The sequence below is a fragment of the Prionailurus viverrinus genome, chromosome D3 (assembly GCF_022837055.1).
Source record: "Prionailurus viverrinus isolate Anna chromosome D3, UM_Priviv_1.0, whole genome shotgun sequence".
Classification (NCBI taxonomy): domain Eukaryota; kingdom Metazoa; phylum Chordata; class Mammalia; order Carnivora; family Felidae; genus Prionailurus; species Prionailurus viverrinus.
The window spans coordinates 82,861,739-83,005,917 of record NC_062572.1 but is presented as its reverse complement, the minus strand read 5'-3'; the positions used below and the strand labels follow the sequence as shown (position 1 = coordinate 83,005,917).

General features: G+C 42.1%; 3 protein-coding genes across 3 annotated transcripts; all 3 read right to left on the bottom strand.

The window, feature by feature from the left end:
- Positions 1–76,057: 76,057 nt before the first annotated feature.
- On the bottom strand, positions 76,058–93,952 carry LOC125149593 (serpin B8-like). Its single transcript, XM_047828704.1, has 8 exons — positions 93,707–93,952; positions 90,229–90,387; positions 85,703–85,880; positions 84,061–84,198; positions 82,504–82,621; positions 80,777–80,919; positions 79,264–79,416; positions 76,058–77,497 (listed from the first exon to the last, which is right to left on the bottom strand). Exons 3-8 carry the CDS (start codon positions 85,868–85,870, stop codon positions 77,093–77,095), a joined length of 1,125 nt encoding a protein of 374 aa, XP_047684660.1. The 5' UTR covers positions 85,871–85,880; positions 90,229–90,387; positions 93,707–93,952; the 3' UTR covers positions 76,058–77,092.
- A 5,616-nt stretch (positions 93,953–99,568) lies between these two features.
- On the bottom strand, positions 99,569–123,329 carry SERPINB10 (serpin family B member 10). Its single transcript, XM_047828018.1, has 8 exons — positions 123,268–123,329; positions 119,238–119,414; positions 117,089–117,151; positions 116,265–116,402; positions 114,421–114,538; positions 105,665–105,807; positions 102,596–102,751; positions 99,569–100,651 (listed from the first exon to the last, which is right to left on the bottom strand). The coding sequence occupies exons 2-8, from the start codon at positions 119,403–119,405 to the stop codon at positions 100,247–100,249; spliced, it is 1,191 nt and encodes a 396-aa protein (XP_047683974.1). The 5' UTR covers positions 119,406–119,414; positions 123,268–123,329; the 3' UTR covers positions 99,569–100,246.
- Positions 123,330–127,990: 4,661 nt separating this feature from the next.
- Positions 127,991–143,611, bottom strand: SERPINB2 (serpin family B member 2). The gene is made up of 8 exons (XM_047828431.1): positions 143,579–143,611; positions 139,468–139,644; positions 135,068–135,187; positions 133,410–133,538; positions 132,784–132,901; positions 130,241–130,383; positions 129,207–129,371; positions 127,991–128,620 (listed from the first exon to the last, which is right to left on the bottom strand). The coding sequence occupies exons 2-8, from the start codon at positions 139,633–139,635 to the stop codon at positions 128,216–128,218; spliced, it is 1,248 nt and encodes a 415-aa protein (XP_047684387.1). The 5' UTR covers positions 139,636–139,644; positions 143,579–143,611; the 3' UTR covers positions 127,991–128,215.
- Positions 143,612–144,179: the final 568 nt, after the last annotated feature.

Genomic DNA, 144,179 nt, shown 5'->3' with positions numbered 1-144,179 from the left:
ATGGTCAATGGAAGAGTATGAGAAAGCAGGGGTGAAGAATGCCCTTTTTAGCTGTATTTCTTCAATGTCACTCAGAATTGCTATTTTCCCCTAATTTGGTTCATGTAGGAATGACGTCCAGCTCTTGAAACTCGGATGGCATCGCTCACCTAGGAATCCAGGTTGTCCTTGGGTACTAAGGGAAATACTTCCCACGGTACTGATACCATCAGAAAGGGCTGCAGCCCCTTTGAGAAATGTGAACCAAACAGTGGCAGGGATTGAAACTCCATTCTAACTGCAGACGTTGGGGAATGAGATCACTATCAGTGTCCCAGTAAGCAAGAAGTATTTTCTAGAAAACTTATATATATGTTTTATGTTTACACAATGTTAGTGGGCTTTATCCTCAATTTCTTAGTAAAAGATTTCACTAGATCGTGTTTTTTATATTGAACTGTCACTCTTGTCCCTTTTTTCCTTCCCTACCAGCAGGCAGAAGGAACTGGGCAGAGTTGCTTCTAGGAAGCTGTGTAGAAAGACAGAAGCACAAAGAACTTTTGTGGCTTCAAGGTTTTGGGGCATTCAAAGGATTTGCGAAGGAGGTTAAGAGGTTGGGCTGTTGTTGCTAAAGTGGTAAAGTGGGAGACCATGAACAGAGAATCTTAGAGGCACTGTAGGGATTGGGAGAAATGGCTGCATGATGAGGGTCCAGGCAGATAGGACCATGGCTGCCTCACAGAGGAGTCACAAACTGGAAGCAGGGGAGAGAAGCCACTCCTGAAGAAGACATCTGAACGGAACTCGCCCTTATCTCCCAAAGAGGTTTGGTTCCCTACAGGTTTATAGAGCTCTGGCTACTTCTCTCTCAGAGAAAGAAAATAAAAGCCTGCCCCAACAGTAAATTCCCACTCCAGGCACTTACTCATCCCAGTCATTATCAGACTCTGACTCTAGGCTCTAGAATAAAGTGGAGCACTGCAGGTCGACAGGCAAGGAGAGTCTTTGATCAAGCCGGAAGCTGGATTCCTAAAGAGGATCTGAAAGTCTACTGTGAATGTTTACAGTCTGGACACCCAGGTGAGCTCTCCTTTTTCTCTTCCTCAAGATGAATCTGGAGTATGCGTTCCTAAGCAATATGCTGGCCATCAGCATTTCCTGATAGCACTTTTAGAACAGACTAGAAGGGAGAATGCAGGGAGGGTGCAGAGCTCAGGAACCTGGATACTATTCAAGGAATATGGAGAAGACTTCAAATGGTTACTCACCATCCCCCAATACTGCCTCCTCACAATATGCATCCAGAAAGTTCTTTCTCAGAAGAGCCCACCACCCGCCACTCACGATATAAACTGTGTTCCCAACCTTTGTTATTGGCTCTAGATGGTATTAGGCAGTGAGTCCCAACACTGGTACCATCTAACCCCAAAGGTTCTCACCCTTGATGAGGACCCAACACTACAAGAATGGAATGTCTTAAATGTCTTAAAACATGCAGTGACCCTTAAGAAAAGTTGAAACATACATTTGGTACTAGTCTTGGAAGTGAGAAGAGAGAAAGGAAGGACGACATAATATTCTAGGAGAAACAAACTAAGAATGAAAAGACTGACATAAATTTTCTAATTATGAAATAAAACACATCTTGGGCAGGATAGATAAAACCAAATACATGTCTAGACCTAGTTAAGAGAAACTGGAGAATGCCGAAGACAGAGGAAGCAACCTGGAAGGGAGGAAAAACTACCCATGAAAGGATGACAATTACAGGCTTTCTATTAGTAACAAGAAAAACTACAAATAAGGGCTTGATATCCTCAAGCTGCTTAGGAAAGAAAATCATCACCCCATACTGGGTTGAACTTTCAGTTCAAGAGTGATGTTGACTGAAATGAAGAAATTTACACAGAAAGACTGAGTTCTAGTTCAGGAAGACAAAAGTCGATAAGGAAAAAGTGGAATAGAAGTAAACAGAGCGGCAAGGACAATGGCATACGTGTTGTCAAACCTGGGTACAGTTTTATGTTAAGATTTTTGTTTTCATTCCTGTGATCCTGAAACTGGAAATGGAATGTGACAGAGAGGGTATACCGCCAAGAAGAAAAATAAGGAAATTAGGATGAAATCAAGAGCTGTTTCAGGTGTTGGGAATTACGAGAAAAAATCAGCTACAGAGCCTGCTCGCCTTGCCTGACCGTGACTGTCAGTCAGGGTCCAGACATAAATCGATCACCGGCATACCCACCCAGACTAACTTTAAGTGTTTCTGTCTTTTCTGCTACTTAGTTGAATGTATACCTTTATTTCTCCATAATTGCTTTTTTTTAATATTAAATATTGTAAATGCCATTATATTTTATTTTACCCCTTATATTTACATTCTCAATAAGGAGCAGAGGACTTGTAAACTCAGAGTGCGGGTTCATGAACACGGACATCCTGAATGTCTACTTAAAATGAATCGAAAAGTTGCTATGGAACTCTAAGATGAGGTGACCGATAAAAATGCTAATTTTTGTTCATTTTTTTTCATCCCCTGAGCACTAGTATATCTAATCACTAGATCAGGTGAAATAATAGTGAATGAACACAGCAAGGGAAGGGTAGTCAACAGAGCCTCAGCAATCTCTCATGAAAGCATTCTGGTTGGTTGTCACTGAGGGTTTTGTGCTTGTGTATGTTTCTGTGGCTAGAGATGGTAAGTTTTAAATGTTTCCGAAATGAATGGCAGTCCCTGGGGGCATCTAAGCCTGGGATGGTGCTGTGAGTTTATCAAAGTGACGTAGGTAGCGAGATTTGAAAAGGCACAGATTCCAGTGTGGGGTTACGTGGGGGAACTTTAGAACATATCAGGGGAATCATTTTGTGCTCTAGAAAGATGGTTTGCAAAAGTATACCCAGTGGCCTGAAAGATTCAGCCACATTCAAAAATCCAGGTTCTCTTGTAGCATATAACCCACGCCATGGAAGAGTGTGGCATTACACTTACACCATACTCAAGATAGGCGCCCTTTTGGATAATGATCCTGGAAAATTGTTTTTACTTTCTGTAAAGGAGCTCCAGGGGACCAAAGATGCTGTAAAAGGATGTACTAGGTTTGTAGAGTATCCTTCAAAAGCTCATGATCACCCAGAAGTTCAGGAGGTAACCTGATTTGGAAATAGGGCCTTTGTCGACGTGATTAGTTATGATGAGGTCATACTGGACCCTGATGCAATGACTCGTGCCCTTAGAACAGGAAAATTTAGATACAGACGTGTGTAGGAAGGAAGACAGTGTGGAGACAGACACAAAGAAAGTACCATGTAACAAGGGAAGCAGAGATTGGAAGATGCGTCCACAAACCAAGGAATGCCAAAGCCTGCTGGCAACTACAGAGCTCGAAAAGAGGCAAGGAAGGATTTTCCCATAAATCCTTCAGAGAAAGTACCGCCCTGCCAACACCTCCATTTCAGACTTCTAGCCCCCAGAACAGAGACTGTCAATTCCGTTGTTGAGAAAACTGCTACCCAGGACGTCGCTCTCATAAGGGCTCAGGTTCCTTTCCATTATCACGTTCTCTTCCCTCAACCCTGAGTTAGCCCTCAGTGCTCAGCTTCATTTCTTTCTGATCTGACAGATACAGCTTCTCAAACCCTTCTCCTCTGTTGAGGCAACTATAGAAAGGGGTTACTGCATATAAGCCCACAGTGAGATTCAAATAAGAATGGATATAAATATCACTTTCAACAGCAGAGATCAGGTTACCCAGAGCGTCTGCAAAGATGTCCAGCTTTACGTCCCATCAAAGGAGCATTCTACCCATTTCGGTGTTCCATGGGACATGTTTGCAGAGCACTCCCAGAAAGAACTGGAAAGCAAGCCCCCTGTTCCCCTGCTTAAAATGAATGGAGACACAAATGCACTCTATCTCAAACAAGACAGTCAGGAAATTCTGACCTTCGCCTTCCCTGGGACATCATCGCTCTCCCACCCAAACAGCCCTGGAACTGAAGGGAGCCAGTTGGCTGCCGGAATGAAGCAAGCAGCCACGTACGGGCACATATGTGCACAGATCTCTAAGTGCTGATTCCAAACTGCAGTATGTCCCTGGAGAAATGCACATGCTATAAATACATAGGAGATCATTTGTCAGGGGAAAAGAGAACATTTAGTTCTGATTTCAGATAAAAAGAGAAAATCAATGTCTTCTAAGACCTGATGAGTCATTTCAAGTATTTGTATTCGCTTGCTTAAGGATGTGGGAAAAGGCAGGTTAAACGGAGCTTCCACTAATAACTAGTGATGAGGAGGGACTGATTTTACAATCCTTGATCTGACTCCTTCAAGTCGTTCTGGAAAGTTCCCTGAGGAAGAGCAACACCTGGCCCCGGGAGTCAGTCCTGAAGTCTTGCAGGATGAACATCTGCCCTCCTGTGACATTTGTCGACACTTCCGTGAAGTTTCCTAGATAGCAGAGCTCTGCTTTATTCTGTGTATTTAATTAAATGGAACAAATACCACACTTGAGTAGCATTGTGTCTGTTGAAGAATCGCATAGAATAAGCTCATTGCTTTAACTTCATAAAGCCAGAGAATCCTCATAACTGCCCCCCCATTAAAAAAAAGTAAAGAAAAACCTTAAAAACTAAAACTTAGAGTTAGCAAGCCAGTTATCTCATAAGAATAATTAGATATTAAGCCTGCCTTCCTTCCTTCCTTCCTTTATTTATTTTTAATGTTTATTTGTGAGAGAGAAAGAGACAGAGTGAGAGTAGGGGAGGGGCAGAAAGAGAGAGAGAGAGAGAGACAGAATCTGAAGCAGGCTCCAAGCTCCGAGCTGTCAGCACAGAGCCCGATGTGGGGCTCGAACCCACAAACTGTGAGATCATGACCTGAGCCGAAGTCAGATGCTTAAGCGACTGAGCCACCCAGGCACCCCAGCTTTATTTACTTATTTTTTTTAGGTAAGCTTCACACCCAGCACGGAGCCCAATGTGGGGCTTGAACTCACAACCCAAGACCTGAGCTGAGATCAAAGCCAGGCTCTCAATCAACTGAGCCACCCTGGCACCCCAAGTCTTCCTTTAAAACTATATGTTCTATGTCAAAGCAGGGTTGCATGATAAATAGACACCATGACTAATTCTGAGTGTGAAACTGCAGCTAAGCGTTCTCTTACTTCAACACCTAGAGCAACATAGAACGTCCTGCAACTTTGCATAACTTTGAACTTACTTGTGTTGGGAAATGTGGCATGTAAGTTAACAAGGAGCCACAGAACACATGTTTTATGCTATTTGACAGGCTTTGTCAAGAACGTATCAAAGTATTCAAGAGTCCTACTAACAACCTGGAAGGATGGAGACTACAAAATCAATCAATTGTGATTGCAAAGGAGGATCCCGGGATCTAATGAAACCAAAGATTGCTGCTTTTGACTTTGGGTACAGAGTTCTTCCGGTTACAAGTTAAATCCTCTCTGAAATCCTATGACAAGAAAAAGGAAAGGTAAATCAAATGACTTCAGGTGATGGGCTAGCCAAAGATGTGTTTTCTGGAGAGAAAACACAGAAAGATGTGTTTTCTGGAGAGGTCAACTCTGTAACCACAGGCCACTCTTCTCTCTCTTCTCTACTGGTGCTTAATCCCACCTCCTGGGCTCTCCGCATCTTACCATCAAAGTATGTTAACGTGTTGATGCGTTTGGCTCGCCTACCAGGCTGTGCACCTCTCAGGCTGTGTCTCATATATCTTTGCATCCAGCACACTTCACCCAAAGTTTGGCATGAGGTCAGGGCTTCATAAATGGTGCTTTTAAATAAACTTTTAATGTCACACCTTTAGAGACCACACATATGTGAAATGTGGCCATGCTCAGGGAACACATAGCCGTGAAAATGTACAAGCAAAAAGGTAAAAAAAACAATGTCCCCAGGCATATTGGATACAAAATAGAATTCTTCACTCCTCTTCTTAGGAAGTTTTCATCTTTTGGAAAAATTACATGACTGCTTAGTGATAAGAAGAAGAAGGTAAAGTGTGCACTAAAGAAATAATATCTTGGGGCACCTGGGTGGTTCAGTCGGTTAAGCTCAGACTTCTGCTCAGGTCATGATCTCACGGTTCGTGGGTTGGAGCCCTGCGTCGGGCTCTATGGTGACAGCTCGGAGCCTGGAGCCTGCTCCGGATTCTGTGTTTCCCTCCCTCTGCCCCTTCTCCGCTCATGCTCTGTCTCTCTCTCTCTCTTAAAAATAAATAGACATTAATAAAAAAAAAAAAAAGAGACAGAATATCTTTTCTTCTCACCGATTTGAATCACAGCCCTCCTCTGCCCACACACCCAACTTTCCCTCTACACATTGGATGCCAAGATTCCTTCTTTCTCCATAGTCTTTTCCTCCTTCTTTACGGTGCAGGAAGCTTCAACTGTCCTTGTCACTGGACTTAGTGCCTAGACCCTACCAAACAATTGTGTCAAATTAAATCAGTGGCATGCATAAATTCAGAAAAAACTCTCAGGCTAATCTAAACCAGTTGTATGCAAATAAGAGGACATGGTTCAGGTTGTTCAGGTCCAGGCTTCATGCCAGCTGAGCACCGATCCACACCGCAGAGCAGGAGATACTTAAACTCCCGTTACTCGCTTTCATTGTTTTTGCAGAATTCACTGAAATTCACATTTTACTGTCTTTTTCACTCATAGGATGGAAAGCATCTGGTCTTCCCCTCTGGGTATGATCAACCTTCATATACATGAACAGTGTTGAATAACCATTTCAAATTCTCCCTGTAAGATAACTAACCTAAGAAACAATAATCCTGTTTGTTGTATTTTGTCATATTTTCCCCCCGAATTTGAACACTACTGACGATATGTGTGAACTCACTTCAAATTTTCTCCTTCTCTCTCCAGATGTAGAACCAACAATTGAATGCAGAACTTGAGCTCAACTGACACTCATAAAAAAAAAAAAAAAAGAATTATCCTCATTGTTGCCGCACCCAGCACTCTAGTTAATGCCTCACATTATCATGGTTTTTATGATAAAACAGAACTCACTCCTAGTTCTCACTGTGTGGTAGTTTACCATAGAAACTCCAAGTATGGTTGAATTTATAAAGAGCTCACACAGGTGCTGGGAACAGGAACACTAGTTTTGAACTCTGATTGTTGACATAGAAAAAGCCTTCAATTAGACTGATTTACCTTCAACTTTTATATTTAATGAACTATTTTGAAAGAGAACGTTGCTCGTGCGTCTTCATTAAGTTGCAGATAAAAGATGGCAAGTTATTCAGTACTTAGGTGTTCATGACTTCTTGCTTTCCGCCATCTTGTTCCCTGGCCCACTTACCAACCCCACTACATGCAAAAGAGAAAAAGATAAAGCAGACAAGTACACACTTCAATCAGCCAGGTTTTTGTTTCTCAGCAACACTTACAAAGGTCAAATGTGCCAAGTCGGAGGACAGACAGACATTAGAGTGAAATGAAATTCTCTGGATTAAGAATAAAGTTAAGTTTAATGTTTCACTAAATCATCAAATAAGACAGATTTTTTTTAAGTTATCATAAAGAGGGGCGCCTGGGTGGCTCAATGAGTTAAGCGTCCAACTTCAGCTCAGATCACGATCTCGAGGTCCGTGAGTTCGAGCCCCGCATCGGGCTCTGGGCTGACGGCTGAGAGCCTGGAGCCTGCTTCCGATTCTGTGTCTCCTTCTCTCTCTGCCCCTCCCCCATCATGCTCTGTCTCTCTCTGTCTCAAAAATGAATAAACGTTAAAAAAAAATAAAGTTATCATAAAGAAATATTTCTATGGTGACATACTTTTTCATTAGTATCCAACATGTGAACTTGAAATAATATTACACTTCTGATAATAGAGCGCTTGGATTTGGTGCACTTTTTTTTGCAATCTAAAAGCTCCCTCTTCTGACCATGCGACATAATTCTTCATATATTCTCTTTACATTTTAAAGCTCTTGCAGCTCATCCTAAGAACGAACAAATCTGATGTAATATAAAATACAGCTTGTGCTTAACTTTGACCTGGAACTGTAAGTTTTAAGATTTTTTTTCTCCAAAATTACAAGTGGTATTTCTGAAAAAAAAAAAAAAATCAGCATTTGTTGTCTTAACTAGTCAGTCTAAGCTGCAAATATTGTGTTCCTCAATCACCACTCATGGGGCAAACTCTTTGTTTTTTATAAAAATAATATAATTTTATATTACACAAATAAAATAACTCATAGAAAAATTTTAAAGTGTACAAGATGAGTTTAACTCACAACACGTTAATTTAGGTATTAGAGTATTTGAAAATATATCTTTCATGATTGCATAGTATTCTATGGTAAGTATAGGCCATAATTTCTTTATATAATAGCATAAAGGTACATAGATTATTCCCTGCTTCCACCATTATAAGTGATGTTGAAGTTACTTATTTTAAATAAATATTCCCAATTACTAATTAAAAAAACAACTAAAAAGGATTTCTAGGAGCACCTGGGTGGCTCAGTAGGTTAAGGGCCTATCTCTTGATTTCGACTCAGGTCATGATCTCACAGTTCGTGAGTTGGAGCCCCACGTCAGGCTCTGCACTGAGAGCCTGCTTGGGATTCTCTGTCTCCCTCTCTTTCTCTCTGCCCCTCAGCCACTCACGTTCAGGCTCTCTCTCAAACTAAATAAAACAAGCATTAAAAAAAAGAAGAAGAAGAAGAACTCTATCAGTATTTTAGTGTTCTTCTCATTTTGGAATGAGGAATTGGAATTGTTGAAATTCCAAATGTTTATGGAGAAAAAATTTAGATGTTGATCTCTTCAATAACATTTTTCCATGTTTCATAACTTCCCCCAGGTTCTCACTGAGCTGGTTTTATAGGAAGGTTTGGGCCTTTCTTCAGCTCAGAAAATGATTTTGTGTGTTTAAGTAATTGTATTTGTGTTAGTCTCAGGTTCAGAAACATCAAATACGTGGGTACTGGAACTCCAGACTCCCCTCCTCCATGTTTGCCGCGCCATTTTTCTTTCTCTATTTCAGTTTATTTAATTCGGCTCCTCATGTGTGTTTCCCATCTACTAATTAGAAGTTCTGCAGTGTTGGCTGTGTTCTTTTATGGGTTCTAAAACAGTTTTAAATTCCACCGTCGCATCTTTGATTTTCTCGAATTATTTTCCTTTCCTTTTCTTTGACTTTCAGATAGCTTGTTTTACTTCAGCCTGTGTGATTTCTGTCATCTTTCACTCCTTATATAAAAGCCCCTCTTGTCTTATAGTTTACGGACATCATAAAACAGGTATTGCCCAAATATAATTTATTTCCTGTAGTAAATCTTTTCAAAACCAGCTCTTTCCCTGGATATTGAGTACCTTGTCCCTCTCCTTATTTTGAGCTGTAAAATCTTTTCACAGGCCTCCTGTTGGCCGTTTTCTATCTGTGCATCCTTTTTTTTTTTTTTTTTTAATTTTTTTTTCAACGTTTATTTATTTTTGGGACAGAGAGAGACAGAGCATGAACGGGCGAGGGGCAGAGAGAGAGGGAGACACAGAATTGGAAACAGGCTCCAGGCTCCGAGCCATCAGCCCAGAGCCCGACGCGGGGCTCGAACTCACGGACCGCGAGATCGTGACCTGGCTGAAGTCGGCCGCTTAACCGACTGCGCCACCCAGGCGCCCCTATCTGTGCATCCTTGAGAGAGGAGAGATCTCTCCTAGCCTCCTGTTTGCACCTAAATAGACGGGAGGATCCTCCTGTGTCTCCTCACTGTCCATCTGCTTACAGGTCTAATCTCTCAAATTTTAAGCTCAAAAGATTTTGTTTGTTTGTTTTTACTTACGTTTGCTTTACCGGTTTAGTGAAGCCAGCAGCCTAAAAGAAACAAGGAGAAAACCAGAACCGTGGGCAAACAAGGCCAGCTCGGTGAGGTCCGGACTCAGCCATCTGTATCTGACGCTATTCTCCTCCTCGTCTCCACCATGGGCCCGGGGGATCCAGGCTTCTCATTAGGAGGCTGCTCTCGTCCAGGTAGTTCTGCTTTATGAGGCGGAGGCCCGCTGTCTGGAGGAGAGCCTTACCCCACGCTATTGGTGGAGCCATACTGGAAGGAAGCCCTGGACGCTAATGGGGACTGCCTTGGATGGCTCCTTAATTCCCAGCAGCAGAAGTGACTCTGAGGGCAGTGCGTTCTCTGTCTGCCCCCAGCCTACCGTCACGCCTCCAAATTAAGGAATATCCCTTGAGTTCTGTAGGATTTGCTCTCCTTAATTCCCAGGTTGGCACCATCTTCCCAGAAGGGGACACCAAGCCAGCCTTCAGTGTTCCCTCAATCTGGCTCCGGTTGCTCTCTATCCAGCAGAGATGCTTTGCAAGTTCTCCTGAGTGATGGGCTGTCTTCCCTAGTTTTCAGGAACAACGAGCCACATTGCCTCCCTTTGTTTTGTATCATTTTGGCCATCTTTACCAAAATGCCATTCATTTCATTTTTTTCTCCCCCAGCTCCAGGTACATCAAGGGATTTGCACTCACCTGGCCCCAACTCCTTTCGGCTGGAAATCACTTCTCCCTCCTCCCGAGAGCACTTTACCTTTATTTTTCACTTTTTATGGGCGCTTCTCTCGACAACTGGATTGCAAGTTCTTTGAGGGTGAGTAGGGTGATCAGCTCCTCCTGGTTTCCCCAGGACCTCTCCAGATTTGAAACCAGAAGGCCCAGGAATCGCCTCAGACCTAGACCAGGTGGTTGCCCTGAGCAAGGTCAATGTAGGCTTTATCTTTAAGCCCCTCCCCCACACCCATTATCTAAAACTGTCATGCCCAAAGCAGAAGTTCATGAAACATATACTGATGAGTCATTTCTCCCTGCCCCTACACTCCAAGCACGTTCATAGAGTCAAGGACAAAGCTGATGCCTGCCAACCAGACAAGCTAAGTAAATGAACGAGCACATCAAGTCTATTCGTGTGGTGAAGTTGAGAACTTTTCATAATAAATAACATAGCCTGGTTCATGATCTCTAGATACTTACAAATTAAAAGAAACCTTGTCACTGGAGAAGTTTCAGGCGTAATTACAAAGAGTAAAGTATGGATAGAATGATTCCTTTAAGACTAATATTTTCAGAAACTAGCTATTATGCCATTCAGTAGATATGCAAAATCTGTTTCTAGAAGCACCTACGCCTCTCAGGCTGCCCTCCACAGGCATTTAAAATACTACCATTAATTACCTACTGTATGGGTAATAATATACCAACTGTGCTTGGAGACATCTTCTCTGTCCTAAAGAAGATTTTGTTTAGAAGGAATGGTTGAGAGCTGTAGCTGTTTACTTTTTCCCTACGGTCAATTCAAAAATCACCCCAAGTACGGCCCTAATAAAAATAAGATTCTGAACAGTTTCTCATTTTTTACAATATTTCTAAGTGACTTTCTCTTTTTAAGTAGAGAGAACAAGTCTTGCTTGCAGCATAACAACTGAGAGAACCCACTTGGGTCCTTGGTGAGATCCACCCAAGCACTGACCACGTCTCATGTCTTATAGGATTCTAGAGGCCTCCAAGGCCAGGAAAAGGGTAAAAAACCTACCGTGCTTAATTTGAAGAATCGAATAACCCATCAACGTTTTCCAAACCGCAACCATGCGGCAGAGGAAAAAATCACAGAGCCACCGTGCAATTGATGCGGGCCAAAAAAACCCTAGAAACTAGAAAAAGCTCTTGATAAAAACAAAACCTGTGAAGACACGACAAAGGAGCTGAAATTGATGGCAATTTCCTAAGGCAATTTTTGCTTTTCAAACATATTCAAGTTTCCTGAGGGCAGAGATCGCTCCTCGTGAACGAAATCGTTTTCTCTTTCAGACGTCAGTGCATAGGAAGCGGTTTTGTGTGGAAAGGAAAGCGATTGAATTTAGATAAATGCCAGTCCCAGAGCAGATGTTCGCTACTTGGACAAAGAAATAAAGCACAGGGAGAAAAAGTCATTCGGAAATTAAAATTAAAAATCACGTATTGATTGTGGAGTGACTAATCATCGGACCACGCTACTGATGACTGTGCCATCTGTCGTCAGAGATCTCCAAATATAGCCACCGGAGGGCTGAGTGTGCAGAATCCGGAGCCCAGCACGAGAGCCCGGGTCAGCACGTGGACTCCGGTGTCTCACAGCCTCAGTCAACTCCTGGCTCCGTCACCTTCCACGCAGGCCACCTTGAAAGTGACCTGACCTCTCTAAACCTCGGTTTCCGGATGGAGGACAGTAACACCTCCCTCCAAGGTTGTCACGTGGGGCGGTCAATGCCTCAGCAGAGGAATGAGTTCGGGAGAGGTGACATCACAACCTTCTATTGTTTGATCCATAGCGTCTGAGTCTGTGGCTTGGAAACTGTTCCAACCGACCTCCCGACGGACCTCTAATGCGTCTGGAGTCATGCTTTTGGTCTGTGCTACCAAAGAGCGCACTCAATGCTTTCTGCTTGCAAATATTTAGTGAGGTTCTGTAAAGACGCTTCCACCTAAGCGTTAAGAGATCCCCTCAACTTGGCCTCCCCTTATCGATTGAAACATTTGTCTCTGTTCTCCCAAATACACACGTTTCCGTGTCCCTTCCAACATGGACAGCTTCATTTTGCCCCCCAGGTGCCCTGCTTATTTCTACCGTGCTTTATCCCCTACTAATTGCTCTCTGAAGGACCCTTCCCTGTGTGGGGTTTGTTCCTGTTTGCTCTGGAAGACCATTCCCTGTCCTTCCCTTACTCCTGACTGGATCAAGTGATCTTCCTCAGTCTTCTTGGACAACCGGCTTCCCCCGTGGCCCTCACTCACCACCGGCAGCCTGTCCCCTTAGCCCTGGCGATACTATCTTCTCCTTTGTCCCTCTAGCCCTATGGCCGGTCCACTCTCTGTCGATGCCAACTTCTGGGTTGAGTTCTTGTCCCCCTTTTTTCTCCAGTTCTTTTTTTTCTTATTGTGGTAAGATACACAGAGCCTAAAATTTACTATCTTAACTCTTTTGAAGTGAACAGTTCAGTGATATTAAGTACAGTCATATTGTAACAACCATCCCTACCATCCATCTCCAGAACCCTCTTCATCTTGGAACACTGAAATGCTGTACCCAATAAACACTAACACCCCTTTATATCTGTTGAGCCTTCCCAAGACTCTTTCAGCTAGTTCTCCCTATTAAGGAGCCTCTCTTGATGCACCCGGTATAGGCTCTGTTTTCCTGACGTCTTTCACCTTCAACACTGGCTGAATGCAAGGCTATCTTGTAGAAAGACACTTTCCTAGTGCAGGCTGCTGGCAGTGCAGATGAGGAGACGGGGGCAGGAAAGTTATTTGTCCAGAAGGGAGAGGGAAGGGTTGAAAAATAAGCAACAAACTTTCTGGTCACTTACGAAACCTTCTACGACGGTTCCAGGCCAGGTGGATCTTTTCTCTCCAAACCTACCACCCGAGCAGTAACCCATTTCATTATCTCCCATTCTCGGAAGCGTTCATTCTTGCCCTCCTCTCCTCCAGACTGAATGATGGGTTCTTAAAGATAAAAGCAACAGCTTAATTTTTTTCTATCCCCCGTGTTCCTTATAATATTTCATATATAAGGATGTTTAACAGATTTCTTTGAGGACTCTAGTTCTTCGAAAAAGGATACATTACCACAACCCAGATTAAGTAATAATTCAAGAATTTAATAAAATAACTAACTTTTTTGCTTTCCAAAACTAACAACTTCCTGAACATTAATTATCAAATGGAATAGAAAGGGCAATCTTACTTTTAAGAGTTTGAGCTTCTACAATTTCAGCTTAATCTTACCAACCAACTTCAGTAATAAAGAGTTAGTAATGGCTTGATGATCTGAAGTCAGAGACCCAATTTGATTAGATTTTCTGATTAAGTGGACTAATGTTAACTATGCAATATGATGCATAATAATATATCAAACCCCATTTTGGGGCTCTCCTTTAACGGAGAGCTTACTGCATGATTAGAAAATGAAAAATGCAGTTTTTCAGGATTCATTTACTGTAAATTGACCGAAATTGAGTGGAAGGAAATCTAAGCCTATTTGCCGTATTGATGCTATTTCCATGTATATAATAATTATTTCTTAATATCGATTTGAGAAGCTGTAATTTGTTTTCATAATGAATCAATGGAGAGCAATATTTGAATCAGAATCCTTCTTGAGTAGTCCCATAATTACTACATTATAGAGCCCTCTCTTTCCTTTCCCTCGCCAGCAATTTTAGGTTTCTGTTTCCTACCAAACCGTTTAGCCTATTTGGAATTCATGCAACATTTTACATGGAAAGAAGTGTGAAATGCCACTTTCCATACTGCTTCCTTATAAATTATTCATCCCTGCTGTTTATCAGGCAGCTTCTGCACTTAGATAAGAAGTCACCTCTTGTGTGCTGCACACATCACAGGGACCTAAATAATCAAAAATAGTGTGTAGCCTACTAAGAGAGCAAGGAGAAATTCCAAGCAAGCACAGTTTGGGATAAGACGTTCCCATGCTGAAACCAGCCCCACCAATCTTACTTGACATGAATGATACCATTTAGCTTGCAAAGTGTATGGTTGGGAGAAAGATCTACACTCTTAATAGCGGACAGGCAGTAGAGTGTAAACTTTCTCTACCTTGATGGGTAGCTTTATTGAATCAAACGCCAAATGAGAAATCGTTGTCACCTCTACAAGTGACCTTACAAATTGCCAAAGCTATAACTACTAAAAGAATCTTTTTTTTTTCCTTTCTGAAAATTGCGACAGTTTCCCCGTCTATATTATCCCATCATCTGCTCTCTTCTCTCCATGATTTTGTAATGCCCTCCGCCACAGTCGGGTGGGATCTGACCTATATATTGATCTAGAATATCCATTTTTCACCAACTTAAGATACGGAATCCATTGATTATATTTAAAGACAATAATTTAGTGGATGAAAATTTGGCCTTAAGAAGGATGACTAAGTTTATCATGACTTTAAGTGATTATTACTGATAAAAGATCATTGAACTAACTCCAACATTTCTGGGCCAGCTCATTTTTCCACTGTAACTTTTTTTACTACACTTGGTTGATCCAATTCTACATTTTCACACAGTATAAGTTTAGGGTTTGTTTGGGGAGACCCTCACATACCTCATTATGCTTATAAAATAATCAATTTATCAGGGGCGCCTGGGTGGTTCAGTCGGTTAAGCGTTCAACTTCGGCTCAGGTCACAATCTTGCAGTGTGTGAGTTTGAGTCCTGCCTCAGGCTCTGTGCTAACAGCTCAGAGCCTGGAGCCTGCTTCAGATTCTGTGTCCCCCTCTCTCTCTGCCCTTCCCCTGCTCACATTCTGTCTCTCTCTTTCTCTCTGTCCCTCTCAATAATAAATAAACATTAAATTTTTTTAAATAAAATAAAATAATCTATCAATCAATAAAAATCATATGTTAAAAACTTACCCTGAACTTGACAGAGTACTAAATGAGATGCTATGGTAAACTGAAAAGAAACCTAAGTTATAGAGTGGAGTGCCTTCTAGTAGGTACCCTCTGCTCTAGCCCCCACAGCTTAAAAATGGTAATGCACAGACACAGACTAAAACAGCTTCCCTAACTAGTTAATGACAGAGTCAACACCAGGACTCAAGTTTCCAGTCATCGAAGCTATAATTTTTCCCACTTCTTCAAGGAGCCTGAATTCTGTCTGGACAGTTACTAATTACACATGCGTAAAGATCAGAACAAATGGCATCTAGATTATAATTAAGTGTTAGGCAGGAGAAAGGGGCAGTGAGAGCTTAGAAAACTGGTAGGAATGTTTTAGTATGAAGCAGAAGGAAGACTTCATGGGGAAAATGGGTCTTGAACTGTGCCCTGCAAAATGCATAAGGATAAATGAGAATCAAATAGGTAGATGTGAATAGGAGGGCAATAGCTAGGTGTCTGGATTAATGAGTCAATAGTGTGAACAAAGACAAGACAGAGGCTTTATTAATCGGGGAAGCATCAGAAGTCAATCTGAGCAGGGGTCAGTGAAGTCATTGTCGGTGGCAGAATATTAGAAGGCGCAATATGACCAGTGTCATCCCTCCCTGAAATACACATCCACAGTTTTCTCCAGGCAACTAGTCGATAGCAGCCAACACCATGTGTGGTAGATGGCATCATTGGATCTTAATTCTTCATACCTCTTACGTCAGCACTTTTTTTCCTACAACTGTGTAGTTCACCCCCACCAGGGTCAGAGTGACCTGCCATGATTCTTGATTTTGGGTTCAGCCATGGACTTGCCTTGACCAACATATGATGTTACCAGAAGTGAAGTAGGTAGAGGTTTGAAAAGAGCTCTGTGCGGGGGCGGGGCAGGGGAGGGGGGACTTACTCTCTTGTGTACCCACCAGCAGCATGAGAAGGCTGGCTTCCGGCACATGAGGAACCTAGATCTCATCAGCCAGGTCCTGCCTAGATCACCCAGACACAGCCAACCTCAGATGGCCACATGAGCCCAGCCAAAAGCAGCACAGCCCCTGAGGCAAACCCAGCCTGGATGGGACGAACCCAGCAGATACACGAGAGGAAGGTTTATTAGAGTGTATCCCTGAGGGTTTCTGGTTGTGTATTATTGAACAAATATTAATTGATACATCATGCAAGACCCTGTTCAAATAATGCTAATTTCCTACTTGAATGATATATAAAATATCCAAAAATACGGAGCCCTAAAGAAAAGAGGTCAACAACACTCTACATGTCCACTGTGTCTCAGTTAATGAAATGGATACTATGGGAGTACGAAAGAGAGAAAGCATTATTGCCTTTATTCTAAGAAGGTTACAGTGAAGTTGATATATTATGCCATACATAGAAGAAAAAAAGACAAGTAAGATTACTCAGCTATTCAAATGTAGATATTGCCTTTCTTGAAACATTATCTGTATGTGAGATGTTGTTCAATAGATTAGGAAAAATAGGGAATTCGCTTAATGGTGAGAAAACTTTCTTAGGGAACACAAGACATCTAGGGAGTGGGTGTGTATCATTTGGGTATTTCCATTAACAACCTGAATGTCGACCCTGGAGCTTCAGGGGCTCTGACCAGCCCTAGATGTGCTTGTCCTTGGAGATGAGAGAAAACCCAGCCCAGGCCTCCTCCCTATTGGAACTTGCCCGGAAATAACGTCCACATCTAAGAAAATGGGCCTCTCTTCCTCTTAGGTGGACACTCCCGGCAGTTCCAGAGGCCTAACAAGTTAAGATTGCCATCAAGCAAGCTTATAACTATCCCGAAAGGAAGAAAGAAGAAAGAAAGAAAGAAAGAAAGAAAGAAAGAAAGAAACCAAAAACCCAAAAGAAAACAAAACAGCTACTCTGAACAGACTCTCTCCAAACCCCATAGAGAGAGTGAGGAAAAAAAATTAAGTTATAGTGACCAGGGGCGTGTAGATGGCTAAAGGATTAAAGGCAAAATGTAAGGACAAGGTAAAATGAAATGGAGTGAAAAGAACATGCAAACAATGAAAACTCCAATGATATTAGCAAGTTCAACTTTAAGAATTGAATCAAACATGGCTTAGGAAGTTGTAAATTTTTATATGGAATTAAAATAGATGCATTTTTGCGCAAATGTGTTAAAACCAAGAACTTAAAAAGAAGAAGAATTTTAAAAGAAGCAAAAAGCCTAAAAAAAAAAAATGAACAGATGGGGTTAACTAAAGTAGAAGTGGAAAATAAATGTAAATAACCAGCATAAAGAAAGGGAATGGGAAGCTCTAAAACTGCTGAAAAACAAATGAAACAGAATAAAGCTGTAAAGAAACAAGAATAGACCATCCATGTGGAGAAGAGGGGACATCATTGGAAATGCAAGCTGGGATGGAGGAGGGAATCCAGGATTCCCACTGCAGCAATCATGAGCTACCAGTGGTGAGGATCCCTCCTTACACTTCATGGAATCCATGTTCTGTGTTTGCTGAGACATATCCTCCTCAAGACCTCAGCACAGAGAAATAAAGTAGCCTTCCCCCCCTTTTCTTTTATCCATCACTGTGTGCATACTGCCTTTTCCCTTAATTTCCCCAAAGAATAGGCTCCCCAAGCCATCTGTCCGATGGGGTCATGTCTACCCACAGAGGGCACATTTCTCCAGCTGTGGCCTCAGATGTTTCTTAAAACTGACCCCACAAACTCACATAATATTTTCACAACTTAGACTTGTCAAAATTTAACTTCCCAGATATTTGCAAATGACATATTTGATAAAGGGTTAGTATCCAAATTCTATAAAGAACTTACCAAACTCAACACCCCAAAAACAAGTAATCCAGTTAAGAAATGGGCAGAAGACACGAATAGATATTTTTCCAAAGAAGACCTCCAGATGGCTGGAGACCTAACAGACATATGAAAAGATCCTCAACGTCATTCGTCATCAGGGGAATACAAATCAAAACCACGATGAGATACCACCTCACACCTATCAGAATGGCTAAAATTAACAACACAGGAAATAACAGATGTTGAGGATGTGGAGAAAGGGAAACCCTCTTGAACTGTTGGTGTGAATGCAAACTGGTGCAGCCACTCTGGAAAACAGTATGGAGGTTCTTCAAAAAGTTAAAAATGGAACTACCCTATGATCCGGCAATTGCACTACTAGGTATTTACTCAAAGGATACAAAAATACTAACTTGAAGGGGTACATGCATTCTGATGTTTATAGCAACATTATCAACAATAGTCAAATTATGGCAAAAGCCCAAGTGTCATCAACAGATGAATGGGTAAAGAAGGTGTGGTATATATTTATGTGTGTGTGCAAAGGAATATCACTCAGCCATAAAGAATGAAATCTTGCCATTTGCAAGATTGGATGGATGAACTAGAGTGTTTTATGCTAAATGAAACAAAGAAAGACACATACCATATGATTTCACTCACGTGTGGAATTTAAGAAACAAAACAGATGAACATAGGAGAAGGGGCGGGGGTGGAAAGAGAGGGATGCAAACCGTAAAAGACTCTTAACTATAGAGAACAAACTGAGGGTTGCTGGAGGGGTGTGGGTGGGGGATGGGATCCCACAATGTGCTTGTTGGGATGAGCACTGGGTGTTGTACGTAAGTGATAAATCACTAAACTTTAGTCCGGAAACCAATATTACACTATAGGTTAACTAACTAGAATTTAAATAAATATTTGGAAGAATAAATTTTTTTTCTTGAATACTTAAGGTATTCAAGTATTCAAGTAATACTTAGGTCAAATTCTTTTAACCTAACATGTATATGATTCACTTTAAAAATATTCAGCAATGAAATTCAAACAAGTTTGTTGAGCAAGGACCACTTAAATTAAACAATAAATGAATATTTTCTTGGCAGCAAATAAACCTAGGTAACTTGTTCTCTTTGAGAAATATTTTTTTCCTTATGACTATTGGTTTATGCAAGTAGCTGTCTCTTAAGAGCTCACACCCTGACCTTGCAACCTGATGCCCGAGGACTCAATAGTCATCTGGTTCTCTTTCCTTTAATGTCCTTCCAGTCTGACCTGGTACTTGTATAGTTTAATCCTTACATTAATATTTTAACATAGGTATGATTGGGGTTGAAATGAGCAAGAAGATTCTCTGCGATCTATCTAAAGAGATTCTTTGTGTGAGTTCATTTCTCTGCATTAGTATTCTGAGATAGATACATTCTATTAGCAGAGTATATCTACATCTGAATCAAGTGTCTTGCCACAAGGCAATGTGACATCTAAGCTTGAGGTTCATAAAACAGCTATTTGGTTCAGGAAAAATAAAACATCTCTCAGCTTTTCAGTTAAACCAAACCTGCTCCTCTTTTCCAGATGGATTATACTGGATGAACTTCTTTATCCCTGCCTTCAATACTGACACACACACACACACACACACACACACACATACAAACCCACAATGTGCATGTTGAGACTAATTTTGTCATCTGCACAGTAAAGGAATTGGACTTGATAGTTTTTCTTTTTCAAAGTAAAATATTTTTTATTTTAAAAATAATTAGGTGTTATTGTAGGAAAGGAAAGGGGTTAAAATAAGTCAAGATTGTCCTTCCAGCAATAATAAATAATTACTGTTAATATCCTCATATGTATTCTTATAGATATGTTATGTGTATATATGTATATAAATACACATAGCATACACTTTAAATAATCTATTACATATTCTGTTTGATACCATCTTCCACTTATTGCAATGTCTCTGTTGAGATAATCCTTTAATTTGATGAACCACAAATTGTACAAACTGGCTTTAATCAATGGACCTAAAACTATTGTCTGCTTTCTGCTCTATGAATAATTTTGTGATGATAATCCTTGTATAGATATCTCTGAATATTCATTCAATTATTTTTTAGAATAATTGCTTGCAAGTAGAATTTCTATTACAAAAAGTATGGATATTCTAAATTTTAATATGTATGAATTTTTAATCATTTGATCAAGATTTTAAAATCCCTTGGGTTTTTTATTGGGATCTCATTGAATTTGTAGAATAGGTTAATGAGAATCCATTCATTCATTCATGTAACACATACAAATTGAACTGTTAGGATGGGCCAGATACTAGCACAGCAGTGGAAAAATCAAAGAGCCTTCCCTATGGTGCATTTGCATAAAAGAGTCAAAACCAATAAACAAACAGATACATAACATGAAGTCAGAGTGTGGACAGTGGTAGAGGTTAAATGCTCTGAAGAAAAAATAAAGCAAAGTAAAGATGATAGGGGGTAATACTGTACTTAAGATGATTGGAAGGTTTCTGAAATCGGTATTGATCCAGACCTGAAAGATGCAAGGAAGGAAGCCACATGGTTATCAAAGGGAAGAAGCAAGGAGACAGAGGAGGAGGAGGAGAGTGTCCTCAAGGAAGGGAGATGAGAAGGGCAAGATCAGAGAGGGATCAGAGCCCCACCATGAAGCACCTTTGGGTGAGTGGCAGGGACTTTGGGGTTTACTCTGTCATCAGAATCCATCAAAGAATTTCGTGCACTCCACTTTCTTCCTGAATGAAGGTCTGATCTCCAGTTACTTGTCTCGCAGGACAACATGATAGTTTCAGTACATTCTTGCTAAATGTTTTATTAAATATTTGTTTTACTCAAGTACACTTCTAAGTAAGAATTTATTTTCATTATTTTTATAATTAGTATTTTAGCTACAAAAACAAAATCTTACAGGCCCCTTCAATACTTAATTCTAGGGTTCCATGAACTTGGTGCTATACAGGTGATTCAAAATTCTCTGTGGATCCATACAAGAACAAATGCTTCTAGGGAGTTATGGAGAATGGTCTCGGGCCACTTCCTACTCCTGCTCCCCACAGTCACCTCAGAGGAGATACAAGGATAGAGTCAAAGACATTAATGTCGGAGCAGTGACTTCTGGGACAACTGTGCCTCCACCCATCAACCTCTTACACTTCTCTGGCTTCTGTGCAATTTGCTTCCCAAGCCCTTAGATCCTTCCTGAATTAAATTTCCTAGATTAGTGTTTTCCAAAAAGTGGGCAGCAAAATCCCTTGGAAACCTAAAAATCACTTCCCCAACCCCATCCCTGGTGATTCTGATCCCAAAGGTCTGGATTCTAATATGCGACAAAGTGGGGAAGGACTATCCAAGACCAATCTTAGACCCGCCACATTCCTACACATCCAGGATTTCCCATCATTGCACCAGCAGTGACCAGGACAGACCTTGGAAAGCAAGTCACCTGAGGGAGTTGCTCAACGTGAAAGTGTCATCATATGGCTGCGTTCTTGAGTCTGAGAAAAGCGAAATGGAGGGGAACTCAATATCTGAGGTTAACCTGGGCCCCATTCACGTTGAAAAAGAAAAACAAACATAGGTACCTGGTGGCTCAGTCATTTGAGCATCTGACTCTTGATTTTGGCCCAGGTCAAGATCTCAGGATTCGTGGGATCAAGCCCCATGCTGGGCTCCACTCTGATAGCATGGAGCCTGCTTGGGATTCTTTCTCTGTCTCTGTCTCTGTCTCTTTTGTCTCTCTTAAAATAAATACACATTTAAAAAAAAAGAAAAACAAACATGTTTCAGCTAACAGTTATCTTTGTATCTTTACAATTTTCCAGGAAACACTCTGGGTAAAATTAAAATTTAGATATAGTATAGATGAATCCATAGCATCGTGGAAAGGCTATGTCATGAAACAAAGCTCTTAAGGCTAGACCCTCCCAAGATAAGGAAAGTAGCTTGGTTTAGTGGAATGAGAATGAGTTAGGGTGCCAGTGGCCTAGTTTCAAATGTCTGGTCACTGAATTTGATAAAGCCTCAGTTTAGTCAGCTATAAAATAGAGAAATGGTGTACTTGTCTTTAATTCAGTTGCTTTAAAGACCAAATATGCAAATGCATATTCAAATATTCTATTAAATGCTAAATATACATACCCATCATTCCATTTAGGTTTCTAGAAGGCATATACCACTGCTTCACTTCTCAGGAGAGTGTTCATTCTCCACATTCATCCTTGGGATGGAGACTTCCGGACATTCAAACCTTGGGTGCCGGATGCTTTCAGAGCTAAGATTCGTCCAGATAATTTAAGATCATAAGGCATAAGGAAAAGACTGAAGTCTATTCATAACCTGGGATAGATTTGGGTTATTTTTTTCTTCACTGAGTTCTGCTGTCATATAAAAATAACATGAAAAAATAATGACAAACTAAAATTAAAAGCCATTGGGAAATAACCCAGTTGCTGTTTTCATACTTGGAGCATGGGACTCCTAAGGTATTTGCAATTTGTGATATGGAGCTACAAGTCTTGTAACGTTGCCAAGGACCACAGAGAAAGTACAGAGAACAGACGAAACAGGAAACTCAACATTATTATTTATTCAACTAGTAGTTACCAAGCTGATCACATACTTTTTGCAACATATTATGTTAAGCACTGCAGGGGATATAGAGAAGCATTAACCATCAAAGAGCTGACATTTGGAGTGAGAAAACAAAACATACACCTGTGAACATTTAGGTAGTAAAATGACAGATTAAACAGCAGCCATACCAAAGGATATTACAACAGAAACAACAATGAATATGACTCAATATTCAGTGAGGAAAAGAAGAGGCCAGTCTGACTTCTTCAAGAGATGAATTTGAGGGCTGCCTGGGTGGCTCAGTTGGTTAAGCATCTGACTTCGGCTCAGGTCATGATCTCACAGTCCGTGAGTTCAAGCCCCACGTTGGGCTCTGTGCTGACAGCTCAGAGCCTGGAGCCTGCCTCAGATGCTGTGTCTCCCTCTCTCTGACCCTCCCCCGTTCATGCTCTGTCTTTCTCTGTCTCAAAATAAATAAATATTTTAAAAAAATTTTTTTAAAGAGATGAGTTTGAGCATCACATTTGGGTGAAATTAAAAAGGATAATTTTTCAAAAATAAGGTGAAATCACAATCCTCATATAGATTTAAAATGAACACATGTTAACGACTGTATTTAGCTCATCGTTAATGAGGACACCAGTAAGATGTTACGACCAGTTCAGAAAAGCAACAAAGGAAGCACAAATTTATATGTAGTAAAGGACGGTTAAAACGAATTTACGAATTGGGAGTAAACATGGACTTTTTCCATGTAGTGGGGGAGGGAAGTCACTTGAACCACCAGATGGAATATTTTTTCATGTCTATAGGCAAAATTTATTTTGCATTGCGATCAGTTACAACCTTCACAGTTGTAAAACACACTCGAGGAGAAATAAAGACCCAGAGCCCCCACCCACCCCGAATCAGAGTCAGATGACCCAGAATGTGCTCCAAACATACATGGTGTTCCATTGAAGCACAAAATTTTCCCTACAAGGGAAATCTAAATCTAAACTCTCTTTCCCACACTTGGTTTCCAAGAGGGTATTTATTATGAAGATATCACTAATATGAGAAGCGTTATTAAGGGTTATTACATATTTGTAGTATACAAAATATTTTAAATGACTTTAGTTAGTAAAGACCAGAGTTAATAAAAACCACATATTTGTATCTTAGTGTATGAGAAAGTATGATATGAACTATATTAATCCAAAGTACATCTCACCTAATGGAATTCAGTATAAAATAGTAAGTTATAGCATATAAAAGTTATTGAGGCATCTGTAAAATAAAGTTTCCACCCCCATGAGAAGCTCTCAAAGATCAAAATGGTGGCTTCACTAAAATGTCTCAAGGTCAATGAAATCATTCAGTAGATACTATTTTCAAATTCATGCAAGAAAGAAAGCCATCTTTTCAGAAAATTCTTCAAGGAGCTTCTCTCTAAGTTTGTTTTCTGACAAAATACGTTACATCATTGATCTTATGCCCATTACCGAAAATAAATATATCTTGATCCCTAAGGAAACCAATGTTGGGGACCTTATATTAATTCAAATCAATTTTTTCCTCCCCAAATAACAATGTGTGACAGTCCCAAAGTAGAAAGCATGTGCCCTGCTGAGTCATATTCTCCCTAGTCACCTTGTCTCCTGATTCTCTTGTCATTTAATTACAAGTCTAGATCTACTAAATATAGCATTTGGCTGCTTTTACCTCTTCTAGGGGTTATAGGTGATTTATAGGATGACACTGACTTGAGCTGGCTGACTCACAGATAGCCAGCCTTCAGACTGATGCAATAGACCCTCTCTGGGCTCTGAGCCCTAAAACCTGGGAGGATTGACGGCTTTATGTACAACTCTTAGGAGGCTCAAAGTAATGTTTTCCCTTCATTTTCCCTGAACTTAAAACTGTGTTCTAAGAAGGCATTAAATCCCAAAGTTAATTGCAAATTCAGGAAGGTCGCAGAGGTGCTGGCCCCATGGAAGGCTAAGTGAAAGAACGGTTCGAACCCAAGAATACATCGGCCCTGCCTCGGTCCTCCCACCACATGTTTAACCAATTCCAAGGCTGCAGAAAAGGGTATCTCCTGGTGGAGACTGAAACACAGTGGATGGGGCCTTCACCTCATGCAGGGGCGGTTTCTAGAAAATATTGGGAATACACAACACTGGAACAGTATCTGTGCCTCTCCATAGAGGTGTGAGAGTTTACTTCTGGTGACTATATAACCCTTATTCCACGAAGTAGCTGGGACATGACAGAGCAGGGGGAGCCGGATTCCAGAACCTTCACCCCCCCCACTCCCACCTCAGCTCTCTGCTCCTGTGAGCCTCAACTTGCTTATCTATAAAATCGGAAATAGCTCCTTGTAAAGGACTACTGCACTGTTGCAAAGGATAAAAATATGCAGGCAGTTGGTACGTTTTAATAATTCTTTTTTTTTTAATTTTTCTCCAGGAAATGAAAATTATGAGCACAAAATCACAGACAGAAGGTTTTCCCCGTGGGCTCCCACAAGGCCGGTTCTTCACTGAAGATAGGCTGGGAAGTCAGAGAGGAAAATGCAGTTTTTCACATTCACCTTCAGGCTGACCCAGCCCCTTATCCCCGCACGTCACCCTCAGAAAGAGAAACTTCTGCCCCCAGTGAAGGACAGAAACAACGGTCCCAGTCCAGGTCAAGCAGAGTGAGAAAAAACATGCCTTTGGGAGTCAGCAAACCCCAGCTTCAAATTCTGGCTCCTTTACTGTCTTTAGGATCACTTTGAAGCTTTGTTCTTTTATCCTATAAATAAAGCAAATAACATCTTCCTTTAAAACTGTTGCAAAGATTAAAGAACATACACGTGCCAGAAGCATACTGAGCTCTACTTATGCGTCCATACCCTTTCTCTTCCTGCCGGACAGGGACCATTGCTTCCTAACCTCTGCCAAATGTTACTTTGAAAATAGGTCTCTTTCCAAGGAATCAAGTTCTATCAAGAAATGATGAAGCCCTTGGAGGAGCGAAAGGCAAGATAGAGAGGATCAGCCTGATGCCTCGTGTGGAGTGAAGAATTAACCTGACCGGAAGAGAGGTCTGGGTTCTACTCTTGACTGCTGGGAGCAATCTCCCAGCCCTGGGGATGTCCTTCCCGATGGGAGTGTCTAAGATTGTGATTTAGGATGGGGCTCTGGCCACGCCGTATCAGTTCCAACCTCCAAAAGAGCTGATGGCTAAAGTCATTAGCTGGACCTCCAGGACAGCTGGAGACTAAAATGTGACCATCCAGGCAGTATGCGATTGACCCCAAATAAAACCCTGCTAACGAAAGGCACAGATGATCTTTCCTGGTTGGCAATACTCAGCCTGTGTTGTCACACATCACTGCCAGGAGGAGGTTATGCCACGCAGGACCCCTTGGGTAGAACGACCAGAACTCCACATTCGTACCCCTCCTGGACTCTGCCCTCCATGCCTCTTCCCTTGGCTGACTTTAATCGACATCATTTTGTGTGAAAAAAAAAAAACAGTAAAAACAAACAAAACCTATAGCCATGAGTATAACAGCTTTCAGTGAGTTTTCTGAGTCCTTCTAGAGAATTATCAACACAGAGGGCGGCCTGGGAACCCTGTCACACCTACAATTAGTGTCAGAAGCGAGAGTAGTCTTGTAGGGACTGTTCCCTCTAACCTTGCGGTTGGTCCAAATTCCTCACACTTCTAAAAAGCGGGAAAAAGTCAATAGCGAATGTCAGCTCCGTCAGCGCACGGCTCGCATTTGGATTCGACCATTTGTGGATGAGCAGTCCTTTAGGACTTCCGTGTAATTAAGTATTGTGTCTCCTCACGGATCAAAACTTCCTCCTGCCACCACACTTCACAGCCTTGCTAGGTACGAGAGGACAAGCACCCAGTTTGTGAGTATTCCAAACGCAGCAACATAAAGTGTGTGTTTAGGTGTTTTTAATCATGTGTTTCTTTTTTGCGCCTACCAGTTCTTTTCACCTAAATGTCTGCACTGAATACCACTTCTGTAACACAGAACTTTTCACAGCCTCCATATACCTCTGACACTGAGTCTGAGGACCCGTGTGGCTGAGACATATGTATAAGGAATGCCGCTGGCAGGGCACACGGTCCCAAGCAGAGATTCAAGGTCAGCCCCTCTACCTGGCCTGCTATGAGTCCATACTTTTCACTCATTTAGTAAAATCTCGTACAAGTAGCTCTTTACAGAGAAAGAGGAAGTGACTTAACAAGTGGAAATTTATTAATGAACGTAGACATCTTTTCCCGTAAATTATCCCCTAAAACAAAAATCTCAGAGAGAAGAAGCAAAGATTGCGGTTTCTGATATATCTGAGCCCTTTTCGTCTTTATTGTTCTTAGTAACAGAGTAGTCTTCGGGATGGCCACAGTTCTTTAATTAATTATCGTTCGTTGAACAAACCCCTTTTGAAGCTCTACCCCTGCATCAAGTCACTGCTGCGAACTATGACAGATACGAAGTTGTTTCATCATGGGGTCATCCGCCTTCATGGAGGGGAGACCAAGAGTTTGTGTAACTCCCTGAAAATCGCAGAACAAGTCGTCCCTGGAACTCCAAGAAGGGAACGGTCACTTCTACCTGGACAATCACGGAAGATTTGTGACCCATCAGCTGGGCTGGAAAGGCTGAGAGTATTTGGGTAGACGGACACGGCTGAGGGAATTTTAAGGGGATGCATGATGACGGGGGGAAGAAAGCCTGCGAAGGGAAGGGCAAATCCATTTTTCTAAAAAAAAAAGATATATGGGGAATCGTAATGGGTAGCAAGACAGCAAGTGTGAAGAGGTATTTTAGAACAGTGCTGGGCTAGACACATAAGAATCTATTGGCAAGCTGTTTAAAAATAAAGACTCTAGGATAATACCCCCAGAGATCCTGATTCGGTAGGTTTAGAATCAGAGCTTAAAGAATCTGTAGTTTTTAAAGCACCCTGGGTGATTCTGATGTGCAGCCCCACTCAGGAACGACTAATGTATGGGCAAATTATAGAGGACTTTAAATGCCAAGCTAAACTGAATGAACAATTTTTTCTAAGTGCTTGTCCCATAGGTCCTTTCTTCTAAGGTCTCTGTTTTCTTTTTTTTTTTTTTTTAACAACTAACAGAGTTCTTTATTAAAAATTCATTTATGATTTCCAAGTATGCCACGTTTAGCAGCGTAGGAAGAGTGTCTCCTTCAATTTGAGATCACTTCAGGAAGCACATAAAGCATGCTTCAAGCTCTTCTGAGCAGTGCCTCTCTTGTACCTGTCTTACCATTATTATCCCTCTTTCTACACAGGACAGCTCCACGATACAAATTGAGTTGCTCTAAATCAGAGGGCCCGGCAGCCCTATTTGACACGGCAAAGTTACTAAGTTTGGAGTGTTCAATTTTCCATTTTGGTGGGATCCAACCTGTAGGCTCCCCCAACACCTAAATATCTGGTGGTCTCGTCTTACCAATGAACTCTTTCAAGTCTCCCCACATTGTTAACGGCGGCCCTATGCTTCAAAATTACATTTTACAACCTGGAAGCAGTCACAAATTTAACAAGAGACGCATTAACCTTATGGCCTTGAACGTATGAGATTGCAGGATGCACTATGAGAATTCATGGATTTTAGACAGAGGTAAATATTTTGGGTCTCTGGCTACTTTTGAACGCTCCATAAAAGACACAAACCCCTCCTACGAGAAGGAACAAGAAAGAGACTTACAGCCGGCTTGGCAAACTTTTTCTGGAAAGGGGAAAACGATAAATACTTTAGACTTTGTGGACCGGTCACAGTCTTTGTCACAACTACTCAACCCTGTCATTGTAGAGAGAAAGCAGCTATAGATGATATGGAAACAAATGGATGTGGTTGTGTTCCAATAAAGCTTTATTTACAAAAAAAGTGGCAGCCAGGCTTTGACACTAAAGCCACGGTTGACTGGCCCCTGGTTTAGAACATTGGGGAAGATAGTCTACGGCCATACCACCCTGAATGCACCCGATCTCATCTGATCTCAGAACATTGGGGAAGATAGAAAAGTTTGAGGGAACCCATAAGAAAACTACTAGAATTAATAAGAGACTTGAACAAGCCTGTGAGAGACTGAATCAATTACAAGAATAATAGCACTTTTTTACACTAGCAATAACCAATTAGAGGATGAGATTAAAAATAAGACACCATATACTAGAGTGACAAACATTATAGAAAACCCAGGAATTAACCAAGAGCATGCAGCACTTCCTTGGGGGGAACTCTAACACAGGACATAGCGGCTGATCTCTGTAAAAAGGAGAAATGTAGACTTCCTTAACTTTTCCCCAAAGTTATCTGTAAATGCAATGAAATTCTGTGGTAGGTAGAAGAATGACCCCCCAAAGATGTCTGCATCCTGATCCCCAGACTCTGCCGATATGTCACCCTATGAGGCAAAAGGATTTGCAAATATGATGAAGGTTATTATCTCTGAGATGGGGAGATTACCCCACATTAGCCAAGTAGGCTGATGTAATCACATGAGTCCTCAAGCAGGGAGGATCTCTCCCAGCTATAGTCAGAGGGAAATATGACAAAGGAAGCAGGGTCCGAGACATGATATGCTGCTGGCTCTAAAGATGGAGAAATAGGGCCCAGAGCTAAGGACTATGGGTGTCCTCTAAAAGCTAGGAAAGGCAAAAAAAAAATAAAAATAAAAAAAAATAAAAAAATAAAAGCTAGGAAAGGCAAGGAAACAGATTCTCCTCTAAACTCTCCAGGAGAAAATGCAACCTTACTGATGCTTTGACTTCAGTCAAGTAAGATCATCTCTGATTTCTAACCTACAGAGCTGTAATAGGATAAATTTGTGTTGTTTTAAGCTACAAATTTGAGGTAGTTCGTTACGTCAGCCATAGGAAACTACTACAGATTCCAGTCAAATTTGTAGTTGGGGTTTTTGTGTCTTTTGAGGAATTTGCAAACTTAGTGTAAAATCTATAATGTCCTCAAAAGTTTCCACGTGGGAAAGGAAGAGTGAAAGTGGAGTTATATATTGCCCAGGACTGACATAGGACAAAGCCATCATGGTGAAAACTGTATGGGATAGAAACTAAAAAGACTAAAGAGCTCAGAAACACACTCATTTCTATGTCCTGGCACACAATTCTGACGAAACTTTCCACAAATCACTGGGGAACGTATGAGTTACTTAAAAGAACACATTTGAGGGGCACCTGGGTGGCTCAGTTGGTTCAGCGTCCAACTTCGGCTCAGGTCGTGATCTCACGGTTTGTGAGCTCGAGCCCCACGTCAGACTCTGTGCCGACAGCTCTGTCTGTCTCTCTCTCTCTCCTTCAAAAATAAATAAACATTTAAAAAAAAATTTTTTTAAGAACACATTTGATTTTTTTAGTATTTATTTTTTAGAGAGACAGAGCATGAGCAGGGGAGGGGCGGAGAGAGACAAAGACACAGAATCCAAAGCAGGCTCCAGGCTCTGAGCTGTCAGCACAGAGCCTGACACGGGGCTCAAACTCACGAGCCGTGAGATCATGACCTGAGCCAAAGTCAGATGATTAACCAACTGAACCACCCAGAAAAAAAAACTGGATCCCTATTTTACAACAAACCACAACAAATTCAAGATGGATTAACAATCAATTCAAGAGACAAAAAAAAACAAAAACCCTTTAAAGTTAATAGAAATATGGGGTGCAAATAAAGTAATCAGAAATATATTTATAAAGGAAGACATCTTAAAATTTCAAAACAAAAGTTGTAAGCTATATACATAATAAGTTTAGTAGTATCAGAACTAAAGATTTTTATTCAAAGACATATAACATGGACAGACCTAACAGATGAAAAAAAGAATGGAAGAAGGAACTTGCATGCCTTAAACAAACAAGGAAATAATATTTAGAAAACACCATGTGACCATTCTTAATTGACAGGAAAATGGGGAGCAACCACAATAGAAAAGTAGGCAAAGGGTATATGAATAGGAAACCCAAAAGTTAAGGATATGAATATACGAAAAGATGCCCAAACTTATTAGAAATCAGAAATGTGCAAATTAAAGAGAGAGAGAGAGAGAGCATCTATTAGATTAGCAAAAACTGGAAAGCCAGATAAATGATGAGATTGTGGAGATAGGGACCTATGAGCACTACTGGTGGGATTGTAAACTGCAGTGGCCCCTATGGAGAGCATCTGGTACATTCGGGTAAATTTTATACCAGCCTGCCGTGTGATCCAGCTAGTCACTCCTGGGTTTATATCCCAGTGAATTTTTCACACAGACTCCTAACGTGACATGGATAAGGATATTTATTGCAGCATTATTTGAGGAAGTGTAGAGTTGGAAGCAAGACTGGGTTTGTTTGTTGCTAGAAAGTGGATAAAGATTGATGGTTTACCTGTCAGGAGTACTAGAGAGAAGAAAGGGACAATGCCCAGGTGCTCAGTTAGCAACACAGATGGGTCTTATAAACATAATGCAGGGGAACGATATTAAAAAACAACACCACCACCAGAATTTGTTATAGGACCCAATAGCTTTTATATATGTTCAAAATGCATGAACTCAAAAAATAATATACTTTTTCAAAAGCGCGTGTGAACCCAAAGACATTAGAATAGTTGCTTATGTTGGAAAAGGAGAATGAAAATGGGTAGTGGTGAGAAAATGGAATGAATAAGGTATTGCACCTCAATCGATAATTGAGGGGATTTTACTGGGTAAATAATGATAATGTGCCATGAACTCACCTTCTGCATTTGGCCAGAAAAAATAGGAACAGGAAATTTGAATGGAAAACAAGGGATTGAGCGGTCTCTAACTTCTAAATTCAGGCCATGTGGTTTGAAGCATGGGTGAGGAATGAGTCAGGAGTATTCGTGCAGTGCTTTAATTTTTAATTCATAACTTCGAATTATGTGGTTCTTAAATGGTTCCTTAAATATAACATCACATCTTAGCAAAAACAATAATGTCTTCATATCCATATCAAGTTGGTCTACAGAGGCAAAGAAACAAAAAGCAAGACCTTAATTAAGCACTTGTGCCAAAATTAACTCCTAATATAGTTTTCATTCGTAAAGTAGATTTGTCTTTTGAATGCTTACCTTCTATGATACTAATTGCTATAGGAGACTACAGAATTTTCTCCCAATGCAGAGATAAATAAGAAGTCATCCTTAAGCTCAGCTATTTCTTCAGAAGTTTGAGGAATTTGTTCTATTTTGTTTTTATATAAATTCATTTGTGTCTTCCATATTGTGACTGTTCAAGCAATATATGCTGAATTAAATGGAATGGATTTTAATCATGATAAATAATCTGTTTCAAATAAGCCTTCTTGGAACACCCTACTTTTTTTCAGAAATAATAAAAATATTTTACTGAAAATATTATTTTTGAGTAATTTGGGGGTATTTATTTTTCACCAGTGTTTAACATGATTTTTTTGTTCCAGTTATTTTCAGTCATTCTTAGGGAGCCGTTAGAGGCTCCCCAAAATGAAAAGGAATTAAATATATCAAGGACAGAGGGAAGTCATGTCCATTAAATGAGGGATATTGGTTTTACAAGAGAAGATCACTTTATCCTTTAAACATGATTATTGTTAGTACTGAGATTTAGGCCTTAGACCATAAGGGAAAACATTTGTCAATGAGTTTTCAAATCTTTATAGGTCTGTTTCCTTCTACGAATATCTTGGCAGAATCCTCTGGGAGAAAAACATCTAAAAGTATAGATACTATGAGAATGACAAATTCTCGCAGTTACATATATAACGGCTAACAAAATAATCAGCAAGAAGAAAAAAAATATATACTTTCTTGCCAAGCTACAGTTCAGGATCTGTCCTCAACGAGTCTGACTATCGTGGTGGAGAAGGGGGATGCTTAATCAAATTTGATAACGAAATGATTGTTTCTCAATGAAGTATAAAAAAATGTATAAAATATTAGAATGCAAATTTTGAAAGGTTTACCAAATATGTGTTGCCTGATTATACAATGAGAGATTCCCTCTGTCTTTGTGTCTGTCTCTCTCTCTCTGTCTCTCTAACATTTGCAGAATGATTTCTTTGTTATGTTTTGCATGAATTTTGGGAGGACACGAACATTTGGTTGATGGTAAATGGTATGGTGAGAAAAGACCAAGATCGTTTCCTTAGATGAGCTTAGTGTACTTCTGATCTCTGAGAACTCAGGGAACAGCCCTCATGGATTATAGAGGGGAAGAAACCTTGAGGATGGCCTGACTGTGTGTAAGTACATGAAATTCAAAAGGCTGTCCGACTTCCCCTTCTCCAACAAGGTGATCTCATCTACTCACTCACAGTCAGAGGACTGGAGGAACCGGGGTCTCAAATGGAGAACACCAACCCAAAGGCTGGCAGATAGTAGGTCCTCAATAATAAATGTTTGTTCTCTTTCCCCTGAAAGACAAGACCTCATAAGACATCCTTGAAACAGATTTCTCAAATCCCTTTCATTAACATCTTCTGGATACAGCACTCACATTACCTTCAAAAGGAATCCTTCCTGCAGAGCCTGTAATTAGGCTGCCGGGGAGAGTTGAGCACCTGAAAAGCACAGCGGTGCCTGCTTATTGTTTTGGCTGCCTCTCATCTCTCTAGCCCTGTGATATCAAAAACACCCAGTGCAAATTACCGATGCGAACACCTGACCAATCTCAAAGTCAGTCCATCTCCCATCAGAAATACTGGCGGTGCAGTTTTCTTGCAACTGGAACTTCAGAACAGCGCATCCAATAATTAGTGCATGATTTCCTTTCCATTTGGGTGTTTTCTCTTTTTCTCTCACTATTTCAGCAACTGAGTACTGGAGGGAAAAAATAATGTCTCAAAGTGTGATTCATTTTTCAAAGCAGAGGGCAAGGTCCGGCTTCTTGATGTAAGCTTCCACCTTTTAATTTAGATGAAGTGAAGCTAAATTTATTTTGTTGGAGGATTTGAACGGGTCGGTGAGGCACATGGTTCAACAGTCAGGCGTCCTGTAATTAACTGTCAAGAGCCCAAGACAAAGCAGTGAAAGGCACTGGGTCAGCCTCAGAAGGGTTTAAATTCTGACGAAATTTTATAAGAATGGCCTTTCATGTAAACATTCATTCCAGTCAATAGTTCACGGTATAAGCAACAGCAAGTGTAGGTGGTTATCAAACAGGCGGCTTGAATTCCCATTAAGTTCCAACTGCCCTTTCTGGTGATCACTGACGCTCTTTTACCAGGGACCCCTTCCCCCTGCAGCTCCTGGGCACCAAGAGGATGCCTTTGGGGATGTGAAGGTTGAGGGGCTTGCAAAGAACTCTTCAGCTGCTATTGTACGTTGAGTAACGGAATCTCCCTGACTCACCACCTAAGTGACAGAATGTCCTTCTTTTCACACATACGCGGACGAGTTACTGAACCGCATCCCAGACTACATAGCTCACGAAGTGTTCACAGGCAGAGTGAGCGAACAGAGGGATCGGTTTCACGTAGGGTATTGTCATAATCTCAGCAAAACAGAAGTACTTGTCCTGTGACTCAGAAGTGAAAATATTTCCATAACAACAGAAAGCTTTTCAGCTCTGCAATGACCAGGAGCAAAATCTCTGATCTCTTGACATTTGTAACCACAGAGCAGAGAACAGTAGGCGTGCAACTGGTCTGCCTGGAACCGGAATATCACTGAAATTTACCAAAGTGTGCGTAAAGGGCAAGGAACGTTTGGATTTGTTCACACTTCCTTTTGCAGGCTAGTGATAAATAAAATTGGATATAAATATGAATTATTGGCATGACCAAAAAACTCATTGGTGAAAAATAAATTGGTTTCCGATTAAATTTTAAAGGCTTAGAGGACAGGGTCGCCTGTGTGGCTGTCGGTTGAGCGTCTGACTTTGGCTCAGGTCATGATCTCACGCAGTTCTTGAGTTCGAGCCCTACGTCAGGCTCTGTGCTGACAGTTCAGAACCTGGAACCTGCTTCAGATTCTGTATGTGTGTCTCTCTCTCTGCCCCTCCCCTGCTTGTGCTCTGCCTCTGTCTCTGTCTCTCTCTCTCTCCAAAATAAATAATCATTAAAAAACTTTTTTTAAGAATTAAAAAAAAAACCATAAAGTCTTAGAGCACAAAGTATTCACCTCCAAAAGTATTAGCTAAGGCAAAATTTTGCTCCTTGGTGGCTCCCATAAATGCTTAATTCCATTGGTTAATGATCGAATTTTACTATTTCATTACTTCCATATTGTATCTGCCAGCTTTTCTCTCTTACCAGAAGATTTTCAAGTCCCTCGTACATAATAGGAATAAAATGCAATTAAGTGTTCTGCATTAAACAAGGGAATTATGCCTTTGTACAATAAATTACTTTCTTAAAAAAGAGTTAATTTCCAGAAGCTATAGTGGTGACCACAAGTCACTGAAAAATACCAAAACTAAACCAGTGACTTGTGGAAAGGGGAGTTCAGTAAAAGTGGGCAAAAGTTGAAGTATATTAATATAATGTTAAAGAAAATCTTCATAAAACACATATGCACTCACTGCATCTAGTGTATATCTAGTGTGTATTTAAAATAATAAGAAAGGCAATTAATCCTTCCACTGTATCTACGAGCCTATAGTTAAACTGCAGAAGGTGCTGTTAATTTGGGATTTATCATTTCAATATTGTGACTTTCTTTTTAAAAACATCTTACCACCTTTGTTGGAGAATAATTGACAATAAATCGCAGACAGGTAGAGTATCTAATTTGACAAATTTGGACATACGTATACCCCACAAAAGGGTGACTACCATCAACATAATGAATATAGGGGTGCCTGGGTGGCTCAGTCAGTTAAGCGACCGATGCTTAATTTTCGGCTAATGTCATGATCTCACAGCTTGTGATTTCGAGCCCCATCGGGGGCTGACAGTGTGGAGCCTGCTTGGGATTCTCTCTCTCCCAATCTCTCTCTCTCTCTCTTTCTGCCCCTTTTCTGCTCTCACTCACATGCTCTCTCTCTCAAAATAAATAAATAAACTTAACCTAACTTAAAATTTTATTTGTAAAATGTAAAATGTAAGGTATATAACAGGGCTGACTTTCGTGGCACAGTGTATTTTCTAAACAGGCAGCACCAATATATTTATCTCAGGCTACTTGTTCTTTCCAGCGATAGCATAGGACTATGTTCCTCCCTTTAAATCTGCCCCATTGGAGTATAACCTCAGTGATGCCATAGGACTTCTGAAACTAGATTGTAGACAGTGACACGTCTTCGGTCTGGCTCAATGTCCCTCACCTTCGGTTGTTTGCACTGGGGTAATATCATCCACATGCAGAGAAAAGGCCCACTGTAGACCATGAGGAGAAGCCATGTGGAAAGCCAAGAGGAACGAAAATGAAGTCTCTTGGTCAAGATGTGTGTCTGCTCTCTTAGGTCTCCAGTTATTTCTACAAGCAAATTTGCAAATAAAATGTGTAGCTCATAATCAAACACAAGTAGGCTAAGCGGGAGAAGGGGAACCAGAAAGTACCAAACAAGCAAGCCTCCCTGATAATTAAGCACTAGCTTTATATAACTAGGCTTACTATGTTCAAGGAGATAAAAAACAAGTTTAAATATTTTGGCAGAGAACTGAAACAGGGCTTCTAAAAGAGCTAAACTGATTTGGAAACAACAAATAGAAACTCTAAAAGTAAAAAAAGAAATGATACTAAGAACTCAATGGGTGTGTTTGCGAGTGTAACTCTTAGGAACAGTTAAAGAAAAAGAAGTTAGCAAACGGAATAAACACCAGGAAAAAAATCTAGAATAAAGCCAAAAAGAAACAAAATTTTGAGAAATAAAGAAGCATTAATTTAAGAGACCATGACAATACAATGAAAAGTACTAAGATTAATGTAATTAGAATTACAAAAAAAAAAAGAATTTCAGAGGGGTGCCTGGGTGGCGCAGTCGGTTAAGCGTCCGACTTCAGCCAGGTCACGATCTCGCGGTCCGTGAGTTCGAGCCCCGCGTCGGGCTCTGGGCTGATGGCTCAGAGCCTGGAGCCTGTTTCCGATTCTGTGTCTCCCTCTCTCTCTGCCCCTCCCCCGTTCATGCTCTGTCTCTCTCTGTCCCAAAAATAAATAAACGTTGAAAAAAAAAATTTTTTTAAAGAATTTCAGAAAGAATATTTGAACGGAAAATGAACAAAATTTTTCAAACCTGATGGATGGCCACTATGCAGATTCACTAAGCTCAATGGATCACGGGAACAAAGAAAAAAACTGCACATACTACAATTATAAATGACTATAATACAAGTTTAAAAAGAAAGAAAAAGAAGGAAGGAAGGAAGGAAGGAAGGAAGGAAGGAAGGAAAGAAGGGAGGGAGGAAGGAAGGGAGCAAGGAAAGAAGGAAAGAAGGGAGGAAGGAAGGGAGGGAGGGAGGAAGGAAGGAAAGAAGGAAGGAAAGGAGGGAGGGAGGGAGGGAGGAAGGAAGGAAGGAAGGAAAGAAGGAAGGAAAGAAGGGAGGGAGGGAGGAAGGAAGGAAAGAAGGAAGGAAAGGAGGGAGGGAGGGAGGAAGGAAGGAAGGAAGGAAGGGAGGAAGGAAAGAAGGAAGGAAAGAAGGGAGGGAGGGAGGAAGGAAGGAAAGAAGGAAGGAAAGGAGGGAGGGAGGGAGGAAGGAAGGAAAGAAAGAAGGAAGGAAATGAGGGAGGGAGGGAGGGAGGAAGGAAGGAAGGAAGGAAGGAAAGAAGGAAGGAAAGAAGGGAGGGAGGGAGGAAGGAAGGAAGGAAGGAAGAAAGGGAGGAAGGAAAGAAGGAAGGAAAGAAGGGAGGGAGGGAGGAAGGAAGGAAAGAAGGAAGGAAAGAAGGGAGGGAGGGAGGAAGGAAGGAAAGAAGGAAGGAAAGAAGGGAGGGAGGGAGGAAGGAAGGGAGAAAAGAAAGGAGAGTATATATATGTATATTTGTGTGTGTGTGTATATGTGTGTGTATATATATGTGTATATATGTATACACACACACACACACACACACACACACACACACACATATATATATATATATATATACACACACACATTTCTTTTGTATTGAAGATACAGAGTCCTTGTGACTTCCAATTCCACTCCTAGGTAGGTACCCTAAAGAAATGAGTGCACACGTGCTACAGTATTCATATACAGGAGTGTCCATAGCAACATTATTTGTAATGACCACAAGAGGAAACAGCCCAAATGTCTATCAGTCTTGCGGCTAAATAAATGGTGGCATATTCATCCAATGGAACACTTCACAATAACTAAAATTAAGACATCACGGCTACATGCAGCAGTGTGGACTGATCTCAAACACGGCAGTGGGCAAGAGGAGACATCTCAAACACTATTTGTTTTTTGTTTCCATCTAAATACATTTCAAGGCTAGATCAGATTGAAGTGGTGCTTAGGAATGCACACTTAGGTGGTAAAGACATAAAGAAAAGGTTACAAGGAAAGCGAGGATTGATTAGTAGGAAAGTCTAGATATGATGAGAAGGGGGTGGGGATTTGGATAGGAAAGGGCACACAGAGGCTCGAGGTAGTCAATGTTATAATTCCTAATGTGAATGGTGCATGCATGGGTGTGTCAAAGGAAAACTTCACTGGATGGAATTACCACAGGCAAAGAAGACTTTATTCAAGACTAATGCAATGCGGCGCAGAGATTGACTTCCATTCCACTGAAACAAAAGGCAGGAGGATCTTGCCTGAAAGAGTACTGGGGGATATTAGTGGAACGTTGGTCAATGTGACTAGGCCATCTGTGTTTGCTAACTGACATGTACAGAAATTAGGCTCCTATCTCTGAGACTGGGAGAAAGGGGCCCTGTCTTTCCTGAGAATTACATTTCAGAGGATGGTTCTTGGGTTCTTCCTGAATTGAAATTCTTGGGTTGTAGACGATTTCCATCTCAAAGGAGCAGAGAAAGAACTTACAAGTTTTGGAAAGTAAATGCTCTAAGAAAAGGGAGGTCAGGAAGAAACTTGCCTTAAGTTTAGTCCAGCTGTGGGGATCGTTAAGGTTCTCTCGGTCAGATGCTAGCTGTATAATAGTTCGTTTAGAGATACATTTACGTTTTATGCAGTTTCCTATATATACATTGAAAAGCAGTTTAGGACAAAGTCATAAGATATAATATCTGGGTTTAAAAGAGATAAATATATTGAATAATTATGCAGCATAAAAGTCCTATTAAAAACAGATACCAAAGATAAACAGTGATTTTTTTAACAAATGATAAAATATTAAGTGATTTAAATTAATTTTTATTTTTGCTTATGTTTTTAGGTATTCTGCTCTAGCCTCATAAGGTTCAGATAGTATAAAACGATAATAAAGAAAAACATATTTCCCCAAATAAAATGCACCTACCTACATTCTACTCGTATGAAAGCTAGACAGATTTGTAATTAACACTGTTGAAATATAATTCACCCCAAGGAATCTTAGGTTCTCCTTTGTTCAGAAACCAAAATAAGGAATGTGGTTAACTGTATCTACCTGTCCCCTCTCTTCCTTTTCCAGAAGTCTGAAGATGAAATGTGGGATTAAGCAAAATCAACTGGATTTTCCCAGACAGTGATCTATTCTCTGCAAATATTTTCAGTCTTGTTGGGGGAAAAAAATGCATTAACTCATTGAAAGACTATCCTGCTTTTTAAGTGGAAATTTTCCGACAATATGTGACTTGAAGAGCATCCAATGGGCCTAATATCCTCCTGGGGAGTAAGTTAAACAGAGGGAAAACCAGAGTTTCTGTGCATTAATTTACTTGAGTTCCTATGAATTCAGAATATACTGAGGTTGAAGGGACTTTGTGAAAAGTACCTGAGCCAATTCTTGTTGCCTGTGAGAAAATTCAATCTAATAGCGCATGTTGAATATTTACATCTTTATACAGTTTATAATATCTTTGTTTTCCCCAGCCTTTATTATTACTTATGTATGCTTCCCTATTCAATACTTACCAAACCCTGAGGCTACCCAATAACAGTGTAACGTTCTTCACTTCAGTCAATGAACTTTAACAGAAACCAATGCATTTTTAACTGAATTTTTGTTTATCTCAAGGAGCACATTTTAATGAAATCAATACATTCTTGCTGAAAGCCACATGAATCCGTTGGAAAGAATACATTGTTACCGAAACCAATATACAGTTTTATAATGTCTGTATGTTTTAGGGTAAGCATAACCATACATTTTAGCTGTAACCAATATATTTCTGTAGGGCTGATACTGAGAAAGCCTTATTTCAGAGTGAAGTCAATTCATTCTTACAGAAACTAATACTGTATTCCATATTCCTGAACCAACAGTGTCAGGCTAAATGGAGACTATGATTTATATTGCTGAAAAATGTAAATACTCCCGGAAATGACATTAAAAAAACAAACAAACTAGTTTTGCAAGTGTACAAAGTAGTTTAATATCTTCATTAAAGTTACAAAAGCAGCTGGAGAAAGGTTTTTGAATTGAAAAGTTAAGGACCTTGTTTACAATTTGCATGTAGATTAAATACACAAATATATATTAACATTATGTTTCTATATTCGTCACTGGATTTTTCAAATTTGTGTTCACTTCATTAGATGCCCATGAAAAGTATGTATCTTTCAGGAGAAATCAGAGGTTAAAATATTTAGATATTTCCAATCCTAGACCTTTTCATCTAACCTAGGAATGACAAAACTCGTAAGATTCTCCCTCTGAATCCCATCCCTCCCTCCAAAATGTTAATATTAATGGAGTCATTGTAGTCAAAAGTTAGCAGGAGAACCCTGAAGGAAATAAATTCAAACAAGGACTCAACAGTGAAACAACCAAATGAAAATATTTTAAAAGGGTTATGCAAATCTTTACATATGTCCATATGCATGTATATATGTTTGTATATGTTTGTAGTTAATTGAAAGGAAATTGAAAGGAAAGTCTCTTGACCTGTATTATCATATTCCCCACACCCACATCATCCTCCTACACTTTATACTTAGCCTGGTGATTGAAAATGCATCACCTTTTATAAAGTTTACATTTTAAAATTCAAATGAACTTGCATTTAGAAAGTGACTGGTTATCTCCCAAGACACTATCTAATTGGGAGAGTAACCTTGTTGTATAATTTATCCAGAGGAAAAGCAAGGGCATCCCTGTTTCCTCAGATATCTTCATTTGCCTTTTTAGTTTTTACCACTAATGACATTTCCAGAAGATGAATAAAATGAAAAGAAGAATTACACTACAGTAAATGTAATAAACGCAAAGTCAATTCTTTCAAAAAGCACGTATTTCAGGAAAATATGTATCCTAGTTAAAATTGAAATGTTAGGGGCGCCTGAGTGGCTCAGTCGGTTGACCGTCTGACTTCGGCTCAGGTCATGATCTCAGTTTGTGAGTTCAAGCCCTGCATCAGGTTCTGTGCCGACAGCTCAGAGCCCGGAGCCTGCTTCAGATTCTGTGTCTCCCTCTCTCTCTGCCCCTTCCCTGCACACACTCTGTCTCTCTCTCAGAAATAAATAAACATAAAAAAATTTTTTTAATTAAAAAATAAAATTGAAATGTTATATTTAACATTCATATAAGCAATAAGAAATCAATAAGCAGTAAGAATTCTCAAACCACCTAGTTGGCTTCTCTAATTAGAAAAGTAGACAAAATACCACTATTTTGAAGAAAGGACAGTATTCTTGACAGAAAAAGAAAAAGAAAAAAATTCTAGGGGCGCCTGGGTGGCTCAGTCGGTTAAGTATCCAACCCTTGATATCGGCTCAGGTCATGATCTGGCTGTTTGTGAGACTGAGCCCTACATCGGTCTCTGCACTGACAGTGCAGAGCCTGCTTGGGATTTTCTCTCTCCCTTTCTCTCTGCCCTTCCCCTGCTCACATTCTCTCTCTCAAAAACAAATTTTAAAAAAGAAAGAAAAAAGAAAAAATTCTATGTTACACACATGCTACACTGAAAAAAATGCACTGAAAACTTTTTGTCTTATTAAAGCAACTCTTGGGGCGCCTGGGTGGCGCAGTCGGTTAAGCGTCCGACTTCAGCCAGGTCAGATCTCGCGGTCTGTGAGTTCGAGCCCCGCGTCGGGCTCTGGGCTGATGGCTCAGAGCCTGGAGCCTGTTTCCGATTCTGTGTCTCCCTCTCTCTCTGCCCCTCCCCCATTCATGCTCTGTCTCTCTCTGTCCCAAAAATAAATAAACGTTGAAAAAAAAAAAATTTTTAAAGCAACTCTTGAAATCATTGAACATTCTTTGGCTTCCAGGCTTCTTTGCAAACGTTCCCCCTAGGGCTATGTCTCTGTCCCTACAAACATCCCAATTCCTAAATAGCTGTTTCAGTCAGGGTTTATTTTTCTTAATGAGGCCCAACTCAGATGCAGTGCTCTCTACCCTACAGATCAGTCTTTACAGTAAATCCCTTTAACTTCCTTAAGTGTTTGCATGCCAGAAACTGACGTAGTTAGTGGCTCTCAAAAAGCACATTTAATACAACCCGAAATTTCACAAAAACATTAGCGCCATATTGTTTTGCTTCCCCCTTTTGTTTTCACGGGGGGCGGGGGGGGCAGGATGTCTACCGTCACTTTCTGGTAGTAGAGAAAGCAGAGAAGCCAAGGAGTCTACGTGATTACAGCAGATGATGGTTATCTTTCCAAGGGGGGAGCCCTGGGCGCAGAGGACAGCACACAAAGGTGAAAAATCAAAGCCCATCCTAGAACTCACCTTTCGTGGTCTTACACCATATGGCTGGACTCCTGATGTCAGAGGACTCACACCCGCATGGAGTGAAGAGTCCAGCTGGACAGAGTCAACATCTGGGCAGAAGACAATCAATCATGAAAAGGATGTTGAAACAAAGCGCAGTCACCTACTCTGCTATTCTTTGCAGAGAAAGGTGAGGGTATGGGATGAGCACTAAATTATGTTCTTCCTTCTTCAAATAAGTAAATCCTGGAGCTTCACTGAACCCATAATTCATGCCCAGTGCTCTTCTTCACCAAGCTGGTGCCCGGCTTCATTCACTTCTACTCTTTGCTCACCCACCCTATTTGCACCCATCATTTTATAACTTTTTTTAAAAAATGTACTTATTTATTTTTGAGAGCATTATAGACAGCATGAATAGGGGAGGGGCAGATAGAGGGGAGAGAGAGAATCCCAAGCAGGCTCTGCACTGTCAGCACAGAGCCCAATGCAAGGTTGGAACTCACAAAATCGGGAGATCATGACCTGAGTCAAAACCAAGAGTCAGATGCATAACTGACTGAACCACCGAGGAACCCCTAACACCCATCGTTTTAATGATTAGAAAAATCATTGAAATCATGTAAGACAGTCTAGCTATCACCTCCTCTCCAAATCCTTCCATATGATACTACCTTTTTTATTAAAATTTTTTTAATTTTTATTTTAGAGAAAGAGAGAGCATGAGTGGGGGAGAGGGGCAGGGGGGAGAGAGAAAGAGAGACAGAGACTGAGACAGAGAGAGAGAGAATCCCAAGCAGGGTCCATGCTCATCACAGAGCCCAGTGCGGGGCTCCATCCCATGATGCTGGGAACACGGCCTGGAAGGAAATCAAGAGTCAGATGCTCAACCAGCTGAGCCACGCAGGCACCTCACTACCTTTTGATTTTTTAATAACTTCCAGGAGTTTACTGCTTCCTGCCTTGCACTCACACGTGAGCCTCCCACCCACCAAGGTCCCCTTTTCTGTTCAGATCTACCCTGTAAGTGGCCTCTCTTCTCCTGGCTTCACTTTGTCAATCTATCAGCAATCCTGCAGCATTAGCGACTGTTGGAGATGGTAGGGTGACCTGTCACACATCCATGAATGAGGCCGGGAGCCATACACGGAGTCCAAATGAATTTAGACAGTTTATTAGCCATGGCACAGAAGACCTGGGCTTCATGTTTACACTGGTCCCCCTGGCACGCCAAGCCCCACGGGGGCAATGCAGAGGCAGCCCAGGTGAGCCTGCACACATAATAGACTGGTGTCACACTCGAGGAACTCCAGATAAGAACACCTCGATCTCATACAGGGCCCACAGGCAAACCTGCCACTCTTCCCCTCCCTATGAGAGACCTTAGCTTTATTCCCTGTAACACCGCTAGTGAGGGGACAGAGGCATCCCCAGAGAGAAAGTTCTCCGTGTCTCTGTGGGGAATCACTGCCTGTATCTTCCCCAAAGCTATCTTAATATGCAAAATCCTTGAGCAGAGTTCTCAACATCCTTTGCTCAGAAGAGTTCCAGCAAGGCCACATCATGGAGAGTCCTCTCCCAACATACTTCCATGTCCAGCTTAGACCCCGTGGTTTATCTAGCAGGACTTTTCTGGACAACATCCTCAACTGCCTCTGCACCTGAACTACCACACACATCTTGCCAACAGTCCACACCTATTGTCTCGCAAGGTGCATTTTCACTCTTTCATTGAATTCCTTGAGCAGTGTTGGAGGGAGGAACGTCACAAGGGTACAGATTGATAACATTTCAAGTTAGTTATCTCAGATTTAACTGGGTCCTTAAAACCCCACAGGAAGACTTTTCTTTAAAATTTTTTTTTACATTTATTTATTTTTGAGAGACAGAGAGAAACAGAGCACATGTGGGGGAGAGTCAGAGAAGGAGACACAGATCCCGAAGCAGGCTTCAGGCTCTGAGCTGTCAGCACAGAGCCCAATGCGGGGCTTGAACTCACAGACTATGAGATCATGACCTAAGCTGAAGTTGGACACTTAACTGACTGAGCCACCCAGGCGCCCCACACAGAAAACCTCTCCTGTCACCTATCACTTCTTGCCCCTTCCCCACATGGCTATTTCAAACCTTCAGAACCTTCTAAGCCTTCATACCTCCCTGCAAATCAACCTGCCTCCAAACTGTGAACAGCTATCTACACCCCACACCCAACCTAACTGCAAGGCCTGTCTTTTTTTTTATGTTTTATTTTATATTTGAGAGACAGAGCGCAAGCAGGGAAGGAGCAGAGAGATGGAGACAGAATCCGAAGCAGGCTCCAAGCTCTGAGCTGTCAGCACAGAGCCTGATGTGGGACTCGAACTCACAAACCAGGAGATCATGACCTGAGCCAAAGCTGGATGGAGGCTTAACCAACTGAGCTACCCAGGCACCCCCAAATTTTGCAATTTTTAAAGTTGAATAGTTGAAATTTTGATGATGTCAACTAAAATGTAGAGTGAAACATTTTTAGAGGCAATGGTACATTCAGCTTTCTCACCTCTTGCCAATTTATTTTACATAAACTTCTTTTAGCTCCATCTTTTATTATGACTATTTTTAATGTTTATGTATTATTTTTAAGACAGAGAGAAAGAGAGAGAACACGAACGGGGGAGGGACAGAGAGAGACAGAGACACAGAATCTGAAGCAGGCTCCAGACTCTGAGCTGTCAGCACAGAGCCCGACACGAGGCTCAAACTCACAAACCATGAGATCATGACCTGAGCTGAAGTCAGATACTTAACCGACTGAGCCACCCAGTCACCCCAACTTTACATGACTCTTAAAAGTTGGGGTCTACTCATGACATTTACTCCTCTTAGTATTCACTCACTCTGCTGCCAGAGACTGAGTTACTACCTCTATTGCTTCTAATGCCATAATTTTTTTTTCTCATCTGCAGGTCTCCATGGATTTCTGATCATTACTGGACTTGCAAATCCGCAAGTACCATAGCACCCCAAATCCAGCAAGTTTAAAATTTACCTTACAATACCTACACACCCCTAAGTTTCCTCCATTACCAATGTTTCCAAACATAGTGGTGCCACACTCTTCTCACTCGCTCAGGCCAGAACCATGGGACACACACATGCCCCCATACACATATTTTCAGTAGGTCTCTTTGGATTCAGCCTACTGACCATCCTTCCATCCTGTCCCATTTCTACTGCACATGACTGTCGTAGTTGAGTCGATCATCGTTTATTGCTCGGAATATCACAACTGCTCTCCCTGTTTTTATCCATTGTCTACATAGCATCTAAGGTGATTGTTTTAATAAGACAAACTTAATTGGGTCAAAATTCAGCTTTAATTTCTCCCTACTGCATACAGAATACAGTGCAAACTCCTTAGCATGCACATGTGATCCTCCTTATGCTCTCGGCTACAATTCAGGTCAATTCTGCAAATTCATTCCATGAAAAGACTCACTAAATCATGTGGACTTCCCCTCATGCAATGACACTTTGCTTTGTTTTTATTCTCTTTACTTGCATACCTTCTTATCTTTGTGCGGTGAACTCTTACTCACACCCCAACTCAAAATGACACTATCATCCCTTCTGTGAATGGGCCACAAGAGACAGAAGCTCCCTTCTCCCTAATGCCTATTTGATTATAGATATACGTGATCACAGCAATGACTACTCTGTTTTGTAACTCTTTACGTATCTGCATCCCCCTTATGACCTATTACCTTTGAAGGAAAGCAGATTTGACTTCTACGTCTTTGCATGAGGAGTAGTGGGACACGGTGGAACATCTTTTGAGCCAAACAGATCAGAATTTATCTGCCTGCTCTTAAACAGCTCTGAATACTTGTATTAGAGACGTAATTTCTCCAATCCTCTGTTCTTTAACTGTAAAATGGGACCGGAACAAAAATGGAAAAAGCTTGGTCAGTGCCTGGCCCATTAAATGCTCTCAATGGATGGTAGTTACCATCTTTATTAGTATTATCGTTATTGTGATTGCTGGTTCCCCAGTGCTCTTCTCACTTTAGAAAAGAGGATACTCAGTAAGAGGATTACAAGTAAATAATTAATAGCTGTGATGTGTATATATGTATGAGGACTTTAAATGGCTGTCTTGTTGACAATGGCTTTATGTTATTTATTGTTGTTCCTCTAACAACTTCTAAAGTGATTTTTTCAAGTAGTTATTCATTAAATGTTTATTGACTGAATTTCTCAGGGGCCCGTTACTTCTGTGGGAAGAGAAAGAATAATTATATCTCTTCCTTTTTAGTTTTATATATTTGTCTTTATTCGATTTCTTCACCACTGGCATTCACAATTTTATAGACAGTAATAAGTTTATAAAGAGTCTATGTTTGGATTCAACTAAAATTTCCTTGCTATTTAAGAGACTTTCAAGAAGAAATTAAAGCTTGAACTTTTGGAAATAAGCCGAGTTTAATATACTCACACCTCACGATCACTTTTTAAAGCTCTCGAGAAACAGGCTGAAAATATCATATAGTATGTAGAGGCTAAGATTAAAGCCCCGGTGTTTCATTCTTGAACTCTCCTGGATTATAAAACATTCTAGATTTATTGATAAAAAGTAAGTGGCATATTTGAAAATTTAGTTAATTAAGAAAAATATTATAAGAAGCCCTAAGTGTGCTAATATTGCTTTGTGTTTTGTAGATGTAGTGAAGTAACCATAATGCCCTCTAGGTTATTTGAGAGAACACATCAACATCCTCCTGTGGTTCTTATGGCATCTCCCACCATGCTGATTAACCAGTGCTGTGCTGGTACTTGCTATAGCTCCTGTACATGATAATGATGATGATCTCTTGGATGATTATCAGTAGACTCATACATCAAATTGTCAGACATTCTGAAAAATGCTCTTTTCTTTTTTTTTATTTTTTTAATATTTATTTATTTTTGAGACAGAGAGAGACAGAGCACGAACGGGGAAGGGTCAGAGAGAGGGAGACACAGAATCTGAAACAGGCTCCAGGCTCTGAGCTGTCAGCACAGAGCCCGATGTGGGGCTTGAACTCACTGACCACGAGATCATGACCTGAGCCGAAGTTGGCCACTTAACCGACTGAGCCACCCAGGTGCCCCCAAAAATGCTCTTTTCTAAATGCCTCACAAGTGCCCACTTTTGATCATAGTTTCCAAGCAAAGTCAGCCAAACAATGCCAAAAGACCTCTACCCACTCGAACAAAACCACCACAGACTTTAATGCCTGGAAACTGTTGAGGCCAACAATTTCAAAACCCACTCTTTTTTCTCTGGTTTGTATAAAAGCCACTTTTTAAAAAAATGTTTATTTATTTTTAGAGAGAGAGAAAGAGAGAATGAGAGTGGGGGAGGAGCAGAGAGACTGAGAGAGAGAATTCCAAGCAGGTTCCATGCTGTGAGCCCAGAGCCCAATGCGGGGCTTGATCTCCTGAACCATGAGATCATGACCTTGAGCCAAACTCAAGAACCAGACGCTTAACCAACTGAGCCACCCAGATGCCCCTGAAATCCATTCCTTTTAAGGGCAACTTTTAAAAGTTGTATATCCTTCTAACCCCCAGGGCATCATCACAGTAATGAGCAAGAGTTAGAAAACTCAAAGTTAACTGATACTATTTCACCAGAAATAGTCAACAATTAGGGGAATGTGACTATCAGAAAATTTTATTAAGGATATAGCTATTACTTTGAAGGTACAGATATTTTCTTTATTTTGCAACATGTAAAGAAAATACCCTTTATCTTTATGGCTTTCTGACATATTCATCGTTGTAATAGAACCCAAAGGACTCTGAGAAGAGAAACCTTTGCATGTGGAGGTAACACCTGTCCTCTGAAGGGGAAACAACCCAGACTATTCACTCTGCCATTCATCGCACCGTTGTCCATTTTCGTGTCACACCAACTATATTCTCATCCCCTTCAGCTACACAATGGATGGCACTCAGAGTTTCCTAATTTCAAAGGCATATTGAGTAAATAAACCTCGACAGGCTTTCAGTGCTTTAGAAATAAGGCAAAAGATTGCTATTGTCAGAAGATTAATCTCATCCTATAGCTGGAGCTCAGATCCCATGTGCACTGGAGTCCCTGAATTTAAACCACGGGGAACATATATACAGTCAAACTTTGGTTTGCAAAAATAATTCATTCCAGAAACATACCAAAGCAATTTTTCCTATTAGAAATAATGGAGGGGCGCCTGGGTGGCTCAGTCGGTTGAGCGTCCAACTTCAGCTCAGGTCATGATCTCACAGTTCTTGAGTTCGAGCCCTGCGTCAGGGTCTGTGCTGACCGCTCAGAGACTGGGGCCTGCTTCAGACTCTGTGTCTCCCTCTCTCTCTGCCCCTCCCCCACTCGTACTCTGTCTCTCTCTCTCTCTCTCTCTCAAAAATAAACATTAAAAAAATTAAAAAAAAAGAAATGATGGAAACTCAGATGATTAGTTCCATAACCAAAAAATATTCATATAAAAATGATTACAATACTGTAATATAATAAAATAATAAGGAAAATACAAAATATGAAGAAAAACGAACAAATTAACCTGCGCGTACCTTTACAACCTTTGTGGCTGGTGTAAGGGAGGCAAGAGAGAGATGGGTTATTGTATAGGACGCCGTTCACTATCACTAATGGAATCACTGCTATCTATTGGCTCAACGGAATCTTCTTCTTTTTGTGCTTTAACAAGGAACCTATCCAATGACACTTGCTTTTGCCTCCTTTTGAGAATTTTGCAGAAATGTGACATTGCATTGTCGTTAAACAGATTCGTCGCTTGCACTGCTACAGTCTTATTTGGGTGGTGCTTTTTTTACAAAAGTTTGCACTGTTTCCCACGTTTTACACATCTCCCTAATCTCATTTGAAGTGAGGGATTCCTCTGCCTTTTTTTCCTCCTTCTTCTCTACAGACGAGATACAGATGTAGACTTCTTATAAAATCTTGCAATTTCAGCCACTCGCAAAACTCATTTGTATTTCTCGATTTCCATAACTTCCACTGTAATCATCTCCTTCTTCTTATCTCTTTTTTTTCAACCTTTTTCTGCATGGGGGCCATTGTCTACATTCACATGAATGTTCACTACAGTACAGTATTAACAAACTCTTGTCATATACAGTATTGAATGTAACTGGCAACAAGGCAGCAGAGGAAAGGGTCTGTATCTGCAGGCGGCCTGACCTAGAATGAAGCAAAGCATTCCTAAGCTTTCTCTTGTACCGAAATACAAAGGACAGTCCATAGGTGCTTTGAAGTGACAAAAAATACACTAGTGCCAGTTGTGGGCACCTCCCAACGTTCCGAAAAATCACTGATTTCTGCCAAACACCACAGCCTGAGACCCAGCATTCGAGAATGGGAGATGATCACCCACAATCCAGAGAGAGAGACAGAGAGAGAAGAACCATTGGCTAGTTGTGATCATGTGACATTCCACATCACGTACTACTTGAATTGTAAGACATCACTCACTTATCAAGTTGAAATTTACTGGAAATATTTGCTCATCTTGCGGAACACTCGCAGAACAAGTTCCTCGCAATCCAAGGTTGTACTGTATATATTTGTAATGGTGACCTCTGGTGGTGATTTTATTTTACTATTTTTTTTTGCTTGTCTTTTCTATATTTTATACTAATTATTTTTGCAATTACAAACACAAAAACATTTTTAAAGTCAGTCTGAATACCAAGTAAGACCTTCAACTGTACACATGAAACTGGGACAGATGACCTGGCAAACATACTGTCATTTGCTCCTTACTTAACCTCCAGCCACCCACTAAAAGTATTTTTACTGTCTTTTAACTCTAATCACCATGCAAAAGATTATAACAGTGGATATTGATTATGCCCGGTGTGGCCCATTTAAGCATCTCCCATAATCATTTTAAAGCAGTTAATTCATGTCTATTTACCTATCCACAGATAGATTGCCATTAGTGAAATGTGTTTGTCAAGCATTTTCCTTCCCATTCATCTTTGAAACATTCTAACATTAAAATTGTGCCAGCTGGTAAAATCTGGTGACTACAAAATACATTTTGTTTGTTTGTTTGTTTGGGCATGCCAGTTAGAAAACACAGTCCCAATTTTCATATTAAGTTTACGTTTGAGGTATTAATCGAGTCTGTGTCCCATGGTTTGCAGAATATGAAACATAGTGTGAAATGCAAAGCTCTACCACCCATATTTAATGACAATTGGTGACCCCAGTGGCAGCTGCATTAGTAAATTTTCACTCAGCAAACCTGGAAGTGGGCCCTTCATACATTAAAGAAATAGAATAGTGTTAATCTATCTGAATCTAATCTTAAAACACACACACACACACACACACACACACAGAACTTCTAGGTTTTAATTTTTTTATTGGAAGGAGAGAGATTTTTCTCATATCAATTTTCTTTTTATTTTGAGGGCATTCTAATTTCTACTGTTTCAGTAATTTTGGACAAGTCACTAAACATCTGTAAGTCTTAGGGGTAAGAGATACAGAGTTCTTCCAGGTAAAAAGAGGTATGTTTTGGGCAGGAACTACCTTCCTAGTATTTAATATTTGTACAGAGACCAGAATGATGACAGAACCTAACCAAGGGGAGAGAAAGGAGAAAGGCCCAAGGCAGGATGTGTTATTAGGGGGCCAGTAGGTCAGTGGCCTAGAGCACAGGAATAAGAATGGTCAGGGAAGACATTGAAGAAGGAGGCAGGAGTCAGAACAGAAGAGTTTCTGTAGACCACACAAAGAGTTAGGATCTCATTCTAAGTTTAAAATGGAAGCCATTGGAGGGTTCGAAGCAAGGGAATCATGTGATCAGATATAATTTTTAAAGTTTCTATCCTGGAAGCAGGGAGGATGGTCAGGAGTTTACTGAGGTAGGTCAGTCAAGAGATGAGGGTGGCTTGATCTTAGCTGCCATGACATAATTAACAACTAAGTACGGTAAATAATTAATAGCCAAATTTAAAATTCATTTTCAAATGAATTACATTATTGCCTGCTCATCACAGTCCCAAAGCAAACTTCTCATATCATTCCCAGTTTTCAGATGACCAACCTAAAACTTAGATAGTATGCGATGTATCCAGTGTCACACAAGCATTTGGCTCAAGATTCAGAATTCAGATCTAGGCTTTACGGCTCCATGACTACTATACCTGTGGCTCTATAACAACACCTAATAGTATTGATTTAACATTATCAGGGGTCCTGGGTGGCTCAGTCGTTTGAGCGTCCGACTCCGGCTCAGGTCATGATCTCACGGTCCATGAGTTCAAGCCCCGCATCGGGCTCTGGGCTGACGGCTGGGAGCCTGGAGCCTGCTTCCAATTCTGTGTCTCCCTCTCTCTCTGCCCCTCCCCCATTCATCCTCTGTCTCTCTCTGTCTCAAAAATAAATAAACGTTAAAAAAAATTTTTTTAAAAACATTATCATTGGGCCATTGGCTGTTTTACAGAATTATATCATTTTTAGTTGGTAGGGACTTTTAAGACTGTCTCTTTTGACACTGACTCTACGGATTGAGGAAACCAAGAGTTTTTTTTCAAGTTTGCTCAACAAGTAGCTGACAAGGATGGCAGTATGTTCAAGTATCTTGGTTCTTAGACTAACATTCTTTCCACAACAGAGTAATAAATCCACTCTAGGGTGCCTTCTGTGACAGGAAATAAATAGGAATTTTGAGAGTACAGAGAAGATTTCACTTAGTTCCCAGGTGTATCTGATCTACCTTGTTCATTTTTCATACATCTGTTGGATATCCATTCTAAAGCATTATAATAGATTATGGATATTTAGAAATTAATGTTACAGTCCCAGTTCTCCAGAAGATTATAATCAAAAAAGAAAGCCAGAAATAATGTAAAATATATTTCAATACAGCATGGTAAAGGCCAAAACACAAAAAGGGATAGAATTATGGGAGCACAGAAAATATAACAATGGATACTTGTGCCTGGAAGCATGAGGAAAGATTTAAAAAATGTAATTTCTTCTGAAACCTTCACCAATGAGCCAATGACAAGATTGGGAAGGGTGTTCTAGGTAGAAGGAAAAGCATGGACAAGGCTTGGATTTATGAAAACAAGTAGAATGTCCAAGGGACAGTGAGCCTGTCAGTGAGGACCTGACTGGTGTATAAGGGTAAGAATGACAAGAAGTTGGGGTGGACTTTGCAGCTTTCTGTAACGAAGCCATGGGCTTTGATCTTGCCCTATGGGCAGTGGGTGCTGGAAAAACAAGAATAAATCCCCTCTCTTGACTTTCTCAAAATAGAAAAACAAAACTGTTTCCAAAAAAGTTGAAGGAATAAAGGAATAAAGCTTATCTAAAGCCTCTTCTACCAATCACATTGGAAGGTCATGACAGCAACCTTCTCAGGTTATATAATGGTAGCTCATTCTAGATTCTTTTGTGTGTTACACTGAAAGTAGCGACTTAAGAATTGTGGTTTGCATCCCCAAAGCTGTATCATTCTACAGTCAGTAGATACTTTTCTACCCTTGGAAATAAAACAACCTAAAAGTACATATGGACCAGTGAGTCCCTACTATTATTGACTATCGTTTGGTTCTCTTTTCTCCATTTTATCTCCTATCCCAGAAAAAGCCCACCCTTTCTCATTATTCCAACCCCACCTACACTACTAAATCTCAAATAGTATCTACAGGTAGACTTACTAGGGGAAGTCAGTTTCCTGTTGGGTGGCAGTGAGGAGTGTCCTTTCCCCTTGATTGCTATTTACAGACCTGATATCCAGAACTGGCCCAGAAAAAGCTAGTGCCTGAATTAGAATGTTCAAAACCAAAGAGTAGGCCAAATAACAAAGAAATCAAGCTATTAAACCAAAACAGAAAGCACGAATTACCTCCATGAGTGCATATAGAGTCTTCCAACATAACATCAGTCAAATTTTATTGCCTTTTCTATTTTACATGTGTCCTCCCTTGTCAGACTATTAGCTCATCGTGAGGAAGGAATATATCTTACTTATATCCCTAGTACTGCTTAGGCTAGGGCCTAGTAGACACACACACACACACACACACACACACACACATACACACACACGCGCGCACACACACGCACACACACACACACTAAATGAATGAGTAGTATGTAAAAAATGCATCCTGAGGTTTTTGGCTCCTCCATGGCACCATTAAGTCTTAGCAGATTCATAGGATCTCTGAAGCATAGTGTCTTAGCACCAAGAGAGTTATTAAAAGTCTTTAAGTGTAACCCTGTGCAACAAAGGACTTCTTTCTTCCCTGTGCACCTGAAAACCTAGGATGATAGAAGATTCACTACCTTCTGAGACTGTTGTTCATTCTTTAAACAGCTTAAATTGTCGGTGAGTTGTTTCTTTTATTGAGCTGATATCTCTGGCTTCCTCCCACACATTCTAGTCGTGCCTTAGGGCTTTCAGTGAATACATATAATCTCTCAGAAGATTCTTTACCATTGATTTGAGAGCCATGTCTAGGTCATATATGATTTCAGACTGAACTTGTTATTAGTCTTAAGTATTTTCGTTCACAAATCCCAACAAAGGATTAATCGAAACCCAATTGAAATGTGCTCAGTGCAACAATAGCAAAGTGATGTCTTCTTTCTTAGGATCTTACCCTTGTTTAATAAAGAAGGGAGAAATGGCCTATAAACCAGTTAGTATCAACAATGCTCAGCGAGTTTCCACATTCTTCTTACTTCAACTCAACTTGCCTCACCAATTATGGTACAAATAGTATCATTATTCTCCTCTTACAGATATGCTAATAGATATTGTTAAGGGAGCCAATTGTCTCAGGTTCAAAAATATAATGATCTGTATTTGATTTTAGATAGATCTGACTGGAAAATTATCATAAATTAATGCATTAATTTAAAAACACGAATCCATCATTGGCAGAGAAATTGCCTTCCTCTGAGTAGGTACCATGGATTTCAGAATCAAAGGGATCTTGGCTCCATTTCCTGGCTCTGCCTCTTCATAGCTAAGTAATCCGGAGCAAGATGTGTAACTTCTCTGGGATGTAGTATCCTCATCTGTGAAATGATGCTAATAACATCAACCTGGAAAGGTTGGAGTCGGGATACATTGGCACCATGTGTGTAAATGTTGAATACGATGCCCAGGATGTAGCAATGAAGATTATGATGAAGATAACGTCAAGATCCAGCTGAAGAAGAACCCATAAGTTTTCAGAGCTAGGTAGCACTTTAGCAATCACTTAGTCAAACTCTTTCTCTCTGTCTCTGTCTCTGTCTCTGTCTCTGTCTCTGTCTCTCTCTCTCTCTATCTATATATATATATATATATATACACACACACACAAACATACATACATACGTATGTTTTTATACATTTCTAATAAATTTTAACTTGATAAACAAGCAACGTCTTGACACCGAATGGCTCATGATCAAAGTGAGCCAATGGTTCTTGAAATGTGCTTTGATATATGAGTGCTTTAGATTACAAGCATGTTTCTAGAATTAATTATGCTCACAAACCAAGGTTTCACTTGGAGATATATATATATATATATATATATATATATATATATATATATATAATGCAGGCTCCATTCAACGTCATTGAGCAAGTCAGTATGGGTTGCCTGTTCCCCAGATCTCTGCTCCTCCCTGTAGTCCACAGAGTCCCCAAGGCTTAGCATCTCCTCACTAAGTTAGGACAGAAACCAGTCTGCAAGGCAGCCCCTGGCACTCAGCTTGTTCTCTAACCCTTGTGAGGGGTGCAGGAGAAAGAGAAGCCCGGCCTCCTCCCTTCCTCACACTCTTCCCGGTGTTCCTTTCATGTGTAATCACTAAAGACAGTCACATGAAAAATAAATCTTCATTTCTATGAGGTCCAGATGCCAGCTCATGAATGCATCTCAATTTTAAATGAACAGTCGAATAAAATGCTACCATCAAGGCTGTCTCACGGGGGGTTAAAAGTCACAATGACGGAGCCCCTCCTGAGGCACCAAGCTGATGGCTCCCTCATGCTGCAGCCCTGCTCCTGTTAGCGAGAAGGGTAAAAAGAGCCTGTCAAAGTTGCTTCCCCAGGACATGGGGCCCTCAGGCAGACAGATGTGCTGAGTCTGAAAAGTTTTCAAATGAATTCCTTGCTCCTAGCCTGGGGCAGAGCAAACAAGGCTGGGGAGCAACATTACCAGAGCTACTGGCCTCCAGGGCAGATGCCCCAGATCCTGGATTTTAACTTCACCTTCTGACTTCCCCTGCTGCAGTTCATTTTGTTTATGTTTTTTGTTTTTCATTTTAATACATTTGTAAAATTATTTTTCTTGGATCCTCCCCATCAAACCTATGTGCGGCCATGACATAGAATCAAGAAGGTAGGCTCCAGTCTCATCATGACTGACTGAAGAACACATAAGATTGGCAGGGAAGGGCTGGAAAGAGCTGAATCCTGGAAAGAGCTGGAAAGTAGCTCCCACTTTTCATTATACCACCATTTACTCTGCCCAATCTAAACAGCAGAGTGATGGGTGGAAATCATTCCTCTACTATTCTGAATTTTCTGTGGGAAACCACATCTCCCCCATTTCAACCCATTTTTAATGCTATGGTGGACAGGTGACTCACATCTGGCCCATCAGAACAGACAACGTGGGCACAGCAATGTGATCCAGTCACGATCCATTGGCCACACCAGGCTTGTTCTGAGACTATTGGAAAAGAATTCTGTTCTCACATCTACAAATTTTAATCTGAAAATGTATAAGCCTAGAAATGTTGGGAGCCACCACGAGAAATCAGAGAATGAAGGCTACTCAAGAGAAGTCAGAGTCCAGAAATGGAGAAAAAGTCTATTCTGATGAAGTCAATTGAAAGCCTAGATCAAACAACGATTGAAACTATGATTTTCCTTTTTGCCAGTTTCTGCATTCTGTCATTAGTGAGTGAAAGAAACCTGACTGATACTACTTCATTTGATAATCTACATTAATAAAGATTTTGGTAAGACAGGTGCAGTGTGAAGGTAGGTGAACTTGTTAGCACAAGATGTTGAAATAAAAACCTCATGGGTTACTTCCTAGCATAATCTGATTTCTCTGGCAAGCACAACACAAGAAGAAAAATATCCAGGGAAAAGTTTGTTTTAGTGATTTAGTCACTGATATGTCTTGAGCAGTACAATACAGTGCCCACCCATTTACTACTCTGATTAAATTTTTCTGAACTCCAACTCCCACCTTATAACATGTCTTTCTTTCTTTCCTACACAGTTAGCACCTTCCTTGGGTTCCCTCAAATCCAGTGAGTCGATCTGACTGATGGTCCTCCAAGCAGAGAAAATGAACACATGCCCAGTGCCAGAGGAGCATGTGTTCCCCAATTACAGCTGTCACCGACACATGGGGCTGGCAGTTTCAAGCCCTATAGGGACAGAAAGCCACCCTGCAACCTCTGGCTTGGGAACAGTTTCTCTAGATGTCAGAAGGAGAGAATGGTCTTTCTTCCTCCCATTGATGCTCAAATATGGCCACTGAATGCCAACATCGGCATGAGCTTCCCATGATAAAACATGCCAGAATCTTGATCCCCTTGGTGTACACATAGTCATTGTTTGAGGCACACCCAAGTTGCCAGGACGCCTGGATTAGATAGAATTTGACCACGAGACTCATATTGTGTCTAGAGATAACCCTCTTTTAAGATACACACACACACACACACACACACACACACACACACACAAGAGACACAGAGAGAGAGAGAGAGAGAGACCTAGGGAGTGGGGGAGAAAGGGACTTTACTTGGTTCAAGAGGTCAGTTCTGGTTCCTCTCACTGATCACTGAAAGGATTGGAATTCTCTAGGCACATGGTGGGGTGACTGTGAATGGAGGGAGGCTGAGAGGTTCTGGGCAGCAAAAACAATACCTTTTCCAATACCCCCCCCCCATACACTACCACACATTCTCATTCTAGCCTGACATATATATTTTTCCAAGGCAATTGTCTTAGAACTAATTCAAGTTCTTCTTATAACTGCCAGAGCAGGATATTATTTTCTATAAGGAGTCAGCTCTCTACCACACTATACACTGGTTTCCACTAACATTAGCCTCTGCATCTGGTGGTACTTTGTGCTTCATCACCAATAGTGCATTCCTATTTTAGAACAGCATTGACATCCAGGATGTGCATGAAAGTACCTAACCCACTTTCCACCCTGTGGTATCTATGGAAATAACACATCTGCCAACCACTCTAAGATATTAATAGCAATAAAAAAACATATCCCTGCATGCCACCCTAGGCATGCTATTTACAATAAAATAAGTATTCAAACTTTCCCAGACCACACAGTCCTTCCCCACTGTCAGGAAAGGACTGGGCTTGCCATGAATTGCTCTGATTCTATATGATAAACAGACACCCAAAGGGTCAAACCCCACTAACAACCAACTTGGATCAGAATAGCAAAACCTACATGCCCTAGAATGGGGGCAGTGGGAGTCACTGCCTCCACACCAAGGTTTTCTGAGCTCCCAGATGAAATGCTTCTGATATAGCATAAATGACTATAAAGTTTCACCCAGGATTCCTCATTCCACGTTTGGGAAGTAAATGGAGAACATGGATCTGACAACCAGGCAATAACCAGCCCTCAGCAGCAGTGGGACCATCACAGATTGGCCGACCCTGAGGAACTGCAGACCACTCGAAAGTATGAGGAGAAGGGAGAGAAAACAGCATAGGGCTGGCCACAGACCCAGGAAACCAGTGACAGAGAACTGAGAGTTGTCAAGGAAATCGGTGAGGGGAGCTGGCCATCGCTCCCTACCCAGTAACTTCTGCTTCTCTGTAGAAGTGACAGAAATACAAGAGCAAACAAGAGACACCCAGGGGCACAGAAACATATGCTCCATTCAGATGGCCTCACTCTGGACATCCCGTGTGCCCTCAGGATTCTATGACTAAAGGTGTCCTTGAGACTGTGCCATCCTAAAGAATTGGATTGGAGAAATGGGTCAAAGGTGATTCTGAGACTATGGAAAAGGGGGGAAGGGTATGTGTTTAAATCACAGCAAAAAGTTGAGCGGCTGTCGAGTGAATGAGAAGACAGTGAGGGCTTCAAGTGTCCTCATCCCCGGCTAGGGGCGATGAGAGCACAGCCTGCAGGAGAAAACACAACGGGTCCAACATGCAGGAGAGGCTCGGGTATGTCCTGCGTGGTGCTCTATGAGGAGATGTATTTCGTGTGTGTTCATTTGTTTTGTTTTTAGTTTGGGGCTTTGTTTGTTTGTTTGTTTTTAGCGAAACTGACAATTCTCAGAGAAGCTGTGAGGGAAGCAGAATCTGGTCCTCCAGATGGAAAGGCAGGAGCCCGCACCGGGAGATGTGTGGGAGTGAGAAGAGAGGAACAAGGTGCAAGTTGGAGGGTGGGGGAGGCCGGATGGGCAAAAAGGACAGGTGTGTGCTGGAAATAGCCAGTACAAATAGGAATCAAGGGGTCCTGGGTGTTCTGGCGAAAGCACTGAGTAAGACCTACCTTTGACTTGTAGCAACAAGGAAAGTGAATCTGGGACCCCAAGATGGAAGGAGTCTTGTGCAGGAATGCAGAGCCTTCCACCCAGGCTTGAAATTGCAGGATGGAGACTGGTCCCAGCCTCCTCATTCATGGTCGATGCAACGTAAAAATAACAAAGGAAAAAAAATATCATTTTTAGCACTATTATAAACCTCATTGATTACACACCAAGACTTAATAGGGTTTTCTGGAGACAATTATTTGATGGATTTAGGTATTCAGACCTTGCCCCCCTACAATGTACAAACTATAAGAGAAGGTATTTTGCAAGGTATCTATCAAATTCAAAATATTCTCTTTTTTTCATATTAGAATGCATTCTGGATGCAAATATTAAAATAGAGACAGGGGCGCCTGGGTGGTTTGTGGGTTGGGGCCCTGCTGTGGGGCTCTGCACAGAAAACGGTAGAGCCTACTTAGGATTCTCTCTCCCTGTCTCTCTCTGTACTTCCCCCACTTGCAAGCACTTTCTCTCTCAAAAGTAAGTAAATAAACCTCCTGGGTGGCTCTGTAGGTAAAGCGTCTGACTTCAGCTCAGGTCGTGATCCCATAGCTTGTGGATTCGAGCCCCATGTCGGGCTCTGTGCTGACAGCTCAGAGACTGGGGCCTGCTTCGGATTCTGTGTCTCCGTCTCTCTGCCCTTCCCCCATATGACTCCATCTCCCAAAAATAAATAAATATTTTTTTTTAATTTTTAATTAAATAAACGTTTAAAACAAAAAAGTAAAATAGAGACAAAGACGCAGATGAAAAAAATTTTAAAACACCAAAGACCAAAAACTTTCCATGAAGACAAAAAAAAAAAATTGTGAGTACTTTGCATTTGTTTGTTTGTTCTTTCTGTTTGCCTAAGTACTTTCAAAGCATTACAACATCATTACTCAGGACCACATTTTCTAGATGGGTGGAAAGAAAATCATCTAGTATGGAAGCTAGAGTAAACCGTCTTGGTTTGATTGGTAGTAAGATATATTTAAAACAAAAGCTAGGTGAGTTACTTTTAGTTATTATATGTTATGCTAAATACACATAAAGTATTTTTTTTAGCTGTTCCCAAAACAAAAGGCAAAATATACTGGAATAACTTAATTCCTGCAATAAACAAAGGATATAAGATACAAAAACAACTCTAAAATAGCAGGGAAAATGAACTCATTTTAAAATAGGTCTTTAGCAGGTATAATGAAGAAGATAAATTTGAACAATTAGGAACTAATGCAGACTTTGTAAAAATTGCTATTTTCAAAGAGTAAGTGAAAAAATGGTTGGAAAACATGGACATATATTAAGCAATAGGTCTGAATGACAAATGCCCTAGGCTATTAAGGAAATTAGTCAAGAAACTTAATTAACTTACAATGATTTTTCAAAACTCTTATAATGGATTGGATACTGGCAACATGGTACCCATCTTCAGAAAAAGATGAAAACGAATGAGCTCAGAAATTAACGGGTGGTAATTTTTCCACTAATCATATTAATCACCAGTAAAATCATAGAATACAGCGCATGACAAAAAGATGTTGGCACCAGAATCATAACAATCATGAAATCCTGAAAAAGAAAACACAAAACAAAACAAACTTTAATCTTTTCCCCTCAATGCTACTGAAATACAGAGGGGGGAGAATGAAATTGACAGTGACTATTGAATATGTATTTTTTAAAATAATTTTGGAATGTGAGAAATCAAACATTCATCTGCCAAATGACTTTTAATTGACTTATTCAGAAGTTCAGCTATGTAAAATGAAATGTCATTGGTGAGGGAAACTGATCATTAATCTTCACATAAAAGAAGTCTCTAGGGAGGGGTCGCAATAGTTGACCAGTCTCTGCCCTATACTCAAGATGTCAAGACTGAACATTGTGAAATTTGGTTATGTCTCAACACTGAGAGCAATTTTCCGATTTAAACGTTCATTGCATTGGGAATTTGTGGCTAGCGTTGGTATGGGTGGAAAGAGAGTGAATCTAAAAACCTCAAAGCCAGGGGAAAAAATAGCTTTAAATGAGAAAATTGGAGACAAGTATTTGAGAGGAAACAAAGTCTTTAATGAAGATAAATGGGTGGATAAAAGCAAGTAATCAGTGAAAGAAGGATGTTCCCCAGCCAGTGGCAATCCTAATGAATTATTCACTAGAACCAGGCGAGGGCCTGCTGGGAGCTGTCCTCTCCTCACTATGTGGTTACCAGCAAAGGCAATGGCTGCACCGAGACCTGACTGCCTCCAAGCGGGGCCCAGCCTTCAGGGGAGTCAGACTGTGGCAGCTTTGGGGGGATGACCTTCATGTCGTTGACGTAGACAGTAGCCTATGTCCACATACTTAACCAGAACATTAGACACAGATGGTCCGGACTGATAAACACAGTTTTAAATCACATCCTTGTGAGGTTCAAGACTAATAGTAACTTTCTTCCCATCTCCAAACAATGCAAAGTAGACTCCACAAAACAAAACGAAACAAACCCCAGTTGCAAAATAGAGATGATTTTTTGCAAGACCTACTTAACACGGTGAGAAGATCAGTTACATAAGATAACATGTGCTAAAGTTATTCATAAATTTTTATGTGCCATATGCATCTGTTACGATCCCCACATTCTGGCTAGATCATATTTGTACCCGTCCCCAAAGTATGAACATGTACATGGACCCATTTAACAAACATTTATCGTGCCTCTCAATACTGTGCTACTATAACAGGTTCAAGGATAGCGTAATAAACAGTTCTCTGCCCTCTAACTTCCCAAGGGGGAGAGTGATATTGCAACACAGTGCAACAATGGATCTAATTTAAAAAAAATAATTAATTGATTTTTGAGAGAGAGAGAGAGAGAGCAGGGGAGGGGCAGAGAGAGAGGGGGGGACAGAGGATCCGAAGCAGGCTCTGTGATGATAGCAGAGAGAGAAGTCGGATGCTTAACCGACAGAGCCACACAGGTGCCCTGAATTTTTTTAATGGGTGTCCATGGGAGGCACACTTATTCCAGTTTTGGGTCAAGGAAGATTTCCTGGAGGAAGTGATATCAAAGATAAGAATTAATGTACACATGAAATTTAGAGAAGTAAGAAGTTTTGAGGAAGGAGCATAACCCACCCAGAATAAACAACACATCAAAGACCTGGAGGAGACATTCGCTGAAGATTTCTAAAGCTGCACACAGTCCAGTTGAGATACACTGAATAGTGTAGCCCTGAATGTCAGGAGAGATGAGACTGGGAAAGTTTATAGAAACCAAATCTTGAATGGTCTTATACAGCATGCAACAGAATCTGGACTTTTCCCAGTGGGTGAAAGCAGGTGTTGAGGGTTTTAAGCAGGCTATGGCATGATCAGATTAGCAGTATTAAGGACTGGACTAAGGATTTAAATTAGAATTGTTGCAGTAACCCCGATGAAATATCAGAGCAAAATGTTCATAAAGTTTTACTGGAACACAACCACATTCACTTACATATTGCTTATGTCTGCTTCAGCACGACAATGTCAGGGCTGGATATCATGACAGAGACTGTTCGTCCCCCAAAACTGAAAATATTTACCATCAGATACTGACCAAACATCTTTGCCACCCTTTGATCTAAGGAAAAAAATGTTAGGAATGGAGAGAAGGAGAAGGCATTGCAGAAATAACAAAGAGCTAAAATTGATAGGTTGTGACTGATTAAACATGGAGCAGGAAGAAAAGTCAAAGATGTCTAATGTGGGTTGAGTGAATAGGTGATAAATAAATAAGCTATAGGGGCGCCTGGGTGGCTCAGTTGGTTGGGCGTCCGACTTCGGCTCAGATCATGATCTCACGGTTTGTGGGTTCGAGCCCCGCATCGGGCTCCGTGCTGACAGCTGGGAGCCTGAAGCCTGCTTTGGATTCTGTGTCTCCTTCTCTCTGCCCCTCCCCCACTCATGCTCTGTCTCTCTCTGTCTCTCAAAAATAAATCAATGTAAAATAAATAAATTAATTAAATGAGCTATATATAATAACATATTTATAAATGTTCAACTGTGAGGAAGGAATCATGCTCTCTGATAATCACACATCAGGGTAGAATACACATACTATAGAATCTTCAACCTACCAAAATGTCCATTCATATGGTTCAACACATAAATGTAATAGACCAGTATTTTATTTTGAATCAAAATTGGAATGAATATTATTTTCCAAATATAGATGAACTTGTGCTTTCAAACCTGATTTTGTTTTTCTTGATTGAGTCTCATAGCTATTTGTGGCATTAACTAGGCATCTTGGGCAAACGCTTTCAAGTCTCAGTGTTTTCATTTGGAAAATCACTACTTCTATTACCCTAACATCTAAAGGTTCACACATTAATGATTCTGTATCATGATGATTTTCAATTAATTTGCAACAGAGGAAAAGAGCCGAAAGATGGTTGAGGTGGCTGTAAATCTGAGAAATAAAACATTGAGAGAGGGAGCCATATTTTAAGGGAGAGATTACTGAGCTAAAAAGGGAAAGTTCCAGACTAGATGCTTGGGAGGCATGTGTCCAGTCTAGTCTTCCCCTGGACTGGATACAGGCAATGGTTAGCTGGTTTATACTTTTAAAAGGGAGAATATGGAAGACTTTTTAGTGGCCTATTTCTGGACTTTCTAGTATTTCTAATGCCATGATGATTCATCTCTATTGAGAAACTGAGTATAATTACTGATTTGTTTCTCTGTCTTTATGGTGTAGAATCAGTCATTGTAGTTGTTTTGTCAACTGACTAAGGGGTATATTGGAAAGATTGAGTCAGTCCACTACGATATAAACCTTGGTAAGCCACTTTGCTTTTTGATGTTCTAGAGACACTTCTGAAAGTTTTCTCTGTCTTACTTTTTCCTTTGCAAGTCCTGATGGGAGGAGAGAGAAGGGAAGGATATGTTGTGGTATGATACATACGGTTGATTCCAAAGGCGGTATTTGTCTTTCAGAAGAGGAGATTGAAGTGAAAGTTGCATATACGTAGTATAAGGGTTATAGTGTCTATTACTTCAGCACTTAGGCATTTGCATTTAAAACCAAGAGCACAAATATTCTGAGTCAGGATCAATTTTTCCGTGAATCAGTTGGGTAGATCCAGAGCCAAGACACTGGCAGCCAAGGTACCTGTTAAAGGAGATGATAAATTGAGTCCTTAAGTCCTTGGCAGAGGAGCTGACTTGGAGATAAGAGATAAGAAAATGAGTTTGCAATAGAATCTCTAATTGTTCGTTGGGATGGAAATCAGAAGGTCTTCTGTAGTCTTGATTACATTTTTTTATGATCTTGGCAACTTATTTGGTACATCAGCATATTTTACAACTTCTCCCCCCTTGATCCCTTCAGGAACGTCTTTTGCTTGAACGAGCAGTAAATAACAAGGAGAACTAGGGACAATTAACTATTATTGTAGCCCTATGACTAATGAAAACTCGTACATTGCACTTCGGGGGGAAATGTACTTATTAACATGCCTGTGGGGGGTAGGTTAATGTTGCTCTTTTAACTTTGCTTAGGAGAAACTGAAGTAGAATAACTTGCCCAAGGTTAGCCGGCTGTGGCAGTCAGAATTCCTTGAGCAGGTTTCTTCCCAGCAATGGCCAGTGAAGAAAGTCAAGGGGACCCGCAGCATCCTCCGGCAACGCCCCATACTCGAGCCACAGGACTCATCTCTGCACCGCAAAACACCACTGGCTCACCAAAAAATGTACGTATAAACTAAAAAAAAGAAAAGAAAGAAATCACATCTTGACACTCCCAAATCTTTTCACATGCACTCACACATTGATTTAATCAATCATTTTTGAGGATTTTTGAACCCAAGAAAAACTCCACGACCCAAAGAAGAAAGTTTTAATAGTGATGTGCCAACTGGCAGGTTGGGGGCCATCAAATCGCGTTGTCAGTTATTCTTTATTAATTCGACCAAAATTGATCGAACACCTGCTGGGTAGCTCAGTGTTGCTATAGCGCAAACCTTAAGGGAGTCCTATGCTTACATGACATGGAAAAAAGGATTTCATTCTCTAGTTAAGGGTTAGCTACTAGAAAATCAGAACAGGGGTTTCACTTGATTAGATTTTCTTGACTGGTTCTGGCAACAATCTGAAGCGGAGAGGAGGGGAGAAGCTGGGTGAGTAGCCCTTTTCTGAGAGAGAGAGAGAGAGAGAGAGAGATGGTGAGAACTTGAACTTGGAGAGATGAAGACAGATTATGAGAGACATCAATGTTCACAGGACTAGGAGGCAGGGAGGCCTGAGTGACAGGATGTGGGAGGCAAAAGAAAGAGGAGGTCTAGGGTGGCTTCTGGGTTTTCCAGCTTGGAGAACCTGGTTGGAAGGTTGGTGCCATTTGGTGAGATTGGAATCACACGAGGGAAATCAGGTGAGTGCTGGGTGGGGTGCAGTAGATACAGGGATGGAAACGGCTTTACATTGAAATATGTGCAGTTTGGATAACTGCAGATGTCTAAGAAATAATTTCCAATAGGCAGTTTGATATACGGGTCTAAACCCCAAGGCTCAATCTGTGTAACATAAAGATTTGATAGTCATGTGGGAGTGGGCACTCATGTACCGTGGCTGACCTTGATTCTTCACCCAGCCAGGACATGATCCTCAGTGAAGGTTATCATCTTTAGAACTGAAAAACTGAACATGGTCATTCATTCGCTCTTTGACTTTGTTTTTAATTTTTTTTTTAAGCCATGAAGAAATTGAATGATCTTAGCAAGTACTGTGGAAAATACACAGTCAAATATCAAGATGTGCCTAATAAACTCTGATATATTTTTTATGTGTAACTTATAGATGCTTCCCGGTCTTTCCTCTATTTCTAATGGTTTCCCTGAGTATTTTTGACATTTGCCCTCTGCCTCATGGGCATCGTTAAGATAAAGTGACTTGTAAGCTGCAGAGCGTTTACACGAAAGTAAAAAATTTGAATGGTTGTAATGATGAAGATGATGAGACTTTCTATACTTTATAGACTTCATAAATCATTTAACACAATGTCTTCACGCCACAAATATCCAGTCGATATTATTTGTCTTAACCCATTTCAATGGACCCAAGTACTTACGGCATCTCCAGCACAACAAAACTAAACTGGCACTAATAATCAAATTACTAGTTGTAAGAAATCAATTCTAAAAATTCCATTCGCTTTGCATTGATTTGCCCTTGACAGTATTTTAAGGGTTTCCTTCTGGTGCCGTTATTTCTGTTTAGTGCACCAAGATGAGGCTTTTTATTTTTAATACGAGACTTGTTGGTTGGAATTTGTCTACTGAAATGCACCCAAAGTCGCTTGATATTAAGTTTTGAAAAGTAAAATTAAAAATGAAGAATTTAAGCTGAATTCTGATAGATCTCTTCCAGTTTAGCCCCAAAGTACTTCTTTAAAGTAAACAAGCTGTCATTTGTCTACAATTCAGAAAGAAACGGCAGTTCAGTCAACTACATACAAATAGCGACACCAAGTGGTGCCATTTGGGAAATGTTTTCAGACTGTTTTTTAAACATCTGAAATTGCCTGAGAAAATGGTTGTCAGTGACCAACTTAGTCTGTAATTTGGCTCTGAAATGGATGGAGTTTTTCAACTATAATTACAACCATTGCTTCTATATTGAGAATTTGTCTCCAGCCCAGACTCAGAGTCAAATAAAAAAATTCCATATGGACAACCATGATTAAATGAGCATAATAATTAGTTCTGTTTGTCGTTTTGGAAATAAGGACGAGACAGGTGTTGTGCATTCTGCAGAGGTAGCTGCTGCCCCTAATGATGAGAGATACTGATAGGAAGGTTAATTGAGTAATGTCAAGTCCTTCTTTGCTGCCTATTAGGCATATGATTTGCAGCCCATTATTCAAAATCTCTCAGCGAGGTTTTCTCTCATCTCTAAAATGGGGATACCTAAACTTATTGGTATGAGGGGAGACTGGTTACAGAAGGATCCGTTATCACTATTAGATAGACGAGCTCCTCTCAGTACCTTTACCAGGGGACCCCCTGCAAACTCCTCCAGGTTGCAAGGTGCTCCCTGGGAGGGTAGGTGATGGCAAGAAGCCGAGCAGAAGCACCTGGGCGGGTTTGACCAATAGCCACAATGCGAACACGTGAAGCAGCAAGGAATATAAATCAAACGACGGGCTCCACTATAGTCGAACTGTGATGTGCAAGTGAAAGGGAATGGGAAGCAAAGAGCATCAAGAGGCAGTGAGGGGACAGACCATAAAAGGCCACATCACTTGAACAAGGTCGGATTTTATCACGAAGGCACTGAAAAGTGGGGAACGGTATGAATGTATTTGCTTGCATAAATCATGACCCTAATAACAGTGTAAGGACTAGACTCAGGAGGGAGTGGATAATAAGCCTGGAGCAGAGGAACCAGGGAAGGGTTGGGGGGGTGGCAGGCGTGCATGGGCGGGGCGTTTAATTGATTGACCATGGGGGTAACCAGGGTGGGTAACCAGAGAGGTGGAAACCAGGGACGGTGCCCAGCTTTCTCCTGTTGTGCGTTGGCGGATGATATTCTATACCTGGGGAAGGGGGCGCCGAAATAGCTCTCTCTTACTTTTTCTAAAGGCCAAAGTCTCAAGTCCTAGAGCAAGACTCAGAACGGGCCATGGGAAAGGAGGGGCTGCGAGCGCCAGAGACTCTCCTGTAGCTCTCTGCCTTCCCATTCTTCCGCACCCAGAATTGAGGGGCTGTCCCCACTTAACCCAAAACTGTTTAATAAACTGCTCTAATGTGTAAGGCAATATGCTGGGTGCTGGGCAAGGCATACAAACTCTCCGGTCTCAGATTCCATAGAGCGGGGGTGGTGTTTTGAGTATTCCTAAAATCGCTCCCCATTCAAATACTGAATCTCTGTGATTGCCCAATAAATCCCTTCTTAAACACTTGTCACCCTTACCAATAACAAAATTTGTTTATTTCTTGCGCTCATCACCCATAGTATTTCTCTCCGCTATCTACCTACAGGTAAGAACATGATCCTTCCTTCAATCTCCCCTTCAGAGCAGAAGTATCAGAGGTTCTGGGTTTTCTAGAACAATCTTGATTTCAAACCTATTTCTCCGACAACACGCTTGCCCCGATTCAGGATCTAGGGGCAATGACCTAAGTGGAGGCAGTTAGAATGCTTTCCTTATGCACCTCCCGGAAGGCTCTGTGACCCACGGAGTCGGCAAGGCCTCTCCCCCCCACCACGCTCCACTGACCAGCTGTGCCGCTCGCTCGGGAAGGGGTAACCGGGTCAGCTGTCCCTTCTGCCTCCAGGCCCGGGACCCCCAGGCCTCTATCGGGGAAGATACACGTCGGATCTATTGAATATAAATAAGCTTACTTCCAAACAGCAGCACTAAAGCAACAGCAGCCCCCGAGCCCCAGGCGGTTTTTCTCCTCCAAATCCTGGTCCTCTAATTGAACGCTGCTCTATTTATGGGGAAGAGGAGCCTGCCCAGAGACCTTGATTAGCACGTGAGCAGGCTTGCCAGAACCTCCTTCTCTGTCAGGAGCAGCAGCCCCGGAGGACTGTTAGCAAAGGCCTTCATTCTGTCGAGAGAAACTTCAAAGGCCCCAAATGAGGAGAGACGTGTCACTGGAAAATGTCGAAATGACAAATAGCAATATTTCCGCTGACAAAAGATAAAGATGAAACAAATGTTAGAACAGAAAACATGATTTTATTTTGCCATGCTCTCACTGGAAACTGTCATCAAAGTCTTTAGCTGAAATGAAAAAGGTGTCGAAATAACAAGCACACCAGAGCCAACTTAGATTTCTAACCACGAGAAGTCATCTTCGAAATAACAAAAGCTTACAAAGTAATGAAAAATCTCAACGAAGAAAGTAAAGCTTACGGCCCCAAATAGTCTCGTGCTGCGCGTTTATTAGACAGCGCGAGAGCTGGGAGATACTTAGGGATCTTCTGGGCAAACCCTTTCTCGTTACCAAGGAGGAGACTCTGAACCCAAAGGCCTCTAAATAACTTGCTCAAGGTCGTGCAACTAGTTAGTGGCGTCCGAATTGCTAGCAACTGCTTCCTCTCCAAGCACACAGCCAATCTCTGAAGCCTTCTGCTGCAAATCCAATCCATCGTTGCCCAGTTATTGAGGCGTCCCTGAACTGGGCTGAAGGTCAAGGTCACCAGACGCCGGGGCTTAGTATTGGTCTCACTGTCTTTGATCCACTCTGTACCGTGCTCGTTGAGCACAGACTTGCCCAGACAGACCCAGTATTCTGAGGCAGCAGATACTGAGAGAGGTGGTTCCTGCTGGCTCCCTCTCTCCCACCTTCTCGCTACAGGGTGATCGGCAATCTAGAACTGTCCTCTGGAGAATCACTAATAGTGTGAACTTTTTTGTAAAGAAATGTTTAAAATCTGGCCTGAGAGAGAAGAGGATTTTAGTATGGATACTAGAGTCCAAGAGCAGAATTCATCTTCGTCTGAGATTTGAGAGAGAATTAAGGTAGGAGGCAGGAGGGTAGAGTTGGTGGTTAACGGGGCAACCACGCCAAGCTTCTCTGCCTGTACGCCCTCTGGCACAGATGCAGGTTGACTTGCTTTTCCAGAAAACATGAGGCATCTCAATTAAGCATGCTTTTGGAAGGGAGGCCTATTGAGGAGATAGAGTTACCTATACCCATACACAATAGTAGAGATGATGTAAGTGAGTTGTCTACACCAATAATCGAAACTTTTCATTACTAGACAGGAATGGGCAAGCCTTACAAGGAGCTTTGAAGAATATCATTGGTTTACTCTCCAAAGAACGATACTGATACTCAGAAGAGTTGACCTGGAGGAAACAATTTAAGCAAGAACATTTAAAAATTCCAATTAGTATTCGTAGCTAACTCAAGAACTCATCATACACGCTCACAAACACACACACCCACACACAGACTGATACAAAAAAGAAATAATCAAAAGGCAAGAAAGTATGCTTATGAAATTTAAGACATAATCCCCCCCCCAAAAAATTAAGAGAAGGACTAGGAGAAAATATTCAGGAGATCTCTCTGGATTTAAGAATGGAAAAGTTGAGCTGTCCGTGATCAATTCAGAGGGCTCAGCTGTAGATGCTCATACGCTCTAGCCAGTAAGATAGGAAAGGAAGAAATAATCAAATCAATTGTACCACATTTTGTCAATTCTAAAATGATCTCAGCTCTAAAACATTATTATTTCACGTATCGCCAAGGAAATAAAGGCTGTGCCAATTGCATTGAGACAATACCTTATTTCACTTGAATTCTTATTTTATAAATAGGTAAAGAGTTCTTTTAGCTGTACTTAGATGTATGTTTTATTATATTTTATTCTTTTTCATATGTAAAATTAAATATTTGCAAAATAAATTTCAAAATAACCTTGAAACCAGTTCAGAAACTGTCTCAATAGTTATGGGGCTGAAAAGCATAGATGTTCAGGTTTTTTGTGGGGGTTTTTTTTGTCCAAGTATTATTTATTGTGCCATCAGGAAATGTGGTATGTGGGCATTACCAGACATGTGAGCAGACAGAGCGCTAGTGTCTCTAGGAATTTTTTTGCAAACTGCTGGCACCCTTTCTGCAAGCTTTGATGCTGGTGAGTGATGGGTAATCCTACAGCATAGCTTCTTCTCAGGTTCTATAAATCATGGCTGGTGCTTTGCAACAGAATAGGGAATTTCACCCCTTCCTCTAAACCCAAGGATTTGCTTCTCTAAGATCAAATTTCACATCACTATTCTAGCTTAATAATTTTTGGCATTCACAATGTTTAGCGCCAAATGATAATATCTTCAAAAATTAATGGCAACTGTAGTCAACATAAAGATGTACAAAAATGGGTCTTAGTGTGAAGTATGGTGTAATATTGAGCTTTTTCACTGAGTTTTTATTTTTTCCATGTTCATTTGTCCACTAGTGAAAGGGGCACATTGAAAATATTTTTGTCTTTTAATAGGGAAGTTACATTTAGTGCGATTATTAAATTTAACAGTATTTGGTCTTCTTTTTCTCAGCTTATTGTGGTTCTTATCACACCATACTCTACCATGATTTCTCCATTCTTGTGTCAAATTTCTTTTTATTGTGAAATGTATCAGGCATATAACACAATGGATATACCAATGGGTATAGTTAAATGTATATTTTTAAAGAGTAATAGTAAATTTAATAAACATCAAATATCCACTACCCAGCTTAAGAAACTATCATGAATAACTCTGAAGCTTCCTGTTGGCCTAGCTGATCACATTCTTTTCCTGCCCTGGATTTAATAGTAGCTTGTATTTTGCGTTAATAATTCCTGTATTTTTCTTATAGCTTTACTACACGTACACATCCTTCACAGCATAATGATCAGCCTGCTTACTGTTTAACTTGGTGCAAATGTAATTGACTCTTGCTATTTTTGCTCTACATTATGTTTTATGCTGATAGCCAGGATTAATTCACTTTCCCCAATATGTGGTATTCCATACAAATTTGTACAACTTCCAGAAGATACCACTCCATGACGATCTATATGAAAGGTGCTAACAATGTGAATAGCGCCCCAGAGCTCAGCAAGGTTATGACCCCGATTCTGCTAAATGCCCACAACAGAATTTATTCATTTTAATCAGTCAGCATTTTTCCTACAGGTTTTTTTTTCTCAACATTTTTTCTTGCCATGAGGAACAATATTGCTATGAGCATTATTTCACAGGTCTCTCAAACATATAGCTGCTCTAGTGGTGAACTAGTAGTGGGATATCTGATCATAGTCTATACAAATGCATGCTGTAGTAAACTGTTTTCCTCTTGCTAATTTGTCTTCGTGTTAAAGGGTCTCAGTGAAAACCCAAGACGGGCAGAGGTAAAGTCTTCCTCCCCTACAAAAGCATTAGATGGACTGGACTGCCATTGCTGGCTTGGAAAATGGAAGAAGGAGGAAGCCAAGAAGCTGGGAAATGTCCCACTGACCGCTAACAAGGCAACATGAACTTGGTTCCACAAAGAGCTCAGTGTTGTGCTCAGTAACCTGAATGTCCCTGAAGTGTATTCTACTTTGGAGCCCCAGAAAGGAGGTGGGTAGTCCTGCCGGCACTCTGACTTTAACCTGGTAAGACTGGGGCAGGCAAGTCAAGTCTACTGACCTACCAAACTGCGAGATAACAAATCCACGTTGCGTGAGCCTCTGAATCTGTGGTCATCTGTCAAGGCAGCAACAGAAAACCAATACGGTAGGTGAACTTTGCTCGTGATAATGTTGTTGGTCCAAATGCTTTAATTTTTTTTCTAATTTTTTAATGTTTATTTTTGAAAGAGACAGAGACAGAGAGTAAGCAGGGGAGGGGCAGAGAGAGAAGGAGACACAGAATCAGAAGCAGGTTCCAGGCTCTGTGCTGTCAGCCCAGAGCCCGATGCTGGGCTCGAATCCACAAACTGTAAGATCATGACCAGAGTGGAAGTTGGATCCTTAACCGACTGAGCCACCCAGGCATCCTGGTCCAAATGCTTTTACATAACTGGATCAATGTTCTTTTTAGTTAACCTTTTCTGGTTGTGTTTATCTTTGACTGACGGAAGGAAGCTCAATTAAGGCCAAAACAGGTTGAGTAGGATACAGACACTTGATGATCTTCCAAGCTTCATATTATAAAAACTTTTCTCTGGTTCATCCCTATGGTTTCCCAGGGAGGCAGGATGTCGGTACATCCTAGCCCCTTTGGCCTTGTTGTTCGTTCTAGGATAAGTAAGTTACAAAATGGCCAATCCAAGACAATGGTTGATGGTTAGAGGGGTGAATATCCACCTCGAGTTCCGTGGGGAAAGAAAAGGAAGCTGACACTTAAGAAAAACAACAAAGCCAGAGATGGGGAGTGAGCCTAAGCCAAATGAGTCCACGGTCCTAGTTATTCCTCAGGTACTTTTCTAAGCTTGACATGGGATAATAAATTACTTTTTTCTTAAGTTAGACAGAAATGTGTTTCTGTCATTTGCAAAAGAAAAGCAACAGTATTGAATACTTTATTGATTTCTTGCTGATGCTGTGATAAATTATTACAAACTGCAAGATCTGAAACACGAATTCACTATGTCACAGTTCTGCTGGTCGGAAGTCCAAGGCAGGTAGGTCTCAGTGGGCTAGAACCAGGGTACCTGTGGGGCTATATGCTCCTCTCTGGAGGCTCTAGGGCAGAAACCATTTCCCTGTCTTCTTCAGCTTCTCCATCTACATTCTTTGGCTCGGTCCCCTCTCCTCCATCTTCAAAAACCAAAAACATTACATCTCTCTGCCTTTCCTCCATGGCCCCACCTCCCTCTGACCTCTAATTCCTATTTTAATTTGCTTTCTTTCATTAATGACATTGAGCATCTTTTCATATGTTTATTGACCTTTTCTGTTTTCTCCTTTGTGACCGTAGCGCTTCAAGTCTTTACCCATTTTTCCATTGGCTTACCATTTTCTTAGATTCTTTCATGAAAAGTAATTTATTTTGGTATTTCGCTTTTAATATCTTTTAAATGTGTTACACTATCATCTCCTGGTTTGAGCCTATGTTTTTATAATTTTTACGACGTATTTTAAAGTACATTTTTTTAAGAAGGCTTCACACCTAGTGGAACCCAGTGAGGGGCTTGAACCCACGACCATGAGATCAAGACCTCAACTTAGATCAAGAGTCGGATGCTTAACCGATTGAACCACCCCGGTGCCCCTAAAGTACATGTTTTATTGTAGCTGATTTTGTCAGTTGTTTGCCTTAATTGTTGCTTTTGTATATTGTTTAAGAAATCTATCCCTTCCTGAGAGTCATGAAATATTCTGCTATGTTTTCTTGAAAAGCTCACAAAATTTGGTTTTCGTATTTTGGTATTTAATCGCTCAGTAATCAATTTTGTTTTCTTTTATATAAGGAAGTTGTCCCAGCACATTATCTTGGGTTGGCATTTCCCTATTGCCCTCTAATGCCAGTTCTATCCCATTTCCATTTTCATATGTGAATATGCTTTCGAGCTCTATTCTGTACCATTAATCTCTTTGTCTATCCCCGTGTAAACACCACACGGAATTATTAAAACTTTATCATAAGCTACAATATCTGGTACAGCGGTGCTCTGCAACTTGATCTCTTTCTGCAGGAGGGTGCTGGGTATTTTTGGCCCTTTGCTTATTCATATAAATCTTTCAATGTACTCGTCAAGATCCACAGAAAACATTGCTGGAATTTGGATTAGAATCACATTACATCTACAGGACAAGTGAGGGAAAACTGATGACTTTTCAACTCAAGGTCTTTCTATTCATGGTATGAAATCTCTCCATTTCTTTTGGTCATCTCTAATGACTTTCTATAGCATTTTTAAAAATATTTATTTATTTTTGAGATAGAGAGAGAAAGAGAGAGAGAGAGAGAAAAGAGAGAACGAGCATGGGAGGGGCAGAGAGACAGGGAAGCAGGCTCCAGGCTCTGAGCTGTCAGCACAGAACCCGACATGGGGCTCGAGCTCACCGACAGCAATATCATGACCCGAGCCGAAGTCAGATGCTCAACTGACTGAGCCACCCAGGCGCCCCTCTCTAGCATTTCTTAATTTTCATTGTAACAGCCTTACTTATCTCGAATTAATTATTACTGAGAACACTATATTTTTTAGTGCAAAATTAACTACATTCCTAATTATTGCTTTTTAGATGCACAAAAATGCAAGTGAGACTTGTCTAATAATGAGTCACCGATTATATGCTGTGTCCAGAATACTATGCCAGGTGTGGTTCCTACCTTTTTACATGCCCAGTAAGTTCTCTCAACAACTCTATGGAGTTGGATCCTGTTCTCATCATCACTTTTCATGTTAGTTCCTGGGTGTTATGCTTGGGACACAGAGGGGCCCTCCGAGGACCTTTGCAGTTTTGAGACCCCATCTGGGCCGGGTTTCAGCTATATGGAACATCAGCTGTATAGAACATTTCCACTTTACTAGAGAGACCCAAGCTAACCCCTGCCCAGAGATTTGAGGCCACTGACCTCTGACCTTGACATCCTGCTTCTGTCCCCTCTGGGGACAGAAGAAGGATCTCAACCTGACCCCTACTCCGCTTTATTTGGAAAGCAAGGAGGTCTGGGTAAAAGTTGGCGAGTCTCCCTAAGTCACCTCCTGGCCCAGTCGTAGGGACTGTCAGTGTGGAGACCTTAGAGGACTGCCTGACAGGCCTCCCCTGGCCTGGTACCTGGCCATTTGTTCATTGGTTCGGTTTCATGGGTACCTACATGTGTCAAAACCTATCAACCTGTACATTGTAAATATGTAAAGTTTATTCTGTGTAAATTGTACCTCAATAAAGGTTGCAGATTCTTTTAAATTAGAGGTGGAAATGAGATTAAAACTAAAAGATGCAGGCCTTCTAGTCCTGTGGATTAACTTTCGACCGAGTCTTCTTTGGAAAGTATAGCCCCTAAAATGAATGTGACCTAACAGAGAACATATTCTAGCTTGATGAATCGTTAAGTAAGAACTATAATATGGATGGTTCACATTACAGTAACTGTGAACTGTGAATCCAAAACAGAAGTCAGGAATAACGAATCATTAAAAAAAAAGGAAGAGAAAATGGCCATCCACAGCTAGTGGTAGTGTAAATGGTGATGAACGGGGGGTTATAAATCCTTACGGCGTTCTGGAGACTAATTTGGAAGAAGTCTCAAAATGTGCCCAACTTTTATCTTGACAGTACTTTTTAGGAACATTTCTTCTAAAATATGAAGGATGTGAGCAAATATTTAGTATGGTCACATAAGAGTACGGTATACATCATAAATCATTTCAGTTATCTAAATTGTCTAAAAGCAGATCCAATAGAAGAAAATAGAGCCTTAGAATAGGACCCATGAAATTGATGACATAATTATCTTGAGGAAAGTTTATACCAAGTAAGGGTAGGAACAGCTACCAAAGCAGATGATTAACTTGTGCTAAGACGTTTCTAAATTTGCATTTGCATACACAGAACAGGGAAGGATATATGTCACTCATCATGATTTAACAGTGCTGATTTAACAGTGGTGATTATGGGTGACTCCAGTTTTCTTTGGGACTTTTCAACAGCTTCCAAATTGCTACCATAATACAAATTTATTTTTTGAGTCAAAAGAATACTGCAGGAGGCCCGTTTGTAAGCTAGATGTGCTGGAGACACATGTGAGCACAGGTGATGAACTAGAGGGACTCTGCTCCTGGCAGGTGCTTCCTGCGAAGGTCCCTGTGGGGCAGGGAGAGGCAGCGACGGTGCTTCAGAACGGAGAGGACCACACGGCACAGTCAGAGCTCTGCCTCCGAGCTCAGGCCTGAAGGGTTATGGCAAGAAGATCTGAAGGTGTTGCCTTCGTGAGGGACTGTGCGAGACCACAGGGTGGTCTGTGCGACGTTGGGGGAGAGACACTTCATCTCGGCTGCTTATCTGAGACTGGCTGGCTGCAGGGTTTCCTCTGTGGTGTTGGCCCCTGGCTGTGTGTGCAGCGGGGCTGGGCCCTGGCATCTCCACGTGGGCCCGGCAGCGAAGGTGGGCAGAGCTTCGAGGTCACTGAAGGACAGGAAAGCGTACGGAGGGCTGGTTTGGGAATCCTTAACACCCACAAACAGCGAGAGCAGACTGAGAGGAGCGGGCCATCCTCCGATAAGCAGATGTGGGCAGAGTCACTGAGGAAGAGGAGCTCCCCGAACCCTCCAGAATAAGCATGGCCTTCTCAGCCCCAAATGTCACACACCTGACGCCTCAGTTTTCCCAGTGACTGGGGAATATTCGGTAAGGACGTTCACACACTTCCCGGGTGCACGCACTTTATTTTGGCATTCACAGCACCGTACCAATTGGGTCACAAGGAATCTGCTTAAAGCCAGGTGGGCAGAAGGGAAGACGTGTGCACACGGGAACCGCCCCTCCTTACGGAGAAGAGAACCGGCCGCAGAACAAGATGCTGTTGGTGCCATGGTGGGTGATGAAGAAAAGGAAAGGGTGGTCTGCACAAAATCTTGGTTCGATTCTGCAGCACCGGGCATTCCTGACCACGGCCGTGGCCGCGGCCGCCTCTGTGCCCTCCTCATTGACCTCTACGAAGCACTTGTGCGCGACCTTGGACACAGGCACATTCTTCTTTGCTGACATTCCCGAAAAGTCTGCCTTGGCTTCCTCAAACGCATCGGTCATACCTAAACCTCGAAGAAAAGACTCCAAGTCGTAACTCTCCGCCAGCTTCAATCGGGGAAGGAAAACCTGAACTTTTTCCTCAGTCATCTTTTCCGGATTTGTCCAGGCCCTGAACTTCTCGTATGTAAGTGTTTCTTCCACCTGAAATAATGAGGAGTCAAATCTTCAAATGTAAACACAACAGCCTGGTGCCCATGTCCCCACTCAGTTCCCCTCCCCGATGCCATGAGTTCTGGCCCAAGACAATCGACAGACATTTTCCTCTTGTAAACACACCAAGATTTCCCCTCAAATTCTCATCTTTTTCCCTGTTCTATGGATATAAGAGGAAAACAGCTAAAACAAAAAAAGAAACACTTGAAACAGGGGAGGTGTGTGGGGTTTTTTTAACTATCCGTACTAAACTCACTTCAAATATGTTTTCGTTTAGAAAGCTCTCATGACCAATCGATTGTACTCGTGCGATGCACACTACTGTGAACGAGAGAGACGGTCGGACAAAAAAGAGACAGAGCTTGGGTCGGAACTCTGACGGGTCAAAGAGGGGGAAACCGGGGACGATCTGAACAGGAAGGGAGACGCGGCTTCTGGGGAAGGGGAGCGCAGAAACGGAGAGTTCAACAAGACCGTTGCTTCTGGCATTCGTGTTTGTCTTCTTGCCTGCCCTGGGGTTCGTTTCCAAACCTCCAGCCTCATCACTCATTCTGTTTGTCCACGATGAAAAAAGAAACAGAGGAGAAGAGAGCGAGACTGGCTGGCTGCAGGGTTTCCTCTGTGGTGTTGGCCCCTGGCTCTGTGTGCAGCGGGGCTGGGCCCTGGCATCTCCACGTGGGCCCGGCAGCGGAGGTGGGCAGAGCTTGTCCCCCTTCTCTTCACCACCTGGAGCCCAGGTGAGTGCCCCTCTCCAGTGATGGCTGTCTGGACATCAGCTCTGTTTCCCAGACTCTCCCAATTCTCTCCTTACGCGGCCACGACAGATCTCATCCGTGACGGACGCCACGGGAATCAGCAAGTGTTAGAAAAGAAGCCTTTCCCCAACCCCGGAGAGCTAGATAACACGCTCGCGACTGGTCCCGCACCTCCTTACAAATTGACTCTCTCCCATCCTGAACTGTGTTCCTTTTCTCTCATGGGAAGACGTCCCTCTCCTCCCGGCCAAGGGAAATTCTTCGCCTGTCCTTGAGACGCTTGCTACTCAAAGTGCGGTCCTTGACCAGCAGCATCGGGGACATCAGGAATCTTGTTAGAAATGCAAGATCTCAGGCCATGCCCCCCCCCCCCCGCATCAAAATCTGCATTTTAGCAAGATCCCCAGGAGATTCCTATGCACATTAATGTTTGAGAAACACTGCCCAGATCAATCCTCCTCCTTTTCTAGTCCTTTTGTTCAGTAATTATTGGGACCTCCGGGGCGCCTGGGTGGCTCAGTCAGTTGAGCATCCGACTCGTGGTTTCGGCTCAGGTCATGAGCCCGGGGCTGTGGTATCGAGCTCCGCTCTGGGCTCTGCGCTAAGCCCAGAGTCTGCTCGAGATTCTCTCTCTCTCCCTCTGCCCCTCTCCCCTGCTTGCACTCTCTCTCCCTCTAATAAAAAACATTAATTTAAAAAATTAAAAAAAAAATTATTGAGACCTCAACCAGCCCCTCCCTTCAGAATAGAGAACAGGGCTCTTCTGGAACTCTCTCTTCTTAGCTTCATCAGAATGTGTCCTCACCAACCATTCCATTCCTAGGTAGATACTCAACAGAAAGGCCAACACATGTCCACCCAAGACCTGAGATGATGTTCGGCCACTCCTCATAACCCTATACTGGAAATTCCTCAAATGCTATCTGGTCGACGGGCATAAAGACATGAGCGCCGGCTGCCTGCATGGACCCTCAGGCCCACTGGCAAGGGCTTCCTTACCACGGCGAGATCGGTGTTGTCATCTGGCAGCAGAACGACCAGGCACATCTCCTTCCCCGCGTAGGGCAGCTCCAGGACCTGCATGGGCACCTCGTCCACATAGCCCATTCTAAATTTAGCTTGCTTAAACATCATCTGCACGGTCTTTTTCTCCTAATGAAAATAGGAAATTTAAATCAGACTACTGAAAAAAAGGAGCACAGCTTACCAAAATAAGGGAAATCTAATTTGCAGAACCCCTAGGTACGTATAACAGGATTATGATTTCTGTGCATTATGCTGATAGATGGAAGATCTTCTTTATTACATATTAGTATTGAATACAACACGCTCTTGTCCCAGCAGGTCAAATATTACCAGGCGAGAGAGGATAAAATTGGCAAATAGAGAGACAGAAACATAAAACCCTACGTTATTTTTGGAAGAAGCCGTGTTTTTCTCTTCTGGGAAGATGCATTAGAGGAGCACTCCCAGTGACCTTATAATTAAGAATTATTTATCCAAGTTAAGGGGAGGATTAACTAATATTCAGGTTTGGGGGTTGAAGGATGTGGTTAGAAAAGATGTAGGGGCCACAGAGAGTTATATTTTTATTCTGGAAAGTTGCTCACTTATATAATTGGCTTTATGGCTTTGGTTTTCTTGGAGAGGGACCTTGACAAGATTTTCAGTGTCCACCTCTTCTAAAGCTCGCATCAAATGTATTCCAGACTTTCAAATCTGTGTGCAATGTGCTATCACCAAGTGGATGCACGTCAAATTTTCAGCTAATTGCTCCTGACAGCCAGACATTATCAGGCTCAAAAGGGAATACGGCCAAAAAAATTTTTTAAGTTAGGCTTTCAGTCTGAAGATCTGATATGTGGCATGGTGGCTGCAGTTAATAATACTGTAGGGAATGCTGGAAATTTGCTAAGAGAGTAGGTTTCAGGTGCTCTCATCACAAAAATAATACGGTAACCATGTGAGGAAAGTGTATGTTACTTAGCTTGACTGTGGCACTTTTTTCACTATAATGCGTATATCAAAATCATCTCACACACCGTAAACATATACAATTTTTCTTTTTAAGAAGGTCCAAAAAATAATAAAGACAAAATCAGCCTGAACATCTGCTAACATTCTTTTTTCCTTGTGTTCGGAATTGTATGGCTCTGATTATAAGGCAACACACAGGCATAGTTCTCACTGATATTGCAAGAAGGTGTCTATGTAAATAGAGACGGTGACGGTCCAACACAAACATAACTCCAAGGGTCAGAAGAAATTTTCTTTCAATCCAAATTAATATGACCCAAGACAGAAGAATCAGTCTGACAAAGGAGGCAAACACAAAACTGTCAATATAAAAATGATTTCAGCTTCTCTCTTTCCCTGTCCAATAAAAGATACAAGGGGGCATGAAATTCATTCAGAAATATAGTATGAGATACATTATTTTTTTCCATTCAATCACAATCTTTCCCGGCGTATTATTTTAAGTCGTAGTACACCTGAAAATATATTTCCCTACCTGGTTGGTTTTAAAGGGCATTCCCCTTGTGTGCTTTCTGTCAAATTGCTCGTTCCACTTTCCTTTGAAATAGATGGCATTCACGAGAACCAGCTTCGTCAGTGGGTCAACTGTCCCAGGACCCAGTATCTCTGAAATCTTACCTGCAAAGAATACGAGAGAACTTGATCGCTATTGCGGGGAGAGGGGAGGGGAATAAACATTGTTTCCCACAATCCTCTTGACATACGAAGCCTGGCTTGGTTGACAGCCAGGCCGGAATCCTGTCTTCCTGGCCACCTGAGGGACAGGGCGACGCACTGCAGTGCTGTGCACATACACAGGGTATTGCTCGTCCTTAAACAACGATCTTGAAGCAGGCAGGCCGACTATCGTTTTACCCTCACAGTATAGATCGAGAAATTCAGGCCAGAGCATTTGCCTGACATCTGTGCCAAAGACCCACAGGTGGCAAGTGGCTGAGCTGAGAAAATAACCCAAGAGCCCGGAGTCTGACGGTAAGCTTCCCAGCCATGGCGCCATAATTTTTCAACCATGCCGCTACTAGCACGTAAAGCCAGATAATTCTTTGTGGTGGGGAGTGTCCTGTGCATTGTGGGATGTTAAGCCAGACAGCATTAACCCAACTGTAACAACCCAAGTATCTTCAGCCTTTGGCAGATGGTACCCAGGGGCTGATTCTGAGAATCACTGCTCTAGGCCAACCTTCAAATCTCATTTAGGTGGGGAGAAGCTTCCAAAGGATGAAGGAATACAGACCTGAAAATGGGTGAAAGCAGTCTTCCTGAAGGCATGCATGGGGTAAAGGAATTAAGGGGTGCAATACAGGGGCCCAAACCGAGTTATCCAATGAGACCGGGGACAAAGTGAACCCCAATGCCCCCTCTGGCTCTGGTATTTGGGGGAAACATATTGATGGTCAATGTGACGAAGAGGAAGTGAGTGGTGTAGGGAGAGTAGCGTATGGAGAACCTTCCAGCTTCCCCTCGTGACCCATTACTGCTGGATCAACTGGAGAGCAAGAGACCACTGCACATACAACGTAGGAAAATGTGAAACGCTCTGCCCTTCCGACGGTCATTATTTCATTGGCTTTCAGTGTAATCATGGCTGCCGCCTCACATGCGCTGGGCACACACCAGAAAGACTGAGCTCTGTACTCAGAGCTCTGTGGGCTCCGTGGGGACTGCACCTCCAGAGTCTGCAGTAAAGTGAGAAAAGGTCGCGCTCTGAAAGCAAACTCAGCCACAGTCACATCAGCCAGGGAGGGGAGGAATGCAGAAAAACGAGCTATGCTCACTACCACAGGGAGATCACGTGAAACGTGAAACGTTGCCCTATCTCAGCTGTCACCTACACGGAATGTCACTCTACCCTCAGGGCAAGGCAAGGGTCTCCCCCTCCCCAGAAGGAAGATTAACGGGGCCCCAAGGAGGAAGCAATTTTCGGCAATTTTCCAGCACAGTCCAGCGGGGAGAAGGTCTGAGATCCTTACACTAGGTTCACGTATTTTTTAGCAATCACCACTTCGTGATCTCATAAACCCAAGAAAACTATCAGAATTGCATTGCTGGCCTGGAAATCTGGCAAACACACACAAGAAGGTCACTGGTTGCGGGGCCCCCAGGGGGAGGGAGAGGCAGGGCAACACCATGGAGGCCACAACCCCGCCAATCTCGCTCTCTTTCCTGCAAAATGCCAGGTGCACTGCGGTGAAAATCTCTCACCTTCGGTCTTTTCTGTCACCCAGGCGTTTATGTGTCTCCTGCATTCTTCGGTGTCCTCTGCGAAGGACAACTCCTCCAGTTGTGCCTGGTAGAACTTCTCGCAGGACTCCCTAAAGGCCTGCAAACACAGGACACCGCGTTCACCCTGTTCAGCAAAGTGCCCACGAGGGTGAACACATTTTTTCCTCTTAGCATATTTCCAGCATAAATTCCTGCACGGGCCGTCCTGCATCTTAAGACTCGTTCACGCAGTTGACAAAAATGTGTGGACCACCGGCTCCACACCTCACCCTGTGCCAGCTGGCGGACATCCGGGGAAAGACAAGACATCGGACCTGAAGCGGCTCACAGTCGGCTGGGAGAAACCACATCCACACACAGACGGTTACAAACGCTTCGAGAACACAGATGGCGGCAGGCATGCACAGAACTGCTGTAAGGTAAGGTCAGCTCAGGAAGAGCCTGTACCCAGTACATGAAAACCCAAAGATAACTCACCTCACAAAAACTTGGTTTCAGATATAATGTGCCTGCAATTGGCTCCCATCCTCCGCCCATCTCCTGTTCTCAAATATTTTAGCTTCTACAGAAGAAAGAAAACGTAGAGAGAAAGAAGCCAAGCAACTGAGGAAAGGGGAAGGTGGCTCCCTGTGTCCCCAGTATTCCCCAACGACAATACGCAAAGATCAGGCCAACATTCAACAATGAACACCAACTAGGGGATTCCTGGGATCATCGGTGCTTGTCCTAGAAGACCCAGAATTCTCTCCAATGATACTCAAGTCCAGAGCAGGCAACTTCCATGGGGTAGCACCCAACAGCAGCCAGGGCAGGGAGGTATCTGAGTCTCACAGAAGAATCCATAGAACTGCCAGCCAGTAAGATGGCCAGGTTTGCCTAGATCACTTCATTAATCTGAGGTAGCGTCAATCTGCATGGTGTGCGGCATAATTTTTTGGACCTCACTTACCGCATTATGGCAGGCTTTTCCTGGACTAAGGAACTTGGGAATTACATGCTTCAGAAAACAGGCACCACACGGATTTAAAAACCTGTTTTATGAGCCAATTTTCATTTTAGAAAGACTACTCTGTCAGGAATGTGGAAGAACCCGGCAGGACTTGGAGAGTTCCATAGGGAAGAATTAAAATAATGGTGCAGAAGATACAGTGAGAGTCCGCACCCAGGCAGTGGTGGTGGCGATTCAGAAGAGGGGACAAAGGTAAGAGGCCTTGAGAGACCAGGGGACAGCCTAACAACCAGGGGTGAGACTGGGGATAGGTGTGTAGGCACACAAGACAGTGTGGTCACCGAAGAGAGGAGTCAATGGGGATGCAGGAGGACGGACATACTGAGTTTGACATCCGGAAGGAATCTATCGAAAATAACTTTAAAAAGGACATAGTTCAGAGGCAAACATAAAATTCAAAATTACAATTACAGAAGTACAATTCTGAGCACATTTACAAGGCAAGAGAATCATACTTTATCTCTGTTCTTTCGTAGTTTCTATTTTATTTTCAATTTCTTTAACATCGATGTGCAAGTACAACTTACTGGAAAGAAGTCACACGTCTTCTCTCCAAACAGTCTGTTGGCGGTTCTGAGCACGTACTGGGTGCCAGGTTTGTTCACCTCCGTGAGAAGTGCCTGGAAACCTTGGTGAATATCTCCACTTCCGTTCAAACAAAGAGCCTGGTAAGAGAAAACAAGGGCACAAACTTGTAACACTGCCGCCATCTTGGTCCCCCAAAGAGCAATCTCCACACAAACGCCTGCACTGAAAATCACAAAGGATCCTATCTTGAAAGGAGTTTGATTTAATCCTCACACAGTCCTTTTTCACCTGGGCACTACTGACTTTTGGGGCCAGATACTTGGTTGCTGCTCTGTGTAAGGTATTTTGCAGCATTTCTGGCCTCTACCCACTAGATGTCAGTAGCACCTCTCATTTACGACAACCAAGCAGCCCAGACAGTGGTGAACATCTCCTGGAAGGCAAAATCGCCCCTAGGTGTGAACCACTGCCCTGGTAGATTTCTCCACTTAGAAACGTGGGTGTGATGGGGGCCTGGGGGGCTCAGCCGGTTAACCCTCCGACTTTGGCTCCGGTCATGATCTCAAGGTTCGTGAATTCGAGCCCCACGTTGGACTCTATGCTGACAGCCCAGAGCCTGGAGCCTGCTTCGGATTCTGTGTCTCTCTCTCTCTGCACCTTCCCTGCTCATGCTCTGTCTCTCTCTCTTTCAAAAATAAACAAACATTAAAGAAGAATTTTTTTAATAAAAAAAATAAATAAGAAAGGCAGGTATGATAACTCAGGAGGGAATCAGAACAGAACAAATAGTAGCTGGAATGAATCCAGCACGACCCAGGGAATACAAGAATGAGCAGAAATCAACAGAAAATACTTCATCAGCAACTTCACAGAAGTTCTCCAGACCAGACTGTGACTTCCAAGTCAAGTCGTTCCTCTGTCTCCCAAGGGCGCGGGTCCAAAGCCCCCCTCCTCCAGTGAGCACTTCCAGAGAGTGCCCGCGCACCCCTGCTATTAATGGGAAAGCGGTGTGCATTGGCAATGTTCTGGGACACTCACAAGGTCGTCGAAGAAACTTAAGGTACAAAGAGGTTAAAGACTATTCCCCTCAAGTGTTTGCCACTACTTGGTTTGCAGCTCAGATCCCACAGAACCCAGTTCAGACCAATCAGATTCTATATTCCCTCTAAATAATTCCGGAGGTAGACGTCCATGTTTGTGTTACTTTCATCTTGCACTTGTGCACGCACAATCATACACTCTTAGAAAGAACCCATGTAACAGAAAGTTGATTCACACGGCTACAATTCAATCTGATACAAAACATTAGAAAAAATTTAAAATATAACAAAGTTGAAATCCTCGGACTTCTTGGGGGACGGAATTATAGCTTATCCTACTTATCAAAGTTTGCTGTAACATATTGATGCCCCTATCCAGTGCGAATGACATAATGACTTGATTTCTCCTGTAAACGCTAAGGGTAGACGGTGGGTCTTAAATAGTTCCCATTTCTGCCCATGTCTGCTCTCTTTCCCTCACCACAGTGCCCCTCGCCACCGACCAGCCACACTGGCGGCCATCAGCTGCGGTGAGTATGAAGAAAGCATCAGGAAGCAAAGAAGCAGCCCACCGCTCTTCCTTTGCGACAGGCAGGCATACCTGGGACATCTGGGTGGCAGTGTTTCCTTTGGCCCCCATGAAGACCATGGCCAGGGCAGACGAGATGCTCAGAGGGGAGCAGAACACGTTTCGCGAGCTGTCCTCTTTACCCAACATTTTTAATAAGTTGATGGCAAAACTGCCATTGGCTTCACAGAGATCATCCATCAGGAAAGGTCTGCACCAAAAAACGCACAACACGGAGGCACATCAGCCCAGCCCACTGTTAGGTCATCTAGTCACAAGAGCCCGTCAGAGGCCACTGGGTGTGGTCAGCAGAATATCCGCGCCCCCACACCCATCCACATGGTATCTCCCAGCCCTTCGTCATCTTCCATGGCATTAGGGACCTTGCAGATGTGATGGACTGAACCAAGGATCGTGAGATGGGGAGATTTCCTGCATTATCCGGTGTAACTACAGGGCCCTTACAAGAGGAAGGCAGGAGGTGAGAGGCAGAGAAGGAGATGACACAAGAGAAGCAAAGGCCAGAAAGGACACGAGGCCACGGAGCATGGAATGCAGGCAGCCTGTAGGAGCTGCAAGAGGCCAGGAAACAATTCTGCCCTAGAGCCTCCAGGAAAACATGAAGCTCTGTGGACCTATATTGATGTAATTTCTTATGTCTGTCTGTCTGTATGTTTAGAGCATGAAAGCACAAGCCAGGAGGGGCACAGAGGGAAGAGAGACTCCCAAGCAGGCTCCACGCTGTCAGCAAAGAGCCCAACACGGGCCCCATCTCACCAACCCGTGACATCATGACCTGAGCCGAAGTCAGGACTCAGACACTTAACCAACTGAGTCACCCAGGCGCCCCTCTGTAGGCCTATTATGGACTTGTGACCTCTAGAGCTGTAAAATAATAAATTTTACTGTGTTCAGGCAGTAAATTTAGGGTAAGGCGTTACAGTATTAATAAGAAACTAATACCCTGGTTTATTCACAAAGCAGCCAATCGCAGGGCTGAAGGATGAATGCCACCCTCAGCAACAGGACCACTGCAGGGGCTCAGAGTCCCTTCGGGACCTGACGACTCCCTCCCTTCGTGTCACAAAGGCCAACGCGTCTCAGTGCCAGGTTCTCAGGTTTTACGGGAATCTCTTAATCCCAACAATACCTGAGGTCACTACAGTTGACCAACCCTAGAGACAGGGAGCCTGGGCGACGGCCATGAGCCTCTTCCAGATCCCACAGACGGTCATCAAGCAATCTGGGTCGGAACCTGCGATCTCAACCCAGAGCCTGAATTCATCATTACACAAACCCCTTACTGCTTGCAAGTTCTCCCTCAGTTTGGTCTCTCTAGTATAATCTATAAACAGTGTTCTGTTATAAATAAGTCTTGGTAGGAGCCTGGGGGGTTCCGTCAGTGAAGCCTTTGACTCTGGATTTCGGCTCAGGTCACGATCTCACAGTTTGTGAGTTCAAGCCCCGTGCAGGGCTTTGCGCTGACAGCATGGAGCCCTACTGGGATTCTCTCCTCTCGCTGCCTCTCCCTCTCTCTCTCTCTCCATCAGAATACATTTTAAAAAAAATAAAGATAAATAAATCTTTGTAAATAAATACATTTCTGTCACCATGTTGTGTGAAATCAACTGGATGGATTTCTTTTTATTTTTTTTTTAACGTTTATTTATTTTTGAGAGACAGAGAGAGACAGAGTGTGAGCAGGGGAGGGGCAGAGAGAAAGACACAGAATCTGAAGAGGCTCCAGGCTCTGAGCCGTCAGCACAGAGCCCGATGCGGGGCTTGAACTCAAGGACCGTGAGATCATGACCTCACGTGTCGGACACAACTGACTGAGCCACCCAGGTGCTCCCCTTTTTTTTTTTTAATTTTAAAAAAAAAGTTTTTTACATTTATTTATTTTTTAGAGACAGAGAGACAGAGCATGAGCAGGGAGGGGCAGAGAGAGAGGGAGACACAGAATCCGAAGCAGGCTCCAGGTTCTGAGGTGTCAGCACAGAGCCGGATGTGGGGCTCAAACCCACAAACTGTGAGATCATGACCTGAGCCGAAGTCGGATGCTTAACCGACTGAGCCACCCAGGCGCCCCCCCTTTTTTTTAATTTTTTTTTAATGTTTATTTATTTTTGAGAGACAGAGAGAGACAGAGTGTGGTGGGGGAGGGGCAGAGAGAGAGAGAGAAAAAGACACAGATCAACTGGATGGATTTCACAACATTTTAAGGGTGGGTTTAGGATGATCTGACCTAAAATAGGAGCTACTGGGAAGACAGAAAATTCACTCTGAATCAGGAAGACTCCAAAAGACACACTATTTTCCATGGACCATATCTGGTTTGAAATTGGGGGGTGTGGCAAGCACCCAGCAACAGAGCCCATACGCAGGGAAACAAAATATGAATCTAAATGTCAAGTCATTAGGTGAACACTCTGAGTCAGAGGCACCAAATCGGAGTCCAGCCTGACCAAGCCAGCCTTGACCTTCATCCCAGCTTACTCCTTCCTGCCTTCCTGACCTCTCTCCCTTTCCTTAAAGCATTTACTTTAAACAGTGGGTCACTGTAAATTGTTTCCCTGCTCTGTTGGGATAAAAATACAGTAAAACCTTGGATTGCAAGGAACTTGTTCTGCGAGTGTTCTGCAAGATGAGCAAACATTTCCAGTACATTTCGACTTGATAAATGAGTGATGTCTTGCAATTCGAGTAGTACGTGATGCTGAATGTCACATGATCACACTGAGCCAATGGTTCCTTTCTCTCTCCCTCTCTCCCTCTCTCTCTCTCTCTCTCTCTCTCTCTCTCTGCGGGATTGTGGGTGATCGTCTCCCATGCTCAGGCAACGGCATCTGGCAGAAATCAGTGATTTTTCAGAACGTTGGGAGGTGCCCACAACTGGCACTGGTATATTTTTTGTCACTTCAAAGCACCTATGGACTGTCCTTTGTATTTCGGTACAAGAGGAAGCTTAGGAATGCTTTGCTTCATTCTAGGTCAGGCTGCCTGCAGATACAGACCCGTTCCTCTGCCGCCTTATTGCCAGTTTCGTTAAATACAGTAAATGGCAAGAGTTTATTGAGAGCCGTCCTACGCAATAACCCTCCTTTCTCTTGCTTTCCTCACACCAGCCATGTAGGTTTTCAAAGGTAAGTGCAGGTTAATTTGTTCATTTTTCTTTCTATTTTCTACTCTCTTTATGGTTTAATATTATATTACAGCATTATAATAATTTTTATATGAATATTTTTGGGTTATGCAATGAATCATCTGAGTTTCCGTTATTTCTCCTGAGGAAATTCACTTTGATATACAAACGCTTTGGATTACATGCATGTTTCCAGAATGAATTATGCTCACAAACCAAGGTTTTATTGTATTTTTTAAAAGCCTCTTTCCTGTTTTAAACCCAAGACAGTCAGTCTTTCTCAATCCCTAGAAGGCATTCCTTTAAAAATGGAATTATCAAGGGGCTCCTGGGTGGCTCAGTCGGTTAAGTGTCCGACTTCAGTTCAGATCATAATCTCACACTTCATGAGTTCGAGCCCCATGTCAGGCACTGTGCTGACTGCTCAGAACCTGGAGCCTGCTTTGGATTCTGTGTCTCCCTCTTTGTCTGCCCTTCCCCTGTTCATTCTCTCTTTCTTTCTCTCTCTCTCAAAAATAAATAAATATTTAAAAAATGGAATTAGCAGGGTGCCTGGGTAGCTCAGTTGGTTAGGCATCCAAGCCTTGATTTCAGCTCAGGTCATGATCTCGCAATTTTGTGAGTTCCAACCCTGCATGAGGCTCTGTGCTGACAAGGCAGAGCCTGCTTGGGATTCTCTCTCTCTCTCTCTCTCTCTCTCTCTCTCTCTCTCTCTCAAAATAATTAAATAAATTTTAAAAAAAAGAAAGACATTTTTAAAACATCAACCAAGAGAATACAATAATAACACAGCTTGCATGGCAGTATGCTATACTTATCAGGTCATTAGAGGACAGAAGTGAAAGTTTCCTTCCTCTGGAAGCCTCTCCAGAACCTTCAGCTGCACAGCTTGAACCCCAGGGCTGCAGACTTGGGGAAACCGACGTGTCTGCAGCAGGCGAGTCCCACAACAGATCAGGGCCCAGCCTCCCTGCAGGCCACTCCCGGCCCCACATTCCCTCACCTCAAATTTGAGGACTTTTCAGAAAATAAACAGCTAGAAGCCAAAGGGATAGGCGACCTTCACAGCACTGGGCCGCCAAAGAAGGTGGCGCTGAAGAGACCCAAAGGAGGAGAGCCTTTGGTAAACAGGAATGTGGATGTGATCCTACCTGAGCATAAGTGTAGGCTGGTGAGTGTGAGTGCGTGTGTGTGTGTGTGTGTGCGTGTGGTCCGGCCTGAACAGGCAAAGGAGTGAACTAGGATATCACAGCAATCCCAACTTTATGTTTTAACTGCACTTAATGGCAAATGCCTGCTTCTGGTTTCTTCCACCTTTCCTCTTCCTTCACTTGCACTCCATCAGGTGCTGGTCACCAGCAGAGTATTCACCATCAGTGTCTGTCCCACGGCAATGACTCACTGGGTGCACACTCACCGCAAGAGCACCTCCGGGGCGGGTCCCAGGTCACAGCGGTGAAGAGGCAGGAGCTGGAACAGGAGAACCGAATGATTCTTTCCCCCGCTGGCTCTCGGTGCCCCAACCTCAGGTGTCTATTAAGCCTTTGAGAGGGCTGGACTTCAACCAGAGTGGAACCTGCCCAATAAACATGAAAAGGACTGAATTTCAATACAACATGCAACGACACCTCTGGGTACCAGTGCCACCACGGAGTTCAGTGTTGTGTCATAAAAACACAACAATGTGGAAAGATTTCCAGGCTGTGACATAAGTCGGCATTAAGCTAGTTTTTCTTTGATGAACAGGGTCAGGGCAATTAAAGACTGTCCTCAAGGCTCACAGTAAGAGTAGCAGATTGGGCAGCAAGTACGAGGCGTCGCGCTCCCTCCCCCCCCCCGCCGGGGGACCCTGAATGCCTGTGATCCCCTCGCTCCCTCCACCTCCCCACAGACACGTCCAAAAGTGGATTGAGGCAAACAGGATTTATGCAGAACTTTCCTTATGTGGTTTAGAGAGGAGAACGAGCAGTAGATGCCATAATTCCCGACCGGGAGCTCCCACCCTAGGGACACACACACACAAACACACACACACACACACACACAGAAACGTGTGGTCTCAAGCCAGCTGTGTGCTCTGAAACCGGGTATTTTACAAAGTGCTAAGGAAGCCCACGGAGAAGTGGAATGAATTCTCTCTAGAAGCTCAGGAGAAGGCGTGGAGTAGCTGGCTCTAAGGGGCTGGCCAGGGGTCTCTGTGAGGCCGTGACAGGGGAGGTGACCGCTGAGGCCGCAGCCGGGGGTGGGGCTGGCTGGGGGAAAGACGGCAGCAGGTGCATGGTTCGTGCACGTGGGGCCCAGGGAGGGGGTCTTGGGTGACAGGCAGGGTGTGCCGGGGCAAGAAGTTTGCACTGGAAAAGCAGGTATGGTATTTAAACGAATGTCGTACAGGCGTGGCCCGGGTTTTAGGAAACTGCAGTGGCCCACCGCTGAGCCTGGGGAAGCTGCCCACCCACCCCGGCCACAGACCAGCCGCTGCCAACCACGAGGAAACGCGAGCCCCAGAGAGCGGAAGGTGGCATTGCCAGGCTGGGTGACTGATCATACGAGGGACAGGGAGCAGGAAGGGTCAGGGCCTACGCCCAGGCTGGTTAGAAACAAGAGCACAGGCCCCACGTGGAGTTGCTTATGCTCAGCCCCAGATCCGGAGACTTAACCTAATTACATTCTGGCTCTCCCAGAATCGGAATCTTAAACCAGTCAGTCGGGAGCTGCCTGACCAGCTCCAGTGAGGTCAACGACCTGACAGACCCCTGCCATCCCCTAGGGGAACGGGGCTTTTGCGATATGTCTTCCCCGTGTAACTTCCTCGTTCCCAATCCCTTCTGCTTATAAATCTTTGCTTTTGCACAGCTCCTCAGAGCTCCTTTCCACCTGCTAGATTGGATGCTGCCCCATCCAAATTAATCTTGCTCAAATACACTTTTTTTTTTTTAGAAAATACTTATTTACTTATTTTGAGAGAGAGAGAGAGACAGAGAGAGAGGGTGCAAGCACATACTGGAGCAGGGGAGGGGCGGAGAGAGAGGGAGAGAGAATCCCAAGCATGTTCCACAATGTCAGCGTAGAGCCGGACATGGGGCTTGAACACAGGACACGAGATCACGACTTGAACCGAAATCAAGAGTGGGACCTTCAACCGTCTGAGCCACCCTGGCACCCCTAAACGTAACTTTTTTTTATTTTATTTTTTTTTCAACGTTTTTTTATTTATTTTTGGGACAGAGAGAGACAGAGCATGAACGGGGGAGGGGCAGAGAGAGAGGGAGACACAGAATCTGAAACAGGCTCCAGGCTCCGAGCCATCAGCCCAGAGCCTGACGCAGGGCTCGAACTCACGGACCGCGAGATCGTGACCTGGCTGAAGTCGGACGCTTAACCGACTGCGCCACCCTGGCACCCCTAAACGTAACTTTTTAATATGTCTCAGTTTATCTTTTAACGAACTTGCAGCTAATTTATGCTTAGGGTGAACCACGAACCATCGGAAATTTGTATGAGGAGCCAAATGGAATGAAAAAGGTGATCCATCCCGAGTCGGATGTGTGGAACGCACCATACTGAAGACGGCCACACGTCCCAGAGCGAGAGATTGGAGCCATCAGCGCTCAGACTGCCCAAGATTCTAGGCGAATGGGAAGAAATTACTTAGAACATACAGAGAAGGCATAGGAGAAGAAACTCACCCAGTTTTTAAGAATTGCCAGAGTTTGCAGGTAGAAAAAGGAGTCAGACAGGAGGACGACAACAGTCAGGGATGCCCTGGGAGACCTGGGAGGGTGTGACTGGGGGGCCCAGGGAAACAGGACAGGAAGGCAGCACAGGGGGAGGGAGGCAAGGAGTGGGAAGGCAGCTGGGGAGCACCTGGGAAGTGGGGAGTCCATTAAATTAAGTACTGTGGCTGCAGACGAGGTGGAAACAGGCAAGGAAGCATTTTCTCAAGTTGAGGAAGAGCAGCCAAAGAACAGGTGAAAGATGTGAAAGGGGGCGCCTGGGTGGTTCAGTTGGCTGAGCGTCAGACTTCAGCTCAGGTCATGATCTCACAGGTCCCTGGGTTCCAGGCCCGCAGTTGGGCTCTGTGCTGACAGCTGGGGCCCTGGAGACTACTCGAACTGTGTCTCCCCCTGTCTCCTCTGCCTCTCTCTCTCTCTCTCAAAACTAAATAAACATTTTAAAAAATTTTAATAGAAAAAGAAAGATGTGGAAGAAAGACAAAGAATATGGAAGAAAACAGGTAACAAGAAAGACAAAGGCTACGGCAGAAAACCTGAAAACAAGAAGGAAGGAGGGAAGCCCGGCAGGCGCGAGGAGGCAGAGAGGAGGCGGGAGGGACCGCGGAGCCCGCAGGCATTCCCCCGGGAGGTGGAGCTGACCCAGCACCTCCCCGGAGCTGGCCCCAGGCTCCATGAAACTCCAGGCCCGGCTGCCCCGGGCGCCCGGGTGTCCCTGCTGCACCCCTGCGGCGGTTCCCACGCACCCTCGCAGGGGCTCCCGCCCCGCCTTCTCCCGCAACAGCACCCCAGGCTTGGGGCACCGGCCTCCCGCTCCTGCTGGCAAATCGCGGCCCGGTGGCGTCAGCCGGCCCGGAGTCACTCCCACCCCGGGGACCCCCTCCTATCCCGGGCGCGTCTGCGCGCCGCGCTCCCGCGCTGGTGCCACCGCCCGCCTTGCCGACGCTCACCTTAGCGCCCCACGCGGCGACCCCGCGGCCGCCCGGTGCGATCGGGCCGCGCCGGCAGCCCCCCCTCCCCCGTCCTCTCCTCCCCCTTCTCCTGCCCGCCCGCCTCCCTCCCTCCCTCCCCGCCCGGGTCCCGCGCCGCCGCGCTCCAGTCGGGGGGACCCCCGCCGGGGGAGGGGGGGGAACCGGGGCCCCGCGCGCCTCCCATCCCCGGTACCTGGGCCGTTCCTGCTCCTGCTGCGGCTGCTCCTCTGGCCGGCTGCGCGCTTCCCGGCCGCTGAGATCTCGGGCGAGGCTTCCGGCGGGTGACTCAGAGCCGACCCGGATTGCAGGGCTCCGCGTGTTGTCCGCGGGAGGAGCCCCAGCCTCCCCCGCGGTCCTCGTGCCCGGGCCGGAGCGCACTTGGCCTCGCGGGGGAGGCTGGCGCCGGGGCTGGTGAAGCTGTTTGCAGAACGCGTCCTCGATTGAGGCTCGGTTCGTTCGCCTGGGTTGGTTGGCGCAGTATTCGTGGTGTGTGTGTGTGTGTGTGTGTGTGTGTGTGTGTGTGTGTGTTCGCGCGCGCGCTCAAGAGCAGTTTCAAATTTGGGACGTCGCCTTGGAAATTGACTAAAAGCAAGACCGGAGGTTAAAGGTTCTTAAAGCCAGTGGTTTCCAAACCTTTTCGGTAGGACACCCATCAAGAGAGTTTTTGAGCGTGCGTCTCTGGTATCCATATGAAGTTATATGTGCTAATGTGCTAAATAGTAACATATTATAAACGCTATAGAACATAAAAATTTCCAAAACTAAAAAAAAAAAAAAAAAAAAAAAATTAGAATCTGAAGCAGGCTCCAGGCTCTGAGCTGTCAGCACAGAGCCCGACGCGGGGCTCGAACTCACGGACCGTGAGATCGTGACCTGAGCTGAAGTCGGACGCTCAACCGACTGAGCCACCCAGGCGCCCCCAGAGGTTAAAGGTTCTTAAAGCCAGTGGTTTCCAAACCTTTTCGGTAGGACATCCATCAAGAGAGTTTTTGAGCGTGCGTCTCTGGTATCCATATGAAGTTATATGTGCTAATGTGCTAAATAGTAACATATTATAAACGCTATAGAACATAAAAATTTCCAAAACTAAAAAAAGAAATTTTAGAATCTGAAGCAGGCTCCAGGCTCTGAGTTGTCAGCACAGAGTCCCAGGGATTGTGAGATCATGACCTGAGCTGAAATCCAGTGCTCAACCTACTAAGCCACCCAGGCACCCCAAGTTCAGTTTATTTCTAAATTGGGGTTGATAGCTGTCATAAGGACATGCTTCTCAGGAAATGGGTTGATTAAAATAAAGGTTGGGGCGCCTGGGTGGCGCAGTCGGTTAAGCGTCCGACTTCAGCCAGGTCACGATCTCGCGCTCCGTGAGTTCGAGCCCCGCGTCGGGCTCTGCGCTGACAGCTCAGAGCCTGGAGCCTGCTTCCGATTCTGTGTCTCCCTCTCTCTCTGCCCCTCCCCCATTCATGCTCTGTCTCTCTCTGTCCCAAAAATAAATAAAAACGTTGAAAAAAAAAAAAGAAAAATTTAAAATAGATAAAGGCATCATTGTTTGTATTGACTAAACCTTGACACTTGGTTTTCATTCACATACTAACTGTGCAGATTCCTGGTTGAAGTCTAAATGTTAACAATCTGTTTATCCTCTTGAAAATCGTTTGCTTTTGCAAACCAAAATTTTGCAACCTTATACTTTCAATATGTGAACAGGTAGAAGCCCATCAAATCTTTTCTTTTGGGAAGATTTTTACGAAGTTTACAAATTATATTTGCAAGTTTTTTTTAAGTGCCCATATTTGACAGTTTTAACATTATTTTAGTAATAAAATCAGGTATCAATGGAAAAACATCCCAATAGATGTTCTCAAAATGATCACTCAAAAGCAGTTGATTTCACATTCATAGATAAAACATGCCTTTACCTAAAGGCAGCTGTCAATCAGCAGTGTTTTTTTTTTAAAATACTTCCTAGATGTTTTACTAGTAACAGCCACTTATCACAGAAAAAGTCAGCACATTTGGAACACTAGACTTTTTTTTAAAAAATGCAAATAATTAATTAACCTCACACCAATGCCCTGTGTTGTGGAGAGCCCTTAAGTTTAAATGAGAAGAGGTGAATCGAAAGGCCCAATTGGTCAGAAAGTCTGTAAATGCAGAGAAAAATCCAGGTAGGTAAGTAGGTGAGCTCCGTGGGGAGCAGTACCTGTCTGCTCTGATATCTTTTATAAATATTTACAAAATTGAGATTTTACTGTGGTAGGGTCCCCTCCCTAAGGAAAGAAATCTCAAGGCCACTTGAAAACACCCCTCACGACCTTGTAACATGAGACCACTTAATCAGACCACCCCCCCTCCCGTGGGGGACTCCCGTGGGGGACTCAGTTCTTTGGGTATGAAACCAACTGAGCCTGGGTGCCCGCAGGAATATGCTGGCAGGAATAAAGTTGCTTCCTGGAAAGAAAAGCCTCGGGGTCACGACCCTCCGACCCTCACCCTCCGTGCAGAATCCTGCTACATTGTCAGTGAGGATTGTAACACATTCACAATGAGTCATCACAAAAGGTCAATACATGTGACAAAAAGTATTTGATTTCCACGACAAAAAGATGCCATAAAACTAAAAGGTGAATAAGAGAATAAGAAAATGTTTTAAAAACTCTTTAAATGTCGCTTAAATAGCTCAAGAGAAAAGCTGATTTAAAAAAAAAGACAACAGACCCTAGTAGAAATCCTGTGCCAAGGACATTAGCAAATTTGTGGCAAAAAACAGTGGCTCTTGTACACCTGGAACTAATGTAACGGTTTGCCAACTACACTCAAATTAAATTAAAAAGGAAATAAAAAGAAAGCAATGGCTAATCATACAAAAAAGGGCTAACCTCGAAGAAAATAATAAATAATTTTTGAGTACATACTATGTGCTAGACCCTAAACTAGAGCTTTTCTCGCAAGACTTCATTTAATCTGGACAACTCTGGGAGGTCAGTGCCATGAACGTCTGAGCAAAGCATCGAGCTTTAACTCTTTAAGTTGCTGGTCCCTGAAGTCACATGGCTCCAAGCAACAAAGGTTTCCACCTGGTTTCCAGGTCTGTGTGACTCTGGAGTTCACTGTTTCAATCAATTGCTACATGATGGCCTTCCAAAAAGAAAAAAGTAGGGGAGAGCAGATGAAGGTTGCCTTTTTAAAACATACAAATTTGCAAGTATAATAACCATACATTTCCAATGCTGGTAAGATAAGATGGATGTGACTTTTTATTTAAAAAAAAAAAGTTCATTTATTATGAGAGAGAGAGAGAGAGAGAGAGAGAGAGAGAAGGAGCACATGTGAGGGAGAGGCCAAGAGAGACGGAGAGAGAGAATCCCAAGCAGGTTCCCCATTGTCAGCACAGAGCCTGAAGCAGGGCTCGATCTCACGAACCGTGAGATCATGACCTGAGCCAAAATCAAGAGTCAAATGCGTAACCAACTGAGCCACCCAGGCATCCCATATGTGCATGACTTCTTACTCTCCATCAGCAATGCTGTCAATTGGATACCAGTTACTGATTTCGAATTTAGAATTGAATTTTTAAAAAAGAAAGAAAGAAAAGAAAAGAAGGATGGGTGAAATAAGAAAGAAGAAATTGCCATGAAAACATTTATACCTTCTGAATCAAAACTGGCATTTCAAGGAATTTCACTGAAAGTAAAACTCAGAGATATGGAGTAGAATATTGTGCAGAATGATGACCACTTCATCTTTGACTTCTCACGCACAGAAAAAAACCTCCAAATGCCCAACAGAGAACAGATTAGATTGTATCACATCCATGGTAGGATACTAACGTATCTTGTAGAAAAAAACAGTATTGCCATGGGAGTGATATTAAGTGTAAATTAGGAATACCGTTACATGTGAGCATAATTCTATAGACAGACTAGAAAGAAAGAAATTCTGTACATCACCTGTTTCTGGGCAATGGGGAAATTTTATGTTATTTATGTTTATCTTAGGGTTTCTTAACTTTTTGACAGATTAATGTGCATACACTTAGCTGAAAAAGTACAGTGCTGGAGGAGATATTTGTAAAGACAATAAGTTCCTAGCCACCCCTCCCAACTCCCCAGAAGCAGGCACTCTCAAGTCATTTGTTCTTTCTCCTGGTATCTGCCTCCGTAATTCCAAATAATATGGATATATGACCATTTTTATCTAACAATTTTAGATATCTGTTGCCTTCCTAATTTAGGGGGTGAGGATTCAGTCCTCGTACACCACTCACACTATCTCACTTTCCCTGTTTACTTTACCACAACTAAATAGTATTCATCGCTAAGTTAAACAGTGTCCTATGAATGCATTCCTTTTTCGTATAACACCATTCTTCCTTATTTTCATATTGCCTTCTTCCCCATTTCTTTAGTTTCTAGGTTTTCTAGTTTTCTAGTTTTCTACGGCAAATGTGCCCCTCCTAAATGTTCTACAGATCAGGCAAACCTTGTGGATGTTTTCTCACATGCTCACTCCCATTTGAGAAACTCATGAACTCCAGTTTTCCCCTCCTGGTCTGCTACCCTGCTGGTGAGGAAGTCGTTCCTTAAAGTTTGTGGGATTTTCATTGGCAAGGTAGAATTTCAGAAGCAGGGAACAACTTTCCCTACCTTTATACCTAAGTTAACAGGCGACGTATTTTTTGTCGATCGAGTAAAAAAAAATTTTTTTCTCAAACATTAAGGCACACTACCTACACAGGAAATAAATCATTTTTTCTTAATGTTTAAGGATTGATGACATAATCTGTCAGATTTTTTTAAAACACCTTTAAAAATAAACTTACAAAGTTTCACAAACACACTTTTTAAAAATATTTATTTATTTTGAGAAAGAGAGAGCAGGGAGGGGCAGAGAGAGAGAGGGAAAGAGAGAATCCCAAGCAGCCTCCATACTCAGCATGGAGCCCCATGAGGAGTCAATCTTATGACTTTGAGATCAGGACCTGAGCCAATATCAAGAGTTGGACACTTAACCTACTGAGCCACCCAGGCACCCCACAAACACACTTTTACAAACATTTGAACTTCCGTAAATCTAATCAATCAGGACTTACAAATCTAGTGAACTAGACTTTTCCAAGATTCAAACATGTTTAAAAAACACACAAAACGGGGGCACCTGTGTGGCTCAGTCGGTTACGCGACTGACTCTGGCTCAGGTCATGATCTCATGGTTTGTGAGTTCGAGCCCTGCGTCGGGCTCACTGCTGTTAACACAGAGCCTGCTTCGGATTCTCTGACCACCCCTCTCTCTACACCCCCCCCCCCAACTTTCACCTGCTCTATCTCTCTCTCAAAAATAAACATTTAAAAAATTAAGTAAATTTTTAAAAATACACAACATAGTACAGTGATTGCAAAACTTATCCTACTAATCTCGTGGTCACTCATCTGAAGTTTCTAGTATCATCCTTTTTTCCTTGTTGTTTGTTTGAAAAACATTGTGTTCAATATTCTCTGATTGTCAGTCTCTGAGAGTGTTATGATGGTCTCCCTTTATGATGTTTAAGGACTTTTGATTTACTAGAACACAGACACAAAGGCTTTGTTTTGCTGCTACTTAGTGTGAGATGGATAGAGGCAAAATGTTTCATAGACATATGATAAAATGTCATATATATTACAAATTCCTGTCTTTGGAGCTATGGCTTTTTTTTTTAATCCTATATACAGAACCAGGATTTTATATCAGAAAACACATTTTCTTATACTAATGTACAAGAGCTGTTCATGACAGCTCTAGTCTTTCATTTTATTAGATGAATATAAGAAAGAAACCTGGAGTATATAATCACTCTCTAAAACGAGAATAACAGCTAATAGGCTGCCCATAAGCAGTTGTGTGAATGGCTTTTGACGACATTGGAAAAACACGGCCAATTTTATGAAGATTTAGTGTGACTAAGAACATCTTCTTATAACTTACAATACATATTATATCAATTAGAAATTTGTTCTGCTTCATAAAAATGTTAAAAGCAGGGATGTTAGCATGATGACACTTTTACACGTGATAATTATTCTTCATGAAATGTTTATTTTTGAACACTTTTCCATTCACAGAAAAGTTGCAAAGATAATACAGGGAATTCTGTGTACTACTAACACCTTTTCCCCGGTACTAACACCTAACATTATCATTATACATTTGTTCATACTAAGATGGCAATTAATTGTTAATAACTAATCTCCATATTTCGTTTGGATTTCACTGGCTTTTCCATTAATGTCAACCTAAGTATTTTTTTCTTAAACACTCTGCAGAAAGGGTGGGAGCTTCATTTTACAGCGGTAGTTTCTGAACTATCAAAATTACACTCCTGAGAAAATTCTGGCTTATCCATATATCACCTTTGTGAAGATTTTTCTTCACTCAATGAGGCATGTGAACCATAAGTGACACTGATAATACAGTGACCAAGGAGTTCCGAAATGGTAAGACGCTCAATTGAATAACATAGCACTTCTGAAATGTAAATAAAAGTCACATCAAGACAAAATGTTAAGTGGTAAAAATGGCTGTATAGGTATGAAAAAATCACTAGAATGCATTATTTCAAGGCTTATCGGCTAACATTTGACTTGTGAAAAAGATCCGAGCTATAAGCTGATTTTTATTAGAATTGTGTTTTTTCCTCTTTTGGTGCACTTTCCACACTGTAAAATGGTCTCATTTGGTGAGAGAGATACATGGTTTAGGGGGAGCAGAATCTCCCGTAAAAGAGGATGCTATTGGTTCTGTTGTGCCTGATGAAGAAGAGGAATGGGTGATTCGCATTAAATTCAACGGAGGGGAGTCTGCTTCGAAAACTCACCTCACTCCCGGTGCCGGCTGAAGCCTCTGTACCTTGTTCATTTATTTCTACAAAAGACTTGTGGAAAACATTGGACAGAAATAAGTTTCTGTCCATAGACATTCCTGAGAAATCAGCTTTGCCCTGGTTAAAGGCGTCGCTCATGCCCATACTGCTCAGGGTCGACTTGAGGTCATAGGTCTCTTGGAGCCTGAACTTGGGGAGATACAGCTGCACTTCACACAGCTCCATCATGTCTGCGCTGGTCCACCCGCTCAGCTTCTCATAGGTGATGGCCTTTTCCAGCTGCGGGTGTGGAACAAGAAGGAGAGAGTCAAAGTAGAGGGAGGAATAGTGGGTGGGCGAGGCCTCGGGATAGAACAGACATGAATTACCATCACTCCCGTTACCCCGGGTAGCAGAGCACACACTTTTGAAAATTATTTCTGTAAAAGCTTCACACTGTCGACCTACAGAATCTTTGTTTTGCAACTTAATAGTTCTCAGGATACAGGGGAACTAGACTTTGATTCAAAATGGCAGTACTTTTGCATCACCTGGGTGGCTTAGTAGGTTAAGCATCCGTCTCTTGATTTAGGCTCAGGTCATGATCTCACAGTTCGTGAGCTTGAGCCCCACATCAGGTTCAGTACTGACAGCATGGATCCTGCTTGGGATTCTCTGTCTCTCTCTCTCCCTCTCTCTCTCTCTCTCCCTCTCTCTCAAAATAAATAAATAAACATTTAAAACAATGGCAGCACTTCTATAACAGTAATGCAAGACATCAACTACACATGGAAATGCAGTAGAAATATTCATTTAGATTCTGTCTACGCAAAAGCATAACCTTTGGAAGAAATTGTGTGCCAGGGTACAAAAAAAACCCATATTTGTTACATTAACATGGGAGACAGTTCTTTGAAAACAAAATCTGAGATAAAATGTCACAACAATATGAAATTAGTCACTATAAGCTATGCAAAAAAGAAGTGAAGGAAAAGTCAAGAAAGGAAACTCTCCACATCTTAAGAGTAATGCCTTTTTTAGTGTAGTTTTGAGAGTGTTTATCTCCTCTTTGTATTAAAAATTTTTTAAATAATAAATACATATACATCCATATGCATAAGGATATATCTAAAAAATGTGCTTTTTAAAAAATTTTTAAGTGTGTTTATTTATTTATTTAGAGAGACAGAACACAAGCAGAGGAGGAGCAGAGAGAGAGACAGAGAGAATCCCAAGCAGGCTCTACCCTGCAAGCGCAGAGCCCAGTTCAGGGCTTGAGTTCACAAACTGTGAGAACGTGACCTGAGCCGAGATCGGGAGTTGGATGTTTAACCGACTGCACCACATTTTTAAAAAATAGCATATTTGGGGGCACCTGGGTGGCGCAGTCGGTTGGGCGTCCGACTTCAGCCAGGTCACGATCTCGCAGTCCGTGAGTTCGAGCCCCGTGTCGGGCTCTGGGCTGATGGCTCGGAGCCTGGAGCCTGTTTCCGATTCTGTGTCTCCCTCTCTCTCTGCCCCTCCCCCGTTCATGCTCTATCTCTCTCTGTCCCAAAAATAAATAAACATTAAAAAAAATAATAATTTAAAGAATCTGGCACACATGAGAAGTTGCACGCTGTGCAAAGAAGGCCAGGCCACTCATTGCACGAGAGACTAACGTTCAATTTAAATTTACAAATGGCTCAGAAACATGGTCTGACCAAAGTTCTGTCCACCATAATAGAAATTTGGCTGATAAACAACTTAAATAATGCTTGAAGGTGGTCCCGATACAGACTATTTCTCCTGAAGACTATTTACATGATTTAAAAAAATTTTTTTTAAGTTTTGGCAGTCAGTATCTTGTTTAAAAATGTATATCTAAAGCTAGATTGATGCAAGGGATTTAAAAAAAAATTAGCCTCCAATTAGGTGGGGTTTACCAGAGGGAGAAGAAAGACCCAGACTGATTGAAAGATAGATCAATGCACACAGCTTTGTGACAGGCACTCTGTTGCTCGTGTGGCTGTTTGTTTAGCTACCCAATGCTAGAGCCTGTAGATTCCTAGCCTTTCTGAGGATAGTAATACCAAACTGACAGACTTTTAGAAAGCTTAAATGACACTGTGAAGGTAAAGTCCCTAGGGCTCCGATGTGTTGGTTGCCTTCCTCTACAGGAATCAAAGAACAAGGAGATTATGTCTTATATTTACCCCCAGAGCAGTGAACACTGAAACCACCTTCACATCAGACAGACTGTACCTGATCCAGTCCTTCGATATCTTCTGGCAACAGGATGAGCAGGCTAAGGTCACGGCTGTTATAGTAGAGTTGGAGGCCCATGGCCTGTGGCTCTTCAATGTGAAAAGCTTGGAGTTTTGTTTTCATGGACATCATTTGCACTGGTTTGCTTATACTCTATGGGAAGTAAGTAGCAAAGATTGGTGTTCCACCAAATCTTTAAATTATTTTTATCATAATTCGTGCCCAGTAGTCTGAGATACTGGTAAAACGTGATTCTCTGCAAAATGCTGAATAAAGTTATTCAGACCTTGCTTTCTGGAAATGTGTCCCAGTGGAAACCATTATCCATAAGTGGTGTGGAAGTTTCTTTTATAACATTATTGTGGCAACCTCTGTAAATCATAGCAAGATGGATCCTACTGAACACCTAAAAAACTATATAATCTTATGTAAACTATGTAAATGTCAATGATTCAGAAACTGAATAAGGTGTATTTCACATGCAAGCCATTTGAGAAAGTAGTTTCGTGTCATAAACACTGCAATTTACTAAGAGAATAAAAAGATAATACACTAGGAGGAAATATTTGCAAAACACATATCTGATAAAGAGCTGGTATCAAAACATACAAAGAACTTTTATAAAGTCGATGATAAAACAACCCAATTTTACAATATAGGCAAAAGACATGAACAGATACCTCACCAAAGGAAGACACATAGTATTTGAAAAGATGCTCAACCATATGTCATTAGGTAATTGCAAATTAGAACAATGAGACACCACTACAGACCTTTTAGGATGGCTAAAAGTCCAAAACACTGACAATATCAACTGCTGGCAAGAATGTGGAGCAACATGAAATGTCTTTCTCTATCAATGGGAATGCAAAGAACAAACCCCTTCAGAAGACAGTTCTTTTGATAGGTTCTTACAAAGCTAAATGTAGTATTACCGTATGATCCAGGTGTGCTGGTATGAGTGAAAAACTTATGTCCACAAAGTCTTGTGCACAAATATTTATAGCAGCTTTATTTATAATTGCCAAAAACTTAAAGCAACCAAGATGTCCCTCAGAGGGCGAATGGCTAAGCAAACTGCAATACCTCCAGTCAGTGGAATACCATTTGACAATAAAGTGAAATGATCTATCAAGCCGTGGAAAGACAGGGAGAAAACTTAAATACATATCGCTTAGTGGAAGAAGCCAGTCTGAAAAGGCTACATACTATACAATTCCAATGATATGACACTCCAGAAAAAGTAAACCTGTAGAGACAGTAAGAAGATCAGTGGTTGCCAGGTATTTAGGAGGAGGGATGAGTAGGTGGAGTACAGGGCATTTTTAGGGCAGTTAAACTATTCCGTATGATACTATAATGACAGATCCATGACAAAAAGCATTAGTCAAAACCCATGGAAGTGTACAAGACCAAGTGAATCCTAAATGTAAACTATGGACTTCAGTTAATGAAAAGATATCAATATTGGCTCATTAATTGTGACAAATGCACCACACTAAGGCAAAATGCTAATAATAAGAGAAATTATGTGAGTGGGGGGGGGGGTGTAAGGGAACACTACTTTGCTCTCAATTTTGCTATAAACCTAAAAATGCTCTTTAAAGTGTCCATTTTTAGTAAAGACAATGGTAAAACAAAAACAAGGCCCTGCAATTCAGATATTGGGAAATGTGTCATTTATCCATTCTATATGGAGCTAAATGGCAATCACAAAGCCCCACCCTTCTGCTAATGTAGCGGCCATATGACTAGAGCTGTTCGTTCAGGATACTTCATGATACGGTGATTGTTTCAGGGATGAGCACATGAATGGCACAAAATAGAGTCTTCCCTGGGAGCCTTCTGTTAGAGCTAGCAGCAGACTTTACCTACCAGGGTTTCAAAGCTAGAAGACTGACAAAGGGGCAACCATATTCCCAGGTCGTGTGGATAAATTGTATCTTCAGTATTAGACTCCCTGGACCTCTCAGTTCCTCTCAGTTACACGAACTAATGCTAATACAATTCCCATTTCACCAGAGCTAGTTTGGAATGCTATTTTTATCACTTGCAACTGAAAATCCCTTGTGGATATACTAAGCCAGGTAACTATCCAGCGCATTTCTGGCTAGTCTATTTGATTACATGTTCAGTCCCTTCCCCATCTTTATCCCAGTGATTATGTTAAGAACCATCTATTGTAACACATCCACGTGATTGCTGCAATAGGTCCCTGGCAACACTGTTTATGTGAGATGAGCCACTCCAGGACCAAACAGCTCCAAACAAATGTTGGATAATCAATTCCTTTCCTGGGAATTTAAAATGAGATCTATCAGAACAGTCTCTAAAACAGAGACAGTGTTGTGAGTAGACAGATTGTGCCATTGTGGATGGGGAAGAAGGGAAAGTTAGACTTTAGCATGGTGTAAGAATGATGGGAGAAACGGAGTTGAAAAGGTAGAGACTGAGTCTTGTTTCCACTCAAGTTCCAAGGCCCAGCCACATCCCAGCCCTTGGATTCTATGAGATCTATCTGTCACCTTATATTAGTCTCCCTTTTTGTTGCCATCGGTTCCTATCACGAAAATAAGCATGATGCATCCTAACGCTAGGAGAAAACTCAATGAAAGAGATGCGATTTTAAATTTGTATTTCTTTTACTTTTGGAAGTGTAAGAGTTTGGTAGAAGAGAGTATTTCTCTGGTAGAACAAGAACAGAACTTATAGTGAAGAGTTGGGGTTACAGTTCTGGTAGGTTTCTGACTTAGACATGACTCCAGTCATGTGACTCCAGCCACTTAGCCACCTGGGAAATAAATATAATAACTACCTTATGTACTCTATCATAGCCGTAGCAAGGACTGAGTGATAAATCTGTGAATAGTCTATTTTAAGAGAAAAAAAACAATGAAAGGGGAAATCCCAAGTGTGATGGATTTGGGAACTTTTAGTTCAGCCATCCCTGTCCTGGTAAGAAGCAGAGTTATAGGAACCCATAGTCAGAAAGAAGAGTGAATTTGCACTAGAATCTCCTTCACAATGCCGTGTAAAAGCTCATGCTGATTATTAAGAGATTTCTACCTTGTTTATTCTGAAAGGCTTTTCTGTGGTATTTTGGACTAAGAATTGATGTTCCCAGATTCCTTTAAAGTAAAGGGCGTTCACCAGAACCATTCTGGTTGCAGAATTCACAGCATCATCAGGTAGGAGATTCGCAATTTTTCCTAAAAGAGCAAGAGGACAGATTACAAATGGTATCATTGCATCCTGGCAATATGCCACACTTATAAAAATAATAATTATGGGATACTGTTAAGTGATAATATCTCATATCCACCAATGATCGAAACTGGGATGTTAGCACTGATATAATATTACTAACAGAGCCTATTTAAATTTCATCTATTTTTCGAAGAAAGTCCTTCTTCTGGACCAAAAATCAATCCAAGATCTCAAGTGGTGTTTGAGTGTCATTTCATCTTAATCCCTTTGAATCTGGGACAGTTCTCATTCATTCTTTGTCTTTCATGACTTTAACATTTTTGAAAAAAGTTTGGTAGCATGTCCCTCAATTGTAGTTCAGATTTGTCTGATGTTTCGTCAATTGTTTCCACCGAGAAAGATACGTTAGTTCCTAACAGCCAATGCCTGTAAATGCAATCTTATTTGGAAACAGGGTGTTGACAGATCAAATCAAGTTAAAATGAGGTCATACTGGATTAGGATAGCTCCAATCCAATGACAGACATTCTCACACAAGAAGGAAAATTTGGACATAGACACAAAGAAAGGACAAGGCTTTGTGAAAACACAGACACGGGACAGACATAAAGAAAAAATTATGTGCCAACAGAGGCAGAGATTGGAGTGAAGTGTCCATAAACCAAGGAACTTTCAAAGATTGCCAGCAACCACCAGAAGCTAGGAGAGAGGCATGGAACAATGCCTTCCCTACGCATTTAGAGGAAGCATGACCCTGCTAACACCTTGATTTCAGACTTGCAGCCTCCAGAGCTATGGGAGAACACCCTTCTATTGTTTGAAACGAACCAGTGTGTGGCAATTTGTTATGGCAGCCCTGGGAAACCATCACAACCACGGAAGTGATGTTGTGTCTTTCTCAATGAATCATACCAGGAAATATATGATGTTCATATGTCCCATTAGTAGTGATATTAACCTTGATGATTTGATTTCTACAGGTTTATCAGTGTAAAATTATGACGTCTTCCCTTTGTAATTAATAAGTATCATGTGGGGAGATACTTTGAGACCATACAAATTTCCTGTATTCACCAAACTTTTGCTCACTGATTTTAGCATTTATTGATGATCTTGACTGAAACAATTATTACTGCAGTTTTTGCCAAATGGTGATTTTCAATTTCCACTATTCCTTCTACATTTATTAATTGGAATTCTACTACGAGGAAGAACTTTCCCATCTCCTTCTTTTACTTAGGTATTCAATAACTTATATCCCTATAGACGCATGCATATTTGTTTTACTCTGTGTCTTATAACTTATTACTATCATTATTTATTTTGTTTCTCAAACTCTCCCAGATTTGGCTATTGGGAACTTCCTCAGCTTGGCTCCTATGTCCATTTGACATGTTCCCAAATATTTTGAGCACTTCCCTACATTCTGGTACCACAGTATATCCTACGGTTTGTCTGGTGCTTTCTAGGAACCCTGGTTACTTTTTTGAAAGGATGGCTTTTAGAAACCAAGATGTGAATGTAAGCTATGCTGATTACTACTGGGGTGTCACTGCTCCGCAGGGAAAGCTAGGAAATACATATATTATACACACATCTGTAAATATTTTCATATCTATATAATTCTCTTTCTTCTGATCTGTTAAAGATGAGGAAGTCATATTGATATCACCTGTTTCAATCCAACACTGTGGGGTTTATGCTCACCTTTGCTTTTCCTTATTTGTAATTCCTTTCTCTGTCAACTAGAAACCTGGACCTTATTATTCCCAATATATTTACTTATTTGCTCAATCCTAGAATATACGTAAAATAGGTTCAGAATGGCTAATCCATTCTCCTATGGAAAACAAATTTGATAACTAGGATACAAGATTTGTATACAGTTCCCTTTTTTAAGCCTTAGATTGATTACGTAATGAAAATATTGTTTTACTAGGACAAAGATTTGTTCAAAAGAATAATTCTGAAATGGGATTGTAAGCCAAGAAAAGATGCTATTGAAGGACTGGAAGTTTTGAAGAGAAAATACAGATGGATTAGACTGATAGGTGAAGCCACAGTGTGTATGTGCATACACACACACACACACACACACACACACACACACGAGGACTACTGAGGAAGTCCAAGTGTTATCCAGGGAGTTGGAATCTCAAAGGCCACGAGCAATGGAGCTTGTTGGGAAAAGGGGAATGTCAATAAGATTGAGGGAATTATTTCATTTACAGCAATTTTTCTTAGCCTTGACTGTGAATTAGAATCACCTGAGGATTTAGAAATACTGATGCTTGAGCCTCACTTCCAGAGACCTGAATTAATTCACTTGGAATTGGGCTTAGGAATTATTAGATGCAGTTTCAGTAAATTTAGTTTCACCTATAGTGAGGACTGAGAGCCACCGGTTTGAAGACTTTTGGTCTATTGGCCTTTTATACCTCCCTGCGTGCCAGCAATGGGTAGCAAATATGTTAGCTTGCAGGTTAGTGCAGTGAGTAAGGACGCTCCCATCACAGTAGGGTTAGGACATAGAGGGATTGCTGAATTGCATCTTTAAAAAATAAGGATTATATGTAACACTTGTAATAAAACTTTTAAAAGTAAAGAATAACTAAAATTAGGGGTGTCTGGGCGGCTCAGTCAGTTAGGCGTCTGACTCTTGATCTGAGCTCAGGTCATGATCTAACAGTTCTCGAGTTCGAGCCCTGCGTTGGGCTCTGTGCTGTACAATGCAGAGCCTGCTTGGGATTCTCTCCCTCTCCCTCTCTCTCCCTGCTCCCCTCCCTCAAAATAAATAAATAAACTTCTAAAAATGTTTATGAAAGAACAACTAAAATTAGGTCTACTAAACTTCTCAGTTTCCCTTTACTTTTACAAATGAAAAGTAGGTCTGGAAAACGATAGTGAGTGAAATTTAATAAAGCAACAGTGAAACGAAATCCAGAGCTCTGGTCTCCCATTTCGAGTGGCTTGCTGGTCAACTGACTCCAGGTAGGGGTGGGAGAGAAGGAGACACCCGATTTGTAGCCCGTGTCTGTAGTGTCAATATTCTCACCATACTGATTTCAAGCTACCAACGTGAAGTCACTGAAAGAGGGATTGGGAAGAGATGGGTACAGACCGCCAACGGGCTCCGCGAGCCTGAACTATGCCACATGCACCGCCTGCTACAGTCCTCACAGGGGGCACATCAGAAGCACCTGTGTGGCTTTTAAAAAAAACTTCTAGAGATTCCAGTAGATCTGGGGTACGACTTGGACATGTCTTTTCAAAACAAGACAAAACAACATCTCCCTCACCTATGAAACAGACATTTCGGTTTTAACAATTAAATTTGAATTCGATTTTAAATGATAATGTCAAAACTTTCTGAAACACGTTAGCATCTGTTTTTCTATCTTATGAAACACAGCATATTAAACTTAATTTAAAATGTCTTTGATGGTTCAGGATGGGGAGGCCATCTACATCCTTTTTTTTTTTTTTTAATCTTCATTTTTGCACAGAAGCTTTACATTTTAAAAGTTCTGGGTCATTTTTAACCAATTACTCTATCATGTGATAGAGCCGCGGGTACAAATAGGGAACGTATCGAGGATTGGGTTTGCACAGATTTATCTCAAGTTGACCAAGATCCAGATGATGTAAGCTGTATTGCATTGTTCCCTGGGTTCATACACTTTCAAGGAAACTAGCCTCTTGAAACCTCTAACCACATGTTAGAACATGTACAATATAATTATTTCACAAAGGATGTAAAAAATGTAGTTAAATGCAACTTTAAAGTAACACACAGAGCCTAATTTGACCAGGATTTTCCTACACTCTCGAGAACTAACGTCCACCTACTGGCTCGCTCATTGCACGCGTCCTTGGTAGTTTTAGGTATTGGGAAGGACAATCTTCGAAGATTTTCAGGGTTAAGTCCTGCTGGGCACCGAGTTATTAATGTGACAATAGAGTGCCCCATGTGCCAAGCAGATGATAGATTTTGAGATTAGAAACACGGAGACAAACATGGATTACCAACCCCCACTTTTAAGGAGTTTATAGACTATAGGGAAGACAAATCAGAAAACAATTGCAACACGTAACAACACTATCATTGAGTGATATGTGTGTGTCCAGCGTATGTCCCAGTGATATGTGTGTGTCGTGTATGGCCCAGCAGTCCATATGACTACTTGAAAGATGACCTATTTGAAAGCAGAAGGAAAGAAGCTTCCTTCAGGTGGCTCAGAGGGAACGCAGTCATGCCAGAGTTTCTAGCAACTTTTCTTTACGGATGTGCAGAACTCTGCCTCAACAAAGTTCCTGCCTAGCTGGTTAATTACTTACCTTATCTGATGTTGAATAGCCCTCAAATAGCAGATGTTTGTGTTCAATATGTAAAGAGAAAATATAGAAAGATTACAGCTTTCTTCCTCTTTAGAAGAGTCTGCTTCCCCTCTCCCTACCGGACCACATAATTGGCACTGGGTTAGGAATTTGAGACCTCAGATTTAGTTCAGCCCCAGACTATCCTTAGGCCCACTTCTGTCATATTGAGCGCTTTTGCCTATATAATCCCATGTGGTCCTCCTGCTAACTGAAACACTGCAAGTACTCAGTAAAGACTAGCTGACCTAGAATTCGAAAAACAGGCTTACTTCTGAATGAATCCAAATCAGATGTAAGTTAAGTAAAATGGTCACTCTTGCCTCACCATGGCTTTTGAGTCACTAATACAATGAAAAAGGAACTGAGAATTCAGGGCTGCCAACTTCCTCAGTTTAGTTCAACAAACAGTAACGTTCTGAACGACTGCTATGGGTGGGCCTGCCGTGTGTTAGTGATTCACCTCGAATCAGGCAGCATCATTGCACTTGGGTCCTTCAGTCTAGTAGGGGAGGCCTCAGCAGTTAACTTCAATAACAATATGGCGCCTGTCAAGGTAAACTTTCGCACCGAGTACGATGCGAACAAAGAGGAAGACGCTTAGCCAGGCCTGGGAGCCAGCAGCTTCTTGGAGGATATTACACCTGAGGGAAGCCTGAGGGGTTATCCCATGCCAACAGAGGGGCTGGGAGTGGCAGGGCAGGGCAGGATGTTTCAGATAGAGGGAAGAGCTTACGCAAATGCACGGGGTCATGAGGTGGCACAGGGAGTTCTGGAGACTCTGTGGCACTTGGAATTTCTGAAGTACAAATTCTGAGTCAGAGAATGACAAGGGTTGAAGTGGGGAGACAAGCAGGGCTCTAGGGGCCTGCTGGGCCTTTTATGTCAGTTTAGGGAGCTTGAACTCATCCTGTGGGTCATGGGGCACCATGATGGTATCAGGTTCAAGAGTGACATTATCTCCCTGGTCTAATTCACATTATAGGTACATCATCTGGGTGGCTGACAGGAGATGAGATTTGAGGGAAGCAAGAATAGAGGCAGATTATTGTATTAGCACAGATAAAGGATAACCAAAGCCAAAAGCAGGGGAGGAAGAAACTGGAAGGAAAGGTGAACTGAGAAACATGTAGGAGAAGGCAAAGGAAAGGGGAGAGCTGAGAGCATCTGTCAGATTTCTGGTGTGAGCAAGAGTGTGCATGCCAGCGCACACAATCACTGAGCTGGAGAACGAACACACGAGGAAGACGAGGTGTGGCAAAACCATTCCGAGGTGTGACTTCAGGTCTGTTGAGTTTGAAATATGTGGGGCCCTCAGCAGGCATGTCTGGCAGGTATATATAATGAGCACCGAAGTTCCAGGGGTACGCCTAAACATTCCACGTACTTGGATGCCATGCTAAGGCTTAATTATTAGTATTCATTAATAATTACATCTTTTGCATTTCTTTGTGAGATATAATGGACCGTCAACAGTTATATCGATTTAAAAGGCAGCTTGGTCTGTTGAAATGAGTTCAGACTTTGGAGGAAACTGACTTAGATTGGAATCTTATCTTGCTCTTATCTCTGAAGATTTAAACTCTGTGATCTTGGACAAATGAATTTCTCTAAAGCCTCAGCTTGCTAATTTCTAAGATAAGGATTACGGTAAAAGACTGCTAGGTTGTCTACGAGAGTCTTTCTACTATTTCCTTTCAGAAATAGAACGCTTGTGTTGTTAATTTTAGCCATGCTGACAGGTGTGAGGGGATATCTCATTGTAGTTTTCATTTGTATTTCCTTGATGATGAGTGATGTTGAGCATCTTTTCATGTGTCTGTTAGCCATCTGGAGGTCTTCTTTGGAAGAATGTCTGCTCTCGTCTTCTGCCCGTATTTAACTGGATTATTCATTGTTTGGGTGCTAAGTTTGATGAGTTCTTTATATATTTTGGATACTAACCCTTTCTCAGATAGGTCATTTGCAAATATCTTCTCCCATTCCGTAGGCTGCCTTTTAGTTTTGTTGATTGTTTCCTTCTCTGTGCAGAAGTGTTTTGTTTTGATGAAGTCCCAATGGTTTATTTTTGCATTTGTTTCCCTTGCCTCAGGAGACATACCTAGTAAGAAGTTGCCACATCCAATGTCAAACAGGTTACTGCTTGTAGGATTTTAATAGTTTCCTGTCTCGCTTCACACCAGTCAGAATGACTAAAAAATTAACAACACAGGAAACAACAGATTTGGGGGAGGAGGTGGAGAATGGGGAACCTCTTGCACTGCTGGTGGGAATGCAAACTGGTGCAGCCACTCTGGACAACAGTATGAAGATTCCTCAAAAAGTTAAAAAACAGAACTACCCTACAGTCTAGCAGTTGCATTACTGGGTATTTACCCTAGTAAATTTTTGAATAGAAAAATATAATTTGAAGGGATACATACACCCCAATGTTTATAGCAGCATTCTCAGCAATAGCCAAATTATGGAAAGAGCCCGAATATCCATCAACTGATGAATGGATAAGGAAGTGACGGTATATATACACAACGGAATATTACTCAGCCATCAAAAAGAATGAAATCTTGCTATCTGCAACGAGTTGGATAGAGCTAGAGAGTATGCTAAGTGAACTAAGGATCAGAGAAAGACAAATACCATATGATTTCACTCAGATGTGGAATTTAAGAAACAAATGATAATAGGGGAAAAGATGAGAGAGGAAAACCAAGAAACAGACTCTTAATGATAGAGAACAAACCGATGGTGACAGAGGGGAGTTGGATGGGGGGGTGAGTTAAATGGGTGATGGGGATTAAGGAGAGCACTTGTTGTGGTGAGCACCGTGTGTTGTATGGAAGTGACGAATCACTAAATTTTACACCTGAAACTAATATTACACTATATGTTAGGCAACTGGGATTTAAATAAAAACTTAAAGTATTTAAAATTAAAATTAAAAAAGAAATAGAACACTCAAATTTTAGGTGAGCATGCGGCTACGCATCTAAAAACGACATCTTAGGGGCGCCTGGGTGGCTGTCGGTTAAGTGTCTGGCTTCGGCTCAGGTCATGATCTCACGGTTTGTGAGTTCGAGCCCCACGTCAGGCTCTGTGCTGATGGCTCAGAGCCTGGAGCCTGCTTCGGATTCTGTGTCTCCCTCTGTCTCTGCCCCTCCCCTGCTCATGCTGTCTCTCTCTCTCTCTCTCTCTCAAAAATAAATAAACATTAAAAAAATTTTTTTTGTAAAGTTTATAAAAACGACATCTGAGGCACCTGGGTGGCTCAGTTGGTTAAGCGTCCTACTGGCTCACATCATGATTACACAGTTTGTGAGTTCGAGCACCACATCAGGCTCTCTGCTGACATTTTTTAAAATGACATCTTCTAGATCTTTATTACAGCAAGTCTAGGGGGCCAACTATCCCAGTTCGCCTGGGACTGAGAGACCTTTAGGTGCTAAATCCAGGAAAATCTCAGGCAAATCAGCACAGGTTGGTTACCGAAGCATAAAGTACGCCATGTGACTGACTTTGGGATATGAGTGAAACTGTTGTGTGAAACTCTCAGGTCATGTCCTTAAGAGCAAAGAGGCTTTCTTCTCCCCATTTCCTACTGACTATAAAATGACAAACATAAGAATCATCTTAGACGTAAATATGAAAGCCATGTTTTCAGCATGGCAGAGCTGACCCACTAGTCTGGGTCTCCGGAGGGACTCACGGAACAGACTGCTTCTTTCCATTTTGACTATTATGTGAAAGAAAAATTAGCTTCTATCCTATCATTAAGCTACTGTATTTCAGGTCTCTTTGCCACAGCAGCTTAGCCCTCACTCTAACACATGGCCTTATTTTGAAAATTACTTAAAATCACATGACATTTTTAAGGCCACAATTTTGTTATTAACTACTAGCTATTTTTCTTTAGAAATCACAAATGTAGCAGGGTCCTAAATTTCCTTTTTGCATTTTTCTACTTTTTACCCCTGGACTTCTCTTTAGATTTACTGGGATATAAGAATTCCTTGTCCACTTAGTAAAGGGGGAATCTTGACTTTTAAGTTTTGGAAAAGACTAATTGAGAAAGCTGTGGATCTCAAAATCATGGGCATGAATAGAAAGACATGTTCTGAATACGTAGAACGTGACCACAGTTCTACTTACGAAATACACATACTTACACTCAATGCAAACTCAAAAAAAATACAACAATGCTTGGAGAGAGTGCTCTGTCAAGCACCCTGGTGAAAGCTTACCCTCAGTCTGGCTTTCAACCCAAGAGTTGATCTCCTTTCGGATTTGTCCAGAAGCTCCCACAAAGTTAACAGACTGTGGCTCCGCACCAAAGTATGTTTTCATGTCTTCTAAATATTTCTGGAAGATATAGGTAATATCTCCGTCTGTAGAGTTTATCCGAAACTGAGAAATCAAGTCTACTGATGGACAGGTGCAAACCCCCACCTCGTTGCCCCTTTCTGTCTTTCCATACTCCCATTTTGGTCGAAAACTGAATACTTCCTCTCTAAAACTGGATGGGCACTGACTCGCCAAGCAGAAGCCCAGATGGGGAGGGAGGCCTGCCTCCCACAGTTCCGGAGCGTCCATGCCCTGTATTTATTCATGCCTATGAAATGGGGCTGGAATGAAAAGAGACAGGATTCTAGGAATCCCAGGACTGACCGCAGTGAGCAAGAGTTTTTCGCGGTTGCACTTGGCTTTCTGTAGCAGAGATGGAGCCTAAGTGAAGCCTGAAGGGTCTGGCAGCTGGCCCCTGGGACTCTGAGTGCCCATGAGCCCGTGATGGGCCCCTGAGGAAAACTCTACACTGCGTGGAAATTGATCGGTAGGCATGGCCGGAGGTTCAGCGGGCTTTCTGAGGGAAGAAAGCTGGCCTTTCGGCCTTTGATGTCCACCCTGATGGCAGTCATATAAGTGGGCTGTAGGGTTGCTGCTTGTGGGAGCACCTGCCTCGGGAACACAATTTATTCCTCAGGACGGCTGTCATACTTCTTATTTTTATTACTTTATGTAGGAATCGTGTGCAGTAAAAAAAAAAAATGAGTTAACGTAGCTTCCAGAAATCTAAATTCTGTAGAATTTATAATCTGGTAAAAAAAAAAAAATTGAAGAGTGACAAGGCACCATTCTTGGTCTTGACTCATGGCTTCTGATCAACCTGTGTGAGCACATCCAGGGCTGGTGGACACTTTAAAAGATGTATCATTTTGTATCTCTGTGTCCTTCTCATCTCTCAGTGCCCACCGGACTCAAATATCTCCTGCTTCTGGATCAAACCCGAATGCACACGACTACCAGTAACAAATGTCTTTAAGACCTTGTTTGGATGCTTTCATGCCTTTCGTAAGAATAACAAAGCCCAAGTCCTGGACTTCCCAGAATTCACTGACTATGGTCAGGGATAGCACTACTGGGTACCACAAGGTACTTCATCTCTTACATTGTTATCCCTCTACCCTATCTGATCTCCTTCCCGTTTGCCCACTGGGCACCCGCTCTCTTATGAGATGGGCTCTGAGGAGCCTTTGAATCTGAAGCAAGGATGAAATCATGGTCTGCATTGAGGGGTCTAGACCATCAGAGAAGGAGAGAAGTTGGTATTATTCTATATTAAGAGTGTTTCCTAAAGTCTCAAAAGTCATGTTGTGAAATGACTTGTCTGATCCCGAAGTCAGCTTTGCTCTTGAGGCCGCAGTCTGCAGTCATACGTCCAGGACGAGTACCTCCTTTTGTTTCTGCAGATTAAACCTCCTGAGTTACTCCACTTGTTTGTTCCACTTCCTGTGAAACAAATGCTAACCCAGAGATTAGACAAACCACGTTTCATGGTCACAGGCTGTTCCTCGAGTGTACCCCTTTATTCTAGACATAAAGATCTGATCGCTAGATCTGGTTTGAGACTGATTATTGGTTTCTGTTACAATTAGACACTTACGGGTGCTCCAAATGGTTGTTTACCAGAAATACTGACCACATTTGTTAACTTTGTCCCTGGGATCTCTAGAGAAACGTACAAAGAGTTTACTGATTGGTCTCGCATGGCTCTTTCTTTCCCATCAGCTTAAAACATGTTTGCACTTACGGTGTGAAATGGGTAAGTTTGCTCTCCATATATCGCATTGGCTGTTTTAAGAGTGTAAGCATTGCTGGGATTGTTGATTTCCGAGATGAGTGCCTGGAAGTGAGAGTGTATTTCTTCAACCTTGCCCAAACCGAATTCCTTTAAAAGAAAAGGGATTAGTCAAATAAAAATGTCCAACAAAAACTGTCTATATATGAACAACCTGTATTGAACTGAAATGATTTGGTGCACTGCATACAAAAGTTGAAATTGATTGCATGAGATGGACAAAAAATGTCTTCTTTAACGTTATCAGTGCAAGAATTTAAAAGTTTTTGGGGTTTTGTTTTCTTCGCATTTAGTTTGGAAAGGCAAGAACAAGTATGAATATGGGGCAGTTTTGAAAGGGAAGAAAAAGGTGGAGAGAGAAAAAGGGAAAGACTATGACCCTTCCAAAAAGTGTACACATTTTTGTATTTTGGAAATTTTTCTATAATTTTCTGATATCTAAAAATTTTTAATATTTATTTTTGAGAAAGAGAGAAAGTGAGAGAAACATGAGTGGGGGAGGGGCAGAAAGAGAGGGAGACAGAGAATCCAAAGCAGGCTTTGCACTGTCAGCGCGAAGCCTGATGTGGGGCTCAAACCCATGAACGGTGAGTGAGATCATGATCTGAGCCAAAACCAAGAGTCAGACGCTTAACTAACTGAGCCACCCAGGCTCCCCTAAGCTACTCTCCTAAGAAAAGTTACCTATGAAAGGGTGCTGAAATTTGCCACAAAAAGACACGTGCTTCAAGTGTTTTCTCCTTGATCATAAAATAGATATTAAAAATAAGACATACCATCTTTCTTTTCTTTTCACTTTCAGGACAAGATTTGTTGTCCTGGTCTCTGAATTGAAGCACCTGTCATTTGAACAAAAAGGCAATATGTGAACACACTTTGCAAAGATGTAGTCAAATGAAATACTTATCAGTAAATACAAGTCAGTCATTCCCATCCATACAGAACATATAATTAATTAACCCGGGGAGGGGACGGCTCTGATTTCAGTTAAATAATGCGAATGGATGAAGTCATCAGCGACTTTTAAATAGATTTTTGAAACTCCAGTTTAAGTAGCTAGTCTCTTTCTTCCAATACTCTTTATAGGACATTGGAGATGATGTTGGGAATACCCTTAGAGGTAACATTCCCTCGTATTCCATGTTTTATTTGTTTTATCTATGGCTGTTTTGAAAACTAGGTGTTCTGTTGAGAGCGTCATTTAGACAATTTCAGCAAAAGCAACCATCGCTCTAGTTATCTAGAAAACTGAGGGCTTTTAGTTGTTTATTCTAGTTCAGTGTTTCGGTTCTCATTGTGTACCCCCCCCCCCTTTGACATTTATAGACACACTCTTTGTGTTCACCACAGCATTTCCTCTGGAAGTTAACAAGGAGGAGGTGCACATGCTTGTTTCCTCTGAAGTGTGCAACAGTAGAAAACAAGGTGATAATTCCATCTCTCACATCCTGGACCCAGCTTACACTAAGAAATAAAGTCTAGTTTACCAAAGGTTATGCTGACACGAAGTAACAGACAGGGTTACATGAACAATTCCATCTCCATTGCAAACTGAAGCTGTTGATATTTAACTAACATTTAAGTAAAGCAAGGGTGAGAAACACACAATAATATATTTACGTGAAATGGACCCAAACTGGAGTCCACCTAAGATTGCCTAGCACATTAATGGTTAAACCTTTTAACAATTACTAATGAGCAACAAGTCGTGAAGGAGGATTTTGTTGTTGTGTTTAAACTATGCAATATCATGTGAACCAAAAGAATAAGAATGATATCCTTGGCTGAAACTGACAGAATATATATTCTGCCTATTTTACTCAGGATTACTGGCTGTGCCCTTTTCCATATTTGGCACAGAGAAAACTACCTTGAGTGGAAATTCTGTCACTTGTCCTTTTGATTATTGCATGATTTAGGGCTGGATTTACTATTTTATATTTTTTTGTTTTAAAACACACACATATATTTGTATGTTTACACATTTGCGCACATAAACACATATATGGATTTTTAATTATATTTTTGCGATCTATGGCTATACTCACGGGTATACACACACACACACACACACACACACACACACACTATGCCTGAAGATGCTTACAGCAAATCAATAGTTTATATGGTAATATTGTTTCATTATTTTAATGCTCTCAATGAGCTGTTTAGGATCATTCAGACAATGAGGGATTGAATGACGACACAACCAAACAAATCACAAAGAATAGAATTCACTTGATTTTTCTATTTGTGTCTTCAAGAAAATCCTTCTGAGATCGGAAAGATGATGACAATATTTAAAATATGAGCCATTCAAATACCATATGATTTTGCTCATCTGTAGAATTTAAGCAGCAAAAAAAGGAACAAATAAAAAAGAAGACAAAACAAAACAAAAAAACAAAAAACCAGTTCTCTTAACTATAGAGAACAAACTCGTGGCTGCCAGAGGGCAGGTGAGTGGAGGGATGGGTGAAATAAAAGAGATTAAGAGCTCATTTTGATGAGCAGTGAGTAATGTGTAGAATTGTTGAATCTGAAACTAATATAATACCATATGTTAACTTCGCTGGAACTAAAATTTTAAAATAAAATAAAATGAAGTAAGAGCCATAACTTCTTGAAATATATGAATAATCAAAACTAAATTGTTTTTGATGTTGAACCAAACTTGATAATGTTATTGTTTCTGTCTGATCTTGCTAAAAAACACAGGCTCTTACATGGTTTCTCAAGCAGCAGTTTTCTAAGCGATTCTCTTTCCAAGACTTCTTTTTATGGCCTAAGGAAACGTTTGTCTCTTTTGTTTTGAAGGATATGGTCGTACAATGGAAGCTATTTGGATTTCAGGAGGCAAATGATGATAAAGGTCAAAGAAAGCATTTGGTTTGAGGGCCACAGAGGATGGTCTCCCCTACTCACCTGGGCTATCTGGGCTGCAGTGGTACCCTGGGTGCCGAAATACACCATGGCCAAGGAGGTTGAGATGCCCCAAGGAGAAAAGAAAATATTTTTGCCCTCAGCAGATTCAGCTATCTTTTTGCTAAAATCCAGGGCAAATCGGTTGATTGATTTCACTAGAGAGTCCATTGGGAAAACCTAAGAAAAATAAAGTAGGGATGGAAAACTTGTTAATCCTCTCCACTTCTTTTACTTCTGAAAAAAGGATTTGTTGGCAGACAAAATATCTCCCTTTAATCACCCCTTCCTGCAATGACAAAAATAAATATTATCGAATTCGATTTTATGTAGTATATAGAATGCATATGTTTCTATCCATTATGTACATACATGCTTCCATTCATCCTTATGCGTGTACCTATTCATGACAGCTGAATGAACTGTAGGAAAATTCCACACCAACACTATCCGTTTACATACTAGAAAACTGAAGTCCAGGGGCACCTGGGTGGCTCAGTGGGTTAAGGTCAGGTCACGATCTTGTGGTTCGTGAGTTCAAGCCCCGCGTTGGGCTCTACGCTGACAGCAGGGAGCCTTGGGATTCTCTCTCTCTCTCCCTCTCTCTCTCCCCTTTCCCTACTCACGCTCTAAATAAATAAATAAATAAATAAACTTAAAAAAAAAAAAAAAGAAACCTGAAGTCCAGAGAGTTTAAGGGAATTGCTCAAATTTTAGCATGAAGGCATAACAGAGAACAATAGGATGCTGTCAGTTGGCGGCTCCGTGTTAAGAAAACCACAACGAAAGAGGTAGTGGAACCAGGTCTCCGGCACTGTTAGCCCCGTCCTTCTTTTCAATGCACCACGTGACTGCTGACTTTCCGCAGTAGATGAGAAATCACTATACATCGTTCCAAGAAACTTTATGCTTTTTATCACTTACCTATCGCCCATATTTGTACACGTTTTAACCCTATTTACTCATTCACGCCATTATGTGTGACATTCCCAGTTCCTGGAATGCCTTGACCCTCCTTGACTCTATTAAAATCCAATTCTGTTCGAAGTTTCTCTTTTTCTTCAGAAGCTTTAAGGGTATGTCCCACAACCTCATTTTTTGCCCCTTGCTTGACATTTCTCACACCACTAGCTCTGTCTTCGTATGTTCAGAGCTTTCCAACTCCGGAGGAAGTTCCTTGAGAGTGAAATTTTCTGTATGTCCAATGACACCTTGCTCTGGACTTCACACAAAATGGATGCTGACAAATACCTGTTTATTACTTCTTTACAATGTTTGTTGTTTGGCCTCCAGCCACCATACTTTCTTCATTTAAACTTGAAACCACACACAATTTAGTGGGAAATGCTCTTAGAGAAGTAAGGAACTCCAGGCTCTTTGCCTTTACTCCCACTCACTTGAGAGTCTCTGAAACTGGTCTTTTTGAACAAAAGAGCTCAGGTTTTCTCATTTTTTTTTAAATTACATTCAACCTCTAAATTTCACCTCGAATTACACTGACATTGTAAGTCTTTTAAGACTTGGGTTCTATCAAAGAAATAACTACTTCAATCTGTTGTCATTTTATAGCCAAATAATTTCTCAAACTGGTTAAGTGATGAAACATAAATCAAATTCCTAGACCTAGAAATTCCCAGTAATGCCAATGACTATATAGAACTTCATCTTACGCTAATATCACCTACCCTCGGAACTTCAGAAAGGCCAGGAGTTCTCTCTGGTCAAACAGCTGAATCAAGGGAGAGGCATGTGTAGGCAAAGTTTTGGTTTCATCATGAATTGGATTAATGGTGATCCCATTGAAATCCCTCCTAACCGTAGGCTTACATCTAATTCCAGACTCTAACTCCTGCCTCAGTTGTAGCTTCCGCTTACTGCTGAAGATGATGATAATCCTAGGCTAATATTACTTGACTAAAGAAAAAAAACCACAACCCGGGGGGTGCAGTAATTTGAAACTTGCCAATGTCTATTTTTTTCTTGATAGACCATTGCCATCTTGGAAATAACCTCCTTGGTCTCTTTACAGCTGTGTTCATTCAAATGATGCTCTGTTTACTGCCTCTATATCAAGCTTTATCTCTTCAAATCTCATGAATTACGTTCATATGAAAAATGCTTGAGTCTTCCAAAATGTACTGACCATGAAGGGAGGAGAGAGTAATATCTTTGGGCCTGAGATCTTTGTCTTTCTACCTATGGTTTACAGTTATTCTAGAGTTTAATTCTTGCAACGAATTCCTGAAAACAATAATTTTCTCCAAGGAAAGAGCTAATTTCTCGTGCAAAGTTAATATCCAGTTATCTTCAGCTTCATTAATTCTCTTGTTAATATCATCATTAATATATGAGGTATAGCCCAGAACATAAAAGAACAATTCCTGCCATTTTTTTTTAACAAAAAACCTTGTAGAAGTGGTAATCCATTAATGAAATTTGACCCAAGAGTAGAAAGTACCTTCTGAAGGAGGCAGAATTTTAGGATGATATTTTACAGGAAATAATTGATCCATACAAGGGTTAGACAATGATTTTTTTCAGGGAAGAGTATAAATGTGTAGGTCGGAATCCTACTATGCTATTTTCAGAATAAATTATTCTTCTGCAGTTTTCAAGAGTTATAGCTGTACCAACTTACATGTATATAAATATATAAAAATGTAACACATACATTATATATGTTAAATATGTAAATTTCAACCTGTCAAGGGCTTAGAGAAGAAGCTGGAGAACTATGAAAATAATAAAAAGACAGTGTCATTCATCAAAATATCACATCATAGATACCCACAGTCCCAAAGAACCTCCCAGTCCCCTCTAATCCAATTGCCTTGTTTTATCTGCTAGGCAACTAAGGCCCAGAGAGGTTCAGTGTGCTGCCCCGTATGCACAGCCAGCTAAGAGCAAAGCTATCACTGCAACCCCATTCTCTGGACTCTGAATGCCATTGCTTTTGTCATCTCATTGTCTTTAAGATTTTAATGGTAAGGGGCACCTGGATGGTTCAGCGTCTGACTCTTGATTTCTGCTCAGGTCATGATCTCATAGTTCATGGGATCAAGCCCTTCGTCAGGCTCTGCGCTGATGGCGTCGAGCCTTCTTGGGGTTCTCTCTCTCCCTCTGTCTCTCTCTCTCTCTCTGTTCCTCCCCTGCTGTGCCTCTCTCTCTCTCTCAACATAAATAATTAAACATTAAAAAAATATTTTAATGGTAAAAGGGAGAGATTGTGTGATGAAAGAAGGTGAACAGGAGGAGGAATAAAGGAGAGAAGATGGTGTGAAGGAGGACGGTGTGGGAAGGATCCTCGCCCTGTTTTCCATAAGAGGATACTCAACACTCCTTGCCTCCCCGGTGATACTGATGATAACTGCCTACTTTGTGGGGCTGTGTCTACCAGAAGATAACATGTCCCTCCACCACTTCTATGTTCACCCAAAGCCATTTTCTAGGGGAAGCAATAGTTTGGGGTGTTTCACGATGAGTGCATAGTGGAAGATTGGGACTTAGACTCTCCATGGAAGAGAAGGAAGCTAACAGTCCCTGGTGTGTGGTGATCAAGACGGGATGTCGGCTGGGAGATCAGGGACGAAAGCCAGACCGTTAGTTCCATACATTAATGAGTGGCCTCAACTACATGTTGCCAGGCCTCTCTTCTAGAAGGGTTAGAAGGGTTGGGGCTCAATTATTCTAACAGTACTCTATTTCTCTTTGCCTAGGTTGACGGATACGGAGGTCGTCCATCTAGAAATGTGACTAAAGGAGATTCCGTTTACAGTTTCACCATTCCTGGTAAAACAGTAACTCCTTTTAAATGAATGCTCTCTCTCCCCCTTTGCCCTCTTTCCCCTACAAACTTTGAAGCAGATTGGGGTTAAATCTGTCTGACTCGCACAGAATTCTTGAGGGGGTGAAGCTTTCTGTACTTACTATTTCTGTCTGAGGGAGCTCTTGATCATTTGTTACTCACCTAGGCACTTCAGCAAAGAAGGGGAAAATAAATAAACACTTTAAAACAAAGAAAGTTTTACCATACCTTGTTTTCTTCCACACGAGCAGAACTGGCAAGTGGCTCCTTCTGTAAGCGACTGTGGCTGAGTTAAGTAACTTATAACTGTAGAAATCTTCTTTAAAAATTCTAGCACCTCCCTTTTCTTAGCCCCACCCTCTGATTCACTCTCAGAAGCCCAGACACCCTTCCTTTCAAGTTTATCTTGGCCTAGAGCTCAAATAAAAAGAGCTAGATGATTATGGTTTTGCCTGAATTACTTAATTAGCCACATTTTCCACATCTGTCCGCATGTAGAGACCTGAACGCTGACAAATTGTAACCCACACTTTCCTTGCTTAATCTCTTCTCTAGGCTGCCAATTGGCAGCAATTAGAGTGGTTTTCCCCAGTAGTCTTCTTAACTAAAAAAAAAAAAAAAAATAGAGGGGCACCTGGGTGGCTCAGTCCATTAAAAATCCGACTTCAGCTCAGGTCATGATCTCACAGTTTATGAGTTTGAGCCCCACATCAGGTTCTCTGCTGTCAGCATGGAGTCCGCTTCAGATGCTCTGTCTCCCTCTCTCTCTCCCTGCCCCTCCCCGCTCACTCTCTCTCTCTCTCAAAAATAAATAAACATTTAAAAAATTGCAAGAATTAAAAGTTTTTTAAATAGAAAACTCCAAATTAGTGGAATGGTAATGGGCAGTAAAACAGAAAATATTATGGGCGAAATATTTGCTGTTAAATCATCAAAGCTGCTTTTTTTTTTAAGGTGCCGTGTGTGAGAGGCATCCAAGGAACATTGGTCCTCTTCTCCCTTGGCGTGTTGGTGTGGAACCAGGGCATAACTCCAACACGTTGGATGTCCATTCTCCCACCCCAGGGACAAGGGGACTGGATCAATGTTTTAGACACAGTCACTGAGTCGGATGCTGGTTCATCATTTTTTGATTATCTTTTACTTCTTCCTATGAATGTCCCCTCACTCCTCCGTATTTATTCCACAGGGAAAACAATAGTTGTTGTTTCATTTTCTACCGCTGTATGCCTGTGCTTGGCAAGGTGGTGAGAGGAATGGAGAGCAGGAAGGACAGGGGGAACATTCCAAAGGGATCGAAGGAGAGAAGGAGCCTCTCTACTTATGACAGATTTGGAACGTCTTTCATGCACTTTGCATTTGTATCTCCGTGGGACACATGTCTTGTGGGAACCTGGCTCAGCGTGTGACATTTGAATGTTAGTGGGGAACCCAGCACCGAGTTTTTCTCTGGACTTCACTAGAGAATGTGACTTGCAGTGGGAAATTCCGTGGTGCCTGCCTGACATGTGCTGAGCAGATAGTAGTATCCACTGATGCCTCCAGACTATCTTCAGCTGAAAGTATCACATGGAGGCTGGAGATTAGGGGGGCTTCTTTATCTTGACTGACAGCGGTTCACCAAGGAGTGACTTGGGCTGCGTTAATGCACAGCGTGGAGACTGGCTGTAGTTCATGTTGCACTAAATGCATCAATGTGGATTTTGCCAAACTGGCCAAGAAATTGTTTCATCTTCAGTAGAAGTCACAGACTAAGTTTTGCTCATTTGTTTCCCCTAACCCATCTCCAGATCCCTTTCCCACTTGCCTCTCAAAGTTCATATAGGTATACTCTCCCTGTCATTAAAATAATGGTTGTGTGTTATTCTGATGCCTGTTTGGGGGTGGGAAGGGAGAGAAAAAGAGGTAATAGTCTCCTTAGTTAACCATACAATATTATTAACCCAATTTTGTTTGTTGTTATTTATGGCCTGCCCTATGTATATGTGACGACACGTACAGACATTTCTAGTAGGGATGGAGAATAGGAACCATATGAATGGGGAACAAGAGTGAGAGGGATAGTTTTTGCTCTGGGATTTTTATGATATTTGGCATTTAGACCATATGAATGTATTAGATATTCCAAATAATTTTGAAACAGAAAGAACTCCAGATGCATCAATATTCTTCTTTCTTTTAATGTTTATTTATTTTTGAGAGACAGCGTGAGCAGGGGAAGGGCAGAGAGAGAGGGAGACAGAGGATCTGAAGGGGCTCTGTGCTGACAGCAGCAAGCCTGATGTGGGGCTCGAACTCTCTACCTGTCAGAGCATGAAGTGAGCCAAAGTCAGACACTCAACCGCCTGAGCCACCCCAGATGCCTCAATATTACTCAGATAGGAATCCAGGAAGAGCACAGATAGAGTGGGCAGAGACAATGAGTGGATAATAGCTATACTATTCCCTTTGCTTTGCTCTAAGAGAATAGTATAAAGACCGGGTGGCTTAAACAACAAACATCTTTTTTCACTTTTCCCACTTTCTGGAGGCTGGAAGTCTGAGATCAGGATGACAACATGGTTGGGTTCTTGGTAAGGGCTCTCTTCTTGATGGCTGTCTACTCTCTGTGTCCTCATATGGTGGAGAAAGGAAGCTCTGATCCCTTCATCTCCTCATAAGGACACCAATTACATCATGGGACTCCACCCTCATGACCTAATCTAACCATAACCACTTCCCAAAGGCCCCATCTCCAAATACCATTACATTAGGAATTAGGGTTTTAATGTATGTAAGTGGGGGTGTGGTGGGACACAAACATTCGGTCCATAGCAATGGCTGAGAGTTTTCCAGAACTGATACAAGACACGAGTTTCCAGATGAAAAAAAAAATATGCTGATGAACAAGACAAAATTTTGAGAACAATTTTTTAAAATATTCATAATGCAATGAAATATCAAGAACATCGTCGGAAACAGAAAGAAAGTGATGAAAACTACAAGGAACAAGAATAATCTTGACATCAACTCTCCCATCAGCAAATCTGGTTCTAGAAGACAATAAAAATCACACCCTTAAAGTGCTGAAGAGGGCTTTGAACCTAGAATTTTATGTCCATATTCTAACTTAATAATGAGAGTGAAACCTGAAGACACAGTGATTCAGAAAGCTACTGCTTTCTTGCTGAATTATTGGAAGCACACAAAAGAATGAACTTCAGTGTAAGAGAATGCAAAAGGCAAGAACCCTTAATTTTCTTTTTTTTTTAAACGTTTATTTATTTTTTTGAGACAGAGAGAGACAGAGCATGAATGGGGGAGGGTCAGAGAGAGAGGGCGACACAGAATCCGAAACAGGCTCCAGGCTCTGAGCTGTCTGCACAGAGCCCGACGCGGGGCCTGAACTCACAGACCGTGAGATCGTGACCTGAGCTGAAGTCGGACGCTCAACCGTCTGAGCCACCCAGGTGCCCCAAGAACGCTTAATTTTCAATAATGTCTGATTTAGAGGAAGTAAACCACTGTTCAAGCCTTTAAAACTTAATTTTTTATAATTTTCTGGGATTCTACATTTTTAAAAATATTTTACTGTATTTAAGTAATCTCCACACCCAACATGGGGCTCAAACTCACGACCCCAAAATCAAGAGTTACACGTTCTACTGACTGAGCCAGCCAAGCGCCCCTGGGATTCTACTTCTGACAAGCTGACAGTGTAACAGTTTTATTTCTGACAAAGGTAATGATCACCAACACTAGTATTTATTAAACACTGTACGCGATCTACATTCTTTTAATTGCTTATGATGGATCAATTCATTTAACCATCATGGCAACCTTATGGGAAAGCCTTACTTTTTCTAGTTGACAAGGAAAGAAAACCAAGGTATACAGAAGCACTATTCCAGGCCCATGGTTAGATGAGTCATAAGTGCCAATACTGAGATTTTAGGTGTGGACAGTCAAGGGCCTGAGGTAACCTGTTTAGCCACCATGTTCCAGTGGGTCATCGGTCCCTGTCTTCAACACAGGCAGGGGGCTGCCTGGGAAACATTCCCAGGATCCAGCCACACTCCTGCAGCCAGACTCTGCCACCAGCTCGGACTCCCCAAATTAGACCTGCCTTAGTTCTCAGGACTTCGAATACATTCTGTTCTGAGTAAGACCCGCTCAAAAGCTTTCAGGGCTATTTTGAAACAAACACCCCTAAAAGAAGCCATTTGTATTTCTCCTCCAGCCCATTTCCCCTCCTCTGAACTCTCAGCTCAATGACCTTGACCTTGGTTCTATGTCTGAACCACTGGACTTGGTGTTTATTCCTGATATCCTTGAGTTTAAATGTGAGTGTCCCCTAAGCACCAAGCCTCAAACTCTTCTGAATCACTGTGCCTTTGACTGCTATGAGAAGGCATCTCAAAACCATTTTTCACACGATCCCACCCCATTCCCAACAGTGGGGCTCCTTGCAGGATCAATTCTCCCCTTGTCTCCTTTATTGTGTGGGGTTTTTTGGTCCCCCAAAATGAGACATGATGCTTGATTCCTGGGAATTGAGGTATAACGGTCTTATGGTCTAAAAACCTAGTGGAAGGACAACAAACAAATGGTTGTGTGGAGACATGTTTATTTTTTATATATTTGCAATTTCACATAACATAAGTTATAGACACAACCATGTGATACATTAAGGGTGGAAATGCACATAACATACATTTTCCTGTCGTTCACTGCTTTCTTCTGGGTATTTGTTATAAAGGGCATGGAAGGACGACTACTCATTCTTCATTATACAAATGAGCAAATGCATTTTTTTAGGTAGAAAAGTAACTGATCACCTGCTTCTCTAACTATATCAGCGTCAGCAACTGGCGGTGAACAATAACAAAAACCATTATATAAAATAATAAATAATACAGTAAAAGTCAACGCTACAAAATAAACTAAATAGTAAGGAAGAACTAAATGGAACATCCTTCCACTTACAGACCAAATGGTTAACAGGGTTGCAGAGTTATGGTTGACAGTGGTCTAGTTATTTCTGTACTTATCATTAGCATGTAGTAGAAGTTGTTCAGAGGGGAAAAAAAACCCAGAAATAGGTAGAAAAAGTCTCTAAATGTTTGGCAACTAACAGCAATTCTGAGGCTTACAGTTCATACTACAAAATCTTGTGCAGAAACGGAACTTTTCCACTTTAGGGTGAGACAAACCTGCCAAAAAAGAGAATGTTCTTAGTGATTTTGTGCAGGATAAAGAAGAGAAAAGGATGATCCGCCACAAACTGTGGGCCACCGTGGCCAGTTCTCCCTGACATCGTGGCCCCGGTGCCAGCGGCTGCCTCAGTGCCCTCCTCGTTCACATCCACAGTGGCCTGATGGAACACTTTGGACAGAAACAGGTCATTCCTTTCGGACATTCCGGAGAAATTGGCCTGGCTCTTGCTGAAGGCATCCTCTAGGCCCATGCTCCTGAGAATGGACTGGAGCTCATAACGCTCTTCTAATTTGAACTGGGGCAGGTACACTTCCACATCATCTTCGGCCATCGTGTCTTTGCTGGTCCACTTAATGAATTTATCATAGGTTATTTCCCTTTCGAGCTACAAATCCACACATTAAAAAAAAAAAAAGTCAGTAAGTGCTCGCAAAAGAAGGAAAACAACTTAAAAGTCTAATGTTAAAAATCAATGACTTTAGGGCACCTGGGTGGCTCATTGGTTAAGAGTCTGACTTTGGCTCAGGTCATGATCTCGTGGTTCATGAGTTCAAGTCACACTTTGGGCTCAGCTCAGAGCCTGGAGCCTGCTTGGGATTCTGTGTCTCCCTCTCTCTCTGCCACCCCCCCTCCCACCTCCGGCTCATGCTCTGTCTCTGTCTGTCTGTCTGTCTGTCTCTCTCTCTCTCTCAAAAATAAACAAACATTTAAAAAAAAAAATCAATGACTTTAACTTTACCACATTGTGGGTGATATAAAAATTCAATACACTGGTAAAATTTTTGCAGGAAGTTAGCCTGTGTGACATATTTTAATGCTCTGAATGAAAGTTTGTGACGTGCACCTTTATTACTAACCAATTTGTGTGTCTGTGAGAAACTGTATACCACTTTCTAAGGTGCAGACGTGTTTATCAGGGAAAGTGAGTTTAGCTCCAGAGGTTTAAACCGATACAAGCTGGAACAGCTTACCAACTCCAAGCCAGTAGACATAGTCCCAATTTCATCTGGAAGCAACAGGAACATGCTAACATCTCCAGTGTATGGGAGTTCTAGAATCTGAGTCTTTAGGTCCCCTATGTATCCAATGTTCAGGTCTTCACGCAGGTACATCATCTGAACAGGTGTGCGCTGAGTCTAAAATTATTAAAAAGTAAAATAAGGAAGTTGATATTAAGATGTCAAGAATTTTACAATTAGACATAAAAGAGAATAGATTCGGCTTAGGTGTTGAGGAGATATATTCTTAAAAGTCAACAAAACAAATTATTTGTATGCCCTTATAGTTATTTTTAAGATGGACAATAATAATAATTATAATAACACTAAAATATTTGTTTAGTACCTGCCGTGGGCCAAGAATTCCTTGAAATCTCATTGAAACCTTACGATGGCCAAGTGTTATTGATCACAAAAATGGAACACATGGAAGATAAATAAGGTCTTGGCTGGTTACTAGTAGAACCCTAGCGGTGGAGCCTACATCGACATCCACGATTATATAATTATAAAGCCCATGATCTCCACCACTATTCATATGGCCTCTCGGAAAATTACTGAGTGATACTCAGTAGTTTGAAAGAGTCAACCCACTGTCCAATGTGCATAATGTATGATGAGCAAGTCAGTGTCATGTGACCAGCTTCCAAATGTCCACTCAATATATCCCCCAGGCATCACCGTTCTTGGCTACTACTGAAAACTGCCAAGGCTTCACTTAACTTTGTGACATAAATGACAGAATGAATGTGGTCATTAACAAATAAACAGAGAATTCCCTCAAATTATTATAAAATTGGGTAAAAAAAAAAATCAGCCCGAAGGATGGCTTGGCATTGTGACAACATAATTCCTAGATTCACAGCCACTGAAGGCAATACTTGAAGAGAAAGAGTTCATGCAGACCATTCAGTTCCTGCATGGTCTTTAACTTTTCTTCCTCTGTCTTGGCTAAGATCCTAAAACATATTTCAGGAAAATTCATAATTCGTCTTGTTGTCTCATACCGCATTCACACGGAAAGGATAAAGCCCGTTTAATTTCTTCTCAAACGGAGTTTTCCACTTTCCTTTGAAGTAGACAGCATTCACCAGGACCATCTTGGTGTCCCTGTCTACAGAATCTTCAGGTAACAAGTCTGGGATTTTGCCTATGGAAAACATGACACATGTTAGGTTTCATGACCAAGAAGCGTGACCTTACTATAATTTGAAATCCTTGGAGTCACCATCAAACTCGTCATCTACAATTGTCAAACTCTGCAGAGGTGATGGTCTCAAGCTCAAGTTTTTCTCCCAATTTATTCAAAGCATAAATAAAGCAGACCACATTTCTCAAAAGGTTTGCAAATTCCAAGAGAAAATGGAGGAGTAATGCATCGAAAATTTAGAATGACCATCAAACTTGGAAAGACTTTCATCTCCTTTGTTTTCTCAAAGTCTCTCAAAGTTTGGTGCTCCTTCTAGATCTGGTCCAGACAATCAATGGGTCTGATCCATGGATCCATTCAAAAACTTTTTTTTTTTTAAGTCCTGCTAGACCTTCACTAGGAGTCATACAGAAACAAGAGGAGGAAAAGGAAATACTGCCCTGGTGGGGCTGAGAATATTGGAAGAGGCATACAAAACCAGCTGTCAAACAATGTGTAAGAAACTATGAGATTGCAAAGTCCCATGGCAATGCAGACAAGGGAATACAAGAGTGTGTCAGGGAAGGGAGGTTCTCAGAAATTGGAACATACAAGGATGGCTTGGCATTGTGAAAATGTAATTCCTAGATTCACAGCCACTGAAGGCAATACTTGAAGAGAAACGGTTCGCGCTCTTCCAAAAAAGCAAAACTTCCACATGTCTCCTGAATTCTGCAATTTTTACTTTCATTTCTGTTAATCTTCACGTTCTCTGCTTCCTGTGTGTCCCCAGTTCATCACTATTTTAGAATAGTAATTTCAAAATCCACAACAGAAATGAATAACAGAAGTAGATGGACTATTTTCAGAGAAACAAAAATATTTTTGAAATTCTACAGGGCTTAATTCATATGCTTTTTCCCAGTATGGGAGCCGGGAAATCCAGCCACGCCAAACTATTGCCGGAAATAATGTTTTACACACAAGTGTCACGTGAAAAGTTGTTTTTTGCCTAAGTTACCAAACAAACTCTTTAAACATCCAAATGAAGAATTCCAGAATGAGACTAGGGATCAAATAAGAGGAACCCCCAGCTTCACCACTCACTGATAGTGAAATCTTGAATGAGTTGATTAACGTCTCAGGGGCCTGGAGTCTACAACCCTAAAGGGGTAAATTTGGATAAGTTATCTCCAAGGACCTTTCCAGTCCTAACAGCTCATTAATCTATGAAATACCAAAACAGCTCTGCCTTCATAATAATCTCTGTTTTTCTTCTTAGAAACCCATCTATATGTTGCTATTCAGTAATTATTTGTTTAAGACCTATAATTCTACATGGAAATTTGGAAGAAGGAAGGCTTTCCATTATCAGCCAAAGACTGTGCTAATTTTTGCGGGGACACAGAAGAGGTGGACATATTGGCCTTCCCCGCAAGTATGGTGGTCTATGTGGGATGGCAAAGTTAACAAAATCAAATCCATTCAGTAACAGTTCAAGGCTGTACAAGACAAACCTTAATAGGCATCACGAAGCTGACAAAGCACCAAAGGAGTGGAGAAGAGGGGGAGATGAGAACGTGGCTGGGAGATGCCTCTAGGAAAGTCTAGGACTTTGGTTTGCCACTTAAACTCTGAAGTTAAGGAACGCATAAAAAGTAAGCATGGCGGTTAGGAATGAGCTTGAGAGCCAAGAGTGGTGAAGCACAGGCTGTTGGATTAAACTAGAGTCTGGGTTCTGTTTCATTTGCCATTTTCATCCTCCTTCGCATGTTCAGTGCCTGGCACGTAATATGTGATGGATAAATACCATTGTTGACTGAAGGATTGAATTCAGGAACGGACGGAAGGTTTAATTACGTTTGAGTCCTTGTGACGAATACAAAGTGAGGCAGGAGCCTATGAAAGAATTGGGGGCTTGAGCTGCAACAGCAGAAGTAGTTTATCAGGGACCAAAGGAACTTCATGGCAGATGGACTCTGAATGGTGAAAAACAGTTAAAATAGTTTTCTGGCCCCTCTCTTTCTACTGCCGATGGTCTCACACCGGTTACTCACTGGAGGGTCATGTCTCTTTTCTTTGTTTTTGTCCACAGTGGACACAGAGCACAATGATTTCAGTTCTGATTATTTCCTACATTGGAAAACATGTCTGTCTGCTGTCACAGTCCATCCCAAGGTCACATCCAAAATCAGATTAAGTACCGAACTTACGTCTTCCATTAGTTAGACCTCAACTATTTTTCTCACTTAAAACGCCACTCAGCTAAACAAGAAAAAGATTACATTAACCAAATAACTAAGATTGGGTGAATTTTAAGGGAGTTAGGGCTAAGTATAGGAATGATTTTTTTTTTTTTTTTTTTGTAAATAGATCAGAGTTTTATAAGAGAAGAACAGAAAATAATTGCTTTGGTTTTACCTTTGGTTTGAGTCTTGACCCAGGAATTAATCTCTTTTCTGGCTTCTTCTGCACATTCTAGGAAGTCAAGCGCCTGGGGTTCCGTAGAGTAGTATTTATTGGAGAGTTGTATATATTCCTTTAAAACAAGAAATGGGCCAAAGGTTACATCGAATATATACCGAACAAGTCTTAGTATAATTGTAAATCACGAGCTCTCCTATCAAGACTCAGGGTCCTGAGTAGGTAGGGGTAGGGGTGGAGGGGGATGGGGGGTTGGGGGGCTGGAAGAGGAAGTGGTGTGGATTATAAGTGCTCTGTTGACCCTCTTCCCCACACTCATTTGCCCCCCTGCACTGTGCGTTATAGACACTGGGTAGGAGGGAAAGGCTGGGCTTGTGGTAGCAGCTCTGGAAATCACTGTCTCTCTATATTTAGGACTCATTCTGCACACGAGGCTTTTGCAGCCATGGGAGGGGTCATCCAACAAGGGGAGCCTGCCACGACCAAGGGCGTTCAGGAGCCTTAGGGAGCTTGAGTGGAACTCTGATTCTCTCCACGACTACAGATTCTCTCAGACTACAGCTTTGAAAGTGACCTCATGGCACGTTGGGGGCTCTGCAATTTCAATTACAGGTTTCACTTACTTCCTTGAATCTCGCAGACTTCTCTCCAAACAGCTTATTGACAGTCTCCAATAAATACCCCCCTGTGGATGCGTTGATTGCAGAGCTGAGCGAATGGAAAGACGAATGGATTTTATCTCCAGCTTGTGCCTTAAACAGAAAAGAGGGACTCTATTTATATAACACAGGACGACTAAACAAGTTATTTCTTAAGCAAACATTTTTTTTCAATGCAACAATAAAGTGCTGTATTAAGGTACACTTTTTTCTGATGCTTTAGAGGAATCTCTGAGGAAATACTTTTGATGTAGTGCATTAAAACTAATGAGGTAATGTTTCACTTGTTTCAAATTTTGCTGTGCCTACAGATTGTACTTAACCGTGAAGTGACCGACATCTTAAAGAAAGTGAGGCTTCTTTTATGATTTCCTAAACTTCCAGGTCTCTAAAGAATTTTATTACATTAAAATTTAAAATCTAGGGGCGCCTGGGTGGCGCAGTCGGTTAAGCGTCCGACTTCAGTCAGGTCACGATCTCGCGGTCCGTGAGTTCGAGCCCCACGTCAGGCTCTGGGCTGATGGCTCGGAGCCTGGAGCCTGTTTCCGATTCTGTGTCTCCCTCTCTCTCTGCCCCTCCCCCATTCATGCTCTGTCTCTCTCTGTCCCAAAAATAAATAAACGTTGAAAAAAAAAATTAAAAAAAAAAAAATCTAGAGGGGATCTAGAAAAAGTTCATATAATGCCTGAAAGTACCCAGTTTACAATTAAAGGGCAGTTTGTGCAGTGGAAAATCTGGGTTTTAGGAAGCCTTGAAAACAAAGAGGAATTCTGATCCTCAACCCCGAGTTTGTAAGCATGATGATAGACAACGGGGCTTAGTCGCTGCAGCAGCCAAGCCCGGAACCCTGCAGATGGACTGTCCCAGGCGTCACGGGAGACCTGACTGAGTCTCCATATTGAAGGGGGTCTCTCCACTGCCTCTAGCCCATAATTCCTTGGGCAGTAGACAGATGGAGTACCATTCCCAAGAAGGAAGCTATGGGAGGTATCTCCCCCGCCTAACTCACAAGCGTGATTATGGAAGTTTTTATTCAATAGGAGCACAGCTATGCCCAGTTCTTGTAAGTTAGCTGGATAGCTTGTGTTTAAGGAAATAGAGTACTGAGAAAAGATATTAGTCTGAGATAGACAATGGTAAATAGATACACACACACACACACACACACACATTACACACGTGGACAGATGATAGATAGAGGGGTCTGGAGGGAGAACTAAGTGTTGATGGTCTCTCACAAAATCATCGGGCACGACCTACCCCACTCCTCAAGTTTTGGTCACTCCTTACCTTCTCCTACCTGGAACTCTGCGTCCGTGCATGTGTATTCTAGGAGTTGCTACCACAGTTTCAGAATAAATTACACATGCCCAGCTCCGGGTGTGATCAAATTTAGACTCAGTCTTGGCCTGAAAGTCATAAAGTATAGCTTCTACCCCGGCCCTGCCCGTGCTTCGTGGTGTGCCCGTAGGATATTTATTTAAGGGTTCTGAGTCTTAGTTTTCTTTCGATGAACAGGGGAAGTTGTACTAGTTTCTTTCCTTGTCTAACATTGTGACTTTAAGACAAGAAGATTCCAGAAATAAAATACAAAAGAAATTAGGAACCAGTGAGTCAGATACCTGCAAAATAGCCTCAGGATAAGGGCCTTTCTGGATCTGCTGCACGAGTTCACAGCCCGTGAACTTCTCCGGGGTCACTGCGGGGACTTCATGGACTCCAACTTTGTTAAATTGAAACACCTACAATTGGAATTGGAATAGATTTATGAGTATATTTTCCTGCTAGATTACTTGACCTGTAAACCTGGAGCAATCAAGTACCTCTTAGTGGTCCTGTCTGTTTCCCTGCCTTTGCGTCGGGGAACGAGCACAGATACTCTTTATACAAAATATACAAGAATATATATTGTATTATAATATAAAAATAATATATATTTTTACATAATATATAAGAAATTTCCCTCATAGAAAACAGCCTGAGTTATTTTATATTAATCCATATGCTGGCCATTTTGACAACAATTTGTTATTGTGGAGATGATTTATAACCTCTTCACTAAAATCATCTAAATTATCATCCAGCCCATAAGTTGCCTTGATAAAAAAAATGCCAGTATTTTGAAGAAAGTAATAAAGTTAATTCGTGACCTCCCTTATCAACGCCTTATGTATTACATACTTTTAATCTGTCAAAAACTACAAGACAAAGTCAGTTTAAGCATAAAAACAGCTAATCTTAACAGGTATCGCCTGAAATGCTTGCACATACCATATTACACATAGAAATGAACATCCAGGTGGGGAGCAGGTGACAGGGGTCAGTTGACACTATGAATCTCTTTCTGTTGTAGGTGGCAGATCCAGATATCACAGTGAAGCTGGCAGGTGCAGCCTGGCCCTCTATGAAGCTGCCTCAGACTCCTTCCCAGCATTACAACTTCCCAGCCTGGCCTCTCCAGTCTCAGCACCCCCAGGCTGGCCCTGTACCCAGGCCTCCCGCCAGCCTCCAACAGCCCTTGGGTCCCACTGGCCCTGAGGCACATCCCTTGTGGGGCCCACGGTGAGGAGGAACTCATCTGGTAAACAGACTGATGGTGGGGACCCGGCTACCAAAGGAAAGGCAGGCTTATCCAGCCGGGGGGGTGAGTGTCTGGGTTGGAAGCAAAGGTGGCAGGGGTTGTGGGATCTTTCTCTGCTCCTCAGATTCTACACCATAAGTCCTAGCTGACCTTCTGAAGAGAAGTGGTCCTACTCTGTCCCTGAAACAGCATTTCTGGTTTTCATCCCTCCTAGGGAGGTTGATGCTTAAATCAGGAGTCTCCTGGGCAGCACTATAGCCTTCCTGAGACACTGCAAAGCCTTCCTGAATCATTGCAAAAGCCCCTGCAGAAACTGGGAAATGGGAGGGGGGACCCTGGGCCATGCTGAGTCATGGAGTAAATAGGGAGGCAGGCACACTGCCCAGATAGGCAGCTGAGCCGGGGCAGGTCTGTGGCCTTATCCTGAACAGAAGAGCTGGAAGAGAGGCACCTGGGTGGCTCAGTCAGTAGAGCGTTCCAACTTCAGCTCAGGTCATGATCTCACAGTTCATGGGTTTGAGCCCCGTGTCGGGGTCTGTGCCGCCAGCTCAGAGCCCAGAGCCTGCTTCCGATTCTGTGTCTCCCTCTCTCTCTGCTCCTCCCCCACTCATGCTCTATGGCTCTCTCTCTCTCAAAAATAAGTAACATTACAAAAAAAGTAAAAAATAAAAAGAGCTAGAAGAAACACTCCTTGCTTGCATGCCGGTCTCACATAGATGTGTGCTACCAGAGTTCATCCTTTCGATGTCTTCCTTTCTTCCCACTACAACACCGTCGTCTTTACCAGCCGCACTAATTCTCAACAATGCAGCCTCTTCCTGCCCCTGCTTCCTTATCTGCAAAATGAGTATGGTGATCCTAGCCTCTGCCTCATAGGATTGTGTAGCATGGGGCAAATTCATAAAACGCTCCTAGAAACGTGCCTCGCTAAGGCACTAATAAAGCATTAGCTGTTAGATCAAGGACTGCCAGCAGCCGCTTTTCATGTTATCTCGAATCTGCACAACTGTCTTGCAGGCTGGGTATTTCCATTCTCATACTGTAGATGAGAAAACTGAGGTGCAGGGACTTTCAATGCCTTTCCTCACACACCTCATAAAGAGTGGCAAAGCCACCGCTCAAATCCAACCTGGCCTGTCCCCCAAGTCCTTGCTTCCTCCTCCAAGCCAACCAGCCTATTTTTCTTTTTAGTAGAGAATTAACCAAATTTGCCTTTAAAGTTTAAAATCCGTGCATGCAGCGGAGTTACAGGAAAACAGCATAAAATCCTTGCATAGACCCACGAGCTTAAAGCTCTTTCCCAATAGGGAAAAGCTGTACTGTGCCCAGAGTGACCAGCAAGTTCATTTTCCTTTGGGATCAAAATCTATTTTTCCATTTTAACAACGTAGAGTACTTCACTTATCATTTTCCCTCAAAACATATTGCTTCTGATCCCTTCTTCATTAAAAAAAAATTGAGACCCAGGGCGCCTAGGTGGCTCAGTCGGTTGAGCGTCCGACTTCAGCTCAGGTCATGATCTCGTGGTCCATGAGTTCGAGCCCTGCGTCGGGCTCTGCGGATTTGAATCTAGCTCAGAGCCTGGAGCCTGCTTCGGCTTCTGTGTGTGTCTCCCTCTCTCTCTCTGTCCTCCCCAACTCGTGCTCTGTCTCTCAAAAATAAATAGACATTAAAAAAAATTATTTTTTAATTGAGACCCCGCCGTTTTCTTTTTTTTTTTTTTTTTCTTTTATTTATTTTTGGGACAGAGAGAGACAGAGCATGAACGGGGGAGGGGCAGAGAGAGAGGGAGACACAGAATCGGAAACAGGCTCCAGGCTCTGAGCCATCAGCCCAGAGCCCGATGCGGGGCTCGAACTCACGGACCGCGAGATCGTGACCTGGCTGAAGTCGGACGCTTAACCGACTGCGCCACCCAGGCGCCCCAAGACCCCGCCGTTTTCTAAAGTTTGCAACACAGCTCACGGTTTTTCTTTTTTCAAGGGGAAGAAAATTAAGAGGAAGAGGTGTTGCCAAATGTTGCTGGTATCAGAGTTGAGCAACCAAATTTTGTCGAAAGTCTTGATGGCTAAACTACCAAACACACACAGGGAGTGATGGTTTTTTTCTTCCTTTCCTCCTGCAGTGAGATTGGCTAACACTCTTTCTGTGAACCACCTCAACCAAGGCCCAAGGTAAATGGGTCACTGTGCACCAGAGGACACATCTGCACTCAGCCACGGTTCTCATGGGAAACGCGAACGTGGCCAGGGGCACTTTGGTGTGACTCAAACACAGTCCGTGCTTGTGAGAAAGTGGAGCCTGGATTTCAAGCACACAATGTCAAGGTTTGTGTGTCTGTGAATCTGAAAGAATCTTAATTGCGTGATGACTGTATCTGGCTCACGGACCGAGGACGTCTCGGGAACATGTGCCTTTTTAAATGTACCGAATTCATCCCGTGGGAGCGCCGTGGTGCGGGGTTCAATGTATTTCCAAGGCCCTTGACTCAGCGAAAGTGTCCCCTGACTGAGCTTATGTCCCTTCGCCAAGGACTAAAGCCAGCGGCCTTGACGTAAATACCTCACAATGCTGCTGCACACCCTGCGGACCTCGATTTGGAAAACGGGGCTATCGTACCACACCCCATTTTGTTGACATGACCCCACCGGGTGGATAACATGGCCGAGGCCCTGTGACGTCACACGGTCCCCTTGTCTCTCCAACAGTGTGGTGACCAACTCTTCATGACACTCTCTTAAAACCACTGGAGGGATTCTTTGTGTGAGGAGCAGACACATCACAGTGGTAGAGCCATTGAAAGAGCCTGACCTAGGGGCGCTTGGGCGGCTCAGTCAGTTAGGCCTCTGAATCTCATTTTCAGCTCTGGTCACCGTCTCATGGTTTCATCAGTTCGAGCCCCGCATCGGGCTGTGGGCTGACAGCGTGGAGTCTGCCAGGGATTCTCTCTCTCTCCCTCTCGCTCCCTGCCCCTCCCCCGCTCGCACTGTCTCTGTCCGTCACGAAACAAATGAACAAACTTAAAAACAAAACAAAAACCAGAGCCTGATCTAGGAGTGAAGAAACCGCAGGAGACCCTGGGAGCTGCTGGGCTCACACTGCCTTGTCTTCCATCTGTAAAATGACACTTGTCTTAAAGCCAAATGAGATAAAGCACGCAAGATGCTTTGGAAAGTATAAACATTATGTTATAAGACACCGGATGTTGTCACTGTTTCTGGCCTTGCACGAGCAGAAACTCTGGTGCGCCCTCTGCACTCGACTCGACAGTTGTGAGTTTCTGTGGTTTAGTGGTTCTGCGGATTTGAATCTAGGCCACTTGTGTCGTAAGGGCACATGACGATTGTTGGAGTCAAGCTGCCTCCGAACCATGATATTGCGATTCTATCATTCCACTCAGGAATGACCCAGTCCTGGTTTGGGGCTTTCACAAACACTTACCCTGGCCATCTGGTCTGCAGTGTTGCCCCTGGCACCCAGGTAGACCATGGCCATGGTGGATGAGATACTCCAGGGGGAGAAGAAGAGATTCGGGGTGGTGCTGGTGTTTGCCAGATGCTTGAAAAAATTGAGGGCGAAGATCGTGTTTGCCACATAAAGGTCTTCCATTGTTTCAGCCTAGAAGGAAAGTGAGGAAGAAAAAAAAAACCAGCTCTAAAAGGTGACTCAATATTTTGGGTGATATCAGCAGAGAAGTACAGGGTGTACTCTGCACGGGACAGGGGCTCCCTCTCTGTTCTTCCTTTATGGAACCACATGAAGTAGAGGCCGGAGGGCGTCATGCTCGTGTGACCTGTGCAGCCACAAAGGGCTCCGTGCTTGGTGAGATGCTCTGCTCTCACCAGCTTGAGTAACTTACTCATAAAATAATGAAACTTAGTCATTTTAAACAGGGGGTTCTGCATTTTCTTTTTGCATTGGATCCTGGGGATTATGTGGCCGATCCTGAGATGTAGTGAACAGTTAAATGATGAGTAGTGATACTCCACACAGTAATGATAACAATAATAACAATAAACAGCGTCCATTAGATTCTTACTATACAACTGATGCTGTCGTAAACATTTTACCAACCATTTAATTCTTGCCAAACCCCGTTGAGTAAGGCGTTGCTATTCATGTTTTACAAAGGAAGAAACTGCTGCCCAGAGCATCAGAGAAGTGACCAGCGTCCCTCACCTGGGAGGGGCAGGACTAGACATTGAAGCCAGGTGGGGTGGCCTCCACGGTCATGCTCTCAAGCTCTGAGCTGCATCCACAAATATACAGCACGCACAGAAGCAAACACACACATATTCAAACGTGTGCCACATGCACACTTATTCTTGTTGGCCCGGGGTTGAGACTGTCAATCTTCTTTCAGATTCCCTGCTTCTAGAAGCAGCTTAGAGTCATTGTTTGACGGTTGGTATTTTCACCTGCTGATTTTCACTAGCTGATGAACCAGCTCCTACCTCCCGTCCCCCCGACCCTCACCACACACACACCTACATCTGCAGCCGGCTATGAAACAGCTCCCTCTGCTAGGGAGTTCAGTATGGGGGTGCTGGAATGGCCACCTGCTTCTCCCGACACCCCCTAGCAGGAAAGACCATTGTAGGCAAAACCACAGAGATCATCCTGGGAGCATGAAACACGCACGTGCACGCGCGCACACGCACACACACACACACACACACCCTATCACCACCTGAAGATAAAGGACAGACACACCTTCCGTGACCCAAGTCTCCATGTGCAGCGGAATGCATGGACACACCCGAGGTGTGTAGGTATCTGTTAGTACTGGCCAGTGATCATTTCTCGACTGTGTATTATGCTCTCACGGTGGCTTAAAACACACCCTATAATTAACCAAAATATATAAATCTACCACATGACGCTGACACTCATGATCCCACAGGAAATCTTCTTGTGACAATGGCTTCTCGGAGCTGAGGAGGGGCTGAGGGTAGGCCCCAAGGTGAAGGACATCCTGCATCTGTAGGCTTGGCTCACTCAGCAGGCTTCCGAACAAGGGCCAGCACTCACTTTCCTCCCCATCCGTGGCTGTCTTAGGCGACCACTTGGGTCACAAACCCTTCTTTTTAAGAAAAGTATTGCCATTTTGTTTCAAGGTTTCTCATTTGGAATACCACCCGGTTGTATTATATCAGGACACAGTTGTAAATTGAGCAAAAGTTGTCCCTGAAACTGTCACCTCTTCTCATTCAATCCTCACAGGATCTGCAAAAGGTACTTTGCCTTATAGGTTACCTCCTGATGCGGAGAGAGGTTAAGAAACTTGCATAAGGTACTTGCAGTGGTGCAGGGATTCAAGCCTAGGTCTGCTTCAGAAACCCACTCGAGCCAATGCCCCCCACTGCCTGTCCTGCTGGTGATGAACTGCACTGTTGTGTGTAAGAGTTTGGGCAAGTTACTAGCTTGAGAAATGCTAGAGAAAGGAAATGAAAATAGGAAAGTAGTGAGTCTGTTATGCTCCTAGAAGGAGTATTAAGTTAAAAAAAGAAAAAAGAAAGAAAGAAAGAAGGAAAGAAAGAGAAAAACAAAACAAAAAACCTCACTTTTGTTTTTTCTTGCTTCATCACCGAGATTAGATTAATTTGGGTGACTCAGAAATTTGTTTCCTCTTCCTTCTACTGATGTAAAACCATCTGTAAGTTTATTAGGCTTATTGGGCAGATGATTTTTGTAAATTATATCAATAATATTTTGGAAACAAACTGAGAATTAGCATAATAAATAAAATATTTCTCTAACCTCGTATGAAAAATGTAAATAAGCCCCCAGAGCCAGAAAAAAGAACTGTAGGCTTCTCCTAGACCAAAATCTTCATAGTCTCCTGTGTAGTAGGTCACTTTGACACTAACAAAACTTAAGTGTAAGTTTAAGTGTCAAGACAAACTATCGGAGAGGCTTTTAATGCCAAGTTAGATTTCTGGAGACTTTATAAAGAAAAAAAAAAGTAAATGAGGACAAAATTAAATTGTCCCATATGCATTTGCTTCTTTTAAAAAGTCTAGCTTTTATTTTTTAGATAAAGTGCAATTAACCGCACGTAACATTAAACAGTAATATGTCACGTCTATACTGCCGTTACTAAATTCCTTCAGAAACGTTGTTTTGTTTAATTTATGTAATCACTTGCCCAGGAGAATCTAGTAATATCTAGTTACCAAAGGATAAACATGCAGTTTGCCCAGCTAGTGAGCTCCGAAGCCACGAATCTCAGTCTTCTGATTCCGAGCCTGGTGCTTTTCAAATGGGGTTTGAGAAGCTTTTAGCCTTCCGAATCTGTCAAGGCTTACGGAGAGTGCGTTTCCTCTCAGACAAGTCCACGGCTCACATTTGGGAGGGAATCTGCCCAAGACAATGTCAAACTGACATCCCAGAATGACATCAAATAGCATAATTGCCCCAAACAGGTAACACCTGTTGGGATTTCTTAACTCCCACAATTTACAGTTTCATTACCTTCCAAATATCATGCCGCTAATTAAGGTTTAATATTATCACAGAGAAGAATAAATGGAGAGCATATGTGGGGCTGGGCTCCGTGACATCTGTGTCACTTCCTGCAACACACGTTGACAAGTGTGCACTGGAACTCGGCACACGAACCAAGAGGTGGGGAGGGGCCCCCAGGCACACCATCACAGCCCTCTTCCCACGGACACTGGATGCGAGATCTGAGTTTGCTGTGGCTTGTGAAACAATTTGTTTTGCGACTACAGGGTGGGAGTACTTAGCAATTGACCACAAACATCAATGAAAACAAAGAGAAAACAGTAACTTTCAGGAAACCTCCCACCCAAACTTACACATTCCCTTCCCAACAAAATCAAAAGCAATTCCTGTTGTTTGGTGACTTTCATAATGAATGTCTGCTTATGGGTATTAAATTATTTATGAAACTATTACTTCCACCAATCCAACAACTAGTTTGGCTAATTCTTCTCTTTCACTAAATTGACCAATTATAAACTAAACTTCAATAGATAACACTCTGGTGTTAAACTGACCCAACCCAGGTTGCTTCATTTCTGGTTTCTGATCGTTATAAAGACCGTCATCTTTTTTTTTAAATTTTTTATGATATTTATATACAATTTATAGTTTACCTTCCTTGCCTAAATGAATATATGTTAATCAACCTAACTCTTTCCATCAAATTCAGTGCCAAAACCCTACTTAGTCAAGAACATCCATATTCTAACCTGTTCGATGAATTTGGCATCATCACCTGCATGTGCACTTTGGTTCGGTTAATGCTACACAGGCATTTGCTGGCTCCTGAGATTCAGGACTAAGTCTTAATTTAGTGCCATATTAAATGTCAGTTTGGTTCAATATTAAATGTAAATTTAGTTCAAATCTTAAGTGACAATATTTTCACTTAAAAAAATCTAACCAAGAGGCACGCCCCTACATTTTTACTCTTTTTCTAAAGACATCCCACACTTTAATTTTCATTATATTAGTAATAGCAGCAGGAAAGAAGAAGCAATGAAACCATATTTCATGGAGATGGCCATGAAAATCAGTGAGATACCTGGTTATTCCCGGAGGCACTCCCGACAGGAAACAGTCCTCAGCCAGCTGTCTGAGTACACACATGGAGAAGGCTGGTTTTATAAAGCTCTGCCCCTCCCACGGAACATTTTTTTTTTTTTCCCTCTCTCTCCCTTTCTAATCTGTATCCTTTGAGTGATTCAACATTTTACTCAGAAAGACATCACTATTATAAAAATGCTTGTTTGCTAAGGCACCCTTTAAGAAATTTGTTCTAGAGGATGACGTCATTCAGAAACTTAAGAATTTTGCAATACCTACACATGCCTGTTAAAATTAGCTGAAGTCTGTCAGCCTCAGGTTCAAGTGTCCCCCTCTACACACGCGCCCAAGGGCAGTGCCGAATTCTACAACGTCCCTCTTATCTCTGTGCAGGAAAGGCTGGTGGGTCTTTGCAACAGTTAAAGACAATGCAATCCTTTTTCTCTCTCGAGTGTAAGCAGCCCCCAAGCGACTCTTGGGCATGGAAAGGAAAAGAAAAACCACTATTTTTCCTCCTTGGAGCTTATTTTAAACTGTCTTAAATTTCTCCAACTGTAATTTCCTAAATGATTCTGGTTCCACCCTAATCCCCTGTCACC

Excerpts from the sequence above, each read along its gene's own strand:
- LOC125149593 (XM_047828704.1), bottom strand. The coding sequence starts at position 85,870 with ATGGATGATCTCTGTGAAGCCAATGGCAGTTTTGCCATCAACTTATTA. Across the intron at positions 82,622-84,060 it reads AGACGTGTGACTTCTTTCCA|GCCTTTAGGGAGTCCTGCGA; the intron begins GTAAGTTGTACT and ends CTGTGTTTGCAG. Across the intron at positions 80,920-82,503 it reads GGTGACAGAAAAGACCGAAG|GTAAGATTTCAGAGATACTG; the intron begins GTGAGAGATTTT and ends TATTCTTTGCAG.
- SERPINB10 (XM_047828018.1), bottom strand. The coding sequence starts at position 119,405 with ATGGACTCTCTAGTGAAATCAATCAACCGATTTGCCCTGGATTTTAGC. Across the intron at positions 116,403-117,088 it reads GTGAAAAGAAAAGAAAGATG|GAATTCGGTTTGGGCAAGGT; the intron begins GTATGTCTTATT and ends TTTCTTTTAAAG. Across the intron at positions 100,652-102,595 it reads ATATCGAAGGACTGGATCAG|CTGGAAAAGGCCATCACCTA; the intron begins GTACAGTCTGTC and ends CCACACCCGCAG.
- SERPINB2 (XM_047828431.1), bottom strand. The coding sequence starts at position 139,635 with ATGGAAGACCTTTATGTGGCAAACACGATCTTCGCCCTCAATTTTTTC. Across the intron at positions 133,539-135,067 it reads ATCCTGAGGCTATTTTGCAG|GCACAAGCTGGAGATAAAAT; the intron begins GTATCTGACTCA and ends TTTCTGTTTAAG. Across the intron at positions 130,384-132,783 it reads GGTCAAGACTCAAACCAAAG|GCAAAATCCCAGACTTGTTA; the intron begins GTAAAACCAAAG and ends TGTTTTCCATAG.